The following is a 116775-nucleotide window of genomic DNA, read 5'->3' as shown; positions in this document are numbered from 1 at the left end:
TCCAAATCTGAACCAACAAATGCTCTGTCTTACACATTGGCAACAAAAATCAGAAAACTAAATACAAGCTGGGCAGATACAATCTTGTAGACAACCTTCACTCTGTCAAGGACCTAGGAGTATTCATCTCAAACGATCTAAGCCCAAGAGCTCATTGTAACAGCATTTCCAAAAAGGCATTAAGAGTTGTTAATCTAATTTTGCGAAGCTTCTTCTTCGGTAAAATTGTACTGCAAACTAGGGCATACAAAGCCTTTACCAGACCACTTCTACAATCTTGTAGACAACCTTCACTCTGTCAAGGACCTAGGAGTATTCATCTCAAACGATCTAAGCCCAAGAGCTCATTGTAACAGCATTTCCAAAAAGGCATTAAGAGTTGTTAATCTAATTTTGCGAAGCTTCTTCTTCGGTAAAATTGTACTGCAAACTAGGGCATACAAAGCCTTTACCAGACCACTTCTCGAATACAGCTTGTCTTCCTGGAATCTACACTATGTATCAGACATTAATACAATTGAGCGAGTCCAGAGGTATTTCACGAGAAGAGTATTCCACTCCTCTGCTCGCAGTAGAATCCCTTATGCCACCAGGCTCAAAATTTTGGGCTTGGACAACCGGGAACTACGCTGCCTACAGTCTAACCTAAGCAAAGTACACAAAATTGTCTGCTACAACATCCTACGTATCAACAACTACTTCAGCTTCAACTGCAATAATACGCAGGCAAACAATAGATACAAACTCAAGGTAAACTGCTCCAAACTCGATTGAAGAAAATTATGACTTCAGCAACAGTGGTCAATGCCTGGAATGCACTACCCAACCCTGTTGTTACATCCTCAAACCCCCCATAACTTTAACCTTAAACTGTCTACTGTTGACCTCACCCCATTCCTAAGAGGTCTGTAAGTGGTGTGCATAAGCGTACCAACATGCCTATACTTCTTGCCTTACTATCGCCATTTATTCGTACCCATTTCCTGTGTTCATATCCATGTTTATACTTATACCTGTTATCTCATACATGTTTGACCAAGTAAATAAATAAATAAAATAAACAACATTCCTCCTAAACAATAGAAATACATCACATTTGTATCTCAATGCCTTGTACTTGGAGTTTCTAAGAATAATTGCATTTTCCCCAACTTCCCACTATAAAAGGTTCTGGGATAAGGTGAGTTCCCTCACACATGGATGTGTGTTCTAACTGGTTAAACAGGAAGTCTGAATATATATCACTCAACGGGACCGGAGGTTTAGTCTTCTGAGCTTCTGGACTCATGCTGGAGCCCATCCTCAGGACACTCCCCTCTAACATACATTCTACTAAAGAAAAGTTCCCTGAGGATGGGCTCCAGCACGAGTCTGAAAGCTTGGAAGGCTAAACCTCTGGTCCCAGTGACCGACTCAGACTGGATCCTGTAACATTTTCCTGGGACACACATTTTTGCCTTCATTCATATCAAGAACTATTGTTAAGGTAACTGTTAACAGTACCTGCAGTTTTTGCCTCTCTAACTGCGGCTGGGCTAATCTCTGGAACCTGGGTGCATTCAAGATTATTTAATACCAGCTCGTAGTGCTAACTGCGCTGAGGATAAAGATGGAAAGCTGTTTCTAATAGAAAGCTAATTTCTAATCCCCAGGCTAACTTGAAAGTCCCTGTTGAGTCTGCATCAAGAAACTATTTTATACTGTAATCTTATCCCCACCAGAGTATTATTATCAGGATAAAGGTGATACACAAGTGCTTGTTCTTCTGAATCCATAGGAAGTGGAGTTAATTCCTATATTTCTTGTAGGAATGCCTTTATTCATATGTACCTTTGAAGTAAGGAACATATTTCTTTGAAAATAGGCTTTGCAATATTAACAAAAGATCAAACTTCTTTGCTGGAATTTTGCGGCTTGGTTTTTTTCACAAAAGCAATTGAAACTACATAGAGAAGAAATAAAAATAAATGTATAAGCAATTATGTTTGTTCCCCACTGACAACACCTATCATGGGGAAGAGATGTACCAGAGTACATGTTCCAGTCCAGTTGGTAGGTAGACATACATACTCATTTCCCCCACATAAGAAAAAGATCCAATTTTCTTCTAAACACACTGCCATGTTCATAGAAAAGGCATGGAGTCAGTGGTTCTTCTCATTAGTCCAAACCCCCAAGGTCCCTGCCATAAACATGCCAGTTAACAATTGTAATGGAGTTTCTTGTTTTTCTCCCCAGGTCATGGGTATCTTGCAAAGTGTGCGACCTGTATGTGGATTTTGGGGGTTTTCTTATAAGCAAGCTATTCTTGTTCCTAACATCCTGGCTAGTGGTTTTAAGGTGCTAACTTTTGTCTTGCTGTTAATGTGCAGACCCCCTCCTTCCTATTGCAGAGCAGAATAAAAGAACAAACAGTTTTATCTGAGGCAGCTCCCCCGCGACTCCCCTCCCTCTTCAGTGAGACAGAAAAGGAGCCAGGTTCTTAATTGTCAAGGCAAAGAGATGAAGACAGAGAAAATAATTCATATTCCTCACTCTTATGTCCATTCCATCCATACCTGGGTCTTATTACCCAGCAGGCAAATAATAACCAAAGTCATAGAAAACCCATATTTAACATTTAGAAGGAGCTTATCCAGTTATAATTCCTTTAACTCACTTAACGGAATTACCACGTGAGGAAGAAGGATGGGGTTAGGCGTGATTTGGGAAAGGGCAACGTCAGTTTTGGGTGATCCACAAAGCCAAGTCTTATTTGCTAAATATAATGCCCACGGTCCCAGGACTCCTAATATACTCCAGAGGACCCACTCTCATGGTTCCTCAAACATAAGTGCCCCCAGGAGATTCACCCTGTCCACTGTCACAGTCAATGTTTTTAGGAACAGCACCTGTTTACCATGCACTTACATCTCCAAGAAACTCACCACTACGGAAAGACAGGCCTGACACCTGTCTCTTTGGGATGGAGGCGATTCCAGAAGAATAAATGTCTAATACAGCAAATCACAACCAGAGTGACCAGACTCACTAAAGCCAAACCCACTGCACTTATGGCTATGTATGGTCAGAGTACCATTCCCTAGAATATATTCATCCTACCCAATACATTCTTCCCTTATCATACTAAAAGTTGTTCTTTTCATCCAGGTTTTCAGCCTTACGTAGAGGTTCAGCTTCCGGAGTGACACCAGTAAGGCCTCTTCTGCCCCGTAAGTTGATTGCCTGTTGCCGGTAGGGCAGTTATAGGGGGCGCTTCTTTAAGCATATCACTAGAGGACAGGCTTTGTCCTGGTCTGCTCCCAATACTCATCAACTGCTGGCTTAACTTGAGTCCAGTGAATCCAAGACTTAGATTCTAACACCTTTACTGCAAGTGGAGAACACCTGACCACAGTATACGGGCCCTTCCGCTTAGGTTTCAAGTTCTCCCCTTTCCAGTGTTTTACCCATACTTTGTCTCCCACCTGAATATTATGACTAGGTGTACTCAGAAACGGTGGACTGAGGGGCACACAGTATTGTTAGATTTCTTATATTTGCTTGTTTAATTCTCCCACCATTTGACTCACCCACGAGGCTCCTAGTTGACTTTTCAATTATGTTCAACTTCAGGACCTGGTATAGGCAAGAGGATGGCCAGATTTAGGGCATTTGTCTGTTTCAGTGTCACTTGAGGATTTTGAGTGAGGAGAGCTTGATACTTATATATTCTGGAGTTAGTTATCCATAAACATCCCTTTGTTTCTAATACTCCATGAATTGCATGACTGGTATATATGGTAGTTGGTTGGCCAAAAGTCAATTTATTAGCTTCCTCAATCAGAAGAGCAGTGGCTGCCAGAATTTTAAGACAACGTGGCCATCCCTTTGATACTCCATCAGGTTGTTTTGACAAATAAGCTATGGGTTGTTGCCAACTTCCCTTTTCTTGAGTCAGGACTCCAAGCGCTATATTACTCTTTGAGTCCACATACAATTTTTTTATTGAAACTTTTTAATAAGTTTTACAATTATTACCCCCCTTACCCTTCCCTCTTCCCCCATCCCTACCCCTCTTCCCTCCCTCCCTCCCCCCGATCTCCCAGAGCAAAATACAGGGTATAAACATTAAACAACCATACGCTAACATAAGCTAACTAGTTATAACATGTTACTATTTTTGTGCTTTAACTTCCCCTTTATTAAAATAGCTTTGAATAAATTGTAGCATTCCTTATGCCTTCATTCATAAGCTAACTGAAATTTTTTAGTCCGGTATTTGTTTTGAATATAGTCAATCCATCTTCTCCAGTCCAGTTTATACTTCTCATCTGAGTGGTCCTTCAGATACGCTGAAATTTTGGCCATCTCTGCTAAGTTTACTACTTTTAGTGTCCATTCTTGGATAGTGGGCAACTCTTCCTTCTTCCAATATTGCGCCACCAACAATCTTGCTGCCGTCGTTAGGTTCAAAATCAAATTAGTCTCTATAACAGTACAATCTGAAACTATACCTAACAAAAACAACAGGGGTGTGAACTTTATCCTCTTTTTCAAAATATTTTGAATAACCCACCATATTTTTATCCAAAATGCTTTAACTTTTTTACAAGTCCACCAAATATGGTAATACGTGGCACCAACACAGTCACATCTCCAACATTTCGATTGTAGATTCAGATACATACAGGCTAGCCTTTATGGATCTAAATGCCATCTGTACAGCATCTTGTAAAAATTCTCTCTCAAGTTCTGAGCTTCTGTAAATTTTACATTTATTTTGTGCCCATTTTATCATACAATCTTTAACTAATTCTGTTTCTGAGTCTATTTCTATCAATACATTATACAACCTTCTTATGTGCATTTGACCCTTATCCCTAATTTGTTTTATCAAGATCCTCATTTTGGATAATACCAAATTTCTGGTCTTTTTTCCATCTAGCCTGTAACTGACCATACTGAAACCAGGTTTGAATTACCCTTTCGTCTCTTAATGCATTCAAAGATTTTAACTGTGGTACACCTCTATCCATACTAAGAAGTTCTGCATATGTAGTTACATTTTGTTTTTGTTCTATACTTATGTTCTCTATAGCGTGTCTGGGCACCCCCCACATAGGTATCTTGTCATTTAGCCTATATTGATATTTTTTCCAGACACGCGGTAAAGCATTCCTTAAAATATGACTTTTAAAGATCTTGTCGGCCTTCTAGTCATATATTAGATAAGCATGCCAGCCATATACCAGATCATAACCCTCAATATTCAATATTCTATCCTCTGTTAGGTTAATCCAATCTCTAATTGCTGTTAAAGTTTTATTCTCGGTTTCTTTCCTGCCCAAACAAAATTGTTAATACCTTTCTGCCATTCTTCCAAATTTGCGTCTTTTTAAGTATTGGTATCATTTGAAAGAAGAATAGAAACTTGGGCAAAACATTCATTTTAACTGCTGCTATCCTTCCCAACAAAGACAATTGTAGTTTTTTCCATTTATTCATTTCTATCTGTATTTTATGCCATAATAGTTCATAATTGTACTTATATAATTTCCCATTTGAGGTTGTAATATAAATTCCTAAATACTTAACCTTTTATACTATCTCACATCCTGTTACTCTTTCTAATTTTTTTTTTTTTGGTAGTCATATTTTTAGCTATCATCTTTGTCTTCCCTAGATTTACTTTGAACCCAGATACTTGACCATATTGATTAATTATATTCATTAGACCTGTAACTGATTCCCCCAGCTGGGTTAGAGTTACAACCAAGTCATCCGCAAATGCTCTTACTCTGTATTCGTAGTGCCTAATCTTAATTCCTTGTAATTCATCAGACCCACGTATTCTGTTCAATAACAATTCCAAGGTTAAAATAAATAATGGAGACAAGGGACACCCCTGTCTTGTTCCTTTTTCAATTTTAAAAGATTCTGTTAAGCCTCCATTAACTATAATTTGTGCTGTCTGTTTCTGGTATATTGCTTTGATGGATTGCATGAAATGCTCTCCGAACTGTATCTTTTGTAATATTTTTATTAAAAATTGCCAATTGACTTGGTCGAATGCTTTCTCCGCATCTAAGAATAAAAGCACTGCCGGGACTTGGTTATACTTTCCCAAATATTCCATTATATTGATGATTTGTCTTACATTACTTTTCATTTGTCTCCCCTGTATAAAACAAGACTGATCATTGTGAATCATTTGTTGCGCAATTGGCATTAACCTGTTTACCAATATTTTAGCAAAAATTTTATAATCTGTATTAAGTAATGAAATAGGCCTGTAATTTTTTGGCTGTGTAGGATCTTGATCTTCTTTTGGAATCAATGAAATAAAAGCTGTTTTCCAGGATGGTGGGACCCTGCCTTCCATTTGGATTGTATTAAATAGTTCCCTAAGAGGTTCCATCATTTCTAGTTGTAACTTTTTATAATAAACTGCTGTCAGGCCATCTGTGCCAGGAGCTTTGCCGATTTTTAACTGCTTAATTGCCAGGAAGATTTCCTCTGTAGTTACAAGTTGATTCAATCTTCCCCTTTGCTCATCTGTAAGTATAGGAATTTTCTCTTTCTCCAAATATCGGTCTATGTCTGACCCTTGTATTTTGTCACCAGTATACAATCTGGTGTAAAATTCTAAAAAAGTATTTTTAATCATATCCTGTTGGAAAACTTCTTCCCCTTTATATTCTACTTTCTCTATATTACGAGATCTTTGTTTTTTCCTTAAGATATATGCTAACCATCTACCTGGTTTATTGGCGTTGCAAAAAGTGTTATGTTTAGCATCTAGAAGATTAGTGGCTATCTGGTCGGACATTAACATATTAAATTGCCCTCGCAATAAAGTAATTACTTCTTTTGTCTTCTTATCATCTGGTTTAGACATTAACTCCTGCTCTTTTTTTAAAATCTCTTCCTCTAATTCCCTTTGTTTCTCCCTTTGTCTGCTCCTATAAACATTATTCAAATTTATTAAAACATCTCTCATGTATGCTTTACTTGCATCCCAAACCATTTCCATAGATATCCTCTTATGCATATTAAAAGCAAAATATTCTTTCAATAGTTTTTTACATTCCGTAACATTTTTCTCATATCTAAATAGATTTTCATTTAATCTCCAAGACCTCCTGGGTCAATCTCCATATCCTAATTCCATCCAGACCGGGTTGTGATCTGTTAAAGTTCTCAGGCATATCTTAGTCTTCTTTACCCTGGAAAAAAAGTCATTTGTAATTAGTATAAAATCAATTCTGGAAAAGGATTGGTGCCTATCAGAAAAGAAAGTGAAATCCTGTACTTTAACATTCTGTTCTCTCCAGATATCTCTCAGTTCAAAGTCATCCATCATATCAAAAAAGGATTTAGGTAATCTTGTTCGTGTTTGGGTATTTTGCAAAAGCCTCTTCTTGTCTTGAGCGGGATCCAGTACTCCATTCCAATCGCCCAGTAAAATGCAGGATCTGTAACCCCATTGTGTTAATTTAGTGTGAAGCAACTTATAAAATTTTTCTTGTTGTTGATTAGGAGCATATACTCCTGTTAAGAGTATTTTCTTTCCTTCTATTAGTAGTTCAATTGCAATATATCTACCTTGAGGATCTGCTTCAATTAATTCAGCCTTTAAGTCTTTTCTTAGATATATGACTATACCGTTTTTCTTCTCCGGAGCAGATGCTACGAAATGCGATCCCAGTCTTGCGTTCATCAGTATTTCTGATCCTGTGTTCTAATGTGTGTTTCTTGTAAGCAAATTACATCATTTTTTAAATTGTTTCAAATAGTGAAATATTTTTTTCCTTTTTTGTGGTGAGTTTAAGCCATTGACATTCCAAGTTAGAAATTTAGTTGTCATCTTCAGCACGCTGAAGCTTTCTAAGAGCTGCCTGGAAATCTTGCTGGGATTTCACCTTCGGTCTAGCTCCTCCCACTGCTTCTGTGCTCGTGTTTATATTATCTTAGACTATCATCTGGGCTTGTTGAGACTTTAATTCTTGTTCTTTACGTTTAGTAGCCGCACGGGTTTGTCTCTGTTCCATAATTTCTTCTGTTTCCTGCAATAAACTCACAACCCCAGTTTGTGCCTGATTATCTTGCTGCCTGGGGTCCTCTGTCTCTTTTCTTTCTTTCGGACCTGGAGATGGGGGGGGGGATCCTGCCTTTAATACTATGTGATAAAAATCTTTTGCCTTCCAGACAGAGTTGAGACGATGTCTTTCTCCCAGGTAGTTCACCACCAATCCAGCTGGGGTCTCCCATCTGTATTGAATCTGGCGCTTTCTAAGTTCATCCACTAGAGATGCATAATCCTTTCTAGATCTCAACATTTGGGGGGAGATTTCCTTCAATACTATCACATCTTGACCTGCCACTTGCAGTTTGTTTTTATAGGTTGCTTGCAATATTTCATTCCTAATTTTCCTGGTGACAAAATAGATTACAATATCTCTTGGCAGTTGTCTTTGTCTGGCAATCCATGAATTAACGCGGTAAATTTTGTTGATTTGCCAGGCGCATTCGGCCTTTGATTCCCTAGTTAATTGAATGAGAGTGTCTGCAAAAATCTCTCTTAAATCTTCTTGACTATGTTCTTTCAAACCCCTTATCCTCAGGGCAAATTCCATTGTTCTATATTGTATCATTGTAAGCTCCGCCTCCGACTTATCAATTTTACTTTGTGCCTCCATGAGTTTATTGTCCAACTTTGTATTGGACTCATTAATTTCTTCCACCTTCCCATCGAGAGATGTTACGTAACCAAATAATCCTTTAAGTGCCTCAACTATGTCCTCCCTTATCTCTTGGTTACGTGTTTGGATTAAATCCTTAATTCCAGATATTTCATCAGAGACATCTTTAAAGGCACTTGCAATTTTCCCATCCAAGGCAACTGCCTGTTCTTTTAATGCATTTTGTAAGTTATTTTGTAAACCCTCCAGTGTCAGGGTTTGTGGTTGTGTTTCCACCGGGGGTAGTAAAGACTGCAACTTTTGTGACTGTGCTGGTGAACTGCCAGCACTTTTTGAAACATTGAATTTTGCCTGCTTAGAAGCCATTTCAAAGTATTCAAATCAAGCTTTTAAGCAACCAATTTGTTCAGTCCAAAGAGTCCACCTATTCTCTGAAGTCTTCCAGCAGCACTAACAGGCACTTAACAAGTGCTAATCATGACTTCAGGTGGGAGGACTTCTGGTGGCGTTGCTGGCCTTAGAGGACGCTCCCTCGGGAACGCCAGCCCTGTGTTTGAGTAACAAGCTGCTAGGATAGCATAAATCAGCTGTCCAGCAGTTTGAAAACCCCCCCTCGGGAAAAGAGGGGGAGGTGAGCTGTCTGGCTTGGGTAGAGGCACCCAGCGGCCCCAGAAGTATTTCTGTGGTGTGAAGAGTGTGAACTCCCCAGGAAGCCCGGCAATCTCCTCATCTCGGGATGCTTCTGCTTTTGCAGAAACAAAAGGCAACGCCCACCCCTGCTGTTTCAACGTTTATTCTACATCTGAACAAGACACAGGTGGAGCAAACCAGGAGGTCAATATACTGCAAGTACAAGCCTTAACTCCGTAGATTATATCTCTTTCTGTAAACTCAAAGGGAACTTTTTTGAAAAAAAAATGGCGCAGGAATAATAAAGGGTGTGTTGAAAACAAAAGTGAAGCAAGTCCACATACAAATTAAAAGGTTTCTTGAGGTTGGGAAGTCTCATAACAAGAGCTTGAGACAATTTTGACTTTAAAGTCTCAAATGCCTGTTTTTGTTCTTGCGTCCAAACAAAGAGCTCCTTCCCCCTCCCCTTTGTGGACTCATAGAGTGGTTTGGCTAGCAGGGCAAAATTCGGTATCCATATTTTACAATATCCTGCTGTACCTAACCCCCCCTCCCCGTAATTTTCTTCTATTAGTTGGCTCTGCAATTTGGCACACAGCTTCCTTTCTCTCATGTCCTATAGATCTCTGGCCTTGACTTATAGTATAACCTAAGTATTTAACCTGGGGTTTCACTAATTGGGCTTTCTGACAGAATTTGAATACCTGTCGTTAAATCAAATCATTAAATTTTTCAACACCACTACTCTGTGGGGAATAGACAGCATGAAGTTTCCACTTAATTCCAAGAGCCTGGGAAACAGTTTATGTCACCTGAGCTGTGAAGTATGGGCCAGAATCTGAGGAGATATACAAAGGCACCCCAAATCTTGGCACAATGTCTTTCACTAATATGCGGGCTACTTCTCTAGCATTGTTTGTATGGCACAAAAAAGCCTCAACCCACCCAGAAAAAGTACACACAAAACCAAGAGATCTCTAAATCCCAGTTTCTGGGGAAATTTTGGGAAAATCTATTTGCCACACAGCACCTGGTTATGAGCCCTGTAGAGGGACTCCCAAAGGAAGTTTCCATCCTGTCTTTGGGTTGTTTTGTGCACGACAGAGACAGGCTGCAGCAACCTGATTAACAACAGCATATGTGCCTTTTGCCAACATGTATCGAGTGACAAAATCAGTGAGCACTTTCTTTCCAAATAGCCCCATGAGCATGTAAAACTCCAAATGCATATTTTCTGTCTGTGTAGACATTAACCATCTTCCCTTTTGCCAACTGGAGGGCTCTCCCTCTGACCAGGCGTGGGATTCCAACTACTGATCCCTCCTCGTACAATTCTTCTGGCAGTTCCCCTGGCCTCCCACTCTTCCTGTCTAAGGGCCTCAGTGACAAAAAATGCATTTCTTCTTGCCCTTTGAAGTTCGTTCTTCTCTGGGATTTGAGCCCAATTAATATGCACTTTGTATGCTAATTCCACAACATTGCCTTTCCTGGGGCCCCCTCTGTAGATCATATTGACCATTCTTTTATGTTCTTCAATCTCAGGATATAATTCAGTATATTGCCTAAAGGTTTGATAAAGGACAATCCATGAGCTGTATGTCCTGGCGGATTATCTTCTGCCCATAATCGCTGCACTTCAACTCCTGCCAGGTATAGAGGACTCGAACTTCTTGAGCCACCATTTTCACAGAATTTCTTTAAGTCTCCTGGATTGGCCTTAGGGTCTCCCAAATCTCCACTAAAACCTTTCTTAAAATTCTTTAACATGCATTGAAGAATGTCCGAGGGGCACTTCCTCCACCATCCATTTTCTAAAACACTGCCACTGACCTGCAATGCCGGACGTTCCAACGGTCATCAACAGGAACTGCAATGGCTTAACCACCACACAAATCTTGGGCCTCCTTAGGATACACCGATCCAGGACCCAGGGGGGTGATCAGGCCCCCTCTTCCACTCTCAAAACAAGTGGGGCTACAATTTCACAATACTTGCTTGCAGATGTCTTCTTTTCAGCTGGCATTGCTTCGTGACTTATTTTGATTCTGTTTGGGTTCTTGGATCGGTCGGCTGCCCACCAAGTACCCCTGTGGTGCCGTCTGTCTCTTTCTGGAGAACTCCTCTGTGGCACCTGAAAGTTGAGCATGACGGCCCCAACTGGGCACCAGTTGGTCCGTGCCGTCTTCAGCAAAATATTGCTCTGAGTCCCGGCAGAGTCGCCATAAATGTTGCAGAAAATCACAAAACACAGACCTCAGAATCAAAATAAGTGCTTTATTTGCGCAAACAAAGGTTCAGAGCAAGATAGCCAAAGCAGACATCTAAACATCTGAACACCTTCTATGGAAAAGCGAGTTCTTATATGTTCTTCAAAAGCAGCAGAACACAGAAATGTTACATATTAGCGTTGATTGGTTCATAGCTCCTGTTACTTAGTTAAAGAAGCTAAATATCTTGCCCCCCCTTTTGGTGATAGTAATAATAATAATAACTTTTATTTCTAGACCGTACCCTTTCTTAGGCAGGACTCGGGGCGGTGTACAGTCATGTTTAAAAAAAAAACCATATACAAATACATAGACATGAACATAGACATAGACATAGACGTGGACGTAGACGGAGGAGGTAAAAAATATACTGTACAATTCTTAGTTAAAATACAAATATTAAAATACCCTTAAAAATTCCCCAATAAAATGTTTGCCAGGAGGTGGAAGATGGAACTGTCAATCAGCTAAGCCAGCTAGTCGGAACAGGTGAGTCTTGAGCTTCTGTCGGAAGGAGCGGAGGTCATTGGTAATTCTAATATCGGGAGGGAGGTCATTCCAGAGGGTTCGGCCCATCACAGAGAAGGCTCTACTCCTAGGCGTCACCCGCTGGCACTGCTTGGCGAATGGCACCTGGAGGAGTCCCTCCCTGTGAGAGCGGATAGGTCGTAGGGATGTATGAGGTGAGATGCGATCCCGCAGGTAACTAGGTCCCATGCCATGGAGCGCTTTGAAGATAGTAACCAACACCTTGAAACGCACCCGAAAAACCACAGGCAGCCAGTGCAGCTCGCGCAGGAATGGTGTTATGTGGGAGTAGCTTGATCCACCCATGATAACCCGCGCGGCCGCATTCTGAACTAGCTGCAGTCTTCGGGTGCATCTCAAGGGGAGCCCCATGTAGAGAGCATTGCAGTAGTCCAGGCGAGACGTCACCAGCGCATGAGTGACTGTGCGTAGGGCGTCCCGATCCAATAGGGGGTGCAATTGACGCACCAGGCGAACCTGGTGGAACGCCCCCCTCGCCACGGCTGTCAGATGGTCATCCATCGACAGCCGGGCATCAAGGAGGACGCCCAAATTGTGCGCCCGTTCCACGGGGGGCAATAATTCGCCCCCTATGGCCAGTGATGGCGTCAACTGGTTAAATCGGGGCACCGGTAGCCACAGCCACCCAGTCTTGGAAGGGTTGAGTTTAAGTCTGTTGTCCCCCATCCAGACCCGCACGGCTTACAAACACCGGGACAACATTTCGACGGCCTCGTTGGGGTGGTTTGGGGTGGAAATGTACAGCTGTGTATCATCAGCGTACAGATGGTATCCAACCCCAAAACCACGGATGATCTCACCCAGCGGCTTCATGTATGTGTTGAACAGGAGGGGTGAGAGGACCGAACCCTGAGGCACCCCACAAGTGAGTGGCCTCAGGGTCGACCTCTGCTCCCCTGCCAACACACACTGCGTCCGGTCGGAGAGATAGGAGCGGAACCACCGCAAAACGGTGCCCCCCACGCCCATCTCTTCCAGCCGGTGCAATAAGATACCATGGTCGATGGTATCGAAAGCCGCTGATAGATCTAATAGGACCAGGATAGAGGAACAACCCCTATCTCTGGCCCTCCATAGATCATCTACCAACGCGACCAAGGCCGTCTCCGTGCTGTGACCGGGTCGAAAGCCGGACTGGCGCGGGTCAAGATAGACTGCTTCCTCCAGGTGACGTGGGAACTGTTGCGCCACCACACTCTCTACAACCTTCGCTAAAAAGGGAAGGTTGGAGACAGGACGGTAATTAGCTAGTTCCTCCGGATCCAGGGAAGGCCTCTTGAGCAGGGGCCTCACCACCGCCTCTTTCAAGGCGGCCGGCAAGGACCCCTCCTCCAGTGAAGCATTCACCAGACCCAGGAGCCAGCCTTGTGTAACCAGGATGCCAGTACAAGCCAGGAGGGACACGGGTCCAGTAAACATGAGGTGGCTCGCAGTCGCCCACGTAACCTGTCCAAGTCCTCTGGGGCAACAGAGTCAAACTCCTCCCAGCATGGTGTCTCAAGACTTGCTTCCGACGTCTCTCCTGGTCCACTGAAGGGGGCCCATCCACTCCGGATCTGATCGATTTTGTCCTGCAGATATTCCCCAAACTCCTCTGCTCTACCCTGCAAAGGGGTTTCCCGCGACCTCTGAAATAAGAGAGAGCGGGTCACCCGAAACAGAGCGGCAGGGCGGTTATCCACGGACGCAATAAGAGCGGCACAGTGTCTACGTTTGGCCGCTCTTAGAGCCACAAGGTAGGTCCGTAAATAGGCTCTTACCTGTGTTCGGTCATTGAGGTCACAGATATATTGCAAAGAAGCATCTAAGTTTCCAGCAGCCGTTTGTGGTTAGCTATGTGGTTAGCTCTACGCTTGACTTGTATGTGTGAACTTTAGCTGAACTTGAGGCAGGTGTGAACTTGCAGTTTGACATTTAAAAGTCCTGTTCTTCTATATGTCTAAAAGCAAATTATTATTCTTTCTTTCTGTCTTGTCTCACTTTATGTCCTGCCTCATTCCCCCCTTATTATTATATATAATATATAAATATAATATTTTCCTAATTTCTAGTTTCTGTTTATACTAGTTCTTAATAGAAAAACTCCTGTATTAACCAGTATTCTATGTATATCCCTCATCTTTTGCCCGTTTTCGTATCTCCACTCTTATTCATTTCTTGGCACATCTCCCTTACTCCTCCCTTAGGATCTTGTATCTTCTTGTGTTTGATCTAAGTCAGGGGTATCCAAACTTGGGAACTTTAAGATTTGTGGACTTCAACTCCCAGAATTCTGGGAGTTGAAGTCCACAAGTCTTAAAGTTCCCAAGTTTGGACACCCCTGATCTAAGTATTTCTTCTATTTCTGCTGCTTGTTCACTTTTTTGAGCCTTCAATACACCTTTTCAATAATCTTTTCCTCACTTCAGGGGTGTCTTTCTGTATACCCCCTTCTATTTTTTGATCTTTGAGCATCACATTGAAGTTTAATGGGGCTTGCTTTGGCTTAGCATGTTGTGTGAACTCAGCCATTCTGGCTTAGATGAACTTAGCTATTACGTTATAAAAACAATCAATAGCTTAATGTGAGTTCAAACTGCTCTCCTATATTTAGCCTAACCTATTTTGAATAATTGTGATAATTAAAATGGTAACAGGTGAAAATAAAAGCTGCTGTCATTTTCTTGGAAGAAGGTAAAGTAGAGATGTCACAATCAACTTAAACCTGTGCTAAGACAATTTTACGGCATACAGTACCTTGTTGTGAGATGCTTGCAACTGCCTCCTCTTTTTTTCAGTGTGGCTGGATGCTTCTTGTGCCCAAAAAGAGACAATGGTTGCACAGGCTTTTTTCAGTGAAAATTACCGGAGCCACGCTACTTTTTGAATGCATCGCACCACTGCCCTGTTCCATGCTCCAGCCGCGCATATGCACATTGTTTCCTGCTGCACCACGCTGCTCAGACTTATGATGGTTGCAACATCTGTAAGGGACTGCCACAAAGAAGAGGGGTTCAATCCAGAGGTGGTATTCAGCAGGTTCTGATCAGTTCTGGAAAACCGGTTGCGGAAATTTTGAGTAGTTCGGAGAACAGGTAAACACCACCTCTGATAGGCCCCGCCCCCATCTATTTTCAGCCTCCCAAGTCCCAGCTGATCAGGAGGAAATGGGGATTTTGCAGTAACCTTCCCCTGAAGTGGGGAGGGAATGGAGATTTTACAGTATCCTACCCTGCCACACCCACCAAGCCATGCCCACAGAACCGGTAGTAAAAAAAATTGAATCCCACCACTGGTTAAATCTATGGTACAAAGCACCTGAAGACAGAACAAAAAGCAATGGCTGGAAACTAATCAAAGAGAGAAGCAACCTAGAACTAAAGAGAAATGTCCTGACAGTTAGAACAATTAATCAGTAGAACAGTTTGCATTCAGAAATTGTGGCTGCTCCATCACTGGGGGTTTTTAAGAAGAGACTGGATAGCTACATGTCTGGAATGGTATAGGGCCGTGATGGCGAACCTATGGCACGCGTGCCACAAGTGGCACGCGGAGCCATTTGTCAGGGCACGCGAGGCTCTGCCCTGTCAGCTGGCCAGTGCGCATGCGCGCGCTGGCCAGCTGAGTTCACCATTTTAAATGCTATTTTTCGCCTTCCCCAGGCTCCAGAGGCTTTATAGGAGCCTGGGGAGGGCGAAAAGAGCCTCCCCCGCCCCCCCCGGAGGCTTCAGGGACCGTCCCTGAAGCCTTCGGAACGCTTAAAACCACCCTCCGAGCAAACTGGAAGTGACTTCCGGGTTGCTCGGAGCGTCATTTTAAGCGTTCCGAAGGCTTCAGGGACCGTCTGGACGGCGGAGGGAGGGGGGACTCTATGGCCTTCCTGCCATGTGTCCCGCACAGGAATCTGTCCCCTCAGGGCTTTGCGCGGGCGTCGCAAGGATTAAGCCGAAAGGGGGGTGGGATGGGGAAAGCGAAGGGGGCTTTGTTGTCCTCCTTCTCCTTCTCCTCCTTTCCCCCTCCGGCTCGAACGCGGCGCCAGGGCCTGGCAGGCAGCAAATGAATCGGAGCCTGCCGACTGAAGGAAGAGGGTGAGAGGCGGGTCCTGTGAGCGGCGGCAGCAGCGGCGGCAATAGTCGCAACTCGGCGGCGGGCCGCCCCGGCTGGGAGACAAAGGAGGGGAAAAGCGGCAGGCAGCTGAGTTGCGATTATTGAGCGTGGCGCGGCGCCGCCTAAGGCCGGGATAGAGGCGGCTGCACGGCCTGCCTGGCGTGGCGCGGCTAGAGGAGGAGGAGGAGGAGGCGAGGGCAGCACGGCCGAGACCTGACGGCCGCGCAGCCCCCTCGATCCCTTGCGCCGCTCCGCCCAGCCTCTGCGCGCTCGCCTGGCCTTCACATCGCTGCCGCCGCCGCCGCCGCCAGGACGGGGTCGGCCGAAGGGAAGTCCGTCAGGCCTCGGCCGCGCCCGCCCTAGCGGCGGCGGTGGCGATGCCTGACAGACTTGCCTTCGGCCGAGCCCGTTCTGGCGGCGGCGGCGGCAGCGATGTGAAGGCCGGGAGAGCGCGCAGAGGCTGGGCGGAGCGGCGCAAGCGATCGAGGCGGCTGCGCGGCCGTCAGGCCTCGGCTGCGCCGCCGTCGCCTCCTCCTCCTCCTCCTCCTCTAGCCGCGCCACGCCAGGCAGGCCGCGCAGCCGCCTCGATCCCGTCCTTAGGCGGCGGCGCGCCACGCTGGCGAGTGCGCAGAGGCTGGGCGGAGCGGTACAAGGACGCCGGGCCTGTGGCGCCGTGCGGCGGAGGCGATCCGAGCCCGGGCGATCGAGACGCACGTCTCATGCCTGTTCAGGGACCGTCCCGAGGCTTCTCTGAAGCCTTCAAAGCTCTTAAAATGACCATCTGAGCAACCCGGAAGTCACTTCCGGGTTGCTCGGAGGGTGGTTTTAAGTGTTCCGAAGGCTTCAGGGAAGCCTCCGGACGTTCCCTGAAGCCTCCGGAGGGCCTCCGGGGGCCGGGGGAGGCTCTTTTCGCCCTCCCCAGGCTCCTATAAAGCCTCTGGAGCATGTGGAGGGCGAAAAAAGCATGCAGAAATGGGCGCTTTGTGCGCGCGTGCGCACTGGGGGGCGCGTTGCATTATGGGTGCGGCACGCCCACACACGACCCCTCCACGCTCTCCCCACTTATGGCACGCGAGCCAAAAAAGGTTCGCCATCGCTGGTATAGGGTCTCCTGTTTGAACAGGGGGTTGGACTAGAAGATCTCCAAGGTTTCTTCCAACTCTGTTGTTCTGTTATTATGTTGGCTTGAAATCATGCGATCACAATTTGAGAACATTCAAGCTAGCATCTGACAAACAAAGTCAATAGGCAAAGCTGAATTCATTTAATGACTGTGAGATGTTTAGCTGAAAAGATGTTATGAGAACACATATGGTTTCTTAAGGGGAGAATTTCAACAATGGTTAACAATCATGATTTAATCTTTTCTGAACTAGGAACTGCATGTAACACTACAAATAATTGATTCCTTCCTTACGTTTTACCAGATGACAATTGGATTGAATATGGCTGTAGCAAGAAACGCATATGCATAAATGGAGCCAAAGTTAATATTTTAAAGCTCTGTCACCTGAAAGGCTTTCCCCGGCAGATTTCCAACCATTTCCCCTTGAAGTGACTTATTTATTTGCCACCATATGTTGGATTGGGTTGTGCCACGCTAGGAGAGTTGTTTATGTATCCAAAAGCTAAATCCAGTGCATAACTTCAGATTTATACAACCAACAAATACATTCTATAATAGCTAGAAATCAGCCTGAGTTCAGATTTCCCATCAGGGCCATATCTTGAAAAATGTTGCAAGAAGCTGTATATGAATTTAGCTAAACAACTCATTAAAAATCTATTCCTCTCCTCCCCTGTTCGGTCCTACCTTTACTCTACTCTACCACGTCTTATCCTATCCTATCCTTCTTGTCTGTCTGTCTGTCTGTCTGTCTGTCTGTCTGTCTGTCTGTCTGTCTGTCTGTCCACCTATAAGGGAGAATTTCAGAATAAAAAAAATCTAAAGAGAGGTCTTCTATCTTTCTGTTTCATCACTTCAAATATTTAAATGTTATTTTGTAAGAATTCATGAATTCAAGGTAATGTTTGAACATCTCGACCAGAGAAGAGAGGCCCAAAGTACTGAGAGAATATTTAACCCAATTTGGTTAATCTCCTTTGCTCGAGGCTTGTCTAACTAAGCTAAGTCAATAAAACTTTGTCCGCAGACACACAGAGCTTTCAGCACACAACTTGCTGAAGTTGTGTCCCAAAATGGAGTGCTGCAAATATGTATTTGGGTTAGTTTTCTTTCTCTACACAGGTATGTTTTTTTTTGCTGATTTTCAGAAGAATTGAGATAATAGAAGTCTCAGAAATATCATATTTAATGAGTTGGACTTAACCTTGGAAGTTTGAATGAGCACATATTGGATAAATGCTTGATGTTACTAACTTTATATATAAAATACTAAATAATTAAATTTCTGTTTCTAAAACCTTACATTATAATGAGATCTGATTTTTGTAAAGTCCCAGGAAATAATAATGCTAAGAGAAAAGGGCTGAATAACTCTCTGCCCAATTTATTGTAAAATGAGATGTGAGAGTTTCTGTACCTAAAATTTTGCAAATTGTGTCCTATATGCTATGTAATGTTAGATATTCTAGGAACCACTCATATAAAGCCAGCATATTGTAAATAAAACATCAATATTGTATATGACATTGCTTCGTCTATTAATATTTATTACCCTTAGATTATATTTCTCTTCTTTTCCTCTAGATATTTCTTGGTTGTTTAAAAATAATGTTACTGGGCAGGCAGGTTACAGAGCTAGATTTAATTAGTGGTGGAACAACTCCATCTTTTGTCAGAAAACATCACAAATTATTGCAGAAGAGACTCAGGCTAAATAAGTTTCCTATTACAAACAAGTTCTACGTAGGTTTTCTAGCTAGACAATATTTTCTTAAGAGGGGAATTGCCGTACTTTTCAGAGTATAAGAAGCACTTTCCTCCCCCCCTAAAAGAGGGTGGAAATGTTGGTGCATCTTATGTACAGTGAATATGGCCATTTTTGGCCTCCCGCGCATTCGTTTTCAGCAAAAACGGGGGGCAATGAGGGTTTGGGAGGCCTGCAGAGTGCTCCTGGGTACTAAAGAGAACAAAAATCAGATGCACAGAGGCCAAAAACTATTTTTTTTCTTGTTTTTCTCTTCGAAATCTTGGTGCATCTTATATTCTGGCGCATCTTATAGTCTGAAAATTACGGTAAATGTTTCTGCATACAACAAAGCTGACAGCAGGAGCATGTGTAATTCAGTAATTCAGCAGCCATCTTAAAGGCCATTAGAACCGTTTTTCATCCTAAACCAGAACGAAGATAAAACTTCTGTAGAATAATTTTCAACATACCCTACTTGTGTTTTGACTTTATATAGCGTATTGTTAGATATTCCAGAAGGAGCAAAGGTTTCTGTCACTTAGGGTTTTTTCTCTCCTGTATCAATAGCTTCCAATCACCAACTCACCCCAGGGTCCAATGCTGAAGTCCATTCCAAACAGGAATAGAGAATTCTGGAGGGAGGCTGGGGATAAGCTGAAGATAAACAAGAGTTTTGCTCTTCTAAGCTTATTAAGACCTAGGCAACTGAGGGCTAACCTTTTTGTCCCACACCCTTAATGCAGTGTCCGTGCGACAACCCCCCGCACACCCTGTCCCCCCGCACATGCACGCACAACCCCATGCACATGCATTCATGACCCCCCCTGCATCCTTTTTGGGCCTATCAGGCCCCCCTGAAGCTTCCTGGGACCAAAAAGGGGAAGCAGGCAGGTGCTGCACCTCCCCCCATGCATGTGTGCATGACCCCTTGACCCCCCTGCGCATGCATGCATGTCTCCCGCATGCATGGCAGAGATACGAAAATCAGTTGGCTGGCAGGAGGAATACACACCTGTGTGGTGGAGCTGACCTGGGCAACAATTTGCATGCCCACAGAGAGGGTTCCATGTTCCACCTGTGCCATCATGGACCTAAGCCTTTCCCTGCTTAAATAGAAAATGCCTAAGATATATTATTCATACCACTCTGAGCTCAACCAGAAAGGAAAGATAGAAACAAAAGAAATAATAATTTCCCAAAGGTGACCTTTCGTTTGCCTCAACAGTTTGCCATGGCACAAGGTTTACTGGAGACATTTCTTAAAACATAGCCAAAATCAAGCCAGCAAAGAAAGGACTTGATTTTGCAAAGTATCATTAACTGTGAAATAAACAATAAATAAATAAAGTGCTCTTGGGACAAAAAGTTAGCAATGAACCTGATGATAGCACAACTTTGAGGCACTGCCTTGAAAAAGATGGTTTGCAGTTTCGTCCTCATTTTATCTCCTGGCCTGAAAGCCAGTTTTGTTTAATGGTTAGCGCATCATACTAGAAAACAGGGCACTGGGAGTTTTAGCCCTGCCTTAAGTATGAAAGTGGCTGGGGGATTTAGGGCCCGTCATTCACTCTCATGGCAAATCATCTCCCAGGGTTGTTGTAAGGGGAAATAAAAGGAGGTAGGAGAATTGATTTGTTCACCACCTTGAGTTATTTATAAAAATAATAAAGGTGAGTTGAACAAATATAAACAAATAAGAAAGAGTGTTTTGGCAGTATTTCTCTTGCAAATATACATACTCTTATTTGGCACCCGAGGCAATTATATTTATCTAAGTCAGTGCTTCCCTACTGATGAGTTTATCTCAATAGAGACACTTATAAAACCAGCAGAACTGTTTAGAAAGATTCCATATCAAGCACTGGGGAAAAATGGTGCAGAATCTCAGGATTGTCCTTTGCTCTAATCATTCCATTCGCTGTAGCCCTGGACTTTCTTTCTACTAAGAAATCTAAGAATTATCATTCCATTTGCAAGTTTATCATCCCTTGCTCAGGGAAATGAAACTTTCATCTGCAGGCCAGTTATTCAAGTTCTGGGGCCAAGATTCCGGTTCCAGGAATGTCACCCTCTCACTCAGATCACATCACAATAACTTTGGGTGAAATGTCCCACCTGCCACTGGAATAAGTAAAGTTTTTCCCAAGTGTTAATTTAACCCTTATAATTCTTACACATTCAGGCAATCTGCAGACTTTACATTCTGGTATACATACTTCTCATTTGGTGAAAAGAATGTCTTTGGTGTTTTTATTTTCTAAACTCTTCTCAATTTTTTCCCCTCTTCAAGTTCAAGGAGATATTCTGGACAATTATGTAAGGACAGACGGTGCTTGGATCCTTGGTCAAGAACCCACCATCTATAGAACTTTAACCAAAGGAGCTTGTGCTATCAAATGTGAAACTGAAACAGCATTTACCTGCAGGTAATCATAGGATTCTTGCATTTCATGAAAGTTGCTCAAAAAGTTGTTTTGATTGTCGCTGGTTATCTGAAAACTTCCTTAGAGACGAATGACAGTAATGAAGATAGAATTCAGCTAATACTTAGAGAGATTGATACAATGCGATGCAATGTACTGCAGCAACTGTACAGGCAGTCTTTGACTTACAACCACAGTTGTGCCCAAACTTTCCACTGCTAAGCAAGACAGTTGTTAAGTGAGTTTTGCCCCATTTTATGACTTTTTTGCCATAGTTGTTAAGTGAATCACTGCAGTTGTTAAATTAGTAGCACGGCTGTTCAGTGAATCTGTCATCCCCATTGTCTTTGCTTGTTAGACGAAAGTGTTAGCAGAAGGTGATCACATAATCCCAGCTCACTGCAACTGTCATACATGTGAATCAGTTGTCAAGCATCCAAGTGTAAATTGTATGACCATGGGGATGCTGCATAAGTGTGAAAAATGGTCATAAGCTACTTTTTTTGTGCTATTGTAAGTTTGAACAGTCACTAAGCGAACTGTTATAAGTCAAGGACTATCTGCAATAAGGACTCTTGTGATTTTTGTACTGAACTGTGGTTTGTTTCTGATAGTAGATACCACTATGCAGCTACTGTATGGTTTGACATAATAGGAATCTCGGGCCTTTTTAAATATGGCTCTTCTTTTTCAAGTGCCGCATTCTTGCTATATAAAATTAGTAAAAGAATCCTCAGAATTATGCATTAAGTAATGACTTTTAATCTGCATTAGGATTGGATCCAACAATCTCCTCCATCACAGGAGCATCTTTTGACCCTTAGCGATTCTTCTTCCGCTCCAAATCTAGACTTCCAAGTAGATTCAATGAAGGTATAAAGGTGTACAGAAGAAGATGGGAGCTCCTAGCTCTTTATACAAAGTCCAGTTTATCTGATCTAGACTGGGTTTAATGCTGCTATTTTATGGTTATCCGCCTCCTTTTGCTTTTAATGTATCTTGTTCCTGTTATTTTATGGTAAGTCGGAAGGTGCCTCCAAATTGGGCAAACTATACTTCTAAATAAAATACAGATCAACACTTAAAGTTTCTCATCATGTACATGTATGCATCCGAACTAGTCTGTGTTTTCTCTGTGTCACATAATATATGTGGGTATATACATACTATTCATTCATTCATTCATTCATTCATTCATTCATTCATTCATTCATTCATTGAGTCAGTCAGTCAGTCATGTTTATGTAGTGCATATTGGAGGTGGTGACCCTTTAACAGATGTATGCAATGAAATTTCATTTTAATGTATGCCAATTAGTGTAAATTCAAAGTGACAATAAAGTGATTCTAAGTCTAAGAAAGTGTCCCTCTTCTCTGCCCTTTCCACAGGGCGTTTCTATTTACAGCGAAAGAGCAGCAATGCATTACATTGCGCGACAATACTAAAACAGCGCCTATGTTCCGAAAAGCAGGGGCTATTCTCTATGAAAAGCGAAGTAAGTGTATTTTTTGGGATATTATGACTTTTGCAGTTCCTTTGGCCTGGTCTACCCATTGTGAAGAGGAAAGATCAGGCCAGTGTGGTGTCCGCCCATCTACCCAATGCGAAGAGAAAACATGCCAGCAGCTTGAGGAGTGGCATCAAGCTGGCCACGTCCACCGAGTTGGCCATAACCACCAAGTTGACCACATCCACCCAGTCAGCCATGCCCACCCGGCCCCCCAAGGTCAACCACAGCCCTGATGTGGCCCTCAATGAAATTGAGTTTCACACCCCTGCTCTATATCTTTGTTTTTCATGGCATCCTATATGTCCTTTACTGTATTTGCCATTGGAAAGTGAACTTGAGGTAGTCACCAATGTTATGATTAAAGCAACCCTGAATTGCATTTGGATAATCACTCATTTGTCCCTCAGCTCATATTTCTATTCTGTGCTCAGAGAACGAGCATCAGGAAATCAGCATTTTAAAAAATAACCAAAGTTTGCTTTTATTTACATTTATGTTGAATTAACATTAAAATGGGTTTAATATAATTATTCTTTAGTCATCGATTTTGCATTGCATTCCCCCTGAACTATCATACTTAAAATAACCACCTGGTAATAATTTTGAGACCATAGCTAGAGGTAGAACCTAACCGACCTTGGCGAAGCTGAAAAAAGCCAACCAGCATTAGGTCCAGCATTTAGATGGGAGACCACCAGAAAATCTCAGGATTGCAATCTAGATTTTTTTTAAAAGAGCAGAAGGTAATGACATACTTTTCCCATGTAGCCATGTGGTCCCAAAAAATCAAGCTCAGCTTGAAGAGAATCTTTACCTTTTAAACTAAGTTTGTTAAACATTTGCTTGTAATCCAAGGCTTGCAATTTCATGATCTCAGGTTGTGATCCTCCAATTCAACTGAACATGAAGGCCACATATTAAAATGTTCAACTTGATCCCATCGGGGTGAAGTTCCATCTGTAAGCAATGAGTTTTCTTTGGTGGAAAGGTGCTCTGGGATAACAATAGCAATAGCAACCACATTTTCTTTCAGTGTATCTCCTGGAATGCAGAAATGGAATTGGAGTGGACTACAGAGGAACGGAAGCAAAAACACGGAATGGTGTCGTATGCCAGAAATGGACCGAAAACAGTCCTCATATTCCCAAGTATGGCCTTTTCCCATCTCAGCAAAACAGCCTTCGATTTTCTATAGCCATATGACTTTAGAATGATTTGGCCTGAATTTTTGTAGGAAACATATGTAGCACAATTCAACAAATGTTAGCCATGCTGCAATCTTCTGCTTGCTTACCTGAAAGGGACTAGCTGTATTGAATTCAACAGGGTCTTCTGAATAGAGATTTTTAAAAATTATTTTGTAATTTAACTTTGAAGCCGCCCATCTCACTGAAGGGTCTGCTTTTCTGTCTCATTAATAAGAGCAATTTACTGAACAGGTTTCTGAAAGTGCATAGAATACAGTGAAGCATATTAGTGAACCTCAACTAAAATTTCTATTGGCTTCTCTCTATTCCCACATGTTGCAGAAAATACGATTAAATGCTAATATATCTGAACTCCAGCTGAATTGTTGTAGAAAATGACAGACTTCTCAGGTTACAGGAAGAGTTTATTTGGCAGTCAGGTTCAGAAAACTATCCCATGGCTAGCATTGCAAGTTCTGAACAAACTTCATTATCGAAGCATGCATTCTTAGGCATTCTCAAAGGCAGCGTAACACGGAAACACTTAACTCATTTCTTATTGGTTACCTTGAGGAAAAAGCCTTATAAGAAGATGGGGTCTTACTTCTCCTTTTGTCTTGGGCCATAGATACTGACTATGTGTTTTTATGCGAACGTTAATTGAACCTTGTGGTTTTGGACTTTTGACATAGGGACGTTTGCTGGAACATGTTGTGGTTGAAGGCCGATATCATTTCCCAGTCCCTTTAAGCAAGCTTCTAGCTGTCCCTTTTATGCCATGTCTTCATTCTTATATTTTAATCCATATTTTATTCTACTTTAGTATGCAATAGCTGTTGCTGGTTTTTTAAGCTATTCCCAAAAGCTTTGAATTACTACAAGTTCAATACATTTTAAAACACTTTATTTTAGTATCGCTCTCTACGTGACTTATTACAAAATTATCATAGTGAATGACAGCTTCTGGCCAATTTTTTATGTTCTTAAAAAAAGCTAAAACCATTTCTGAATCATTGCCAGGAAAACTTCATACCATGGATGCACGTGACGTTGCTGCTGCTGCTGCTGACATTGTTTACTTGTGACACTTGTTAAAAGTTGCAAGTCTGTATTGACTACAGTTTGACTTGGCGGACAATTTGGGAGATACGTATATCAAAAATGGGATATAGTATAATTTAGTGCTTTTCAAAATTGGCAAATTTATGATGTGTGGACTTCGACTTCTAGAATTCCCCAGGTACCATGCTGCAATTATGTAAGTAGAATATTGGGGAAAGCAATGGTATAAGCAAGAAAGAAATGCTTTTACCCATGTGAAATCTCTAAAGAGAAGCACTGTCTTTCCCTTAAAACCATCCCCTTTCCCCCTCAGATGGGGATGGGGAAGGGGAAGGGGAAAAGGTGAGCAACTTCAACTCTAGCTTCCTCTCCTGTTTAAAGTAGTGGAAGCCTCCAGCAGTTTTCTTTTAACAGGTTAAAGCCTTATTGACTGTGTCCTGTTAAATTTCTTTGTCCAACCCTGATGTTATTCAAATAATGTGTAAAATATCTAGGACCCATTTACTCCAGCAAAATTGAAATTTCCTCTAGTTCAGATCAGTTTTATTTGCAAAGTGGTGGCCATTGCAGCATCCCCGGGGTCATGTGATCATGTTTTATGATGCTCTTTACCAGCTTCTGCCCAAGAAAAGTCAATGGAGAAGCCTGCAGAAAGTCAGAAGTTCCCACCACTCTCGCTGCTTTTTTGCTTGCCTGTGATCATTCTGTTTATCCATTTGGGTCTTTCTTCTTTAATCAACTGATGTTTTCTGCTTTAGTTTTCAAAGCAAAGTGATAGCAATGCCATTCAAAAATAATTTAATGTCCATTCTGGTCAAATCAGACTTCAGTACCTTGCTACCAAGAGATGATTAAATGAGTCACAGGGTTGTCTAATACAGCTTAATCTTCTGAATCGCTGAGAAAAAAAATGACTTCTGTAACAATAGTCTTTTCTTTTGTTTTTATTAGTTATACACCTTCTCTTTATCCTAATGCTTCATTAGAAGAAAACTATTGCAGAAATCCAGATCATGATGGTAAAGGTCCCTGGTGCTATACAACAAATCCTGAAACCAGATATGATTATTGCAACATTCCTGAATGCGAAGGTAGAATTGCACACACTGGAATTTTAGTTCCTCAAGAAATTTTGAATGCAAAGTATTGTACTTTTCAATGATGTATAGGTAGAAAATCTATTTTTCTTACCTGCACTGTACAATATTTAGGGGAAAAAATTAGAGTAGCACTTTCTACTAGGCAAAATTATTGTATGATGGAGATGAACTTTATTGCAATAAATTCCCTCTAGGCACCAATTGGTCCATTTACACCAATGCATGTATACATAAAGGCCAGACTTATGCAGAAATTGCAAACCATTGAGCAAAGTGAGAAATTCTGTGAACAGTGTCATATAAACTTTGTAATATACTGGAGAAAAGCTCCCCATTTGTCCTATTATAATATGCTATGGCTGCAAAGTGCTAAAGATTATCGTTGTCCCTTAAGATTTAGTGCATGATGATACTCAGCTGTACTTTTCCACCCCGAACCACCCCAACGAGGCCATCGAAGTGATGTCCCGGTGTGTGGAAGCCGTACGGATCTGGATGGATGACAACCGACTCAAACTCAACCCCTCCAAGACGGAGTGGCTGTGGGTACCGGCTCCCCGGTTCAGCCAATTAATTCCATCATTGGCCATCGGGGGCATTCAAATTGCCCCCGTGGAGCGGGCGCGCAATTTGGGCATCCTCCTGGATGCCCGGCTGTCCATGGATGACCATGTGACAGCCGTGGCAAGGGGGGCGTTCCACCAGGTTCGCCTGGTGCGCCAATTGCGCCCCCTACTGGACCGGGACGCCTTACGCACAGTCACTCATGCGCTGGTGACGTCTCGCTTGGACTACTGTAACGCTCTCTACATGGGGCTTCCCTTGAAATGCACCCGGAGGCTACAGTTGGTCCAGAACGCAGCCGTGCGGGTAATTATGGGGAGTACTAGGTACTCCCATGTGACACCGTTCCTGCGCGAGCTGCACTGGCTTCCTGTGGTCTATCGGGTGCATTTCAAGGTTTTGATAACAATCTTTAAAGCGCTCCATGGCTCAGGACCTAGTTACTTGCGGGATCGTATTCTGCCCCATACATCCCTGCGACCAATCCGCTCGCACAGAGAGGGCCTCCTCCAGGTGCCGTCCACCAGACAGTGTCGAGGGGCGGCGCCTAGGAGTAGAGCCTTCTCTGTGGCGGGCCCAGCCCTGTGGAATGACCTCCCCCCGGATATTAGGAATACCTCTGACCTCCGCTCCTTTCGTGTAAAGCTCAAGACCCACCTTTTTCAAGTTGCTGGCCTGGCTCAACTTTGATCCAACTATATCGCTCCTGACGGGTTTTTTATTTGGGGTATTTTAATTGCATTCAATTTATTTAGGGGTTTTTAAACATTGTGTTTTTACTTGTTTTTATCTATCAGTTCACCTCTTCCTTGTATATGTCGTATATATGTCTTGGTATATGTTTTGTTATATGTATGTCGATATATTTATTTCCTATGTTTTGTTGTACGCCGCCCCGAGTCCTTCGGGAGAGGGTGCGGCTAAGAAATAAATATTTATTTATTTATTTATTTATTTATTTATTTATTTATTTATTTATTTATTTATTTATTTATTTATTTATTTATTTATTTATGAAAAAATAGACCAAAAAATAAATTTCTAGAAAAAAATTGCATATCAGCCTGTATTTGATCACCCCAAATTTGATTCTCTTAAGACAAAAACAAGAAAGAGGAAATCATTCCATAAATCAAAAGACAATGTCAATAGATGTGTTTACGTGTAAGGCCTAGAGTAATAGTTTATATATATATGTATTTCTTCTGTTTTGGAGACTGCTGGGAGCAGTCAGCCCTCAATGAAATTGAGTTTGACACCCATGATTTAAACTGTAGTGTAGAATAGGCATCTATAAAAACAAAATGAAAATATTAATTTGTAATTTTTGTTTAGAGTTAACTCAAAGCAATTTCAAGAACTAATCCTCACCATTCTAGATTCCTTATAACATGAAAAATGTGATCGCTAAGCAATCTAGGATTCCATTTCAGACAGCAGAAGACTTGGGCATCATGATTCCTACCACGCAGAGTGGGTGGTGGGTGGGGGGAAATAACCTAATAGGATAAAGCTTCTTCACTCTTGGTTATTTATCCTTACAGACCAGTGTATGCACTGCAGTGGGGAAAACTATCGAGGCAAAGTTTCCACAACAGAATCTGGGCTCACCTGCCAGGCATGGGCTTCTCAAGCGCCTCACACTCATGGATACATTCCTTCCAAGTAAGTCTACAAGCCTCAGTTTCACTCATGGGTCGTTATTAGCCACATATGAGGAAACATCAAAGTGTGTGTGGGAAGCAAATAATTTCAGGTAGCTGATGCCTTGGAAATAAAAATAACAACATACTTTATTTTAATGTAATATATTAAGCAGCCCATATGGTTCACTGAAAAGACTTCTACTTTCATTAGTGTGACTGAAAGTATTATTTTTCATCCGTATCAGCACTAAAGGCTTTGGCATCTAACAAATAAGTCTTTGGTTGCTTTTTCTTTTTCTTTTTTAGCTTAACCATGTAATCTGAACAGAAATAATATAATTTGACATGTAGAGATATCAATTCAGAGGGCAGGTGGTTAAAAAAGTCAAGACCGTAGGTGTGACAGCACAATAAAAATCATTGTCCCTTTTTACATATTACAATCAATGCATTAAATTACACTAGCCTTACTATTTTAAATTTGGACAAACACAAACAAATAGCTCAATACCCACGTTTACATAATTTTCTGTGGTGATACAGGTAGCCCTCAACTTACGACCATAACTGAGCCCAACATTTCTGTTGTTAAGTGAACTTAACAAAACATTTGTTAAGTGAGTTTTGTCCCATTGTATGACTTTTCTTGTCACAGTTGTTTTTTTCTTGTCACTGAAGTTGTTAGTAATATGGTTGTTAAGTGAATCTGGCTTCCCCATTGAATTTGCTTGTCAGAAGGTCACCAAAGGCGATCACGTGACCCCAGGACACTGCAACTGTCATAATATGAATCAGCTCCCAAGCATCTGAATTTTGATCACATGACCATGGGTATGCTGCAATGGTCATAAGTGTGAAAAACGGTCATAACTCACTTTTTTCAATCCCGTTGTAACTTTGAATGGTCACTAAATGAACTGTTGTTAAGTCGAAGGCTACCTGTACTGGGCTACATCCAAAGGAAATTCTGGTTATCAAAGGAAGTTTTCCCTTTTCTCCTCTGCCTTTATTTCCCACACATCAAATCTGCTCTGAGTATCCTCTGAACCAAGGGGTCTCCAACCTTGGCAACTTTACAACTTGTGGACTTCAACTCCCAGAATTCCTCAGTCAGTGCTGGCTGAGGAATTCTGGGAGTTGAAGTCCACAAGTCTTAAAGTTGCCAAGGTTGGAAACCCCTGCTCTGAACTACCAGAAGAGATTAACGGGAAGACATTTGAGATCATATAGAATGTGGTAGCATGGAATGGGAATACAGATATTATCTTGGGTAAGCACCATTCTGTCAACATTGAAACACCATTGGGTTCAAACCCAACCTGTCAAGAGATGGTAGGCAGACATTTCTACTTTCTCATCCAATATTCAGATTTCCAGAAAAGAATCTGATTTCAAATTACTGCCGTAATCCGGATGGTGAGCCACGTCCTTGGTGTTTCACTTCCCTCCCGACGAAACGCTGGGAATTCTGTAGCATCCCACGGTGCGGTAAGTATCCTTTATGTAATTACTGACCCACAATGGTTTTAAAATGAGTAAGCATAGTGCTGAGCCTCAAATAACTAACAAACTCAACTACACAGATTTCAAAAAGGCATCGTTAATACTGCTCAGGTGGGAAATATATAATTTGGAAAATAAAAATAAGCTCCCAAGCAGATTTATAGTGGACATTACAGGTGGGTTATCTTTTTTTCTCACTGTCACAGTAATATGAATAAATATTAAATCATATAACCATCAAATCACCAAGATTGTAGCTTTGTTCAAGTGAAGTAAGTATTAATCTAAATCAGGGTGTCAAACACAAGGTCCGGGGGCTGGATCCAGCCCAAGGGGTGCTTAGATCTATCCCGCAGAGCCACCCTGGAAACAGAAAAAGACCGGTCTGCAGTGCCTCTGCCAGTGAAAACAGAGCTTGGGAGCCCATTTTCATTGGCAGAGCGTTCATGCCACCACAGGTGCCCCTGTCATGAGTGACATCGATTCTATGCGATAATCCATACATTCCAATTCAGTACAATTTATTATTCTGTGATCTCTCTTTTATAAAAGAAAAATATATACAAATGGAATATATAGACTATACTCTTAAAAGCCACTCTTTCTAAATAGCTTTTAAGAGAATTGCATATATATTCTATTTGTCTATATCACATATATATTCTATATGTCTATATTTCCAAAGTAGGAAGTGTGATACAGGTAGTCCTCATTTAGTGACCACAACTGTTGCTAGTGAGGTGGTGGCTAAGTGAAACTGTGACTGTGCTTATGAGGTCCTTTGCTTTACAGACCTGCAAAGGTCATAAATGATGGTTGTTCACAAGTGATTGTTCACAAAGTTATTTTTTATTGTTGTGGTAATTACAAATGGTCACTGAAAGAGGCAATCACTAAAGGAGGACTACCTGTAATACTTTTTTTATATACAGAAGCTTTTTTGGCTTGTTACATCTGTGGATTGCTAGGGCTTTGCCATTTTTAGCATACAGATTCTGGAGGTGCTGATTTATTTTACATTATCTTTGCCGATATAGCTACATCTCCACCAGCTATTACGGGTCAACGGTGTCTTGTGGGAAATGGAGAAGATTATCGAGGAAATGTAGGAGTGACCGAATCAGGAAAAACCTGTCAATCATGGGCATCCCAAGAACCTCATACCCATGGAAGAACTCCAGAAAACTACCCATGCAAGTATGTTAAACAGCTCTGTCATCATCTTGTTTCTATGTAAAGAAAAAAGGCGAGGAACTCCAAGAACTCATCAGAGAAAGTAAATAAGCAAGGGCAACAACAGAAAGGAGGAAGGATGAGGAGGGAAAGGAAGAAAGGATAAAAGCAGATGAAGTAGGGGAGGGGAATTAAGAGTAGGAGAGAGGGTAAGAAGGAGGAGGAGAGAGGAGGAGGGGGAGAAAAGAGGGGAGGAAGAAAGGAGGAAGGAGAGGAGGAAAGAAGAAGGCAGAGAAGGGAAGTTGAGAAGAGAGAAGGAGCAAAGTTGTTGCAAAATAAGATGGAGGTATGGGGTGGCAAGAAAGTGACTCAAACTGTATTCTATATATTTGTAAGAAAATGATAAAGATTAATGATGAATAGATAAATGTTAAAAGTAATTATAAGAGTGTATATTTGTGAATGAATTTAAAAGAGAAAAATAAAAAACTTTCTAAAAAAGAAAAAAAGAAAAGAAAAAAGGTGAGGCACCCAGAAACAAAAAACAGTTCAATTATTTTGTTTCTGCAATAGCAATAACTTACATACTGCTTCACAGTGCTTTACAGCCCTCTCTAAGCAGTTTACAGTCAGCATATTGCCCACAGCAATCTGGATCCTCATTTTACCCCAGGGGTGACATTCAAATTTCTTCCCTACCGGTTCTTTGGGCGTGGCTTGGTGGTGGTGGTCCTGTGACTGAGTGGGTGTGGCCAATTCGATGTCACTCACACCCACACCCACTCAGTCACAGGACCACCCCACCAAGCCATGCCCACAGAACCCAGTAGGAAAAAATATGTGTATGAGCACGAGCTGGTGACCGAGCGGGTGGATGTGGGTGGTGCCAACCAGGGGTGATTTCTACCGGTTCAGGGAACCAATTCAAATCATCCCTACTGGTTCACCCGAGCCGGTCCGATCTGGTCGAATTTTATCCCTGTTTTACCCCCCCTTGGAAGGATGGAAGACAGAGTCAACCTTGAGCCAGTCAGTATTGAATTCCTGGCAGTGGGCAGAATTAGCCTGCAATACTGCATTCTAACCACTGCGTCACCACGTTTCTGTTGGAGTTGCGTCTTTTCTCCCACTTTCTGAAAGTCCAAGCAAGGGCATGTGAGTTAAACATGTTTCAACCAGGAATTCTGTTCAAAATTCAGTCTTAGGCTCATCCTGCTACCTCAGGACTTGGCACTTAAAAAACAAATTGGCTTTCCACAAATTGAAGGCTTCCAGCTGATGCCAGCTGATTATTATGAGTATTGAAGCTGAATTCATTTAGATGTGGTAGATCACATAAAAGCTAAGTAGGCTTGATCTGGTTAGTACTTGGGTGGAAAACCACTAAGAAATCTCAGGGAATCTCCCTTTCTCTTCCACCCACAAAAGGATGGAAGGAGTTAGTGACAGACTATTGCAATGCTGTTGCTAAAAAATAACCCACATGGATGTGTTCATATAGTCAGGGATTAAGTTTATCTAAAAGAAGGCTTCACCCTGACCTTAGTTTGGGGAAGGCTTGGTCTAAGAAGTTAATGGTGCCCAAACTTCATGTGGAGAAATGTAACCTAAGTCTGTACTCTGATTTTTATTCTGATCCCCATTTTCAAGGAAGGCAGCAAGCAAGATATACATAGGAGAGTGTCAAGGGGACATAGAGCATCTTTCAAAGAGTGGATAGTTCCATGTTGAGCCAAGCTCCAACATGGCTTACTTATTTATTTTTGGCTTAATTCGATGCCTGCATCTTTCAATCATGGTATATCATTAGTCATTCATTAATCTATTCAATTCTATAAATGCTCATCATAATCAATGGACTCTGGGTGAGTTACAATTAAATTAGTCAAAATATTTAAAAAATATTTTAAAACAAACATAATAAAAACAATAGAAACCTCCAAAATAAATATACATAGCAGCCAAGATATTTGGCCAGTTAGCAATACAGCCAGGAAACATTCAGCGCCTCAGCACAGGAACCTTTGCCCTTCTAATCTCCAAAGGGAGGATGTTCCATAAAAGAGGAGCCACTGTGGAAAAAATTCTAACAAATAACAGATTATATATGCAACATCAGCCCCCTATGGCTTCCTTACCAAACTCTCATTGAAAAATCCTTGTTATGAACCCAGCCATTGCATTAAAATGGGCGCGGAATCAAATTAGAATCTGAAACTTAATGGAGAATTTTGCTTTTTTCGATACCTGTTTTCAATCTATGAACTCAGACTTCATGTTCTAATAATGTTTACCTCTCTCTTGTCCCCCTCTTGCTTTTATGCACATTTTATTTCAGAGGTTTGGAAGAAAACTATTGTCGAAACCCTGATGGAGAGACTAAGCCTTGGTGCTATACATCTGACCCAAATACACGATGGCAATACTGCAACATTGCTAAATGCGATGATGCCATCACAGTTACTGGTAAGAATATTTATATTTGTGTAACTGAGAAAGGGGTGAAGTAAATAAAATGTTTTGAACTTTAAAGCAAAACTGAAATAAAATGGAGAAATAACAATAGAAATAGACTTGGCAAGTTGAGTGAATTCAATATGATTTATATGTAGCATGTTTTAAATACAGATGTTGTTATGCTTAATACATCTATTTCATATTAGTGCTTATTTACAGAAAATGACAGGATCTATTCAAAATGTAGATAGAAGTCTTCTAATTTTAGAAATGCAGTCTGGAGCTCAGCTATTAAGAGGAGCGTGAGAAGAACTTTCTCCTGGTTAAAATATTTTGGATAGTGGCTTGGAATTACTACACACTTGTAAAACAGAATGTACTCTGCATTAACAAATAAATAAATAACATTGTCATCAAAATAATCGATCAATAAAGAAAAATAGGAAGGGCTGAACTGTTACAATTATGTGAGAATGGGACGTTGATAAGATTGATTATTAAGCCTTTGGCAATAAAGAAGATACTATGATTTCTCACAAATCATTTCTGCTAAATCCCACAATTTATTTCTGCTTTTTTGTTTTAACGTAGCTGCTGTCCCTGTTGTTCTTCCCCAAATACCTCCCCAAGTACCTCAACAGGTACCTCAACAGGTAACTCAACAGGTACCTCAACAGGTACCTCAACAGGTTGATGATTGCTATAATGACAACGGCTCAAGTTATCGGGGTACTACTGCAGTTACTATCACAGGGAAGAAATGCCAAGCATGGATTTCTATGCGGCCTCATCGTCACTCTAAGACACCATCTGCATTCCCAGATGGGTAGGTTTCTTGAAGTGTTCATTATCTATTGTGTGTGCTGGCCATTAAATGTCAAAATTCCCCTGGGGACATAATAGCCTTTTTTGGATCATACACAACAGGAGCAGTGAGCAATCTCTCCTCTCTCTAGGTTATGACACTGATCTCAGTATGTAGCTGATCTCCATGAGATATCCATTAGAGATCCTTTCCATGAGCAATCATGCTATGTACTTGAGCAACTAGCATCTCAGCATACTCAAGTTCTATTTACAAAGAGGAAGAACTGCTCTTGTTTGTCCTGGCACTTCACTTTGGATAGACTAGTAAAATCTAAGGGACTGGTTTGGACAAAACTCAGCAGTACTTTTTCATGTGGCTGTTGATAAAAATAGGATTGCCAACATAATTGCCATCATCCAATGACGAAGAAGAAGATTGATGTGATGATCAAACACAAAGATCAAATACTTTGGCCCCCAAGTGAGAAGAAAGGACTCATTGAAAAAGACCCTGATGTTCGGAAACATTGAAGGCAAAAGAAGAATGGGATGGCATAGGATGAGACAATTAGATAGTGTCATTGATGCAATGGACATGAATTTGGGCAAACCTGGGGAGATAGTAGAGGACAGGGGGACCTGGCGTATTAACGTCAATGGGGTCACAAAGAATGGGACATGACTGAGCAACTGAACAATAAATATGGGTGTGATAAGATTTAATCCACTTTATTCATTTATTAATAGGGGCTTGACAAGGAACTATTGCCGAAACCCAGACGGTGACAAAGCACCCTGGTGTTATACTACTGATCCTGAAACAAGGTGGGAGTACTGCAATCTGCAAAAATGTGCTAAACCGAAACCTTCGCAGACATTGACACCAAACATTGGTATGATTTCTCCTCTTCTTCTAGAACAAGCAACCAGGCAAAAACCATTGTTGACCTGTGAATGCCATTGTTTTAAATGCAGGAAAGAATGATTTATTTTATTTATTTTATTAAATTTATAGACCGCCCCCTCTCCCCAAAGGGACTCGGGGATGGAGATAACTCCAGCTCAAACCATGAGGTTTTAAAGAGGCCATTAGCAATCCATAGCCAAGTTCGTTGTTCTTTCTATTGTGTTCTATTAATTTTTCAAATAATTATTTCTGAAAAATTCGTGCCTAAGAGCAGAGGAGCAGATGATTAGGTCTTGGGTTCTTTTTCTGAGGAAGCTATTTCCTACCATTCCCCTCCCCTCATTTGATTTTGTTTTTTTAAAGGATTTTGGTACCTTGAGCTTTGGGGATTTTACCATCACCAAGATATATCTCCATACTTTATTCTTAATATGAACCTTTTCTTCCTAAACTTTGTTAATTCTTTGCCTATACTCAATAGAAGTCATATTCCATTTCTAATGAATTTTCAGTGACAATTAGATAATTAAACTCATCTGAGAGATTTATTTCAAGACAAATGGAGATAGGACTGAAGACTTAGATTTCACTACTTCATTTATTTACTTGAATGTAAGTTTTATTGACCTTGGTGGTCAGTCTTTTGAGTCATCATGTATAACATTGATGCTCAGGTTTCATATTGAAGTCCCACTAAGGATTCTGTCAAGGAAACGTAGAGCTACCAGAGCAGAAATAAAAAGACTTTTTTTAAAGAAGGAAATTTGTTTTTTAGGCATTGCACTGTTGTAATTTTAATTCATTCCATCTGTGCAGCACAATATTTCATTGATTGCTTTTACATTGATAGTCCTGCTGAGGCTATTTTGAAATTCCACTTTGCTACATGTACCAAAAGATTGAGACCCACTGATCTCTATCATCTGTCTATATAACATCTCTCCCTCTCCCTCTCCCTCTCCCTCTCCCTCTCCCTCCCCCTCCCCCTCTCTCCCCCCCTCTCTCATCTCTCATCTCTCATCACTCATCTTTTCTCTGTAAAGTCTTTTTGGGCTTACTATCTGTTGTGGGGCACCAGGAGCTGTTGGAGCTGCAACCAGACTCTGACAGTGAGGGGCCTTATGAGTCGGCTCTGGAAGATGTGGAGGACCCTGGACAGGGTTCCGACTCTGAGCAGAGATCAGAGAGGCTGGTTGGCCACCAGGAGGCGCCTGAGGCATGGAGCAGTGGTGAAAACCAAAGGGAGTGTGCTCCTGAAGTCATGCCTTGGAGCAGTGGGAAGGAGACAAGGGAGATGGTTCTGGATGCCCGGCAATGAAGGGCTAATAGACATAAAGAACAGCTACGCAGTTACAGGAGATAATTGAACTCAGGTGGTTGTAATTAGGCTCCTCTCAAGACTGTATTTAAGGAGGGACTTTCCACAAGCTGTTTGCAGGAATCAACATATTTACCAGAGCTTGAGAAGCTATTGGGTCTTGTCCTCTTGGCAGGCTGGATTGCTGCCAAAATCTAGTCTGTGCTGGATTGCTGCCAAGGTCTAGTCTGTGCTGGATTGCTGCCAAGGTCTCGTCTGTGTGTTAATAAATCATTGTGCAGTAGCTTTGTCTCGGCGTGATTTGGTGTATGAAGAGGGGGAACACAATCTGATCACTCTTGAAATCCCCACTAAGATTGTTCTGAGTCTTCCTTCTTTCCTATTTCATTTCAACCTATTTTGCTTTATTTCATCTATTCCTTTTGTCTCTACTTATAAACTGCAGCTGATTCTTGATTCTTATTTCTGAGATTTTAAAAATATTCATTCCCCCCTTTCTTCAGATTATCCATTCCTGCAAACCTATCAGATAGATTTGGAAAATATGGACACTTTCACCTTAAACTCAGTATCTACCACATTGCTTTTAATGCCCTTTGTGGCTGCAGTCCAGATAATGTCAGCAATTAAAACTTCACTTCTTGCAACATGAAACATTTGCCCTCAGATACCTCAAATGTTCTTATTTCAACCCACGGCTACCAGTAAAATTAGTAACTATTAGCCCTCAGGCCTGTTCCCCCACATACAATGGCAGTTCCCAGAATTTCCCATAAAGAGCTATTCAACCTGTGGTGAAATAAACCTGTATCCAGTATAATAGCAAGTTCTAATTCATTATTTTCTCTCTTTAAAGACTGCAGAGTTGGAAGTGGCAGAGACTATCGTGGGCATATTGCAACCACAGTGAGTGGTAAGACCTGCCAAGAGTGGCAATTACATGGACAGACTTCTTTCACACCAGAGACTCACCCAACGTCAGGACTGGAGAAAAATGTAAGTACCATTGGCCACAAGAATTAGACCCTTAACAATTGTCAATAAGAAAGACAAAAAAATAGTGTCTGAAGAGTAGACATAGTCTGACGAGTGGACATAGTAATACCTGAAGACAGGAGAAGAGAAGAGAAAGAGCTGGAGAAAAATCACAAAATACAAAGACCTGAAAATAGAAGTAGAAGGACGATGGCAAAAGAAAGCAAAGATAGCACCCATAATAATAGGTACCTTGTATACAATTGCAAAATATCTGCTACATACCACCAGTTTTAATAAGCAGATAAAATTGCCAAATTCTATCTAAACATCTGGCTGACTTCATGACCAACTACAATAATAACAATTTTATCGGACAAGTTTATGTTCAGTTTTGTGACAAGAATGATAAAAGTGTCCTTTCCCCATCAATATCTTCTTTTCTTCTTTTTCTATCCTTCCTCTCTCCTCTATCAATATTCCATATCTTGCTCTAAAAGTTGTTGTGTTAGAAAACATGACACTCACAGGCACCTGGTTTTTAGCCTGGTGCTTTAACCACTAGACCAAACTGGTTCACTAGCTTTTTAGTCTCTTAGGTTACTTGTACAACCTAATTTAAAATGAGACACTGGAAGACTCAGACACAATTGAGGTGATTGAATTATGGTTAAGGCTACTAAAAGAAGTCTAAAGATTTGTGTTTTTGATAGGAGAAGTGGAAGGTAGCAAAAAGGTTCACTCTTGAATGGCAGACTATGATTTCTGAGCAAGTCAATATCATTTTGGTACTATATATAAATAAATGACTACTATTTCACCTCATATTTCCATCACTATATTCATTTTACTATTCCAATATTTACCTGGGCTGTATTTTTTAAATAGAGAGGCTAAATGTAGTCCAGTCTTATTAATACCAATGTTTCCCAGAAAATAAGATGGGTTTTATATTAATTTTTGCTTAATTTTAAGGCTTATTTTCCAGTTAAGTCTTATTTGGGGGAAAATATGGTCCAAAATGCGTCTATGTGGCTGATGATTTTAACTGGGGCTTATTTTGGGGGTAGGTTTTATATTATGAGATCTGGACAAATCATGCTAGGGCGTATTTTCTAATTGGGTCTTATTTTCAGGGAAACACAGTATTACTTTATTTCTTTATAGTACTGCAGAAATCCTGATGGTGATACAAACAGTCCTTGGTGCTATACAGTAGATGAAAAAACAGTCTGGGAATATTGTGACGTTCCACAGTGCCGTAAGTACACTATTAATAAGTGTATTTTGGGGTGGGTGGATGAGTGAGAAATCCTTCTTTAGTGAGAAATAATGATGGATGAGGCCACAATGCGATGACCGTAACTGGCAATGACTATTTAATTTTTATCATCTTCTCTTATTCTGCTTTTTACTATGCAATTTATTCTCCCTGCCCAAAATTCTTCTCTCCACACTCAGTTGAGTAATTTAGCTGTAAGGGTGGTTGAGATTAAGGCCAATTGATTTTCTGTCCTAAGATTTGCCCACCAATGATGCCCCTCTGCCCGTCCGTTGCTTAACCAACAAGACATTAAGGCTCAAAAAAAGCAAAGTTGAATGTTGCAGTGAAAGAATTGAGAGCAGGATAACTGAGGGGTGAACCCTGTGTTGCTCCCCCCACTGGCGCTGATGCTCTAAACACGGCTTATTTTTCTTAATGATTAATTGCTGAAGAAGATAAACACTGCAGACAGTAGTTTGACTGCTGGTTTCCATTAATGATTTCTCAATTTCATTTAAAAGGTTTTATATCAACTCTTTTTCTTTCTCATCTATCATTTATCTATCTATCTGTATCTAGGTAGATCTATCTGTCCTGTCTGTCTGTCTGTCTGTCTGTCTGTCTGTCTGTCTGTCTGTCTGTCTGTCTGTCTGTCTATCTCTGTCTGTCTTTCTGTCTATCCTTCCCTCCCCCCCTCTATTGCTATGTCTGTCTATCATCTATCTATCATACACAAACACATGGTGCATATCGTTCTCTTCAGATATCCCAAATGAACTATTTCAGGCCTCAGCTATTGATAAAATTAATAACTCTTAACCTTTGGACCTATTCCTCCACAGACAAAGGCAATTCTCAGGATTTCTCATTAAAAGAAATAATTATTGAACCTTTGCTATAGTGTGCATATCTTACATCTCTCCCATTTATATTTCAGCTGTTATTGATGATGGATGTGGAAAAGCCAAATTTCCACCACTTCTATGTTTTGGAAGAGTTGTTGGTGGTTGTGTTTCAAATCCCCATTCTTGGCCCTGGCAGATCAGTCTCCGTGTTCGGTATTAAATATAATATATAACATAAATATTTTACATACTGCTCTTGTAGGTAAAATAGGAAGCGGAAGTAATATTAGGTACATTTGTAACCTTGAGCTATTTATAAAAATAATAAAGATGAGATATAGATAAATAAATAATAGGATTATTTATTATATTTCTCATCCACCCAATAAGCAAAGATCTCTATTTTTATATTCTATTTATGGCTCAGGGCTTGTACCTTCCTTATTTGAAACTTTTCAATGAACTTGCTTATAGTTTTTTTTAAAGGGACCAGATTATTTTCTCCAAAATTCTCCAAATAGTGGTCCATCTTTCCTTGCCAAAGCTAGTTTCTCTATACAGATTGTCCTTACTTAATGACCATTTGTTCAGCAACTATTCAAAATTATAACAATGCTGAAAAAAGGAATTTGTAATCTTCACCTGAGCTTGCATTACGCCTACAGTCACATAATTGTGATCGATGCATTTGGCAAGCATTCATACTCATAACATCTTTCCAAGTGCCTCATGATCATGTGATCCCCTTTTATAGTCTTTCCTGCCGGCTTCCCCAGAAACTCATTAGGGAAGCCAGCAGGGAAAGCCGCAAGCCATTGCCACCTGGCTGGTTCCAGGAAGCTGACTGAAAAAGGTCCCTCCTGAAATCCAAGCTTGGATTTCTGCCTGGGTTTCCAGAATGGACCTTTTTCAGCCAGTCTCCTTGAGAACAAAAAATATCAGAGAGGCCGAGTCTCACCATCAGGCAGCGGTTTTTCTCTCAAAGGGGTTGGGTGAAAATTGTCTGTCATGAAGGGACTTCTTCATTCAGACTCATTGAGAGCAAAACCTCTAGCTGATAGATTGATTTCAGCCACTTGGGGCAGAGTTCTCTGGCAGGCAGAAAGGAAATTGTGGCAATGAGCTGGAAAAGAGATGCTCAAAGAAATTCAGTCATGAAAATGCAGGTTCTTTTCTCCAGCTCCTGACTGCAGTTCTCTGCTGCCCAAGGAGGGGAGAGCATCAGCAAGCAGTTCTTTTGCTCCACTCACTTAATGACCACACCTGGGTAAGCCAGGAATGTCAAATTATGTCAAATCAGATCAGGGGGTAACCTGCTTTCTCCTCACCATGACTTTCAGCTCAATTATGGTAATAGGTCTAAGGTAGTAAGGACTACCTGTATACTCTAGTTACTGAGTGCAGACAAAATATATTATTTCACATAGGTGAAATTAGCTTGAATTTTGCTTCCACTTTGCATGATAGATCCATAAAGCCCAAAGCCATAATACATCTTCTAATACTTAAGGTAGTACAAGATTCTACTCTGTAAATATGGCTTCACACTCTGAATTTATTAGTCTCAAAGAAGCAAGAAAAGAAATGCCATTCAGTTTGTTGTGAACTGTTGTAAATTTAAGCCATTTCATGCATGCTGGTATTAGCTCTGTGTAATGCTTGAAAAAAAGAAGATTGAATAATGAATAGACAGCTTTTGATTTCTATGTGAATTATTTACTGTGTTTCCCAAGAATAAGGCAGAGCCCCCCAAAATATGGCTCTTTTGAGCCCCCCAAATATGGCTTGGTCCTTATTATCGGGGGAAGGCTTATTGTTTTTGTTAAGTTGGCACAAAAGGCGAGCGGAGTCGTGAGGAGAATTAACAAGGCTTTATTGAATACAACACACTCAAAGTATTTACAGGAGAGAAGCAAGCCGGGCTCGTCTGACAGCTATTTATATGAAGCTGTCAGACGAGCCAGCCAATCCACAGACTGGAGTTTCCCCGCTCTCAGCCAGGTCGCGTCTTAGCCAATCAGACGCGACCTGGCTGTTGCTAGTGCAGAAGCCGGCTGTCAGGGGGAATCCCCTGACGTCATCTGCTTGGATATAACAGTTTTGGGCTTGCCGGGCGACTGCTCTCTTGCAAGTGGGCTCACGAAGAGCCGGGCACAGCCTCAGGGGTGAACAGCTGTGTTGCGCTGTTGCAGCAGTGCAACAAAGCAGCCATGAGGTGACTATTCTCATGAGCAGTTGCCTGGCAAACCCTCTTTTCAGCTGGGCACAGTGCCATTTATTGACCTAGGGGTATCCCGAAAGCACCAAGCCGCGTGAGCACCTGTTCCCCACCCCCAAGCGGCTTGGCCCCTTCGGAATACTCCTAGGTCAGTGAACGGCTCTCTGTATGGCTGGAGATGGTGGTGCATGAGTGACTATTCCCCTCCCTGCTCACGTGCCTCCCAGCCTCACCATGCCCTGGCCCAGCTCTCCCTGCAAGGCCAGGGCACCACCATCGCCATCCCAGCATGGCTTCTTCTCCAGCTTCCAAACTCCAGAGATTTGCTGCTGAATCTTCTGGCAGTGGCTGCTCTGGGAGTGCGCTCTATGCTTTTGGGATGGCTCTCGGAAGACTCTGCCGAGACAGAGAGTCTTGGCGCCTTCGGGATACCGCTAGGTCGGTGAGTGGCGCCCTGTCTGACTGGAGGGGGGGGAGAGTTGTCCAAGGGACTTATTTTGGGGGGAGGGCTTATATTTTTGCCCACCCAAAAATATGGCATTGCCTTATTTTCAGGACATGTCATATTTTCGGGAAAACACAGTACTATAAAACTAATCTTCTGTTTTCTTTTTTTTTTCCAGTTACAACAATCTACATTTTTGTGGAGGTACCTTAATAAAGCCACAATGGGTTCTGACAGCAACTCACTGTTTAGACCGGTAAAACCTTTATTTATACATTGCCCAGAGTCCCTTTGTGAGGGAGATGGGCAACTTCAAAATATGATGAATAAAAGCAAAACTCTCCTTGAGCAAGAATTCCCAATCCAATACTATTGTACAAGGGGTTGAAATGTCAACTGGTAAAATTCACCACCTGAGAATTCTGGGAGTTGTAGTCACTCCATAGCTAGAAAACACCAGGTTGCAATAGATATTAATTAGACTATCATACCTGGGCTGCAGAAATTCAGATGACCATCAGTTAGCAACAAACAGAGCTTTCTGTGAATGTTTGGGGCTTTTTCATGGTAACATGGGTATGTTATATTAATCCTAGCAGGTATTTATCAGATTATGGCAAATCTACCATTTTGCCGTTATGACAAATATGCCATTTAGTTTAGCATTAGCCATGCTCAGGGTTTAATTCACACTTGATTAGCTGAGTGGTTTATAGCCCATCCTTCAATGCAATTCTGAGAGCAGAAGTTTGTAATCTGTTTGTAGCTGGCAAACTGTTGGATGTACAGATGCCACTAGAAATTGCAATGTTATACAAGTCTATCAACTCTTAGGAAACTATTTGAGGAAAAAAGGAAAACTAGAACCAGAAATCAGAAGAAAGCAATGTGTAATGTCTGAGAATTAATATGCTGTTAACAAAATTGGAAAGCTTCCCATTGGACATGACCGATTGACAGCAAGACCTCCTTATAGATAACAGATTATGGCTTGGTTCACAGTTTGTTCCAAACCATAGTATGATTTGTTTGCATATGGCTTTGTGATGTGTGTAAACATCTCTTTTGTGACCTGGCATACCTACCAACTGGGTTCCCAGAAGAACCTGATGGCAAAAGGGATGGACTATATTTTCTGTAAAATAGTCATATAGACACAAACACAGATATCTATATACTATGCAAAAGAGACAATCAATAAGCCAAAAAGGGAACAAAAAGACAAAAACACTTATATGGTATTACTGAGTTGTATAGTGTGGAATAGTGGCTTGGCTTGATATTTCAGCTTCCTTTGTTTCTCAGCAAAGAAGAAATAGCTTCAACCAATGATGCATAGATTCTAGATTAACAATAATTAGTGTCATTTAGTAAGTGAATATAATTAACCATTGGCATCTGATGCTTGGTATTTGATATTCTGGTTTTCCATCATTCCCCCAAATATTCAGAATGAAACAGTGATTTTGAGTCATTTAGCTTGTTTAGTCCAGCACAGTTTTTTTCACTATTCTCAGAGTTAGCCTGGCCCTATTTGTCCTCCCTGCAGGTGTGCATAACATGGATCCACCTATGGTTCCAGTCTTCAGAAATTCTCATTGAATTGTCCTCTTCTTATCTACCTAAGTTGTGGATCTATGAAGATATTCTCACCTGGGATATTTGTCTTTTGTAGGTCATCAAATCCTAGTTTTTACAAAGTGTCGCTCGGCCTGCACACAGAGGCAGCCTTAGAACCATCGGCCCAACATCGCAGCGTTCAGAAAATATTCAAAGAACCATATCAGGCAGACATTGCCTTGCTGAAATTAAGCAGGTATCCTTTGGGTGACAATATTTATCTTTAATAATCTCTCTACCCTCCATTCCAAAACTCATTGGTGTGAATATAGGAGCATTTCTAAAATGACATTTGAATTGATCCAGTTTCATTATGGTACAATGCTCATCTGAAGTAATGTCCAAATTTATTCATGCACAACATGCCTCTGTGTTTAGGTAGTTGCATTGTTGTTATGGACAAAATCATTGCAACTGGGATAAGCTTCTGGCATGGAAGAATATACATATAGATCTTTTTTTTAAAAAATTGATACTGATTGGTTTGCATACAATTTAGAAGTGTTGAAAGAAATGTCCTTCTGGGTTCGGCTCCAAGTGGGGAAAAAGACACTGGAGACATGGAGGCTGCTTGGAAAGATGGTTTTAATGGTGGACAGGAGCACATGGCTTGAGTCCTGAACAGAAAAGGTGATCACATGCTTCAATGTGGTGGAGAAAAATAGAAGGGCCGAGGGAGGGGCTTGCTAGGCTTTTTATAACCTGTTCAGTCCCACTTCTCTGTTTCCTGTTCCTGTGTAAGAAATGTATTCTGATTGGTTGTCAGACTCACATGGGCCCATGCAGGGGCAACTCTCTAGGCTGAGTTTTGAATCCAGGTTTGGTTGAGTTCAGATGCCATGTGGTCAGTTGAGTAAAGGCTTATATTATCATGCCTTCATTCCCACCCCCCTGGAGCTGAAGGGGAGAACTCTTTTATTATGTAAAGAGACTGGCTCAGGCTTTAATGGCTCATGGACAAAAGGTGGGGGCAGGAAGCTGCAGGGAGAGTTACCTTGTCTTTTTGAAACATGTTTCTTTTCACATCCAGAGAAATATTCTGCCTTTTCAATATTTCCTAGGATATTTCATTTTTCTGGGAGAGGGCTGGGTGATAACTTTCTGCAGAAGGAAGAACGTTAACTTCAAATTTGACATTAGCAAGTCTTCGCTTGAGCTATTTGTGGTTGTTTTGCTGGAAAATAGCTGACAAGGTGAAATACCATGAAGGCAGGTTGACTTCACAAAAGACACAGGAGACCAATGATTCTTGGCTGGCTGGAGAATTCTGGGAGTTGAAGTCCATCCATCTTAAAGTTGCCAAGGTTGAGAAACACTGCACTAGAGGCTACAATGATGCTGAAGCTAATTAATGGTTTCTAATTCTTTATTCATACAACATTAAGATTCAATTCCATTATATCAAAGATGATCCTTCCATTATATCAAAGGAGACAGTGTTTTTATATAGGATGGCTCAAGGCTAATTATGGAGTGCAACCCTCTTAACTGTTATACGAGATTATCTTTCTTTCAGAAAGTGACTGCAGGAGCAAGAGTTCTTTGACTTGAAGAACAGACTGAAACAGGGAGATATATGATACATGCTCATACCATACAATGCTCAATTATAGCTACTGTATTTATGGAAATGCTTATGTTTATATTCATTTTAGAGATCAAATTCTGAAGTTCAATGTGCCTAAGGAACTAGCAAGTAAGCTGACATCACAATGTGTAAACTTCATCCTCCTAGGAATGTTTTACTTAAAAAATATCCAGTGACTAACAAACCAGCAGCTCCTGTGAGCCAGTTTGGTCTAGTGGTTAAAGCACAAGGCTAGAAAGCAAGAGGCCACGTGTTCAAGTCCTGCCTTTAGCCACGAGAGCCAGCTCACATCAGAGGCTTGTTGTTGTGGGGAAAATAGGAGGAAGTAGATGGATATGTTTGCCACGTTGGGTTATTTGCAAAAAAATTATGAAGGTGGGAGATGCACCCAGTGACTTGAATGAAAAGAGCAGCAATATCGTTTTTCTCCCAGCCCAATACAGATCACCAATGAAGTCATTCCAGTCTGCTTACCTTCAGCCAACGTTGTTGTAACAGGTGGAACAGAATGTTATGTCACAGGATGGGGAGACACAAAAGGTGAGAGACCTCAGAGTGGTTAAAAATTCAAAGAACCCACCATTCTGTTTTCACATGTCTTCCTTTCCCCTTCCCATCTTTTTAAATTGATGGATATAAAATTGATGAGTTTTTATTGATTTTTTTGATGGATTTTATCTTCCATACATCTGGAGACTTGGAATGAATGAATGAATGAATGCTTTCATATTTATTGTCTGGTCACAAACAAAATTTAGTCACTATGGGAGATTTGGAAAAAAAAAACTTTATTCATGGGATGTATTTTACAATAGGATGTTTCAAGCCTGTGGATGGTTCTTGGACAGGTAAATTCCATCACAGGGATGGCTGAGGTAGAGATCAGTTTTAATTCAACAAGGAAAGGAGTTCTATTTGTATTAGAGACTATACAGCACCACACAAATTAGACACATTTCTGTTTTTAACAGGGGCGGCCATATAATTTTAATAGGAAAATATTTAGCAAGATACTTGGTTAAGTCTAATGGTCGTTAGTGACCATTTGCAGTTACAACAGTGATGAAAAAGTAACTTTGTGACAACTCCTCACATTTATGACCTTCACAAGTCTGTAAAGCAAAGGAAACCTGAAGTAAGAGTAAGCACAGGGGTTCTTTTTCCACTTGTGATGGGTAAATGAGGATTACCCCAAATAGATTTGGGCTGCAAGATCCAAATAACCATCAGATGGCAGCAAAAAGTTACACTTGTCTACTTTTTGGGCTGCAAGGTGGTAGTCACATGAAATTTTTAGAGTTAACAGGGTGGTAAAAAGGGACTACTTTTTTAATACTGCCATACTTGGTGATGATGAAGCTTCCTTGATCATATTAGAATATTATTGGATTCATTTTATACCATGGACAAATTATGCCTGTATCCTGAAGCTTTAAGTAACATTTCCATTAACAAAAGCTAGAGGAATCTGATCCCATTCTTACCAAATCAGGAAGCATACAGAATAACAGAGTTGGAAGAGACCTTGGAGGTCTTCTAGTCCATCCCACTGCTCCAGCAGGAAACCCTATATGATTTCAGACAAATGTTTGTCCAAATGTTTCTTTAAAATTTTCAGTGTTGGAGTTTTTGCAACTTCTGGAGGCAAATTGTTCCATCGATTAATTATTCTGTTAGGAAATTTCTCCTTAGTTCTAGGTTGCTTCTCTCCTTGATTAATTTCCATTCATTGTTTTCTTGTTCTGCCTTCAGGTGCTTTGGAGAATAGTTTGACTCCCTCTTCTTTATGGCAACCCCTGAGATATTGGAACAGTAATCCTTTAAACTAGACATGCCCAATTCCAATTATTTAGATATTTTAGCCCCCAGTCTCCTAATAATCCCTGTTGCTTCTTCTCTGTATTATCCTGTATGGGTTTTCCTTTCATTTTGTCCTCCCTCCCGTCTGCTTTTCAAAGGAACTGGTGGAGAAGGCTTACTTAAAGAGACTGGCTTCCCTGTCATTGAGAATAAAGTGTGTAACCGGCCTGAGTTTCTAAATAATAGAATTCGGAACCATGAACTCTGTGCTGGTAATATTGATGGCGCATCTGATAGCTGTCAGGTAAGATATGATATGATATGCTGGCTTTGTTAATAAACACAAGGGTATTTCATTTTTTTCCCCAGTGAAAATGCCACCAATAATTAGAGGGACTTTCCCCTCTAATTATTACAGCAAGTGAAGAAAATATGCATTTTATGTCCTGAATGTGGGTGTGTGACACAGCCTGTTTCCAGGCTGTGTCATGGATGTCTTTATGATTCTCCAGGATACTATTTGTTTGATTTCTTGTTTATTTTATCTTTGTATATACTTTTATTTGTTTTAGTATTGGGAGACACCCAGAGGCATAGGCTGAGATGGGTTGCTGTATAAATCAACCAATTAATTAAATGAGTAAATCCAATTAATAAAATAAAATATCTTCTTACTGAAGAACCCATCCAGTTCATGTTATTTGTATAACACCCACCTTTTGGGTCCAGTTTGACCCTCATGAAGTCCTTTTAATGATTAGCTTTGTAAGAGATTGTCAGGCAATAAAGTCATCCAGTGAGAATGGTGTGTAACGTATCTTAGGGCTATGTTGATTTCTCTTGCACTCCTGGTTCATTGTTTCCAAATACTCGGTTCCAGGGTGACAGTGGAGGCCCTTTGGTCTGTGAAGAGCAAGGAAGATATGTGCTACATGGAGTCACCTCCTGGGGTCTCGGCTGTGCCCAGCCCATGAAACCTGGCGTTTATGTGCGAGTGTCTCATTTTATGCCATGGATCCAAAAAATTCTAAGAGAAAATTGAGCTGCCAATAACCTCTTGCCGAAAGCACCAAAGAGAAAGAAGAATAAATAGAAGTGAAGTGCAATGTAACGAAATAATTTACATGAATGTAAAATAAATACCATGAATATCCTGTAAACAACTTTCTTTCTTTCTTTCTTTCTTTCTTTCTTTCTTTCTTTCTTTCTTTCTTTCTTTCTTTCTTTCTTTCTTTCTTTCTTTCTCTTTCTTTCTTTCTCTCTCTCTCTCTCTCTTTTTTTTTTCTTTCTTTCTTTCTTTCTTTCTTTCTTTCTTTCTTTCTTTCTTTCTTTCTTTCTTTCTTTCTTCTTTGTTCGTTAACACCTCTGTTGGTTACAAGGTGCCTGAGTTTGTGGAACAGTCATCTGTGTTAATTATGATGTAGAAAATCTGAGGAAATTGAATCGCTAGCATTTGGCAGGATAAATAGCCACTGAAGGAGGAAACCTCTTGGTATTATAGCATGACTTTTGGGACACTTGGCATCCAGATTGTCTGTTTTTCTGTCTGTCTGCCATGTCATGTCATCTACCTACCTACCAGGTATCCAGAATAATACAATATGGTTCCAAAAAGAAAGGCTCTTTCTTAAGATGAAGTAGAGACAGATTTCTACAAAATTTCTATACAGCAATGTTGGATGGCTATGATCGTGGACCATTCATCTCTTTCTGCAAATGGCATTATATCTTTAATGCTACATTATATGAATTGCAAGGGAGCGGTGGTTCAGTGGCTAAGATGCTGAGCTTGTCGATCAGAAAGGTTGGCAGTTCAGCGGTTCGAATCCCTAGTGCCATGTAAGGGAGTGAGCTCCTGTTATTTGTCCCAACTTCTGCCAACCCAGTAATTCAAATAGGAACCACCTTTGGTGGGAAGGTAACAGCATTCCATGCACCTTCGGCGTTTAGTCATACCAGCCACATGACCACGGAGACGTCTTCGGACAGCGTTGGATCTTCGGCTTTGAATTGGAGATGAGCACCACCCCCTAGAGTCGGGAACAACTAGCACATATATGCTAGGGGAACCTTTACCTATATGAATTGCTCATTCATTGTCATGAGCATCATGAGTAAAAATTCACCAGTAAATGTTTCCCCAAGTTATAATGAATATGCACGTGCAACATTCCTTTCTGACTCTTTCATAGTGGCTGGGGAATTCTAGGAGTTAAAGTCCACAAGTCTTAAAAGTTGCCAAGTTTGGAGGTCCCTGGTCTGGGCCATCTAGATTTGCTGGGATCTCTTTGGAATACATGGTCAACCTTCTACATTGCCTTAGGAATGAAACATGCCATATAACCACATTCTTTCATACTGCTTTTGTTCAAAAGTATCCAAAAGCATCTACATTGCATTCTCAAATGTACTTGCTTTTTCTTTTACACATTTAAGATTACATCTTAAGCTTAGTCGGCTGCTTTTCTCCAGGCAAAGCCAGTTTATAATTTTTGACCAGTTGTTGGGTGTGGGAGGAGAAAGCGACAGCCAAACTCTCTTCTACTTTGAGAGGAGATTTAATCTGGCTTTATATTTGGTACACAGCTATAACGCAACCAATGTTAGTTACGTATGTGTGAAAAATTTGAAATGGCTTTTGCTTCAGGAGAGACTTTGATCTAAAGCAACTAAAACCATGAAAGGAAGGAATTTTCTCTGGAGGATGGTAAAAAGAAGAAGTAAAGAGTAAATTCCCCCCTCCATACCTGCTAGGTGAGCCTGATGCCTGTCTGACCCAACCAGAGAATGTGAATCTGAAAAGATTGCAATGTTCAAGAAACCAATTAAATCCTTGAGAGTAGCTGTCCAGCCTCTCAAAAATGTCCACAGATGGCAAAGCCACAACCCCTGTTCATGTACCTCACTTCGTATCTAGTTTATCTCTGATATCTAAGAATGAGCGGTAAGCATAGATTGCTGAGTAGACAGAACTTAAGAGAAAGAACAACGTTCCTCCTAAACAATAGAAAGACATCACATTTGTATCTCAATGCCTTGTACTTGGAGTTTCTAAGAATAATTGCATTTTCCCCAACTTCCCACTATAAAAGGTTCTGGGATAAGGTGAGTTCCCTCACACATGGATGTTTGTTCTAACTGGTTAAACAGGAAGTCTGAATATATATCACTCAACGGGACCAGAGGTTTAGTCTTCTGAGCTTTTGGACTCATGCTGGAGCCCATCCTCAGGGAACTTCCCTCTAACATACATTCTACTAAAGAAAAGTTCCCTGAGGATAGACTCCAGCACGAGTCTGGAAGCTTGGTAGGCTAAACCTCTGGTCCCAGTGACCGACTCAGACTGGATCCTGCAACATTTTCCTGGGACACACATTTTTGCCTTCATTCATATCAAGAATTATTGTTAAGCTAACTGTTAACAGTACCTGCAGTTTTTGCGTCTTCAACCTCTCTAATCGTGGCTGGGCTAATCTCTGGAACCTGGGTGCATTCAAGACAGGCTAACGATTTAATACCAGCTCATAATGCTAACTGCGTTGTGGATAAACATGGAAAGCTGTTTCTAACAGAAAGCTAATTTCTAATCCCCAGGCTAACTTGAAAGTCCCTGTTGAGTCTGCATCAAGAAACAATTTTATACCGGTAGTCTTATCCCCACCAGAGCATTATTATGAGGATAAAGGTGATACACAAGTGCTTGTTCTTCTGAATCCATAGGAAGCGGAGTTAATTCCTACATTTCTTGTAGGAATGCCTTTATTCATATGTACCTTTGAAATAAGAAACACCTTTCTTTGAAAATGTTTTTAAAATCCCATTCCGATCCTGTTCCAATGAATGAAATGAATGGCTTTTGGTTGATTCCATGTAAGTTGACAAAACTTTGAAAAAAATTGTGTTGCAAATTTGTAAAGAGAAAGGAGAAAGGTCAGGCATATATAAAACAAAATATTTAATGAAAGTGATTACTCTTCTATGAGAGCCGCATATAATAGTTCCCTATCTGGAAACAACAGGTTTGGAAAATATGTTCATATTTACCCCAAAGAAAAATTCTATGCTAACTTTATAAAAAGGTTCTTTTAGGGCTTATGACATAATTGAATTCATCTCCTCCAACAGGAAGATGGTGTCCAGCAGCTGTGAATTTGAAAACCGGGTTCCTCGTGAGGTTTTGCAATATTAACCAAAGATCAACCTTCTTTGCTGGAATTTTGCTGCTTGTTTTTTTCACAACAGACATTGAAACTGCATAGAGAAGAAATGAAATAAGTTTATAAGCAAGTCTCTTTATTGGGCAGATTGATTTTAGCAGAAATGCTGTTTCTTTAAAGTAATTTTTGAGACTGAATCTCACTCCATCAAGTGCACTGCCATTTTTTAAATTAGGCAGCTCAAGAGGGCCCGATTTAGGTTGGGTTCACGAATAAAAAAGTGAATTTCCTCTTGTACCAAGGAGCAGATGAACTGATGCTCCTCCCTCCTAAATTAGTGAGCGCTGTGATCAGACTAAGACCAAAGAGATAGCATTATAATTCCAACTTATTTAACATCACATTGAAGTATAATGGTGCTTGCTTTGCCTTAGCACATTGTGCGAACTCAGCCATTCTGGCTTAGATGAACTTAGCTATTACGTTATAAAAACAATCAATAGCTTAATGTGAGTTCAAACTGCTCTCCTATATTTAGCCTAACCTATTTTGAATAATTGTGATAATTAAAATGGTAACAGGTGAAAATAAAAGCTGCTGTCATTTTCTTGGAAGAAGGTAAAGTAGAGATGCCACAATCAACTTAAATCTGTGCTAAGACAATTTTACTCATACTAGGGGGGTGGGTAAAATTAATTCCCTCTGCTCTTATGCTGCTTTTAGTCCAAACTGGTCCTTACGATGACATTTTTTAAAGGAAAAAAAAACCATATATGGTTGTGAAGGTGCATGAATACACACACACATATAGATGCATATGTGTTTAGTGTATAGCTTGTGCTAAGTCTCTCAAAAATGGTTGAACTAGACTTAATGTCTAGAATTAATCATTGGAAGGCTGAATTATCCAGAGGGTATGCAAGAATGTCATGTATTCTCTTCTAAGGATACTTAGTCAGTACCTTAACATTTTCTCCACATCTTCTACTGTCTCTGGTAAGGGCTGCCCCTTAGTCTCAGGTAAGAGTAGCACCAGAATCCCACAGAGAAGAGAAAGTATGCCTACAAATAAGTGAAAGGAAAAATATATCAGGCATTACACATTCATCCTGGAATTTTCATATAATTCTACTGTTTGTGCTAAAAAAAAATACAGCTACAGTTTAAATAGTTTTCTTATGTAGGGTGCAAGGAAAGGTCTAAATGAGCTGATTAAAACCCCATGAAGTATTGCACTGAGGCAGCATCTTATATATTTAAAATATAGGTTTAAAATTGAGGTATAACTTATCCAATTGTATCAGTATCAGGATTGGGGCCAAATATCTTGACACTGCATTGTTCTAGCAGATATGGAGTATATATAAGAGGTGGACCTGAGATGGAATCCTGTCATAGTCCTACAGATGGTGATCCACAATCATTTTTTCCCACCTGGAGCTCCTAAGATATGTTGAATAATAAATCTCATATTTATAAGGGTTATATTTGTTGGGAATTATATTTGGGAAAATTCTATACAGTCAGGTTCCTCAAACTGAGCTCAACCCCTGGTGACTACATAGGTACAACCATGCCATTTTTTTTTTACAACAATATGGATGTGATTTTTTAAAAACTGTGTTATCTTAGCAAGAATGCTATAATTTAAGTTTTTCTGGTTCATTATGATTTCAGAGCCAGCTCTTGCAGTTATGGGGGAGTCTTCCCAAACACCTTAGGTGCAGAATTATATATTAGTCTGGATTGAAACATAAGGATCAGTTGACAGCATTATTTTATTTATGGAATAATATAATAAGCTATTTTGATTGTAAAAGAGTGACCTCTGTCAGAGATAAATTCAATTAAAAATAAATTCAAATCCTTAACACAGTTTATTCTCTTTTTTAACTGAGACTGTATAAAATGAACGTATTGAGATCAGCAATGTGGAGCTATCTTTTAGGGTGCATAATATTCTTACAGGAAAGTAAATACTTGGACAAAAAAGTAGAGGTAGTCCTCAACTTACAACCACAATTGAACCCAAAATTTCCATCGCTAAGCAAGCAAGTTAAGTGCATTTTATCTCAGATTATGACCATTTTCTGCCACAGTTAAGTGAGTCTCTATAGCTGTTTAGCACATCTGGCTTTCTCCCTTGACTCCCTTGCTTGTTAGAAGTTTGTTGGGAAGGCTACAAAGGTGATCACATGACTCCGAGACAGTGCAACTGTCATAAACACAAGTACTTGAAAATTGATCATGTGACCCTGGGGATGCCGCTACAGTTGCATGAAAAGCAGCCCTTGGTCACTTTTTTTGAGTGCCATTGTAACTTCAAAAGATCAATAACTGAATGTTTGCATGTTGAAGACTCCTTGTATTGTAGCCTCATGATCATTCAGAGTACCAAACTCACTTTTTACGAAAGCATGCCCCTAAACTCAGGGGTGAAATTCGACTGCTTTGGACCGGTTCAGGCGAACCCGTAGGGACGATTTGAATTGGTTCGTCGAACCGGTTGACTCCACCCAGGCCCGCCCGCTTGCTGCTCACCTCTTCCAGCTGCTCGCTTGCTCGTTCACCCCTTCCACTCGCTTGCTTGCCGTTCCAGCCGCTTGCTCCGCCCCTCCGCCCAATGTATGTTGCCTTCATCACACGACCCAGCTAATCACCTCATCCGCTCAGCTCACCAAAGGTAAGCAATGATACCCTGAGTACCAAACTCACTTTTTATGCAAGCATGCCCCTAAACTCCATTGTGCGTTGTAATGTGGCTTTGGAAATGAGGCATTTCCCTGGGACAGCATTTAACAAAAGAAATTAAATCCCGTCCCCATCTGCCATTTCTGCAACTCCTTCTCCTCCAAACCATTTATCTCTGTACAGAACTCCAGATGTGTTGGCATTTTTGTAAAGATATTTTTCAATGAGTGCAATTTTTGAGGAGGGTACAGTACAAATGATAAACATCTCTTCCCAACCCCTATCCTCTTTTGCTGAAAATCCCCTCTCTCAAAGTTGGTTTGACCACTACCGGCACACACTAATGGTCAGTATGTGCATTTGTTCATCACATTGTATGGGGTTGTTTTTTTTTTACGTTCTGAAATGGCATCAACCTTGAGCTTTCTTCCAAATTGGCAAAAAGAAAAGCAAACGTTGAGAATAATTTCTTACAATAGACAATCAGAGGAAGCTCTGACCAGATGGCTGCTAATCGGTAAAGCAGAAATGGGGCTACCGTGCCCCCTATGTCGCACATTCCTGAACATAGCGAGACACCAAAGTTTCTGTAAGAAAAAGAAAACATCTTACTTATGACGTATAGTTTTCAGTTTCAGATTAATATATGTACTCCTTTTCACCATATACCAGGAACTTTTCCATAGGCATGTGAGGTATCCATCACGTACTATATGTCAGCGGCCCCCCAATGTTTTGCCACCAGGGACCAGTTCTGTGGAAAGAAGTTTTTCCTCAGACCAGAGCAGGTGTGGTTTTTTGTGTTGCCAACACCCCATGGATGGGGCTTTGCTTCTTTATGCGGTCCGGTTGCTAGCATGCAGCAGACTGGTTCCCTAACCACTGGCATATGTGATCCCTTGCTTGCTAACTACTTGTCTTTGACTCTACAAGGCGGAATCTATAAGAGTAGAAAAGATTAGCTCTCCATTTGCAAAACAGAAGCTTGTGAGAGCTTATGGGTGAGCCATTATCCAATTGATGAACATTTTGTCTTTTTCCATCGCCAAGGCAATCTCTCCCTCTTTCAGACCTTCAGCACCTTCTCTTAGTATCTGATTATAGACAATCTTTAGAAAAAATATCTTCCCTCTATCCACTCCATCCTCCATAGAGGCATGCAAGCATGGGTGGAGGCACTGTATCCACTGGGAAAAGTGCCTAGTTGCAAAAATCCTGACGTGTTACCATCTGATCCCTCACAAAAGGCTTTTCAGTGCAAAAAAGGAAGGTGGTTTTTCATTCAGAATATGTTTGATCAAAACAATCCCTTGAAATATTTTGTGAACAATTATTCAACTACACCGAACAGTTGGAATGGAGGGAAGAATGGAATGAGGGAGGGGAATTATCTGTATTTGTTTTTTTTGAGATGTCCAAAATTGCATCACATAAGATAGGCAGCTTTATAAATCTTTTAAATAAATATATGGAATTAAAACTAAAAGGGAGGGATGGTGGGAGGAAGGAAAGGAGAGAGGGAGGAAGACAGGAAATGAACGATGGTGGAAGGAAGGAAGGCAGGGAGGGAGGAGAGAGGGAGGAAGGCAGGAAGTGAGTGATGGTGGAAGGAAGGCAGGAAGGGAACGATGGTGGAAGGCAGAAAGGAAAGAAGGAAGGAAAGCTCCTACGAGGGGAAATGCAAAGCTATCAAATCACAATTTCTCTTGCTGCTAGAGTACTTGAAGGCCTGAAGGCTAGATTTGAATGTGGGAAGACCTCCTACAAATGGCAAAACAGAGGGCACTAAGGATTTCTAGAAGACTGTGGTATTTTCAAGAAAAGACTAATTTTGCCACCAAGTTTAATACAGACCATTACAAATAGTACAACACAAACACTTTTACATAAATCTTTGTACGGAAGTGCCCAAGAAGTGAGAGCTGGAGGGATCAGGCACTTTCCAGATAAGTTTCATTAAACATCTTAATTTGTAATAATTAGAAATTTATACTTAAATATCATCAATTAATCAATACTAGATTGGCCTTGGTGAAATATAAGGACATTAAAGTAGGAAAATATTTCCCCCCTTTCTGGAAGAGTGACAAAAAGGCTGAGAAATATGCCTATCTCCTAAGGAAAATTTGCTTTGATTTAGGGAGTGTTGTAAGCAGATTCAAATGGGGTACTGGTGGTTACGTATAGCTCATGACCTGTACATTTCCTCTTCTCTAGAGCCCCAGTCTTTTATACATTTCTTGGTAACTCTATCATATTGAATGCAACAGGGTTTACTTCTCTGTTCTGACCCCCTCCTCTTGTATACCAAGACACTCCGACACAAAGTCTCTTCAAAGATGTTTATTGACATACAGGTTCCACCTTGGCAGCAATCCAGCCTGCCAAGGTCAAGATAGCACTCTGGGCAGCAATCCAGCTACAGTGACACCCCTTGGCAGCAATCCAGCTACCAAGCTCCAGATAATCACCTTAGCAGCCAAGGTCCAGGGAACAGATTGACAGTAATCCAGGTAAAACCTTTAGCAGCAATCCAGCCTGCCAAAGTACGACACAGATCTGAGCTTCTCCAACTCCAATGATCAGTTGATTCCTGCAAAGGGTGTGTCCACAAGCAGTCCCTTTATAGTCTGGAGAGGAGTCTAATGATCAGCAGCTGAGAGCCATTACCTCCGGTAATTGCTCAATTGCTCCTTACACCGGGTAGCACGTCGGTAACGAGCATCTAATAGCTCACTGCTGTCTGACTCACTGTCCTGTGACTCCTCTCCACTGCTCCAAGGCATGACATCAGGAGCCCCCTTTCCTTTGGCTTTCACCACTGCTCCATGCCTCAGGCGCCCCCTGGTGGCCAACCAGCCTCTCTGCGCCCTGCTCAGCATCGGAACCCTGTCCAGGGTCCCCCACCTCCTCTTGAGCCGACTCAGAGGACACCTCGCTGTCGGAGTCTGGTGGCAGTGGCACCGGCACCGGCTGGGCCACAACACTATCCTTCACCGCAGGGCCCTTCCCCCGGGCCTGACGCTCGGGAGGGAAAACGTCCATGATAGGCCCGCACCAAAGCTGGAGCATGCACAGCCGTCACATCGGTCCAGGTCCCACCGTCCGAGTCCTCATCCACCCAGTCGACCAAATACTGGAACCGACCCTTGAGCCATCTCGAGTCACGGATCCGGGTCACTCTGTGCGATGGCCGTGCGTGCACCTCAGGCGACGACGGCAGGGGCGAAGAGGGACATCGGAGAGGACAATCCGACCGCTCAGGGATCAGGAGCGAGCGATGGAACACCGGGTGTACTCGCATTGAGCGCGGGAGGATCAGGCGATAGGCCACCGGATTGATAACGGCCTCCACAGGGAACGGCCCCAGATACCGGTGGTCCAACTTCCTCGTAGGCTGGTGGGACGGAAGATGCCGCGTGGACAACCACACATGATCACCCACGGCCAATTCCGGCACCGCACGGCGAGACCTGTCCGCCACCCGCTTGTAATCCTCCTTCGCCTGATTCAAGTAGCGGCGCACCATCTGGTGAACCGCCTGAAGCTCAGAGAGGAAATCCTGCGCTGCGGGGACCGGAGAGTCCATGGGGGTGAGAGGGAAAAAACGAGGGTGGTACCCGACATTCGCCATCAAAGGCGTCGTCCGTGTGGAGGAGTGCTGCGAGTTGTTGAATGCAAACTCCGCCACGGCGAGGTACTCTGCCCAATTGTTCTGCTGCTGGTTCACGAAGCAGCGCAGATATTGTTCCAGAATCCCAATCACCTTCTCCGTCCCTCCATCGGTTTCGGGATGGTGCGCCGAGGACAGACAAACTTGAACGTCAAGAGCGGCCATCAGCCCTTTCCAGAACTGGGCCGTGAATTGTGTACCACGATCGGAGACGACCCGGTCAGGTAGGCCGTGCAGCCGGAACACGTGCTGGATGAACATGCGGGCGATGGCGCAGGCTGTCGGCAATCTCCGGCAGGGGATGAAATGCGCCATCTTGGTGAGCATGTCCACCACCACTAGGACCGTAGTGAAACCGGACGACGGAGGCAGTTCCGTCAAGAAGTCCATGGACACGGCTCCCCAGGGTCTGTCCGGGGTCGGGAATGGCTGTAGCAAGCCTGGAGGAGCTCCCGTCGCTGATTTGGCCTGTCGACACTGCACACATGACGTGACGTACGTCTGCACGTCGTGTCGCAGGCGAGGCCACCAAAATGTACGGGAAACCAGGTGCAAAGTTTTGAACAGGCCAAAGTGTCCCGCTGCCGGAGTGTCATGACATTGGGAGAGAACCAATCCACGGAGCGGTCCTGCAGGCACGTAGAGCCGATCCCGATACCTCAAAAGGTCCTCGTCAAAGGTCCACGGGGATGTCGGCCCTACCTCTGCCCGCCGTTGTTCCACCCACTCGTCGTTTCGCTGTGCATTCTGTATCAACGACCGTAAATCCACGGGTTCCTGGATTGCAGCGAAGGACTCGACGGGTAGGACCGTCCGGGGGGGCAGTGAGTCAGCAGGTTCTGAGTACTCCGGCTTTCTAGATAGGGCATCCGCCCTCTGGTTCAAGGCACTGGGGATATACGTGACCTTAATAATAATTAATAATAATTTGAATTTATTAGCCGCTCCCTTTCCAGACAGGACTCGGGGCGGCGTACAATGGAGCATATAGAACATAAAACATGAGTACAAACACATAAACATACATATATACAAAGACACACATGCATGGAGGAGGTAACAAATTACAACATTTAGACAGTTAAAAATCACCATTAAAATACCCCAATTGTAAGAAACCCAATGTACAATTAAAATTTAAAATTTAAAAAGACAGTCAGGAGGAGTAAGAAAAATTACGGTTGAGCCAGGCCAGATAATTGAAAGAGGTGGGTCTTCAGCTGTACACGGAAGGAGCGGAGATCGGAAGTAATCCTGATGTCACGGGGGAGGTCATTCCACAGGGCTGGGCCCATCACAGAGAAGGCTCTGCTCCTGGGTGTCGCCCCCCCGACACTGTTTGGCGGACGGCACCCGGAGAAGTCCCTCTCTGTGTGAGCGAATTGGTCGTAGGGATGTGTGGGGCAGGATGCGATCCTGCATGTAACTAGGTCCTGTGCCATGAAGCGCTTTAAAGATCATAATCAAAACCTTGAAACGCACTCGGTAGACCACAGGAAGCCAGTGCAGCTCGCGCAGGAGAGGTGTTACAGGGGAGTATCTAGTCCTCCCCATAATCACCCGCGCGGCCGCGTTCTGGAGCAACTGTAGTCTCCGAGTGCATCTCAAGGGAAGCCCCATGTAGAGAGCATTGCTTTGAAGTGGAACCGGGAGCATTGCCTTGAAGTGGAACCGGGCAAAAAACAGAGACCACCGGATCTGGCGCTGATTGAGCTTCCGCGCTGTTGTCAAAAACTCCAGATTCCGATGGTCTGTCCGGACTTCGACCTGATGCCTGGCCCCCTCCAGGTGATGTCGCCAGGCTTCGAACGCCGCCTTGATAGCCAGCAACTCCTTCTCCCAGATGGTATAATTGCGCTCGGAAGGATTGAGTTTCCGAGAGTAATAGGCGCAAGGGAAAAAGGTGCCATCAGGGGCGTGAGCCTGCAATAACACCGCCCCCACCGCGATGTCGGACGCATCCGCCTCGACTACAAAGGGGCGATGGGGATCAGGGTGTTTCAAGATCGGCTCCTTTGTAAAAGCGCGCTTCAAGGCCACGAACGCTTGTTGTTCCGTGGACCCCCAGTGAAACGGCACTTTCTTTTGCAGGAGCCGAGTGAGGGGCGCGGTCAAGAAAGCAAAGCCGGGGATGAAGGACCGGTAGTAGTTGGCAAACCCGAGGAGTCTCTGAACGTCTTTCATCCGTCGAGGAGATTGCCAACTTCGTAATGCCTCCACCTTGCCTGGCTCCATCGCAATTCCTTCAGGGGATATACGGTGCCCCAGGAACTCGATGGTGGTCTGCCAGAACTGACACTTCTCCAGCTTGGCAAACAAGCGATGCTTTCGAAGGCGCTGCAAGACTTGATGCAAGTGCTGTTGATGATCCTTCCGAGACGTAGAGTAGATCAAGATGTCGTCCAGGTAGATGACGACAAACTGATCCAAAAGGTCCCGAAAGATATCGTTCATAAAATGTTGGAAGACAGCTGGGGCATTGGTCAACCCGAACGGCATGACCGTATACTCAAAATGTCCGTATCGGGTACCAAAAGCTGTCTTCCATTCGTCCCCCGCCCTGACTCGAACCAGATTGTAAGCTCCACGTAAGTCCAGTTTTGTAAACACCACGGCCTCCCGGAGCCGCTCCAACAACTCGGGAATCAGAGGCAACGGGTAGCGATTACGGATCGTGATGGCGTTCAAGCACCGGTAATCGCAACAAAGTCTTAGATCCCCGGTCTTCTTTTTGACGAACAAAACCGGGGCAGACAAGGGCGAAGACGAAGGCCGGATAAAACCCCGGGCCAGGTTCTTGTCAAGGAAGTCCCGCAATGCGGTTCTGCGACCAGTGGATCTGGGGATCGTGCGCCCGCAGCCAAGCCAAGCCCAACACCACGGGGAAATGCAGACCCGAAGCCACGTAAAATTGAATGGCCTCCTCATGCTCCCCGAGGATCAGGCACAAAGGCTGCGTGGCGTTCTTGATGGGTCCAGACAGAAGCACCCGGCCGTCAATGGTCTCCACTCGCATCGGAGGGTCTACCGGGCACAGAGGGACGTGATATTTCATGACAAACGCTGCATCCATAAAATTCGTGGTAGCCCCGGAATCGACCAAGGCATGGGCTGGAATTCCCTGCAGACTACCCGACAAGAGAATGTGCGCTGCAAGAATCAGATGTTGTGGAGGCCCCTCCGCCTCTGTTCCGGCCTGTGCCCGACCCGAAGTCTCCCTCAGATTGGGCCTCGCCCGTTTCCCGACACGTTGCTGAGGGGAGGCCGCAGTCCGCATAGCCCCCCTACCCTTTTTGGGGCAAACCAAAGCCAAGTGTCCAAAATCCCCACAGTAGAAACACAACCCCCCTGCACGCCGTCTGTCCATCTCCATGCGCAACAAGCGGGGTTTGGCGGCACCCAACTCCATGGGCTCCTCCCGTGCAACTGCAGTCTTGTGAGGGACCGGCACCCTACTGGTCTCCTGGGACACGCGGCGAGGCCTCCGCCTCTGCAGCCGGGCGTCTATCCGGAGGCACAAATGAACCAACGCGTCGAACGTTGGAGGCCTGTCCACCCTCACAAGCTCATCCTGCAGGCCATCTGATAGGCCGTCCTGGAAAGTGTCCATAAGGGCTGGCTCATTCCAAGCAGAGTCCTGACTAAGCAGCCGGAATTCGCTGACATAATCCTGCAAAGAACCACGCCCTTGGTGCAACTCTTTCAGGAGTCTGGTGGCTGTTTCCCCCTTAATGGGATCTTCAAACATCAGCTGGAGATGGTTACAAAAACCCTGAAAATCGTCCAGCAGGGGGCTCGGTTGGGAGAGCAATGGAGTGGCCCACCTCGCTGCTGTGCCTGAGAGCAAGCTGATGATAAATCCCACCTTCGTCCGGTCAGTGGGAAAGTCCTCCGCTCTCAAGCTGATAAACAGCTGGCATTGGCCCAGGAACGCTGCAAACATTGCTTGTTTGCCATCATTGCCGAATTTGACCGAGCACAGGCACGAGCCTATTTGAAGACGTACCTTGTGGCATTAAGAGCGGCCAAACGTCAACATTGCGCCGCTCTTATTGCGTCTGCAGATAACCGCCCTGCCGCCCTGTTTCGGGTGACCCGTTCCCTCTTGTTTGAGAGACCACGGGAAGCCCCACTACAGGGCAGAGCAGAGGAGTTTGGGAATTATCTACAGGACAAAGTCGCTCAAATCCGGATGGGATGGACCCCTTTCAGTGGTTCAGTAGAGACGCCCGTTGCGAGTCTTGAGGGACCGCTTTGGGAGGAGTTTGACTCGGTTGCCATCGAGGATTTGGACAGGTTGCGTGGACGTCTGCGACCCACCACATGTTTATTGGACCCGTGTCCCTCCTGGCTTGTACTGGCATCCTGGGAGGTTACGCGCGACTGGCTCCTGGGCCTGGTGAACGCCTCGTTGGGTGAGGGGTCTCTACCGGCCGCCTTGAAAGAGGCGGTGGTGAGGCCCCTGCTCAAGAAGCCTTCCCTGGACCCAACGGACCTAGTCAATTATCGTCCAGTCTCCAACCTTCCTTTTTTAGCGAAGGTTGTAGAGAGTGTGGTAGCACAGCAGTTCCCACGTCACCTGGAGGAAAATGATTATCTAGACCCGCGCCAGTCCGGCTTCCGACCCGGGCACAGCACGGAGACGGCCTTGGTCGCATTGGTTGATGATCTCTGGAGGGCCAGAGATAGGGGCTGTTCCTCTATCCTGGTCCTATTAGATCTCTCGGCGGCGTTCGATACCATCGACCATGGTATCCTGTTGCACCGGCTAGAGGGGCTGGGAGTCAGGGGCACCGTTTTACGGTGGTTTGGCTCCTACCTCTCTGGTCGGACGCAACGTGTGTTGACAGGGGAGCAGAGTTCGACCCGGAGGCCACTCACATGTGGAGTGCCACAGGGATCGGTGCTCTCGCCTCTCCTGTTCAACACATATATGAAACCGCTGGGCGAGATCATCCGTGGTTTTGGAGTGGGATATCATCTGTATGCTGATGATACTCAGCTATACATTTCCACTCCGAACCACCCCAATGAGGCCGTCGAAATGATGTCCCGGTGTCTGGAGGCCGTACGGGTCTGGATGGATGGCAACCGACTAAAACTCAACCCTTCCAAGACGGAGTGGCTGTGGCTTCCGGCCTCCCGGTTCAACCAGGTGCTTCCATCTCTGGCCATCGGGGGCGTCCAACTAGCCCCCATGGAACAGGTGCGCAATTTGGGCGTCCTCCTGGATGCCCGGCTGTCCATGGATAACCATGTAACAGCCGTGGCAAGGGGGGCGTTCCATCAGGTTCGCCTGATGCGCCAATTGCGCCCCTTATTGGACCGGGATGCCCTACGCACAGTCACCCATGCGCTAGTGACGTCTCGCCTGGATTACTGCAATGCTCTCTACATGGGGCTTCCCTTGAGATGCACTCGGAGACTACAGTTGGTCCAGAACGCGGCCGCGCGGGTGATTATGGGGAGGACTAGATACTCCCCTGTAACACCTCTCCTGCGCGAGCTGCACTGGCTGCCTGTGGTCTACCGAGTGCGTTTCAAGGTTTTGATTATGATCTTTAAAGCGCTCCATGGCACAGGGCCTAGTTATATGCGGGATCGCATCCTGCCCCACACATCCCTACGACCAATTCGCGCACACAGAGAGGGACTTCTCCGGGTGCCGTCCGCCAAACAGTGTCGGGGGGCGACACCCAGGAGCAGAGCCTTCTCTGTGATGGGCCCAGCCCTGTGGAATGACCTCCCCCGTGACATCAGGATTACTTCCGATCTCCGCTCCTTCCGTGTACAGCTGAAGACCCACCTCTTTCAATTATCCGGCCTGGCTCAATCGCAATCGTAATTTTCCCATTCCTCCAAACTGTTTTTAAATTGTCCTTAAATATTAATTTTTATTGGGTTTTTACAATTGGGGTATTTTAAAGTTGATTTTTAACTGTCTATTGATGTAATTTGTTTCCTCCTCCGTGTATGTATGTAGGTATGTTGTGTATGTATGTACGTTTGGTGTTGTTATATATTTTTTATGTTTTATGCTCCATTGTACGCCGCCCCGAGTCCTACTTGGAAAGGGAGCGGCTAATAAATCCAAATTTATTATTATTATTATTATTATCAAACTTGTCTGGTGTAGCCACTGGACATTTCCTCCTTGGCTGGAGGGGGTTTGCAAGCCCCTGGAGCTGAGAGACCTGACCAGCCAGCAAAGCAATCAGTTGAGCCAACTGGGCCGTCTCAGCTTGTAGTTGCTCCATTGCAACTTAATGGAGTTTTGTTTGGGGCAGGAATCAATCTGTTCTGACCCCCTCCTCTTGTATACCAAGACACTCCGACACAAAGTCTCTTCAAAGATGTTTATTGACATACAGGTTCCACCTTGGCAGCAATCCAGCCTGCCAAGGTCAAGATAGCACTCTGGGCAGCAATCCAGCTACAGCGACACCCCTTGGCAGCAATCCAGCTACCAAGCTCCAGATAATCACCTTAGCAGCCAAGGTCCAGGGAACAGATTGACAGTAATCCAGGTAAAACCTTTAGCAGCAATCCAGCCTGCCAAAGTACGACACAGATCTGAGCTTCTCCAACTCCAATGATCAGTTGATTCCTGCAAAGGGTGTGTCCACAAGCAGTCCCTTTATAGTCTGGAGAGGAGTCTAATGATCAGCAGCTGAGAGCCATTACCTCCGGTAATTGCTCAATTGCTCCTTACACCGGGTAGCACGTCGGTAACGAGCATCTAATAGCTCACTGCTGTCTGACTCACTGTCCTGTGACTCCTCTCCACTGCTCCAAGGCATGACATCAGGAGCCCCCCTTCCTTTGGCTTTCACCACTGCTCCATGCCTCAGGGGCCCCCTGGTGGCCAACCAGCCTCTCTGCGCCCTGCTCAGCGTCGGAACCCTGTCCAGGGTCCCCCACCTCCTCTTGAGCCGACTCAGAGGACACCTCGCTGTCGGAGTCTGGTGGCAGCGGCACCGGCACCGGCTGGGCCACAACACTTCTCAATATGTGTAGACGTAAGGATTGCCCTGCTGTTCTATGAGCCACTTTCTCGCTAAATATTCTTTCTTACTTTTAAAATGCCTTCAGAGGAAAAGCTGGTTTTTTTTTTCTGTGATCTTGTGGAAATTGCTCAATGTGTAGATTCCACTTACCTGAAAACTGTAGGATACAGTTCACTATTCACGAGATACACAAGTTCAAAAGTGATGGTGATTCCCAACCTTGCCAAGATTGCTACTGCTGTACTTAACCATGGTATATCTGTCGAGATACACAGTAGGCAGAAAGGAAATGTTAAAAGGATTCACTTGACCTTGGGACCCAAACGTCAAGATCCTATTCCTTAACCAATTTTATTATCTTGGTCTCATGCCAATGTTATTTCGTGAATCGTCTTCCAAATTAATTAGCCAAAGAGTTTGATTTCAGAATCATTTAAGTTTTTACTACCCAGGTTCAAGGCTGCCCAATTCCTTAATGATTCCTGGTAAATTCCAAATAAAAAGAAAGGCAAAAGACAAACAAGGCATATAAAAAAGAGAGATTATCCAGAACAATACAATTAGTCAGATTTAAGTACGGGGGGTTCCAACAACCACCTTATCTTAAGATAGGAAAACAGCCTAGTTTTAGATTTAGAATAACTTTATTGTCACTTTGAATGTACAATAATCAACATGGTGCAGGGTTTCCTGCTAGGCAGGGGATTGGACTAGAAGACCTCCAAGGTCCCTTCCAACTCTGCTATTGTATTGTATTGTATTGTATTGTATTGTATTGTATTATACACTAAAATGAAATTTCATTGCATACAGCTCTCAAAGTTCTTAGTGATAAAGACTGACACACCAAGAACTTAGCCTATTTCTTAGTGATAGAGACCACCTTCAGAGTGCTAACGACCACATGGAATATAAATTCTTCCATTCCCCAACAGTCAGTCAGAAGTGGAAATGGTTTCTTGGATGAGAAGCAAAACATTTTAAAGAAAAAAAAACAAGAAAGTCCAGACGCCTTTCGAAAAGCACCTTTGGGGCACTTTAATTATTTTTTAAATATTAATTTAATGTATTTATACAATTCATCTACTGCTTAAATTCTCACAATCTTTAAGTGGGTTGGACAGCATCACCACCAGATGAAATCGTAACTGGTTGACCAACCATACTCAACGTGTAGTCCTCAATGGAACTGTATCTACATGGAGGGAAGTATGCAATGATGTACCCCAAGGCTCTGTTTTAGGCCCAGTACTCTTCAACATCTTCATCAATGATTTGGATGAAGGAATAAATGGGGAACTCATCAAATTTGCAGATGACACCAAGCTGGCAGGAATAGCCAACACTCCAGAAGATAGGCTAAAGATACAGAAGGATCTTGACAAACTTGAACATTGGGCACTATCTAATAAAATGGAATTCAATGGTGAAAAGAGTAAGGTTCTACATTTAGGCAAGAAAAACGAAATGCACAGATACAATATAGGTGGTGCCTTGCTCAATAGTAGTAACTGTGAGAGGGATCTTGGAGTCCTAGAGGACAACCATTTAAATATGAGCCAGCAGTGTGCAGCAGCTGCCAAAGAAGCCAACACAGTCCTAGGCTACATAAACAGAGGGATAGAATCAAAATCATGTGAAGTGTTAATACCACTTTAGAATGCCTTGGTAAGGCCACACTTGGAATACTGCATTCAGTTTTGGTCACCATGATGTAGAAAAGATATGGAGACTTTAGAAAGAGTGCAGAGAAGAGCAACAAAGATGATTAGGGGACTGGAGACTAAAACATATGAAGAACGATTGCAGGAACTGGGTACGTCTAGTTTAATGAAAAGAAGGACTAGGGGAGACATGATAACAGTGTTCCAATATCTCAGGGGTTACCACAAAGAAGAGGGAGTCAAACTATTCTCCAAAGCACCTGAGGGTAGAACAAGAAGCAATGGGTGGAAACTAATCAAGGAGAGAAGCAACTTAGAACCAAGGAGAAATTTCCTGACAGTTAGAACAATTAATCAGTGGAACAGCTTGCCTCCAGAAGTTGTGAATGCCCCAACACTGGAAGTCTTTAAGAAGATGTTGGATAGCCATTTGTCTGGAACGGTACAGGTTTCCTGCCTAGGCAGGGGGTTGGTCTAGAAGACCTCCAAAGTCCCTTCCAACTCTGCTATTGTATTGTAAGTAGGAAGTTTTATTAACCCAGAGTTTTCCTGAAGGTTAGTGTTCTTAGTAGAAATATTCTGCCATTCTGAACAGAAACATTGAACAGGAATGTTTAAGAAGTTTAGATTTATCCTTATGATCACAGGTATACAGAGAGTCCTTGACTTATGGCTGTTTGTTTAATGATGCCCTGAAGTTAAGATGGTCTTGGAAAAAGTGACTTACAACCCACCCTTGAATTTGTGACTGTTGTACTCAAACCCCAAACATGATTGCGCTTGGCAACTGGCTCGTCTTTATGATGGTTGCAACATCTGTAAGGGGTTGTCACAAAGAAGGGAGGTTCTATGGTACAAAGCACCTGAAGGCAGAACAAAAAGCAATGGCTGGAAACTAATCAATGAGAGAAGCAACCTAGAACTAAAGAGAAATGTCCTGACAGTTAGAACAATTAACCAGTGCAACAGTTTGCATTCAAAAATTAAGGCTGCTCCATCACTGGAGGTTTTTAAGAAGAGACTGGATAGCTATCTTTCTGGAATGGTATAGGGTCTCCTGTTTGAACAGGGGGTTGGACTAGAAGACCTCCAAGGTCTCTTCCAACTCTGTTCTGTTATTGTATTAGCTTGAAATCATGTGATCACAATTTGAGAACATCCATGCTAGCATCTGACAAAGTCAATAGGGAAAACTGAATTCATTTATGTAGGTTTGACTGTGTGATTCATTTAATAACAGTGGTAAAAATGATTATAAAATTGAGTCCTCACAGAATTTTCTGTCATGATGGAAATTCCAGTCACAATTGTGGTGATAATTTGAAAATCACCTATATTCACATAATATCCCCAAATATACATGAATACCTATAAGCTTTATTCCAACTGAACCATGACAGTATGTTAATACAATATAAACCTTCGCCTGTCCCCTTAAAATCTTGATGCAAATCATTTTTAGCTGAGAGGAATAACTTGTACTATTTGTATGACAGAAAGAAACATAGCATGCATTTTTTTCTCCCCTCTTCCCAACCCATAATAAACTTGTAATTGCAGCTTAAAAGACTGCAGTATTTTAAAAAAAAGTGCGAGGGGGGATATAACTGTAAAGTACACATTTTGAGTGGAGAGGAAGAATACTAGTCCTGCTGAAATTTACCTTCCATATATACAGTACTTATTCCTTTAAGGACCCTTGTTCTTCCTGCAAATAGCATTATTGTTAAAATGAGTAAACTCTCAGGTTTTTCCCAAAGGCAACTGATAAACATGATTTTAAAAAGAAAAAAAGACTTATTCTGGTTTTTTTCTCCTTCACTGCTGGTTTTCGTTTTCATAGGGCCCTATGTTTCCTGATTGCATTAGGGACAGATCTAAATCGTTCTGTTTGTGGTTGCCATTTTACTGCAGCAGGTGGCAGCACTGAGCCTCCTGCAGTTGATCTCAAGCTGTTGGTTTGACTGAGAATTAAACAGTACTGCAAGAAGACAGTAGCAAGCTACTTCCATAATATTACCAAGGAAACTGAATGAAAGCAATCAGCAGGAGTTAAGCTTCACTCGAGCGCATTGCCCAGCAACTGTTGCTTTTGGATTTAACCAACAGGCCTCTGAAAGTATTTGAAACTTCCTTGTCATTGCAGGGAAAGAAGAGAGACATAGGCTGGGTTGCCTTAGGCCAGCGGTGTCAAAATCAATTTCATTGAGGGCTGCATCAGGGTTGTGTTTGACCTCGGGGGCTGGGTGGGAATGGCCAGAGTGGCCCGTTCGACATCACTCGTGTCGGGGGCACCCCTCCCTGTTTTCAGCTGCGATGGCCTCCTGCAGTGCTCTGCCAGTGAAAATGGAGCTCAGGATCTCCCAAGCTCCGTTTTCGCTGGCAGAGCACTGCAGGAGGCCGTCACAGATGAAAACAGGCTCCATTTTTGCTGGCAGAGGCACCGTTGTTTCCAGGGCAGTCCTGTGGGCCAGATCTAAGCATCCCCGGGCTGGATTTGGCCCATGGGCTTTGAGTTTGACACCCCTACCCTTGGTACTTGCTCTCTAGTCTATCAACTGGTATCTAGAAATGACTGGATCACTCCTGGATCCAGGTCATGGTTGTCCCAAAGCTGCTTTTTCAAGAGGCAATCGGACTTTCTAGTTTTTCTTTGAAGACTGAGAAGCAAAACATCTCCAAAGAAAAACCAGAAAGTCCAGTTGCCTCTTGAAAAAGAGGGACTATCCCTCTTGGATGATCACAGAAACTTCAATGAATATAGTTCAGCCTATCCATTTTGAATTAATTTAGGTGCCAATAAGGCAGCGTGATAACATCACATGGCAATCCTCCCTATTAAGTAATTACAGGATTATTCTACAGCGTGTGATCATTGTGTCTGATTGTGGAATTGGAAAGCAATGCCCCCTTTTGCCCAGTGGAGAAATTCTAAGCTGAATTATTTGCCAACTGTTTACCAAAGCCTTTGAGCCAGTGATGTGTGCTGCCCACCTTCTTAGTTCTTCTATCCTTTGCAATTATTGATCTCAAACCTTCGCAATGCGATGATCGCATGGCTTGGACTCCTGACTTGGAGGCAAAGGTCGGCAGATAAGGTACAAATCCGCGTGAGGTGCATGTTTTCCCAAGGAGAAAATAGGACCATGGTCACGTTTAAATAAATTGATCTTATGGAAAAAGCAGACTCCTTTCAATATTACAGCAAAGAGAATACTTGTTCCAATCTTATTGGATTGCATCAGGTTTTTTTTTTATTCTTTCTATTTGGGGCTAGGTGATCAGGGGAAGAGAAATAATCAATGAATGGAATATATTTGTAAGGTGTATTCTTGGAACCCACTATCTGGTATCTAAGGAACTTATAAATCTGTTGTGGTCTTTCAGCGGCCAGCGGAGCTGGCAGCAGATTCGGACAGTGAGGAGGTTGGGGTGGAACACGGGCCAGTGCTAGAGTCTGGGGAAGGCTCTGATGAGACAAAAAACCCTTTTATTAATTTACTGTGAATTCTGCTCATTCACATACAGCAAAGTCTTTCCAAGGAGGATTTACAGTCACAGACCTTATCTGGCGTAGAGAGTTGCCAGGCCTATATCTGCAGAACTCGGAGAATCACGAGCCAATTAATCAAACTAATTGTCTCCTGCAAACTCCACTCCCCCTTTGCTCCTCTTTTATTTCCGCTTGGAGAGGCCATTCATCATCCACTTGTGGCCTTACTCCCAAGTCAACCCCTGTTCTTTAGCTGTTCCCTTCATCTGGCAACTCTGCGCATGCACACACTAGGAACAGACTCCAGCTGTTCGTCTGCCTCACTGATGTCTGAAGGCATCTGATAACTGGCATACAGCTCTGGCCCCCTCTCTGCCTCTGATACAGAGCCCTCATCAGACCGTTCCCCAGACTTCAGGACTGGCCCATGTTCCTCCGCAACCTCCTCACTGTCCGAACCTGTTGCCAGCTTAGCTGGCTGCTGGCAAGCCACAACAACAGGTAGTCCTCGAGTTACAACCACAATTGAGCCCAAAATGTATGTTGCTAAGTGAAACATTTGTTAAGTGAGTTTGTCCCATTTTACAACTTTTCTTGCCACTTTTCTTAAGTGAATCATTGCAGTTAAATTAGTAACACTGTTGTAAGTGAATCTGGCTTCCCCATTGACTTTGCTTGTCAGAAGGTTGCAAAAGGGGATCTGCAACCGTTGTAAATGTGAATCAGTTGTCAAGCATCCAAATTAACATCACATGACCATGGGGATACTGCAACGGTCATAAGTGTGAAAAATGGACATGTCACTTTTTTTCAGTGCCGTTGCAACTTTGAACAGACACTAAGTGAACTGTTGTAAGTCAAGGACTACCTGAACTTTGATCAGGCTCACAAGTTGATGATGAATCGCCTGATAAATGTTCTCAGAAGCCTGAGTTGAGAACTCAGATGATAAATGACGGGAAAATCATATCCTTCCGTGCTTACACAGCGTCCATGCTTAGATAAATGGTTAATTAATGAAAGCTGACTCTGGATAAGACTGAAACAAAAGTCTTGGGAAACTGTGAGAAACTTGGGAAACAAGCCCTGTGGCCTTCATTGATTTCTCATTATTTTATGTTGCAGTGTTTCACCATACTATTATCACTTAAACACATACTCTTGTTATTGATTATAAAACAAATAAGAGTATCAAGGCCTGCAATCAGGCACTGTTGGAAACTATGACATTTCTACTTGGTGTTGGGTCGCTCTACCTCTAAGGAGTTTTGAAGCTATCCTGCATTAGTTTTCATCTGCTGACCTCAGCAAACAACCCACAATAACTCCACTAGGTAATTCCAGTATGAATCACCAAGTGCAAAAAGAGAGTTTTATTGAGAGGGTTTTAACAAACCACATCACTGTTTGGTTTGGTGGCTGCAGTGCTTCAGATAGAAAGTCCATACAGAGAGTGGTAAGGACAACTGAGAAGATTATAGGAAGCTCACTTCCTGTGATTCAGGACACTGCTTATAAGCGCTATGTGCTTAGAGCTCAAAGCATTGTTAGAGACCCCACACACCTACTTCACGGTCTGTTTCTGTTGCTCCCCTCTGGGAGGAGATTTCAAAGTATTTCTAAGTATTTCCAGCAGGACTACCAGATTCTGTAACAGCTTTGTTCCCTATACCATCCATGTACATGTATACATCCGGACTAGACTGTGTTGTTTCTCCGTGTCATATCATATATGGGAATGTGCATAATTTTGCATTTGTTTGTTTGTTTGTTTGTTTGTTTGTCATGTTTATGTAGTGCATATTGGAGGTGGTGACCCGTTGAGAGCTGCATGCAACAAAATTTCATTTTAATGTATGCTAATTGGTGTACGTTCAAAGTGACAATAAAGTTATTCTGAATCTATGTCCAATGTGAATCACAAAGTGAAAAGGAGAGTTTTAGGCCACAGACAATCTGGAGGAAAATCAACTGAACTACTCAAGGAGGACAAATAACAGGCCTCAAGGCTAGATTGGCATCGATGCTGGGCGTGGAAGAGTAGTGGGTTCCAGATCCCGTTGCAACTGGTATGGTGCAATGGGGCCTGGCATCCCCCACATGCCAGGTACCATTCCGGTACGGTGCTCTGAAGGGCCCACCAGCCTGCCCGAGCTCCTTACCTGTATTTGAGCTCTTCAGCGCTTCTGTGCATGCGCATGCATGCATCCTTACCTCTGCGATACCTCTGTGATGCTCCAGCTGCTCAATGGAGTGTTGCGCAGGTGCGTTACGCATGCGCTGAAGCACCGGAAAGCTCAAATACAGGTAAGGAGCTCGGGCGGGTGAGCCCTCCGGAGCACTGTACCGGAACGGTACCTGGTGCTCCCAGCAGGCACCGGTATGCCTGTACCGAGGCATACCGCCTGCAACCCATCACTGGTGTGGAAGAGTCTTATGTGTTACTGCTGAATTCTGCTACCTCTTCTATTACATGTAGTCCTCAACTTATAACTTAGTTCACTTAGTGAAAAGTTCAAAGTTACAACGACACTTTAAAAAAGGGACTTATGATCATTTTTCACACTATTGCAGCATCCCCGTAATCACGTGATCAAAATTCAGATGCTTGGCAACTGACTCATATTTATGACAGTTACAGTGTCCCAGGGTCATGTGGTCACCTCTTGCAACCCTCTGACAAGTAAAGTCAATGGGGAAGCTGGGCTCACTTAACAACCATGTTACTAATTTTACTACAGTGATTCACTTAACAAACGTGACAAGAAAGGTCATAAAATGGGGCAAAACTCACTAAACAAATTTCTCACTTAACAACATAAATTTTGGGCTCGATTATGGTAATAAGTTGAGGACTACCTGCATTTTCCATCATGTTCAAAACAGCAGTGCATTTCTCTTGAAAGAGTATCACACCATCTTATTTCACCAAACTGAAGTATTTGAACCTGCTTGTTAAAAAGCAATTTTTGTACTTAAATTGTATGCTTTGAGAGACAAGTGAAACAGTGGTGGGATTCAATTTTTTTTACTACCGGTTCTGTGGGCGTGGCTTGGTGGGCGTGGTGTGGCGTGACTTGGTGGGCATAGCATGGCTTGGCAGGGGAAGGATACTGTAAAATCTCCATTACCTCCCCACTCCAGGGGAAGGATTTTTAAGGCACTGAACCAGTAGTAATGGCGGCTGGAACCCACCCCTGAGTGGAAGTTTACTGCAAAACTTCCTCCCGATCAGCTGGGATTTGGAAGGCAGAGAATAGATGGGGGCGGGGCCAGTCAGAGGTGGTATTTATCAGTTCTCTGAACTACTCAAAATTTCCGCTACCGCTTCTCCAGAACTGGTCAGAACCTGCTGAATACCAACTCTAAAGGGAGACAACAAAGGGAAATTAAAAATAAAAATGAGGCATCTAGTTACCTTTTGGTAAAAATGCTGTGATTAAGCACGCAGCCCCTGCCACAAGGGTTCCTGAGGCAAAGAGAGGACGCCGGCCAAGTCGGTCAATGGTGGCTAAGATTAATAAAGCTGAAGGCAATTCTATCACCGCAGAGATGAAGAACTCTAAATACAGATTACCTTCTATGAGTCCCAGGCGCAACACAAGCCCTTGATAAACTACTGCGCTGGTGAACCTTGAAGAGCAAAAGAAAAGAAGAAACCATGGGGCCTCCAGGACTGCCTGGGAAATATCAAACATGACAGGCGTAGCGGCAGTGCAGCTGCGAGATACTTACCAGGCATACATAAGAATCAAAGTGAATTTTCTCATCTGTGGAGTTCTAACCAGATCAAACACAGAAGGGTTGCTCACTTCTTCATCAGAGACCGTGATCTAAGAAGTAAGAGAGGCAGAGTTGATATTCCCAATAGCAGGAAAGAAATGGTTTTGGGGAAAATATTGGTCTAGTTTTGAAATACACTAGTTGTATGCTGACGATACGCAGCTGTACATTTCCACCCCAGACCACCCCAACGAGGCTGTCGAGGTGATGACCCGGTGTTTGGAAGCCGTCGGGGTCTGGATGGGGGACAACAGACTCAAGCTAAATCCCTCCAAGACTGAGTGGCTGTGGCTACCGGCACCCCGGTTCAGTCAGTTGATTCCATCGCTGACCATAGAGGGCGAGCAACTGCCCCCTGTGGAACGGGCGCGCAATTTGGCGTCCTCCTAGATGCCCGGCTGTCAATGGATGATCATGTGGCAGCCGTGGCAAGGGGGGCGTTCCATCAGGTTCGCCTGGTGCGCCAATTGCGCCCCCTACTGGACCGGGATGCCCTACGCACGGTCACTCATGCACTGGTGACGTCTCGGCTGGACTACTGCAATGCCCTCTACATGGGGCTTCCCTTGGGACGCGCTCGAAGACTGCAGCTAGTCCAGAACGCAGCCGCGCGGGCTATTTTTGGGAGTACTAGGTACTCCCACGTAACACCGCTCCTGCGCGAGCTGCACTGGCTGCCTGTGGTCTTTCGGGTGCGTTTCAAGGTGTTAATCACCATCTTTAAAGTGCTCCATGGCTCAGGACCTAGGTACTTGCGGGATCGCATCCTACCACACACTTCCCTGCGACCGATTCGCTCTCACAGGGAGGGGCTCCTCCGGGTGCCATCCACTAGGCAGTGCCAACGGGCGACACCTAGGAGTAGAGCCTTCTCTGTGATGGGCCCAACCCTCTGGAATGACCTCCCTCCCGATATCAGAACCACCACCGACTTTCTCTCCTTTCGACGGAAACTGAAGACTCACCTGTTCCGTTTAGCCGGCCTGGACCATTCATAACCTCATTATACCTCTTGGCAGATATATTTTAACTGGGTAATTTTAATTGGGTATTTTTTAGGATTGTTTATATACTGTTTTTTATCTGCTTTACCTGCACAGTGTTGTATTGCCTCCTCTTCTATGTCTCTATGTTTCCATGTTTGTAGTCTATTTTATCTATTTCATTTGACTGTACACCGCCCCGAGTCCCTTTGGGGAGAGGGGGCGGTATAAAAATCGAAATAAAAGGTAAAGGTAAAGGTAGTTTTAATTTTAAAAACAAAAGGCAATTTGGCAAGAGGGATGATCAAAGAGTTGTTAATAAGCCAACACATTTCATCTTAATATTTTTTCCCTTGCCATGGTATTTGTGTCTTCCCTAAACTATATGGCTGTATCCCTGTGAACAGAGTACAGCTGGATATATCCACACAAATGTTCAACCCACTACAATGTATTCTATTCTATTTTATTCTATTCTTATATTATCCATGTCATATCATATATGTGGGTTTGTGCCAGTGGTGGGTTTCAAAAATTTTTAGAACCTCGTCTGTAGGTGTAGCCTGCTTTGTGGGAGTGGCTTGCTGGCCATGTGACTGGGTGGGAGTGGCTTGCTGGCCATGTGACTGGGTGGGAGTGGCTTGGCAGTCATGTGACCGGGTGGGCAAGGCCAACTTGTAAAATGTGGTGAAACTCACTTAACAACGCTATTGTTTAGCAACCAAAATGTTGGCTCAGGAACTCTGGCATTTGAAACACGCAAGTCTTAAAGCTGTCAAGTTACAAGACCCTTGTACCCCTAACACTTTAGAAAAAAAAACCAGGGGTATTCAAACTTGACAGCTTTAAGACTTGTGGACTTCAACTCCCAGAATTCCTCCTCCAGTCATGTTGGCTCAGGAACTCTGGCATTGAAGTGTGCAAGTCTTAAAGCTGTCAAAGTTACAAGACCCTTGCACCCCTAACCCTTTAGAAAAAAAACCCAGGGATATTCAAATTTGACAGCTTTAAGACTTTAAGGTTTAGCTAGGACTCTTAGAGACAGGTGGGGCAATTGGTGAGCCAGCCAATCAGTGAGCGGTGGGGGGGGCAAACGTGGTGTGGATGGGTGGGGAAGGGAGTGGAACCAGTTCTAAACGGCACTGTAGATTTGTGGAACTGCTTCTATAGAAGAGGTTAGAACTGGCAGGAACCCACCCCTGGTTTGTGCATAATTTTGTATTTATTAATTTATTTATTTTGTCATGTTTATATAGCGTATAGTGGAATTGGTGATCCAATATCTATTCTGTTCTGTTCTCTTCCATTCCATTCCATTTTATTCCATCCCACCCCATCCTATCCTACCCTATCCAGAGGTGGTATTCAGCCAGTTCTCTCCAGTTAAGGCAAACCAGTAGCAGTGGCTGCAGGAGCCTCTGCCCATCCACCCCAATGTAATGCGCAGAAGGCGGTGCGCAGACCTGGTGCGTGCAAGCAAAGCAAACACAGGTGTGTGCATGCCCACATTTGTGAACCAGTAGGGAATGTAAGTGAATCCCACCGCTGCCCCTATCTTATTATTTAGAGTCACAAAGTGACTCTTATTTTTAGCATACAATTACCAGGTGGGTATGAACTTTACTTAATACTTACAAAGTTTGCAGAACAGCAAACCAGCCAGCAACATTTTATACAGTTTTATACATTTTATTTTTTATACAATAAAAAATAGTAATTCTTAACATTGTGGTGAGTTTGATAAATTAAATCTTAAAGATATAGGGAAAAAAGTTTGTATCAAGGTTAAATATGGCTTTTAAAATGTCATGAACTCACAGTTGCTTCAACTGTACAAATGCTGAGCATGACATATGATAAACAGTTGCAAAATGCATGAGTTTTCTAGAAGTTTCATTTCTAGTTAATACAATTAGTTTTGACATTTGACATAATGACCTTAATACTACAGTTTTCACTATACTCTTTATTAATGTTACAAAAGAGTAAAAAGAAAGAGTTGCTTGGACACTTAGACCCACTTAAAAAGCTATACTCCAAAGCAAACTTGAAAATGTGTGGATTTCAACACATTTGTAAGTTAATACAATTAGTTTTCACCTTTGACCTTAATACTAAAGTCTATTTCTAACTTTCTATTCTTTATATTCCAATCAATGTATGATGCTTATAAACATTTAGACCCACTTAAAAAGCTATACTCCAAAGCAATGTTTCTCAAGTTGAAAATGTGTGGATTTCAACACATGAACTCACTGTTGTGTAAGTTATGTTATTCTATTTGACTAACAGAATAATACTTAGAAGGGACTTGGGGGGGTGGGCGACCCTATACCATTTCACAGAAATGGCTGTTCAGTCTTTTCTGAAAAACTTCCAGTGATGCAGCACCCAAAACCTCTGGAGACAAGCAGTCCACTAGTTAATTGTTCTCACTGTCAGGAAGTTTCTCCTTAGTTTTAGGTTACTTCTCTCTTTGTTCAGTTTCCATCCATTGCTTTTTGTTTTGCCTTCTGCTGGTTTGGAAAATACATTGCCCCCCTTCTTTGTGGCAGCCCCTCAAAAGCCTGTTTTGTGACCTGCCTGTCACACTCTTGGGCAAAGCATGTGAGCCATTTCTTCCTTTCACTGGTTCATGAAAGTACATCTATAATATGTAGATGCAGATAATAAAGTCAAAAAAATGTGAACATTTTTAGAGAACTATAGATACATTGAGGCCAGGGGTGACAGGGAGTTGCTGGGAGGGGAGGGGAGGAGAGAGGCACCCCTTGGCGTGAGTGATGAGTTGGGCATGCCCACTCAGTCACATGCCCACCTAGCCATGCCCACCCAGTCACATGGCCTCCCAGCTACACCCGCCCAGTCACATGACCCCCCAGTCACGCCTGTCCACCCAGCCATTAGGGCAGGTTGTTAAAAAATTTGAATCCCACCACTGGCTATCTCATTCATGGGCAAAGGACAAACTGAAGATGGAGACCTGGGGGCATGGCAGAAAATAGATATTATCAAGGCATCTTGTTATCCTTTATCCAAGGAGGGGAAAAGTTGGCATCTCCCATACTGCTCTGTTCTTCCAAGTCTTACACAGGAGGATTTCCTTCTAAGTTATGCTTTTTGACAATATCTTTTCAAAACATTTTTTCACAAAAGGAATGCACCAACCTATTTCTACTAATGGTACGGTGTTTAATAACACAATCCTTTTCTATTGTTATGCTGTTACAAGCCTGGCACTAGAAGGCGTTTGCTATACCTAGTTGTTTGGACTTTGGAGGTAATTGTCTCTCCAACTACAACCTTCCTTTGGAAATTGGAGCTACATAACATGGGGAGAAACTCTACTGAGAGTACAGAATGTAAAATGTGTTTGATGTTCTCATCCTAGCACTTCCGGAAGCATCGTGCTCTTTTCTGGGCACAGAGTCAAGAATGACTGAACTTGTGTATCCAAAAGGACTTTGGAAAAGAGCCAAAGTGCATTTTAGATATGTAGATATGACTGAAAACTAACCAGTTGCAGCTGTCAATAAATTAGGAGTGTGGCTGAGAACACTCGCTCGAAACTTTAGACTAAAATTTTTGAAATGACGCAGGAAAAGTAATACAATCTGGAAGCCAAGATTCAAGTTCTAAAAATATTGTGGTTGAACAAATTGAATTGATCCCCAGCATCAATTTTTGTTCACTGTTTTTAATCTTATACAAATATATTTATTTATACACAATGCTTTTATAAGATTTATGTCGAAAGAGACTCTCTCATGTAGCACTGTTCAAGTGTTATGAAAAGTTGGAAAATCTCTTTGTAAGTGATTTATGAAGTTTTAGTACATTCTTCTTGGAAATATGGGATGGACCATATTGAATCTTAATTTTGCTGTTTTAAGAGACAGCAAAAACAACCAATTTTCCATTCCATTTCTCCTTCAAACAAAAATAGTTTAGTTTACTAACAACATTTTCCAAGCAAGGAATTAAGTGCTCTGTACAAGATAAATTAAGATATAATCAGAAACAATACGGGCTCATAAACCCTCTCCTTTTGAAATGCAATATGCATACATGCAACTATTAAGAACGGGGGAAATCCAAAATTTATTTTAATGGTGGCTTGCTCAAACTATAATATAAACTTCTAACTATAGAAGTTAGAACTAGGTAAAAAATTATAGAGCTAACTAACTATAATTTAGAAGGTTTTTTTTCCCCCTCAGAAGACAAGTAATACACGTATAATGCCTATTATTTTTGTAAATGTTGTTCAAGAATTGTTGAGGAGGGATTGTTGGTGGGGAGATACTGGCAAATGTTTCCTTCACAATCTGTCAAGACCCCTTTATGGACTAAAGTCTGCTAGGATTTATCCAAAAATCATTAAATTTTGTCTAAAACAATGTTTTTCTTAAAAAGCAACGACAGAATTTTAAATCTCTGTGCCTTCTTCTCTGAAAATGGACAGGTTCCATTTCCTTGGAATAGGATTCACTCTGACGAAGTTTTGATGAAAAGTTTAACCAATCCATCAAGTTTTGGGCAATGAACTGTTGTTAAGTCAACATCCATGTTAGCAAAAACAGAAGAAGCAGAACCCCTATCATATTAATCCTTTCATCTTGAAATGGATTGAATTAAAATTGACTTCTTGAAGTTGCCTATTTACACTTAGAAGCAAGCTGAATCACCAAGACTGAGAATCTCTCTCCCTCCCTCCCTCCTTCTCTCCCCCTCCCTCTCCCTCCCCCCTCTCTCTGAAAAATCAATCACACTGAGAAAATCCATCATGAAGGAAAGAGAACTGTTGAGAATAATCTTATTATTCCTTATTATTCTAAAGAAAGAGCCGAGGTGGCACAGCGATTAGAGCGCAGTACTGCAGGCTACTTCAGGTGACTGCTAGCTGCAGTTCGGCAGTTCAAATCTCACCGGCTCAAGGTTGACTCAACCTACCATCTTTCCGAGGTGGGTAAAATGAGGACCCAGATTGTTGGAGACACTATGCTGACATCTTAAACCACTTAGAGAGGGCTGTAAAAGCACTATGAAGCGGTATATAAGTCTAAATGCTATTGCTATTGCTATTAATATTGCAATTCTACAATATTTAAGCTGTGTATAGAAAACACACGAGGACATCACCAGAAGACTAAGAAGAAATTCCCACCCCACTCCAGAGGAAGGATACTGCAAAGTCCTCATTTCCACTCCACTCCAAGGGAAAGATACTGCAAAGTTCCCATTCCCATCCCACTCCAGGGGAAGGATACTGCAAAGTTCCCATTCCCACCCCACTCCAGGGGAAAGATACTGCAAAGTTCCCATTCCCACCCCACTCCAGGGGAAGGATACTGCAAAGTTCCCATTCCCACCCCACTCCAGGGAAAAGATACTGCAAAATTCCCATTCCCACCCCACTCCAGGGGAAAGATACTGCAAAGTTCCCATTCCCACCCCACTCCAGGGGAAGAATACTGCAAAGTTCCCATTCCCACCCCACTCCAGGGAAAAGATACTGCAAAGTTCCCATTCCCACCCCACTCCAGGGGAAAGATACTGCAAAGTTCCCATTCCCACCCCACTCCAGGGGAAGGATACTGCAAAGTTCCCATTCCTACCCCACTCCAGGGGAAGGATACTGCAAAGTTCCCATTCCTAGTCCACTCCAGGGGAAGGATACTGCAAAGTTCCCATTTCCACCCCACTCCAGGGGAAGGATACTGCAAAGTTCCCATTCCCACCCCACTCCAGGGGAAAGATACTGCAAAGTTCCCATTCCCACCCCACTCCAGGGGAAGAATACTGCAAAGTTCCCATTCCCACCCCACTCCAGGGAAAAGATACTGCAAAGTTCTCATTCCCACCCCACTCCAGGGGAAAGATACTGCAAAGTTCCCATTCCCACCCCACTCCAGGGGAAGGATACTGCAAAGTTCCCATTCCTACCCCACTCCAGGGGAAGGATACTGCAAAGTTCCCATTCCCAGTCCACTCCAGGGGAAGGATATTGCAAAGTTCCCATTCCCACCCCACTCCAGGGGAAGAATACTGCAAAGTTCCCATTCCCACCCCACTCCAGGGGAAGAATACTGCAAAGTTCCCATTCCTACCCCACTCCGAGGGAAGGATATTGCAAAGTTCCCATTCCTACCCCACTCCAGGGGAAGGATACTGCAAAGTTCCCATTCCCACCCCACTCCAGGGGAAGAATACTGCAAAGTTCCCATTCCTACCCCACTCCAGGGGAAGGATACTGCAAAATTCCCATTCCCAGTCCACTCCAGGGGAAAGATACTGCAAAGTTCCCATTCCTACCCCACTCTAGGGGAAGGATACTGCAAAGTTCCCATTCCCACCCCACTCCAGGGGAAGGATACTGCAAAGTTCCCATTCCCACCCCACTCCAGGGGAAGGATACTGCAAAGTTCCCATTCCCACCCCACTCCAGGGGAAGGATACTGCATTTTGGGGCTAGCTAAGGGGTATTTGATGGTTCTCCGAACTACTCAAAATTTACTCTACCGGTTCTCCAGAACCTGTCAGAACCTGCTGAATTTCACCCCTGGCTTAGTCTGTGGTTTTATATGAAGACTTCGTCTAAATAAATGGCAAGTTATTTTTACAGAATACTTTCTTTAAGATGCAGCACTAAAAAATTTGAGTCATTGTTGCAGTTATAGCATTTGCCCTCTGGAATAACATTGATCCCCTCCCCGAGATCTGTTTGGCTCCCATTTTGATTGTATTTAGATGGGTCCTTAAGCTCTGGCACTTTTCCCAGACCTTGGGCTAGAGCGGGTGGTGGGCCCTGGGGGGTTGCTTGATTTGTGAGATGATGGTTTGTTTCCTCCGGACACCGTCTGTCTATTGCATGGGTTGTTTTACTTTACATTTAGTGTATCATACACTGGGTTGTAATGGAATAACATTACATTTTACAAATTAAATTAAAGTCCGTACCTCCGTAAAATGCACTGGAAGGCTTTGTCCATTTTCCTTGGCAACGGACTGCATAATCTTCAGGGCCTTCTTGGCTTTTTTGCGAGTGATCAGCCAGCGTGGAGATTCAGGGACCAGCCTGCAAAAAGGAGAGACCAATGAGGAAGAGTCAGCAGCTGTCAACAGATTAGATTTATTGCCTGCAAGAATGCCAAAACCTCATCAGCATCTTAATGAGTTCTTAAGCCTTTCAGTTCTTTCCTGGCACTCTGAGTTTCTTTCTCCCTCCTGAAAATTTCTTTTGTTGGTGAAAATGACTCTTCTAAATCTGGTCATTTCGGTCCCCTCTTCTGCTTTTTTGGAATATCCTTCCAAAAGTGTTCATACTCTTGTGTTAGTTTGGTTGAGATTGTTAATTATATTGTGGATTTCCCCCCCTTTTCCTGAGACACCAACATACTGTAGCTACTATTACTTTTTATGACCCAATAAATGGTATTTATTTATTTATAGAGTGGTGGTGGTGCAGTGGTTAGAGCGCAGTACTGTAGCTACTGCTGCTGCCTGCTGCCTTGAGTCTCACCAAGCTCAAGATTGACTCAGCCTTCCATCCTTCCGAAGTGGTAAAATGAGGACCCAGATTGTTGGGGGAAATATGCTGGCTCTGTAAACTGTTTAGAGAGGGCTTTAAAGCACTGTGAAGCGGTATATAAGTCTAAGTGCTATTGCTATTGCATATGGTGAAGGAGACAAGAGATCCAGTGCATTTGAATTAAGTGAAACTGATGGATCTAATCATGCCAACAGTAATCTAGAAGTTCATATTGATTATTAGGTGACCCATACCCATAATTTGATGGTTCTGAAATTCAACCTTGGGTTTACAAACATTTTATAATCAACAAGTTTGATTATACACAATCAGATTGATATCAAGTCCTTGTGATCATATAGATCAGTGATGGCTAACCTTTTTCCCATCATGTGCCAAAAACGGGGGGAGCGCAGGGGGGGTCATGCGCTGGCATGCCCACACCCATAATGCTATGCGTGCAACCCCCGCGCTCATGCGCGTGACTCCCATGTGCATGTGTCTGTGACCCCCACCCTTCCTCCCACTTTTGGTGCGCAACGGACCCATTTTTCTCCCTCCCCAGGCTCCAGAGGCTTTCTAGGAGCCTGGGGAGGGCAAAAATAGTCTCCTCCGCTCCTCCTCCTCCCCGGAGGGCAGAAAACAGCCCTAAGGGCAACCCAGAAGTTTGGGAATGGAACAGCGTGCCATAGGTTCGCCATCACGGATATAGATAGTTTCTCTAGGACAATTTGTTCCCAGCCTGGTCTTTCATGTCTTCCAACACTTCACCTATCGTCACTGTAATTGAATCCACCTTCCCTGCTGCTGATCTTCATCTTCTTTTTCTCTTTCCTTCTACCTTTCCCAACACGAGAACTTTCTCCAGAGTGCCAGGCCTTTACAGAATGTGTCCAAGGTTTGAGAATTTAAGCCTTATTTGTGCCTCAAGTAAGATCCTGGATTGATTTGTTTGATGATTGTTGGCCATGCTATTCTCAGGAGTTTATCCAAATACCAATGTCCAAAAGCATAAATCTTCTTTCTCTCCTGCTTCTTCACAGTCTCAATTTCACTTCCATAGAAGAAAATGGGGGGGGGGGGGAATTGTTTCCATGTTTTTAATTCTGTGGTTATAAAATACATCCCAGCATCTGAATATCTTTTCCAAGGCCTTTACTGCTACTATATCAATTGCTAATCTGCCGCATATTTCTTAACTGCTATTTCTTTTCCTCCTGATAGACAATCTTAAAAGATAGAAGATATTTACCACTTCAATGTCTTCATTGTAAATCTTAAATCTGATTGCTTTACTTGTCATCAATTTGGCTTTCTTTATATTTAAATGTACTCCTGTTTTTTCACTATGTATTTGGACTATTTCAAATTTAATAACTGAAGGCCTTAATTATCTTACTATTAAGAACTGCAATTATATTAATAGAATATAGTCATGGCATAGTAAGGATGATGACTTATGACTGTTCATTAATAATGATTCATTATTTTATAGATTTCAAACTTATATAAATTAATAATCTATATAATAACTCCAAAATATAGGTTAGCATTATTGTTGCGCCCAAGATGTAGACGTCATAAGAGCTTATCTAAGTTCAGCTTTAATTAATGACTGAGATTCAGACAGAGAAATTGTCTTAATCACAACACAAGAATGGTTCTCAGTTTACTAAATAACTCATATTAGCTTTTCTCCATCTAGTGCCATTAATAAATGTTGGAGTCATTAGTAGTCATACTTTTTGGATGTGCTTCTCTGAAGATAAACTGAGAGTTCAACTTCTAGAAAAGACTAAGCTGCTATTTGTATTAAATAGAACTCATGAATGCATCAGAAGATAATTTTGGGGGGTGGAGGAGAAAAGGAAAGTAATGGCAGTTACCAGTAATATAACAGGAAAAGAAAGTTGGGAAGTGTGGTAACTAGTTGAATCCCCTGCCATGTGGGAATCACATAAGCAATTCCAGGAAGAATCACAACTCCGAGCGTGAAGAACATCTGTATTACAATTCCAACGATCCGTCGGTGATCTGAACCAACCAGCTCTGTTACTGAATTGACAAAAAGACAAAGAAAAACTTTGAAAGACAACAAGAGATCTATTATAAAAAGCATAGCTGGAGTAATAGCACATTTTCCCAGTGTCTTATGCCAGCAGTCCCCAACCTTTCTGGATTGGTGGCCTGAGGTGGTGGTGGAGACGGGAAGTGGCCTGCAAGTGGTGGGTAGGCGTTCACATGTGCACCAGTGGTGGGTTTCAAATTTTTTTACTACCAGTTCTGTGGGCGTGGCTTGGGTGGCATGGCGTGGCTTGGTGGGCATGGCGTAGCATGTTGGGTGTGGCTTGGTGGACATGGCAGGGGAAGGATACTGCAAAATCCCCATTTCCTCCCAATCAGCTTGGATCTGGGAGATAGAGAATAGATGGGGGCAGGGTCAGTCAGAGGTGGTATTAACCGGTTCTCTGAACTACTCAGAATTTCTACTACCGGTTCTCCAGAACTGGTCAGAACCTGCTGAATATCACCTCTGGTCTGCACATGTGCATCAGCCTGCCGCTTGCACAAGTCAAACTGTGCTTCCAGCAGAAAAAAAATAGGAAACCATCCTTCATCAGAATGATGCCATAGCAAATTCTACCATAAAATCCAATTCAATAAAGTTCCATCAGTAAAGCTATTCAGCTTCTTTATGTTCCTCTGGCTGCCTTGGGAAAGAACTGAAAACGCACCATGCCTTACCCAGTACAAAGCTTGTCATCCAGGTTCCCTTTCCGAAGATTCCTTGTAGAAAGCGAAATATTGAAAATACAATAATGTTTGGTGCAAAAGCCACTATTAGGCCACATAGTCCTGCCCCAAAGCAAGAAAAGAGATAAATGGTGATTCTGCCAAATCTGTCAAGGGAAGCAAAACAAATGAATAAATAAAAAAGAAATGGAGCCAAGAGGAGGAAAACATAACTTTGAAAAACTCTAGTGAAACTTCTCTTCTTCTCCCAGATTATGCACTCTACTACGTTTGCCCAGATACATTCAATTGCAAGCTCCATGATCTTCAATCAGCATCGTTCATTGGTACTCCCCTTATTAGATTAATTTAGCTTGTTTAATGAAACTATTTGGGAATATCTTCTGCATAAACATGTGCAGGATAGTGTTACTACTATAGAGCTTGATCTTCTAAATATGAATATTTCTTAGTTGAATGCTAAGGTATCTCACACTAGTTCAACTCCCTCCACATATTAATTACTGTAACATCCTGGATATGTGCATGTCTGTGGAAGAGATCAGATGTTTCTCCACTGATTGTGCTAGTGAAGACAAGTGCCTTAAAGTTATTACTCTTTTAAACAATAAGAAGTTGAAGATTAGGAATGTGAAAATTACCTCCCTTCTTCTACCTATGAATGATTGTAATTAAGAATGTATATTTATCATACAAGGAGAACAGGGGGTTGGAGGTTTTTATCCTTTAGTAATGATTTAATCAAATACTCAAAGGTGTTCAGTATATTTTGGACTATTAATTTTGTTGTTGCTTAAAGATTCTTAAGGGTTCAAAATTATGACTTGGGACCCCTGTACATGATGAAAACACTGTCAGGAGTCACATAATGCCAGACATTGGTTGAATGACTTTTCCTGCCACATGCTATGACAGCTGATAGATTTCAAACTCCCTAAGAAAACCTAATTTTGGATGTATGTTTTTTTTTGTGGGAAAAAAATTTGGTGAGTTGCCTATACATATTTGGACATTTTTTATTTATTGGGAAATCTAGGGGCAAAACAATATTTTTTTGCCATTTTTGTTACCTTTTGGTAGCCCACATTTCTTAGATCAGGGAAGGCTTTGGTACAAGAGAGGCTGGACTAGATGGAAAGTGGACAAAACTTTGACAAATGTTTTTATGCAACATCGTAATCTTGCATAATTCTAGTCATCTGTATTAAAATACTTGTAGCTGTCAGAACAATAGTCAGAAATTGCAGACAATCTGCTTTATATCTGAACTGGCCTCCAGAGTGTGGAAGTCTCTGTCCATCAGTAGAATCAAAGGTGGGCAACTATGATCCCTTTATAATCTGTGGACTTCAACTCCCAGCTGTATGTAAATGGGCCATAGTTCTCCAACCTTGACTAGGATAGTGCTTTGATACTTTAGGTTTTTTTTTTAGCAAATTACAATGGACAGAAACCACACTTTTCCATATTTGAACAATAAAGAAAAAGTATGTTTTGTTGCAAAACATGAATGCAGGTTTCCAATATCCTTTCCTCAAATGTGAGTATGAAGAAGGGTGAAAGGAGCATGCAATACATACAGGTAATCCTCGACTTGCAACCATTTGTTTAGTGAGCATTCAAAGTCACAATAATGCACTGAAAATAAGTGAATTATGACTGTTTTTCACACTTACGACCATTGCAGCACCCCCATGGTCACGTGATCAAAATTTAGAAGCTTGGTAATGTTTATGGCGTATTTATGACAACTTCAGTGTCCTAGAGTCACGCAATCGCCTTCTGCGATCGTCTGAAAAGCAAAGTCAATGGGGAAGCCAGCTTCACATAACAACCATGTTACTAACTTGACAACTGCATGGTTCACTTAACAACTGTGGCAACAAAGGTCATAAAATGGGGCAAAACTTACTTAACAACTGCCTTGATTAGTAAACAGACAGTTTGGGCTTGATTATGGTCATAAATCGAAGACTACCTGTAAAGTATTTCACCCTCCATCTACATAATGCACGACATAGACTTATTTGTCATGGAAGAGAATGCAATCCAAAGGTAAGTGTTCAAAAGGCATCGTTACCTGTCTGCAGCGTATCCCAGAACAAACCCTCCTACCAGAAATCCCATATTGAGTATAGACTGAGTCATGTCTATTATCCACTTGTTCTCACAGACAAGGTCATACTGCAGAAGGAAGCGTAAAAGTACAGTAAGTTTCGGTAGAGGAACAATGGATTTTAGGCCTTGAAAAAAAATAATAGTGTTATTGTTGTTTTACGTATTTAATGGTCCTCTCTTCCTTCCCACACTCCCGTCTTACTTAGAGATGAACAGTTGTCATCCAGTCATCATACTGGACCCATGTGCTTCAATACATGCATTGTTTTATAAAGTGATGTTCCAGTCTTCCAATATATAAGAGCAGTGGTGGCTCAGTGGTTAGAATGCAGTACTGCAGGTTATTTCTGCTGACTGCCTGCTGCCTGCAATTTGGCAGATTGAATCTCACCAGGCTCAAGGTTGACTCAGCACCGTAAAGCAGTATATAAGTCTAAGTGCTATTGCTATACAAGAGAGGGAAGAGAGTAAATTTAAAAAGATACCATATTTTTCGGAGTATAAGATGCACCTTTGCCCCCCAAAAAAGAGGGTGAAAATCTGGGTGCATTTTATACATCGAATACAGCATTTATGGCCTACCAAAACCCCACCCCCTTTGCAAAAATTGATGTGCAGAGGGTTTGGGAGGCTTGCAAAGTGCTCCTGGGGACTGGGGAGGGCAAAGACGAGCAAAATACGGGCCATTTTTACTTATTTTTGCCCCCCAGCCCCCAGGAGCACTCTACAAGCCCCCCAAAGCTCTGCATGCCCTTTTTCTTTTCTTTTTTCTTTTTGCAAAAAATGAGGCATGCAGAGGGTTTGGGAGGCCTGTAGAGTGCAAAAACTTTTTTTAAAATTTACCTCTTCAAAATCATGGTGCGTTTTATACTCCGGTGTGTCTTATAGTCAGAAAAATATGGTAATTAAGAATGCACCACCAGTGATAATACCCAGTTCAAATTAACATCTAAAAAGGATTTCCCTGGTCTCTTAAAGCCATCCCAGAGTCATTGATGGTTGATGCATGAGCAGGGACATGAGCACATTTATGCCTGTAACACAGAATAGAATAGAATTCTATTCCATTCCATTCCATTCGACAGGCATGACTTCTATACACAGTATTCTATACACAGACCTCCTGACTCAAAAAGCCTCTGTGCAGTAATCTCAGTGCATATGAGATTAAATAATTTTTCATTGCGTTAAAATTAAGCCAACGACTTTGTTAGATCAATATAAGATAACAGTATGCAAACTGCATGCTGCAGACCCAAAGAAGATACGCACCATCACCATATGCTTATTTTGGTTCCTCCAAATATAGAAAATTGCAGAGCTCAAAATCAACATTTCTGCTATCAATAATAGACGTTACAATCCAAGGGTGAAAATGTAGGGCTGGAAGATCACCTGTATGCTGTATATTGTTTACCTTTATGATACAGAGCAATAGAGAAGCTGCATTAAGGAAAACGGATGGTGTAGTTGACAAGCCAGGAATACGTGTTGCAAGAATTCCTCTTTTCTCACAAATGTTTCTTGCCTCTTATTTGGAAAAATGGGGAAACAACTGATGTATTCCAGGAGGCTGGATCTGAGCTCAGGATTTCATGCAATGTCCTGGGAGAGTTATGTCCTGACAAAATTCTCAGGATTTTTATGTTGTTTTATTTTATATGGTTACCATATAAAATGCCAGTTTATATGAAATGCCAGTTCAGTTCCTGTCGTTTTCCAGGAATTGCAGGGAAGGATTCCCACCTACAATTTTGTGAAATAATACAGGAGCTAAATAAATGAATGATCTGGTTTAAGTTAAGGTGGCTGATCTTTCTAATGCTAATAGAACAGCTTTCCTGAGTTCATAGCCTCAAAATGTTCTTTAGTCCATAACAGGATTGGTACTGATGGCCTTCTGTTCAATGTATATTTGATCAGTTAAATTTATTTTTAAATAAGAAGAATTTGACTCAGAGACAATTGTGTTTAATTATTTTAATATTCCATTACTCTTATTCTGTCTATCAGAGCTGCCATCTTTTACTTGCACGTATGCTTCACTAGATCCCAGTCTGCCTAAACCATGGGGGGTGGGGGAAGCTATGGGAAGATGAGGGGGAAACCGAAAGTGATATTTGTGCTGTTGCAAGATATCCCAAGGCCGCAGACCTGGGAATGGATTGCAATGCCTAACTCTATCAACCGTTGCAGGGACAATTCCCAAAACATCTTCTTTGAATATGACTAGATAATGCAGAGAGAACAAGGGGTTGGAACGGAGAGGGGAAAGTTAACTAGTGAATTAGATCCGGCTTTGCTACTGGTTACACTTGGCTTTTAGTAAAAGTAACCTTTTCACTATGAATGGAATCGAGAGTGTTTCTTTCCTGAGACCAGGCTGGGACAGGTCTAACACCGTCTCAGTATCTGGAGACTGTAAGGGTCTGGATGAGGAAGAAGAAGCTGTGGCTCAGCCTGGCCAAGAGGGAATGTTCATGCATCCCTGGATTTGGAATCTAAAGTGTTCTCACTTTTGGTTCTGAATGGGCAGTGCCCCATTGAGATTTGATGCACGGTCTGGACTCATACTGGACTTACGATTCACGCTTGAAGAGTAGGTTACATCTATGATGGGGGAAGAGCTTTGCAAAATTGCTTCTTGTATACCAGTTGTGCTCATTTTGAGCCTGGGAGGCTCTGTTCATGGTCACTCATGACTTTCTCATCTCCTGACTGGATTATTGCCACATGCTGTACTTGGAGCTATTCCTGAAGACCATCTGGAAGCTTTAGTAGGTCCAGAAGGCAGGATGTGGGTAGTTACGGGTGCATAAGTACTTGAAGGACTGCCTTTCCAAGAACATCTGCCTGTTCCATTGGGAGGGTATGCTCCAGGTTCCTTCTATTAAACTTTGTCATTGTATGGAACCTAGGAAGCATGCATTTACAGTGGTTGTTTTTCAAATTACAAATGAGATTAGTGGAAATGCATACTTTACATAGTAGCTTCCTGCAATTTTCGTTCTACTTACTATTTATTTTATGACTGTATTGGTTTTTGGTTTTGTATGGTGCTGATAGGATGTTGTTTATAAATCATTTCTTTTCATTATTTTGTTAGTCTATTAAGTTTTTAAACATTTTGTGAAGTCTCTGCCTAAGAGGAAGATGCAGTAAATAGTGTATGGACTGCCATGGTTTCTTCTTGCTTCTCATGAGAATCCTATGAGCACCAGTCATAGCTGGGCAGGCCAATAGCTACTATTTCTAACTTTAAAAAAAAATGAGAGTCATTGCTTTTTATCACCCTGTTATTTGGCTTGTAGCCCAATGTTCTGTGCAATCTGATACAAGCCTACTTAAAAGTAAACCCCAATGCATTCAGTTAGACTTACTTTTGAGGTCACAAGGGTGTAACAGTATGTGGGAAAGACCTTGAGAAACTGGGCCAAGAAATACTGCCAGGGAAACGGTCAGATAAGAGACAACATAGCCCAGCATTTGTAGAGCGGGTGGGGCAAGAGGCTTAGAAGAGCTCCTCCCACTCAGACTGTAAGGGAGACAAAGGAGAGGATTGTACTTTCAGGGTTGCAAGATTCCGTCAATGCAGCTTTAAATAAAATAGAATTAGCTTATCTGGCTGTGATTCCTACACATAAGGCCGACATAAGGTTGCAGCCTCATAATATAATCTGAAGGCTCTGCCCTAGTTAATTGAATTCTGTGCTGCAATTTTAGTAGTCTGGGAATCTCCTGAATTAATGGCCATCCATAAACAGCAAATGAGCTTCCACCATAGCTCATATGAGCAGTCCCCCTTTTCTCTTATCTTACTTCCCCTCCCCCTCCAGCCATTTAACATCTGATTATGTATTTCCTGACACTCAAAAGCTGTTTCATGATTTTTTGACTTTCAGTCCATGTCAAACAGCTGAACTGCTGCTGTAAAATTCATTTTTGCCTAAATTGCCTAGGTAGTTTTAAGTGATAGTTTATGCTTTGCACACTAGTTATTCTTGAAAATGCATTGATTGAGATACCAGCTATTGCTTCCTCCTTTCTTCCTACCTCATATTTTTTGCCAAGGTTGCACTAAAATAAATGGTACTGAACTGCCCTGAAATTTGGTTTGAATTTAAAAACTGAAACAAAATGGCTTTAGTTTAGCTAAGGCCAGCTGTCCACTTAGCTCAATCAGTATGTTCTTCTATAAATGACAGCAGTTCTTCCAGGACTCAAGAAAAGAGATCTCACCTGTCATGTTATACGAACCTCCTCAAAGGGAGATGTTGGGGGGAAATTTTATTTCCTTTGAGCTGCTCCACCAATAAAATATTTTTTTTTTAAAAAAATTTATTCAAATGAGAAATTACATCTGATTCGTCTGGAGGACAGAGGCAGAATTCTGTAACTGAGGCAGTATTGTCTCCCCGTGCAAATATGTTCAATTTTCCAATTTGTTCTCATTCCTATATTCAAACCAACATCTATAATAGCATTCCTCCATCCTTCTCTGTCTTTTTCTCTGTCTCTCTCTCTTTTTCCTGGTATAACTTATTTCAAAAACGTAATGAAACAAGGCTAATATTATCCATGACACTTTTACACTGTGTAGAAAATTAAAAAATGAACACTGTTTAATCCAAATACCAAATCTATTTTTATACTTCACAATGTGTTACCTTATATACCGTATATCTATAAAATTTATTGACCTGCATTAATAATAAACATTTGTTTAATTTTCTGTATGCAAATAAACCTATTTTTCTAGATAACATTGTCTTTACTTACCTCACTGGCAATAGTTGAGTGAGGTTTTTTGAATAACCAGCCATCCTGGCATGTAGTAAATGACTCGCTAGAAAAGTTGTTGGTAAGTTGAGCCAGTGGATACGTACAATTATGCCAGCTGTTATTCCACTTTATGTCATGCCTCTGACATTGCGAAGAGTTCAACAGGCTTGAGGCTTGAATGGTGATGTTGTATTCCTCTTCAAGCGTCCATTCACATGGCTTCTTCAGTTCAGATACAAAAGATATCCGGCACCAATATTGCTCAGGGTCTCGTCCCAGAAATACAATCCCAACAAATAGAAAGGAGAAGGTAATGCCAGTCTGGCAGAGGAGGAGGAAGACCTTCTTTTGAAACTTTCCAAAGTCTCCAGCCTGTTTTAAAACCTCATCAAAAGACGGCATTGTAAACTCTAGTTGACACACACACACACACACACACACACACACACACACACACACACACACACACACAAAGACACTCCAGCAGTAAGTTGGATGAATCCAAATGAAAGCGGTGGTAACTTTGTGACTATGTAAAGAGTATTTCCTATAGCTCAGACATTCTCTTTCTCTCTCTCTCTTTCCCAATCTCTCCCTCCCTCTCTCCCATTCTGCCTTCCTCACAAATGTCACGAAGTAATATAAGCAAAGCTGGGACAGATCAAAGTTTCATTCCCTCCTCTTTTTTTTCTTTCGTTCTGAAAGACTCACACACATCCACACATGTGCACGCGCAGCTATTATGTTACTTTGGCACAATGTGTACACAGCGCAATGTAGGATTTCACGATGAATTTGGCACACCTACAGTCCCAAAGAGGTCTATATTTCTTATTTATTTTTCCCAAGAGAGTACGTAGTATTAAAAACTCTTAACACTTTAGTGACCAACAATTAGGAAATAGGAGGTTTAAAGCAGAACTGAAGATTCAGCCAATATGCCCAGAAGGCAATGCCAACATGTCATATAGTAATACAAAAATTATGAAAAGAATCCATAGAAATCTATTAAGCATCTATAAAAATCAATATTTTTCCCTCCCTGTGTTTAAAGACAATGAAGGGATGATGGTTTTAAGAGAAAAAGTGATGCCCAAAGTAAGATAATAGTCTTACTTTGGGAGGGGAAATTAATTAAGTTTTTATACTAATTTACGCAGTTACACCAGGGGTGGGGTTCAGACAGTACAGAATGGTTCAGGCGAATCTGTAGTTCCAACAATCCGTTGATCCAACCCACCCGCCCCCGATCTATTCCGTTTGAAGCCCAACTGATCAGTGTGGCAGAGTGGATTGCCACTTCTCAGCTGTTTTACACACCAGGGCAGCAGGAAAAGATAAGATTTAGTGCTGATTTCAAACGCAATGTGCGCGCACAAAGCGAACTGGTTGTTACACCTGTTGAATCTCACCACTGAGTCCCCACTACATAAATCTATACACTATTGGTCAGTAATCAATATTCAAGTTCACCCCTTAAGTAGACTATTTAGACAACAAAATAAAACTCAAATACAGTAAGGTAAAATAGCTTTAATGAATTTACATAACTTGTAAAATAATCAAGCAACGAATTAGCGAACACCTAGACGCAAACAAAATAACACCAAAAGCCAACATGGGTTTGTCAAAAAAAAGGTCATGCCAGACTAATCCTATTGCATTCTTTGATAATGTGACAAAATTAGTGGACCAGAGGAATGCCGTCGATATAGTTTACTTGGACTTCAGTAAGGCATTTGATAAGGTAGACCATAACCTACTACTAGATACAAATACAATAGTAGAGTTGGAAGGGACCTTGGAGGACTTCTAGTCCAACCCCCTGCCTAGTCAGGAAACCCTATACTGTTTCAGACAAATAGCGATCCAACATCTTCTTAAAGACTTCCAGTGTTTGGGGCATTGACAACTTCTGGAGGCAAGCTGTTCCACAGATAAAGTAGAAGAATGTGGGTTAGACAGCATCACCACCGGATGGATTTGTAACTGGCTGACCAACCGCACTCAACATGTAGTCCTCAATGGAACTGCATCTTCATGGAGGCAAGTATGCAATGATGTACCCCAAGGCTCTGTTTTAGGCCCAGTACTCTTCAACATCTTCATCAATGATTTGGATGAGGGAATAAGTGGGGATGAGGGACTAAATGGGGAACTCATCAAATTTGCAGATGACACCAAGCTGGCAGGAATAGCCAACACTCCAGAAGATAGGCTAAAGATACAGAAGGATCTTGACAAACTTGAACATTGGGCACTATCTAATAAAATGGAATTCAATGGTGAAAAGAGTAAGGTTCTACATTTAGGCAAGAAAAACGAAATGCACAGGTACAATATAGGTGGTGCCTTGGTCAATAGTAGTAACTGTGAGAGGGATTTTGGAGTCCTAGAGGACAACCATTTAAATATGAGCCAGCAGTGTGCAGCAGCTGCCAAAAAAGCCAACACAGTTCTAGGCTGCATAAACAGAGGGATAGAATCAAGATCACGTGAAGTGTTAATACCACTTTATAATGCCTTGGTAAGGCCACACTTGGAATACTGCATTCAGTTTTGGTCGCCATGATGTAGAAAAGATGTGGAGACTCTAGAAAGAGTGTGGAGAAGAGCAACAAAGAAGATTAGGGGACTGGAGATTAAAACATATGAAGAACGGTTGCAGGAACTGGGTATGTCTAGTTTAATGAAAAGAAGGACTAGGGGAGACATGATAGCAGTCTTCTAATATCTCAGGGGTCGCCATAAAGAAGAGAGTCAAACTATTTTCCAAGGCACCTGAGGGTAGAACAAGAAGCAATGGGTGGAAACTAATCAAGGAGAGAAGCAACTTAGAACTAAGGAGAAATTTCCTAACAGTTAGAACAATTAATCAGTGGAACAGCTTGCCTCCAGAAGTTGTGAATGCCCCAACACTGGAAGTCTTTAAGAAGATGTTGGATAGCCATTTGTCTGAAATGGTATAGGGTTTCCTGCCTATGCAGGAGGTTGGACTAGAAGACCTCCAAGGTCCCTTCCAACTCTGCTATTGTATTGTATTGTAAGCCACCCAGTCACCCTATAGGAGAGATAGGCAGCATAGAAATTTAATAAATAAAAAGTAAAATAATAAAAATGTGATTGTTTACTCTACAGTACTTTATTACAATTCATTCTTCCCATAAAGAGCCCACCTGACATGCCACTTTTGAATTTGAATCCACACATAACATAATAATCTTCTGAGCCAACAGGGATTTTGTAAATTATAGGGTTCAAAATATATTGTGAAAATGAAATGAAGAATATAGAAAAAACATGAATTAGAGTTTCAATTGCACTCCGTCCACAATACCTCTCCTCTTTTTTAAAAAAGAAATTGTCTTTTAGAATTGCTGAGTGGACAATATTAGAACGTATCAGAATAAATGTCATACAATACTTTATTATAAAGAGTGATTCCAACTTTCTGTCCATCTAGGGGTTGAAAACCCTATTTCCAATTATTATATTTGTAGGAGTTCTATTGTGATTTATCTCTCTATTACTATTGATTATCCTTTTAGCAGTGGTGAAATTCATTTTTTTTTACTACTGGTTCTGTGGGCGTGGCTTGGAGGGCATGATGTGTCTTGGTGTGTATGGCTTGGTGGGCATGGCAGGGGAAGGATACTGCAAAATCTCCATTCCCACCCTACTCTGGGGCCAGTCAGAGGTGGCATTTGCCGGTTATTTATTATTTATTTATTTATTTATTTATTTAAACTTATTAGTCGCCCCCTCTCCCCACAGGGACTCGGGGCGACGTACACAAGCAACAGTCAGCACAGTGTCATACAGAGGAGGTAAAAAATAAATAAATAAATTACAATACTCAAAAAGGTTAAAACCCCAATAACTTTAAAAGTTTAAAAACTAAAATTAACAATTAAAAATGACCGAGGGGTGGAAAAGTTGTAGAGTTATGCCAGGCCGGCTAGCCGAAACAGGTGGGTCTTCATTTTACTGCGGAAGGAGCGGAGATCGGTTGTTGTCCTAATGTCTGGGGGGAGGTCGTTCCAAAGGGTAGGGCCCGCCACAGAGAAGGACCTACTCCTGGGCACTGCCCTCTGACAATCTCTAGAGGACGGCACCCGGAGGAGACCCTCTCTGTGTGAGCGAATGGGCCGCAGGGATGTATGGGGCAGGACACGATCCCGCAGGTAACTAGGCCCTATGCCATGGAGCGCTTTGAAGATGGTGACTAACACCTTGAAGCGCACCCGGTAGGCCACAGGAAGCCAGTGCAGCTCGCGCAGGAGAGGTGTTATATGGGAGAACCTCGATCTCCCCATAATTACCCGCGCGGCTGCATTCTGGACCAACTGCAGTCTCCGGGTGCACCTCAAGGGGAGCCCCATGTAGAGAGCATTACAGTAGTCCAGGCGAGACGTCACCAGCGCATGAGTGACTGTGCGCAGGGTTCTCCAAACTACTCAAAATTTCTGCTACCGGTTCTCCAGAACCTGTCAGAACCTGCTGGATTTCACCTTTGCTTTTGAGCATTATTCTAGCTTCTTTGTATCCCAACCTCAGAAGCATCTGAGAGACAAACCCAATCTAAGTACTTTCCAATCACAGTGAATGTACGTGTCCCAGTCCCAGAATAATGTTGCAGGATTCCATGTGGGTCAGTTACTGGTCACTGGGTCTGGTCCTGGTGACAAATCCAGGTTGGATCCTGCAACTTTCTTTTCTACCTCCTACACCCAAGAAGTCTGAAATCACCAGTTAGAATTAGGTTTCTTTGTGGGCAAAAGTTCAATTAAGTAATGTTTTCTCAAAAGATTTCTGATCAGAGTTCTGCATTTAGAGTGCAGTTCACTTCATATATGGGCTTTGAAACTATATTGTTCCCTCAGTCTAAGTTCCCCTGCCATACCAAAGTTTGGTTGTGAATTATTGAAGTGTAGCTGATGTATTCTGAGCAATTCTTGGTTATAAAAGCGATCTTAAGTCTGGAATACTTATTTATGCTTTCTGGATAGCATTTATGAAGTGGGCTCTATAATTTCCAATTTAGGGTCAAATAAACAAGACATTGAATGCAACTGAAACTTGCAGTTTCATCAACCATTACTATTTAAAAGTTCACATCATAGATAAATTCTCTTAAGTGTTTTAAGGATTATGAATAACAAATATTAAACTTTTGTTTTTGCAGTGTAGGAAGTTAGCACCCACCCCTCTCCTAGGAAAATGAGACATTTTAGGAAATATTAAAATGGCAGAATATTTCCCCTGAAAGGGAGGCAGAATTACCTTTGTCAATGGACCATTAAGCCTGATCCAGGCTATTCTACATAACAAAGATCTACCTCCTTCAGGCAGAGACTTAGTAGGAGTTGCCCAAAACCCTTTCATTACATCATCACCCAGCAAAGGCTCAACCAAGCCTGGGATTCTGGACAGCCTACAGCAGGGGTGTCCAAACTTGGGAACTTTAAGACTTGTGGACAATTCTGGGAGTTGAAGTGCACAAGTCTTAAAGTTCCCAAGTTTGGACACCCAGGCCTACAGAGTTGCCCCTTCATGGCCCCATGGGAGTCTGACAACCAATCAGAATACAAGCTCAAATTCAAAAGCCCAGAGAGGATATAAAACTCAGGTACTCTCAGCATCCCTTTTTGTACCCCCAAGACCTCAAACCTTGTGGTCATGTCCATCATCAATAAACCTTCTTTCCAAGCAACTTCCACGAATCCAGTGTCTTTTTCCCCACTTGGAACTGAACCCAGATGGACATTTCTTCCAACAGCAGTTTATTAATTTGTTTATTTTTACTGTTCATTCCACACAGTCTCTACAATTCTCGGAAGCTCTTTAAAAAAATTAAGATCTTTTACAATGACTTTTGTGCATAAACACAAAAAACACAAAGCAGTAGCCTCAAAAAAACAACAACCCCAGAACACAAATAGCCAGGAGAAATAAACAACAAAGGTCTTCCTATGAAACTGGATTGCTCGCTTCTGAAAAGTTGTTAGTGAAGTAGTGAGACATACGTCCCCGAGAAGATGTTCCAAAGCTTAGGCATAGCCATCAAAGTGATCTCCTTCAATATGAATCTCAAAAATGGTTGGGTGTAACAAGAGAGCTTCTGAACATGATCATATGAGATAAGCCAGTCATTAAAATATCATGGTCCTAAATCATTCAGAGCTGTAAAGGTCATAACCAGTGGTTAGACTTTTCCCTGGAAGCTAAGATAGCTCTCTCAGGAAGAGAATCTGTTTTCTGTAGTAAGTCCTGTTAAAGTATTGATTGATTATGCACCATCAAGTTGGTGTCAATTATTAGCAGACACATAAATAGATGTTCTCCATGACTGTCCCTCTTAACATATGGATGCTTACACATTATTTTTCAGGCAGTTGTTTCCAAAGACTTTAAAGCCAGGGCTGTGTGAAGTGCACTGTGGTGATATTATATAACCATGATGATGAATCTTTGGCATGGGGGCCAGAGGTGGCAGAGCCCTCTCTGCTGGCATGCGCACCATTACCCCAAGTCAGAGCTCCATGGCGTTTCTTTTGTGAGCTTCTGTTTCCCTGAAAATGACAAAACAGAAGCTCACGAAAGAAAAAGATCTTACCTCTTGCTGCGCTGCCGATGTTGGGATGCCCCATCTCCCCCCCCGGCCCGCTGATCTTTGGGTCTCTGCTGTGCATGCATGCACATACATGTGTGTGCATGCCCATACATGTGCATGTCATCGTGTGCACATGTTCACATGTGCATCTTTCAGTATGGGCATGCACGCTTTTGCGGTTTGAGCACTTGGTGTCTAAAAGGTTTTGTCATCACTGTTATATAATATGGAGGTAAGTGTCATGTGGACTAGATCTGCATATTTTAGGAAAGGGCTGAGTTGGCATCCCCTCCTGACTCCTGGCCCCTGTCAAAATTTGGCCTTCTAGGTCCTGTTTAGAAAAACTCCCAAATGAGGAGCTCACGTTTTAAAAGAGAGGAGACCATTTCATTCCATCTGAAGTTGAGAAATCCTTTCATGAGCAAGACTCTTAAAATTGGAGTATTAGGGAATGGTCAGGTATCCCTGGGCAGAATGTTCTTTAATGACCTTCTTACTACCTCTTGCAGTAAGGCATTTATCATTTCAGCCACCCATTCAGCCAATAGATTTGTTGTAGCATCTGTTGCTACTCAGAATAGGCAAATATACATATTGACCTTACTTCTTAAAGAATCATTAAAAAAATCCTGTCTATGGGTTGCACAACCCTGAACAGTCAGGGTTTGAATCAGTGGTGAGTTCCGGATCCCGTTGCAACCGGTATGGTGCAACGGGACCCGGCATCCCCCACATATGCACGTGCGCAGCGTGCGCGCGCACACGTGCAGTGCATGCATGTGTCCTTACCTCTGTGACGTTCCAGCTGCTTGACGGAGTGCTGCGCAGGCACTGTACTCTGTGCACGTGCGCAGAAAGAGCTCAAATACAGGTAAGGAGCTCAGGCGGGCGGGTGGGCCCTCCGGAGCACCGTACTGGAACGGTACCCGGTGCTCCTGGCAGGCACTGGTACACCCATACCAGGGCGTACCCCCTGCAACTCACCACTGGTTTAAATGTGGTGGAATTACCAAGGTATAGGACTGGGACCAGGGAGCCCATGATTCAGATCCACTTCTAATCATTGAAATTCCCTTAGTGGCTTTGAGCCAGTCAATACTTCTTAATTTTCCTCATAGAGTTGTTGTCAAGAGATACACCTGGAGGGAGGAGGACTGTATATATTTCTTTGAGTTTATGCAAGCAGTATTGATTCAAGCCTACAGCACAGTGATGGCTAACCTTTTGCAGTGCGAGTGCCCAAAGCATGTACATGTCCGTGCGAATGTGTGTGTATGTGCCCAACCCCCCAAAGGCAATGTACATGCCCTCACCCCTATGCATGCACATGCCATATGCGCCCCGCCCCCACACATGCGCACGCAGGCCCCTATGCACCTGACCCCTCACATGGACACCTGACCCCTTGCATGTGTGGCAGAGACCCGATGATCAGTTGGCTGGCAGGAGGCACATGTGCATGCACTGTGGAGCTGAATTAGGGCACCAGCCCGCGTATCCACAGAGAGGGCGCTTCATGCCACCTGTGGCAAGCATTCCATGGGCTCACCATCACAGCTATAGCACAATCGCTGTTAAATATTTAAATTTATAGGCAGGGCCGGATTTAGATGAAAAGAGGCCCTAGGCTATTCCACTTATGGGGCCCTTTCACCTCCCATTTTTAAGTTTATAAATTACATGAGAGATAATAAAATACATCATTACTGTGATATATATCAATATATTAAATGAAACATGTTGTAATTGGTACTAACCTTTATAAAAAATGTGGCCAGGATAATAAATAAAAATAAAAGGCCCCTCTTGATCTTGAGGCCCTAGGCTGAAGCCTAGTTAGCCTATAGGAAAATCCGGCCCTGTTTATAGGCATGCCCTTTGCAAAACCGTAAGGATTCCCTTAAAATGGTTCTCAAACATTTCAATTTGATCACCTTCGTACAACCAATTTTTTTTTAAAGGCAGAAAGATTTATGACCTGATTTACCACAGAAAATCATTTTCATCTCTTTTCATCTAAAACTATATTACAAACGTTAGTTGACCTACTCATCAATAAATAAATTATTTATATTTGTGTCTTTGTATGATTTCTTTTTCTCTTTGCCTCCCTTTTCCAAAAGGTAGCAACACTTGATAGATTTATTAAGCATTTCCCAGACTTCCAGGGTCAACTGGCAGCTTGCAGATTAGCCTTGAGTCATGGGAAATGTCATTTGTCCCATCTGCTACATCCTATCCACAGGGTTCCCAACTTTGGGAAGGATGAAAAAATCTTTAAATAATGTGCATCATTGTTTCCATCAAACTAAAGCATTTTAAAAACTATTTCTTCATTCTAAATACAAGCTGTACAAATATAACGAACTGCCATAGGAAGAAATCTAGGTTTGAAGAAGAGTACTTGATGCACATGTCTAGATGGATGGATAAAATATTTAAATTAATAAGTAGAATCAAAATTGACTTATATTAGGAAAAAGGATTTTCGAAGTAAATGAAGTTAATGATTCTTTTAAATCTGTGTATGTATGCAAGCAATTCTCATAAAAGTCAACTACAATACATATATCTTCATGTCATATATATATACTGTAAGTATATCTGAGGTGGTATTCAGCAGGTTCTGACCAGTTCTGGAGAACCAGAAGTGGAAATTTTGAGTACTTCAGAGAACCGGGAAATACCACCTCTGACTGGCCCCGCCCCCATCTATTCTCTGCCTCCCGAGTCCCAGCTGATCGGGAGGAAATGGAGATTTTACAGTCTCCTTCCCCTGCCACGCCCACCAAGCCACGCCCACACCACCCTCACCCAGCCACACCCGCAGAAGCTGTAATAAAAAAAATTGAATCCCACCATTGATGTATATAATATATACAGCATGGATGGAGTTGGGGATGGAGATGGAGGTGTGTGTGTGTGTGTGTGTGTGTGTGTGTGTGTTTGTATACACACAAATATATATACCGGTATATACATATCCATATATACATATCTGTACACACACATACATACATACAGATATTTAAATATTCATGTTATATTATAGAATTAAATTATTAATGGTCAATGTTTTTTATTCACCAGCAGGAAAAACTGGCTCATTAAGTATTTAAATTAGTATATGCAATTCAAATATATCAGAGTTAAAAGGTTAATGTCACCCTCTACAAAGCTGCTTTCGAGACAGGCATACGTAGTACTTAAAGTAGTGCTTTCCCCTTTATCCCAATACATGAGTTCAATTTGATGCCCATCACTGACTATTTTGTGGGTGGCAAACGGGAAGGTTACCCAGTACTCATTGGCTATTATAGGCTGGGACAGGCCCAGCTGCTCTCCTAAAATCTCTAAGCATCATCTTCTAGGACTATTTTTCCAGCAGGAGTGCCTTTTTCTTTGAAACAGTTCTCCTATGTGCCTGTTAGGTTTCCAACCAATTGCCAGGTCATTTACCTGCATCAGTCTAACCAATAACAGTGGGGAAGGAAACACTATAAAATCAAAAGGATCTCAGCTGCTTCATAGTGATGGGCTGCTGCTAAAACAAAGCAATGCTGTGGCATAACCTTGAAAGGTGACCATAGAAGCCTCTAATTGTGGACTCTGTCTGGCAAGAACAAAGAGTGGCGCAGTGGTTAGAGTGCAGTACTGCAGGCTACTTCTGCTGCCTGCTGGCTGCCTGCAATTCGGCAGTTCAAATCTCACCAGGCTCCAGGTTGACTCTGCCTTCCATCCTTCGGAGGTCAGTAAAATAGTGGGGGCAATATGCTGATTCTGTAAACCACTTAGAGAGAGCTGTAAAGCACTGTAAAGTGGTATATAACTCTAAATGCTATTGCTAAGTGCTATTATTCACAAAGAATATGCACCTATTACACTTGTAGCAATTCTAGGTGGTCAGATGACTGATAACAGTAACAAACAAACACTTAGACATCCTGCATAGCTCAGCTAAAAGTTAGGAATAGAGATAGCCAGGAGCAAACAGAATGTGTATTTGATAATTCCTGGAGCATTCATTAGCCAAGGCTTAGGAATAGGGATGGCTAGAGACCAATAGAACAAATTGTTAGATCATTACTAAACTGTTTATTAGATGATGTTTCTTATATATCCTGCCTTGTCCCGCCTTCTGCTTTAGTGAAAGTGTATAAAGCTTTCTTAATCCTTTGCTCTGGGTCCTGGCATTTTGCTGGCTGGGGCCCCTTTTGTTGAAGCGCTTCAATAAAAGGAAACAAAATCTGCACTTCATGTCCAGTGTTCTTCATCAGTTTTGCTACCAGGCTCAAACCCGAATAGGGGACAACAATTGTACAAGTCTGCTTACACCTGCCAATGACTCCTTGGCCTCCCTTTGGTGCTCTTTCCCCACAGCTTTCAAACTTTACTTAAAAGGAGTTTGAGAATCAGCTGATAGCAGCTGATCACTGAATTTCATTTTTATTTATTGATACAGCCATCTCCAAATGAGGCTCTGGATGACATATGATAAGGCAAAACAATAAACCCTTCTTATTTGAATCATTAAAAACAACAAAACATGCAGAGAAGCAAAACTGCGAGAGAGAATTTAAAGAACACACACGGCATATTATAAAGTCTGCCTGTTTTTAAGCAGGCCTGTTGGAAAACTGCATCCTGAGAGATTTCTAGAAGGACAATAAATCTTTTGCATAAAGTCGAATAGTGCTGTTCCAAAATATAGTTATTCTGGAAAGGAATCTGATCACCAGCTGACATTGGCTGATTATGAGGTGCAATATCAATATACCTCACACAAAACACTTGTACCTGACCTGAGTGAGTTTTGAAAGATGGCTAAACCTGCCAGTTTAGTTATCTCTCAGATTTAACGTCCTCCAGTTTCTTTCTTAGTCCTAGTCCCATCCCACATTAAGAAGTTAGGATAGGATGGGGAGGGAAACAAACCAATGAAAATCCTTATTCTGAACAGCTCTATGTGTTATAAATTAATGGGGCAGCAAAATGTATGCTAGTGGTGTTTTCTGCCTGAAAAAAGGATTGGTGGAACATAGAAGAACCCATTCTATGTATTTTTCTCAGCAAAATATGGAAATTCTTTGGAATTCCCTGATGGCTATCTTTTCCCTGGAAAACCCAGGAATTGCTTGATGATGTCATCTAAGTGTCAACCAGGTCTGATCATGCTTAGTTTTTCTTGAGAATTATCACTGAATATGTGGTGAAACTCACATTTCTAAAATATCTCTTGTTAGGGCTCCTGATTTAAAATGCTTATTTAGGTGTGAAAATGAAGTGATTTCTTCAGACTTTTATAAATTTGACTGAGACTCAGTATTATTATATTTATTGGTATCATTTTTTTTCAGCCAGAAAAGCACACCGTATCAATGTCAGTAGTCTCTTGTTACTGAAGTATATTTAATTTAGCCTCAGCCCAACGATCACATACCAGCTACCTTTCAGGCTCATAGCCTCCATATTAATGGCGCATAAGCCTACAATATTTTTCTAGATTCCCTGAGAAATAGAACTTGGATCAAGTAGATTTCCAAATAAAGGGGAAGTTTCTTTTGAGCTGAGCATGACTCCTAAAGATTGAAAGGGTGCATCTATGTTTGTTCTTGGCAACAATATAGTAATTGTTTACTACTGACCTCTGGATTTCTTTAAAAGAAAACTGAGTCTTGCTGATCTTCTCTGGATATCTGGATGTGGTATCTAAATCTATTTTTAAAAGACTGCAATCCTTGCAGGAACCAGGCTGCCCAACTGGAGGTGAATGGCGGTTGAGCAAAATTGCACATATGCAGGATCTAGGTTGCACACACCTTCGCCGCGGTCCATGGAGAAATGGTCTTCCACAAAACTGGTCCCTGGTGCCAAAAAGGTTGGGGACCCCTGCTCTAAAGGGCAACAAACTGTATTCAGTGGAATTTATTCCTCAGCGTATCAATCTAAGGTTTCATTCTCAAATTAATTGCACCTTTGGCTTTCTGCTTCTGAATGCTTCTGAAAATTTCAAGTGTGGCATCAGATCTAATGAAATGGGAAGCTCTTGCATTTTGAAAGCTTGTTATTATAGCGGTTACAAAAATGGTTTGAAACATTTGGGTAATCCCCTTGACAAGCTGGCTACTATTACTTCATTCTATTCACTGAAATCTCCCACATTCCCAGAAGCTGGAAAGTCAAGAGTTTCACATTGTTTGGTTGGGTTGTCCCGGTATCCTACCACATTTCCGTGGTAGTTTTGCCCTAGGAATGAAGATATTCAGGGTTAGGTTGGAGCCAAATTGTTCAAAAGCTGTTCTGAACTATTTGTTGGCAGAGTTTCATACTAGTTTCTTCTGAGGAAATTCAGTGTTCTCTTGCTTAGCTTTTGTTATTTAAAGGGATTCTTCTCTATTAATATGGATAGAGGTTAGACATTCCCGAAGAGAGAATCAGAAAGGAGCAGTGAACATCTGATCCAGTGTAATTGATTATTTCCAACAAAAGTATTGTTGAAAGAAATGTCCTTCTGGGTTCAGCTCCAAGTGGGGAAAAAGACACTGGAGACATGGAGGCTGCTTGGAAAGATGGTTTAATGGTGGACAGGACCACATGCCTTGAGTCCTGAACAGAAAAGGTGATCACATGCTTCAATGTTGGGTGAGGAACAAGAGAAAGGCCGAGGAAGGGGCTGAAAGAAGCTTCCTGTCTTGTTTCATTTTAGAAGGAGTTATCTAACCAATCCAGTCTCTACTGGGTTGGGGACAATCTGATTGGATGAATCCCAACTATGAAATTGGCATTGCATTTCTTTGAACTACTTGGACAGATGTTTTCTGGCTTTCATTTCTTTGGATTTTTAATATGATGTTCTGAAAACATGTTTTGTAGTTATCCATTCACTTTTTTTCCTCAGTACGTATTTATGCAAACATGGCATTGATTGCATCAGAATATATATTTTTTAATCTACTATTATGAGCAATTATTGATGTTTATTACTGTTGGAAGAAATGTCCTTCTGGGTTCGGCTCCAAGTGGGGAAAAAGACACTGGAGACATGGAGGCTGCTTGGAAAGATGGTTTTAATGGTGGACAGGACCACATGGCTTGAGTCCTGAACAGAAAAGGTGATCGCATGCTTCAATGTGGTGGAGAAGAAGAGAAGAGCCGAGGGAGGGGCTTGCTAGGCTTTTTATAACCTGTTCAGACCCACTTCTCTGTTTCCTGTTCCGGTGTAAGAAATGTATTCTGATTGGTTGTCAGACTCACATGGGCCCATGCAGGGGCAACTCTCTAGGCTGAGTCCAGGTTTGGTTGAATTCTCAGAGTTCTCAGATGCCATGTGGTCAGTTGAGTAAAGTGCCAATATTATCATGCCTTAATCCCATCACTCTGGAGCTGAAGGGGAGAACTCTTTATTATGTAAAGTGAACTAGCTCAGGCTTTAATGGCTCATTGGCAAAGGGGGATGGGCAGGAAGCTGCATGCAGCTATTCTGTCTTTTAAAACATGTTTCTTCCTTTTCACATCCAGAGAAATATTCTGCCTTTTCAATATTTCCTAGGATATTATATTATTCTGGGAGAGGACTGGGTGATAACTTTCCACAACACTTTGAATCATATTTATTTATTTGTGTGTGTTTGCTAATCAGACATATTAGCATAAATGTTCCTTTGTAATTTCTCTGAAGTTGCTCTTTTGAGTTAAACTGACCTGACATTTCCCAGATTATTAATTACTCTAATTACCTGCAATGTGCAAATAATTGTGGCATAATTTCTGATAAATTCAGTTTATTATTTTGGAAAAGGACAATATTTTCTTTGAGCTTTAAATGGTTGATTTTATTTAGCTTTTTGTTTAAATTACCCAGCTGGAAAGAATATGACGAACATCAAGCATTATAAGACTGTTTGAGTAATAACTGTGAGAAAAGGGACCATATATGGTCACAGATATTTTTTTTTAGCAGTGTCTATCCTCCAAAAGATGTTTTCGTTCTCTTACAGTTGCTATTGCCAGATATTCTCTTCCTGTTATTCCTTCTGTGAGTGTCAATTCTCAAAAATAAAACTGGCTTAAACAGTCCTGTAGAAATCCCAAAACTGGCTATTTAATGCAGAGATCTATGATAGTCAAATTGTGAACCTAGGTCAACATTCCTCAAGCTGCTATCTTCCAGATACATTAAATTAAAACTCCCATCATTTCTGGATATCGTGACAAACAGAGAGGCCAAATAAGATGATGGGAGATGAAAGGAAATTGGAATGGCCTTGAAGGACAAGATCAAGACGCTATCAAAGCAATAGTGGGGCTGGAGTCTTTTAAAGAAGTTAATTTGAGAAAACTACCCAGACAAGCCCCTCTCTAATTCACACAAAGATAAATCAAGAGCGAAAGAATCACATTCAGACTGCTATCACAGTCTGAACAGTATATATTGGTTCCATATATTTGGAGTTTTAGACCTTTGGCATATAGTGTTTTGTGGCATGGCATGGCCACGGTGTGAGAAAAGGAAGAAGCTCAATTTTGGCCACAAAAGATAGCTGAGGAGGCTTTTATGCTTTTTATATTTACTGGTAGGCCTCAACTTACAACTTCTCATTTAGTGACCATTCGAAGTTACAAAAGCACTGAAAAACGTGAATAATGATTTTTTCACACTTACGACCATTGTAGCATCCCTGTGGTCACATGATCAAAATTCACATGCCTGATCACTGGCTCATATTTATATGGATTGCCGTGTCCTGTGATCACTTTTGCAACTTTCTGACAAACAAAGTCAATGGGGAATCCAGATTCACTTTATAACCTTGTTATTAACTTAACAACTGCAGGGATTCACTTAACAACTGTGGCAAGAAAGGTCCTAAAATAGGTCAAAGCTCACTTTACAATAATAATAATATAATATATTTATTTCTTAGCCGCACCCTCTCCCGAAGGACTCGGGGCGGCGTACAACGAAACATACGAAATAAATATGTAAACAAAACAAACATATAACAAAGACAAACAATGACTGTTGTCTTGCTTGGCAAAAGAAATTTTGGGTTCAGTTGTGGTCGTACCTGACTACCTGTACGGTGAAGTTATTTACAGCACGTATTTCCTAGATATATATAATACAATCCTGAGCTTCACCCAGTGTCAAGTAACATCTTAAGTCTTTCTCCCAGAGACTATGCGCCCCCCACCTAATTGTCTTGCTCTCTCTCACTTTTACCCCATCTCGTCCCCCTTGTTTCTGGCTTATCAAGAGAGAGGGGGGGGGAAAGGAACAGCTGGATTTACTGTAGTCTGCTCAGCACAAGTTGACTTTCTCCTGCATCTGCTTCAGGGGTGGGCTGCTACGGGTTCGCTTGGGGTCGGGAGAACCAGTAGCTAATGTTATGACCGGTTCAGAGAACCTCCAAATCCCACCCCTGGCTGGCCCCTCCCACCCCTTCCACCTCACCTCCCAGGAGTCTCCATGTGGCCCATTTTGGATACGAGGTAAGTGCAGGGCCTGCATGGAGGCTTGGGGAGGGGGAAAAACAGGCCTCCTGGAAGTTCCCGGAGGGCCTCCAAAGCCCGGGGAGGCAGTTTTCGCCCCGCCCCCCTGAGGATCGAAGAAAGCCTCTTGAGCCTGGGGAAGGTGAAAACATCACCCCCTGCCGTGGTGCATGAGGCTGACTAGGCCAAGCCCACCATGGCCACATCCACCCAGCAACCAGGCAGAGAACTTGTTGCTGAAATTTTTAAGTCCATCCAGATCTGCTCAGTCAAATATCCACTGCTTCTTCACTGAGGGAAGAACCTCTCTCGTGTTCTTCTGCCCAGCCCTTCCCCAGAGTCCAGGGCTTTGCCAATGACCAACAAATCTCTCCTTTCCACTTTGGGCCTTGAAAAGGTGAAGATGTTGTCTGGAGCCAGCTGGCTCCATCTTTCCTGTCTTGGATGAAGATGTCCTCTCTCTGGGTCTTCACTCTCATTCTTCCAGGGAAGCTACCTCTGGACCTTTCTTTCCCCTCCCCTGACCAGGAAACATCAACTGCTCTACACATTCATGTAACTTCATTCTCCAACTTTTCTCGCCAGTCACTCCATTTTGCAGTCTTTTTCTCTCCCTTTCTCCTCTCTCTCTCTCTCTCTCTCTCTCTCTCTCTCTCTCTCTCCCCCTCTCCCTCTCTCCCCCTCTCCCTCTCTCCAAATTTTAAGGTCAAACAGTCATCATGTCCCCCAAGCGATTTAGCAAGTGAGTGTCCACCCATACTTGAAAATCAGGCTGGAGCAATAGGATTCCTATGTTGACATCTCCCACAATCACCTTGATTAGCAGCCAGGTCAGTTCATCTGCTTTGTGACAATACAATTGCCCTGCGAGGCCAGAACTGAGATTTCTCCCCCCCCCCCCCCACACACACACTCACACACCTTTTCTCATTCTCTTTGCTAAGTCCCACCAGCACAACCAAGCCAGGCTACTAAAAACCATATGACACAAAACCCATATGACACGGGTCTCTTGTTCTGCTCTGTTTTACAGGACCAACAGGAATTCGATTGCAATGTATGCCAAAACCCAAGGGAGAAAAGGTTAATTTCAATGTGTTTTGAGAAAAAGTCTGACCCAAAGAAAAAAGCCTCAGCAGTTCCGGTTGAGTAGATTGCTGCCAGACGAACAGCGATGCATGACCATGTCAAGTTCTCAGCCTCAGACATAACACATAACACAGATGTTTCTACTTTGCATCTTTTACATTTAGCAGATATTGAAGCCACTTTATATCGTATTCAATAACTGGTCCATTTAGCCCTGTATGGCTCTATTTTTCTAAGTCTGGAAACATCGCATCGCTGTATATGTGCTCTGACACTGAGTTATGGACTCTCTCTCCCTCCACTCCCCACTCCCCTCTTCCCCTCTCCCTCCATGAAAATACCTCACATACGTGAAATTTGTCTATACAAACTAACAGATTGTAGGATGATTCAGTAATAACAGGAAAATTATTAACTGGAACTGAAAAATATAGGCACATTTGGCTACTGAAGGATCTGGAAAGTAACAATACTTTAAGATTGACTCTCAATTCTTACACATCTAGTGCCAACGTTCCGACTGACGAACCCAACCAAAGCAAATACAGCTGAGACAATCCAATTTCTTAATGCAAAACTTTATTGAGTACATCATATCAAGCAAAGATGAGGGCAAAACCAGATCTAACCATTTCCCGCACAAACTCATATAGTTAAAGTTTTGGTCTCCCCCCCCCCCCCCCCATTAGACTAGGTCACATTGTCCAATGTAGGCTCTTGTTTGTGAGAAGTTTTTTGGGCTATGGTAAACATCTGCCGAAATGTCCTTGGTTCTCCTGGCTGCCATCTTGATGTCTGGAAGCTATACTCTACCTACCATTTCCGTCCGTCCCCCCAGTTCATTGGCAAGCTGAAAAGCGATAATAGTTGCAACAGCAAAAGCGCCTTGTGAAGCTTGACATCTAGAGCTGAATTTGAAAAAAACCTAGAATATTATTGAATACTTATTCAATACGGGTAGTCCTTGAGTTAGCACCATAATTGAGTTCCAAATTTCTATTGCTAAGCAAGGCAGTTGTTAAGGGAGTTATGCCCTATTTTATGACTTTTTTGCCATGGTTGTTAAGCGAATCACTACAGCTGTTAAGTGAATCATGCAGTCCCTAAATGAACCCTGTTTCCCCCATTGACTTTGCTATTGGAAGCTCCCTAGCAAGGTTGCAAATGACAATTCCAGGATCTCAGGATGCTACAACCATCATTACTAGCTTTCGTTTGTTAAGCAACCAAAGCTTGATCACGTGACTATGGGGATCCTGCAATGATCATAAGTGTGAAAACTGGTCATACCACTTTTTTTTCAATGTCATTGTAACTTTGAACAGTCATTAAATAAATGGTTGCAAGTTGAAGACTATCTGCATTCATTCATAACTTCCATGTCTTGTCCAGCCCACTTCACTCAATGGTAAGCAGAAGGTCCTAGAAAATTCAGGGAGGCAAGACAACTCCCCGAACTCAGTGACTTACTGTGTCAGCCTCTATTTCGCTGTTTGCTTTCGGATGCCATTGAAATGGGGAGGGGGGGGCTGGTATTTGGGAGGGGAAGCTTTAGTACAGGAGAGTGTCAGGCCTGTAGTTATGTTCCTTTTAGGATCTTTGGCCTGCCACACTTTCTTATAATTTCCTATGTGTTTCATTAGTGTAGTAGTTGGGAGGGGGCAATAGAAAGGAGTAGGATTGTGGAATGTTTTGTTGTGATTCTTTCTAGAAGCTCAAGGTCATCTTTTGTCTCCGCACCTCGACACCTGACTGGAAGCAGAGGGGTGTAGATGCCAGCGTAGAAGAAAAGGATTAGACCATGGGATGGGATTATGGGTGTGGGGATAATGAACTTTCAACTGAGTGGAATTCCAGGAAGAAAATCAGAGTTGGAATTCCACAGATGTGCTAACATGCCTGTATGATTAAATTGGAACTTTAAGGATGATTCTGCCTTGGTCCCTGATTGATTTCATGCATGGTATTTAGAACGCTGACAGAGAGATTGCAGAGTGGGAGTTTTGGTCTCACCATTACTGCGCATGCTGGAGATTAGTGCTTGGTGTCAGTCAAGGCCAACCGTCCGCATACCTACCTGATGATGCTCCTTGGAGATGGAACTCACATGACTCCTAAGGGATTTACAGATTGGACAGTAGGATGAGGGTTACCAGGGGGAGGGGGTTGGTCACATATTGATATGTGTGATTTTGCACGCTTTTGCCTCAGATCTTGCTTTGCTTAGCTGCTATCTTTTCATAACCAGTAAAAGTACTCTTAATTCTGCAAAATGGAGTTAAGTGGTTTCTTTCTTGGTTACTGAGGGAGGCCGGCTTGACATACTGTCTCTAGAGATAGAAATAGCATAGACCTCCCATGCCACCCCAGTTCTTTATAAATTTAAAATATAAATACATTTTTCCCATCTGTGTCGAACATAATGATCCTTCATATTTGGACACCATGGCAATGGGAGAATGACAAGCATAATGTGAAGCAGATAGGCAATGGAAGTCCATTCAAGAAGGGCTTTTCTGGAAATATAGGTAGGATTTAATTGTTCTTCTGCAAATCTCTATGTGGCATCCCTGAAGCAGTGATAGGGTTCAAATAATTTAATAATCGGTTCTCTGCACTATGATTTCTTCCAACAACCAGTTCACCAAACTGCTCAGAACGTTAACAACCGATTCTCTCAAAGTGGTGTGAACTGGTTGAATCCCGCCACTGCCCTGAAGTCTTTGCCTTTCCAAAAACATTTCCATATTTTGATTAGCACTCTGCAGAAAAAACCAAGGAACACTGTTTTATATTTCATTTCATTCAGTACATTTCATTTAAATCCTTCCGTCCATGGATAATTCCACCCCCAGCTGGATTAATTTAAGTTTCCTGGGCTGTTTCTTAAGAAATTCTGTAGAAATCCCAGTCTGGGTTGCCATGAGATAGCAAGGAGACTGGGCTAGGGCTTGGTCTGGACTCTGGCCACCAGAAGACCTCATGGGTTGTTCTTCTGCTTCTAGCATTTCTTCTGTAGGCAGGAAGGGAAGCTTCACTGGCTGGCTCCCGTGTGGACTGGCCTATCAGGGTCTGCCTTTTCTTTTTACGTATTCTTTGATCCTCACTAGTCCCCATGCCTTTTTTTTGCTTTCCAAAATGTTTGCACACATGGGTGCTTTCACACTCCCTTCCTGTTCTGCCTCAAGCCTCTGATTTATACTAAAGCCAGCTTGGCTGGCTGCCAGGACTAAGGAGGGAGATAAGCAACCCCTTGGCTAGGAGCCCAGAAAATTATCTCTCTGAAAACAAGGCTGAAACTCACGGAATTCTTCAAACTTTCGCTACACCAGGATTAGTAAACTGTTGTTTCCTGAAAAATTCCCCTCCTGTCACCCCACCTATAAGCTCTCTGGAAGGGGCCAATCAGTAGCCACCTGTTTCCTATTTCCTTCTAGGAGCCTTTTTCCAAAGCTGCTCCCTCTCAGCCCTACTTATACGCATTCAGGGACAGCCTCCCTCTGTTCCTCCTCACTGCTCCCTGACTCAGACGCCATCTAGTGGCCATCTGCTCTGACTCCGAACGCCCCCCAGAGTCTTCCCCGGTTTCCAGGGCAGTCCCATAGTGTTCATCGCTGTCAGAGTCCACCAACAGCTCAACTGGCCGCTGTTCGGCCACAACACTTCCCACATACCTCATCTGACACTAATACAAAGACTTTTTTCTTTTTCTTTGTGATACAATAATCAAAGCAATGGGGAACAGATTGTTCTTTGGCTCTTAAATTCTTCTGCAGATCCATGGAATCTGATGGAACTAGAGAAGGCAGAACTTATAGTTCAGCTTCATAGATGCAAACTACAAGTAGTCCTCTACTTGTAAACATAATTGGGACCAGAATTTCAATATAAATCACTGCAGACATAATTGAGTTGCATCCATCCAATTTTATGACAATTTTTATGGTGGTTGTTAAGCAAATCACATGGCATTTAAGAAATCCAACTTCCCCAATGGTCGTCTTTTGTTGGAAATAAGCAAAAACTATTGCTGCAACCAATAGACTGCAGAATGCTGCAACCAGTTGTAAATGCAAGCCAATGGCATAACACCCAAAGTGCAATCATATGAGTGTCAAGGTGATACAATGGTTGTAAGTGAGAGTACAGGTCGTAAATCATTTTTTTAAGGCTGTTGTAATTTGGAACTGTCCTTAAATGAAAGCCAAAAGTCTTTCTACCTGCAATAACATCCCTATCTTGCAACTTAAATATTTGAGGGGAGGGAGGGAAAGCAATGAGAGCATGCCTCTCTTAGCTTGGGCAGAAATCAAAGAAAGGTGCCCACTGGGAGATATCAGGATTGACTACAGCATGAGTTGAGGATAATTCATTGACATAACAGACCATCACTGGATCAATTACAACCTTATTTTTGAAAAAAAAACTGCAGAGAATACAGAATCTTGGTAGCTGTGAACAAAATAACTGCTTGGGCAGCAATCAGTCACTGGAGTTAAGGGGCCATGCCAGGCTCTGCCACCAGTAAGAGTTGTGGCTGTTGCAAGAATGAAGCAAAACCTTGGGATCATCTGCTCTGAAGAGCTTAAGACAGCTCAGTGTCAAGGTTTTCATTCGTGCTGAAATGATGTACTCATTAAAATAGTTCTTTGAGGAAGCTGAAAGTCTCACTGAATTGGTTGGATTCATTCATCGGAACCTTGACACTCAGATTGGGAAACAGCAGTTTTGCATCAAAACATGGGTGTGGGGATTGTTTGCAATAGGATGTGAGTGGAAGGAAGATAATAACATTTGTTTCTTCAGTCAGGAATTGATGAATGGCCTAACTGGTGATGGGCCAAGGAGATCTGCCCTATGACTAAAGAGAGCAAGTCATTTGTTCTTTTATGGATATACACACACAAAAGTTAACCAGGGAACTATATAGGGGAAAAAAACTTCCCTCCAAAAGTAGATTCTTGTTAAGTTCCAGCCTTCCTCTTACCGTGCCTTGGTCTGACTTGCCAATGGGATGGCTTAGACAACTATTGATCCTTCCCTAATTTTCCCTGTTGCCTGTCTCGATTCCAGATTTTAGAAGGTGCTTGGCCAGGTACATTTGGCCTGCTTCCTTCTCTGAGACAAGTCCCAGTTCTCCTTGCTGTAGTGGCCAAGACCCACTGATTTCATTCAGGGAAGGAACAATCCAAACAAGCACTAACCAGCCAAAGAGAAGACATGGAGTAGCAGCTTCTTCAGTCTGCTGCTCTTTTCCCTGTATATTCATTTAGGCACAGCAGCAAATCAGCAGAAGAATGAGGACCATATTTCGGGTGACTGTGTCCTTCCTAAGGAACTGTGAGGCCCTCTGTAGATGCCTGTTGATACAATCAAAATCTTTTGATGGTGTTGCTGGTTTCCTTTTCCTTTGCTTTACTAGGACCTTATTTTGACTGGCCTCTTGTTCTTTGTTGCTTCCCAGGTAGCTCAAGTGCTGATTTGCAGTTAATTCTTGCTGTTTCCTAAGAATTGGTTTTTTTCCCCTTAGGAAAAGTACTAATCAGTTAAAAACCAAAGCCAAAAGAATTAAGTCATTGCAAATGTTTACTGATTGGCTTTAAATACAGAAAGCCTTGGATTTAATAGCTGAGTTTTACAGATAGCCTGCAAAAACTCACTTCTAAAACCTTGGATTGATACTTGCACATGTTAGCTAGAAGGGCCAAGTTCTGATTCACTGTAAGTCTATCCTATGTGTTAGGTCTACTCCTACACTGTTCTGGCTTTTTCTTGTCATAAAAACTCCCTTTTTATGACCCTTGTGGCTCAGGGACTAAGACGCTGAACTTGTTGATCAAAAAGGTCAGCAGTTCAGTGGTTCGAATCTCTAGTGCTGTAACAGAGTGAGCTCCCGTTACTTGTCCCAGCTTCTGCCAACCTAGCAGTTTGAAAGCATGTAAAATGCAAGTAGAAAAATAGGAACTACCTTTGGTGGGAAGTAACAGCATTCTGCATGCCTTTGGCGCTTAGTCATGACCATGGAGATGTCTTCGGACAGCGCTGGCTCTTCGGCTTTGAAATGGAGATGAGCACTGACCCCTAGAGTTGGGAATGACTAGCACATATGTGCAAGGGGAACCTTTATCTTTAGACCCTATTTAGAGTAGAGTTGATGCATCTGGATGGAGCTGAGTGTTTATTGGCTAGGTGCCTTTCTTGACGCCTACATGGAATTCACAGAAGATTTTTTTTTTTGGTGCCCTGAGAAACATCTGCTGTTACCTAGGATTGAACTTTCAACCTTCTAAGTGAGAAGTGAGTGTCTTCACCACTAGGCCACCACATCGCTCATTTGTTCTTGTCATAGGGTTATGCATATTTGGTTTCTGCACCTACATTATTTGGTTTTCCCTTCTTTATTTCACTGCCTCTTCATCTTTCCATTGATGGCAATTGAGTGGTTCATTATTGGTTCTATGGTCTTATTTCTTGTCTCTAGATTTGTCATCTTTCCATGTGTAATTAAATGAAGCGTGGGAAAATAAAGTTGGATAGAGAGTGTTTGTTGATAAGAAGGGTCTACACACTACAAGTGTTGTTGGGAAGCCTTCTTTCTGTGGAAGTCCATCCTCAGTTCACTTCATACCTTTTGGATCAATTACTATCTCTCAGCCCAACATATCTCTTAAGGCTGTGGGGTAGGGATAAAATGTGGAGGCTCACTACTTGGGCCTATTACCCAAGTAGTGAACTCTCCAGTGAAAAGTGGAATATACATAGTTAATCAAGCAATCATTGTTAGATTGCTCAAAGACTCATGGGATTGCCTCGGGGACACATTAGAAGAGGAGAATATTTGTAGCTCGGGGTTGACATGAGGGGTCCTTGGTGCTCTCTGAGCTTGCTTGTTTTCTGGCAGATGTTTCATTATCCAAACTAGGTAACATAATCAGTGCTAGAGTAGAATTACTCTACTCTACTACTCTCTCATTAGTAGAATTGTCACATAGTTGGCAAATGAAGATGCATTAAGATATGAGAAACCAGCCTAGTCAGAGGTTTCTAAGAAGGTGCATAAATTTCCCTTTTTCTCTTATCATTATGAGGCATGCATGGGTAAATCAGGTCTCTGAACAGCTTGGACAGAGTTCAGGCCACTCATATATTAGCTTTCCCAACAAACTAGGCTATATAAGTCAAAGCCACAGTGCTCATTAGGATCTCTGCCCAAAATACTTTGACCTAATGGATAAACTAGCTTTGAACTGCAGCCTCATTGATTTCTTCTTTTATAAGCAGCTGTACTTTTTCTGGGTTTAAGTTCAAAACCATTAATGTTTTGCAAAAGATTTTTTTTTAATTAAAAAGGACCCATACGACTTTTTTTCAGATTTCTTCAAAACATTTGTTTATCTCTTCAAAACCAGGAGCTGTTTTGTGTGCGCCTGTTGCCATCATATG

General features: G+C 42.3%; 2 protein-coding genes across 2 annotated transcripts; one reads left to right on the top strand and one right to left on the bottom strand.

Annotated features, from left to right (window-relative positions):
- Positions 1–18305: 18305 nt before the first annotated feature.
- Positions 18306–48665, top strand: LOC309387758 (plasminogen-like). The gene is made up of 19 exons (XM_081944513.1): positions 18306–18464; positions 21380–21515; positions 22902–23008; positions 24057–24171; positions 26224–26363; positions 28481–28601; positions 29952–30070; positions 31123–31282; positions 33597–33724; positions 34307–34541; positions 35270–35415; positions 37604–37743; positions 38890–38983; positions 39924–40044; positions 42673–42750; positions 44170–44310; positions 46136–46242; positions 47661–47806; positions 48383–48665. Exons 1-19 carry the CDS (start codon positions 18416–18418, stop codon positions 48542–48544), a joined length of 2445 nt encoding a protein of 814 aa, XP_081800639.1. The 5' UTR covers positions 18306–18415; the 3' UTR covers positions 48545–48665.
- Positions 48666–48777: 112 nt separating this feature from the next.
- SLC22A3 (solute carrier family 22 member 3) lies at positions 48778–92878 on the bottom strand. The gene is made up of 11 exons (XM_081944530.1): positions 92136–92878; positions 87319–87422; positions 85230–85384; positions 84371–84539; positions 81914–82031; positions 73923–74020; positions 73606–73820; positions 65181–65289; positions 54825–54937; positions 52622–52721; positions 48778–51753 (listed from the first exon to the last, which is right to left on the bottom strand). The coding sequence occupies exons 1-11, from the start codon at positions 92538–92540 to the stop codon at positions 51699–51701; spliced, it is 1641 nt and encodes a 546-aa protein (XP_081800656.1). The 5' UTR covers positions 92541–92878; the 3' UTR covers positions 48778–51698.
- Positions 92879–116775: the final 23897 nt, after the last annotated feature.

This window comes from Natrix helvetica (assembly GCF_964273705.1).
Source record: "Natrix helvetica genome assembly, chromosome: 2".
NCBI lineage: Eukaryota > Metazoa > Chordata > Lepidosauria > Squamata > Natricidae > Natrix > Natrix helvetica.
This window is presented reverse-complemented; position numbering and strand designations above follow the sequence as displayed.

Excerpts from the sequence above, each read along its gene's own strand:
- LOC309387758 (XM_081944513.1), top strand. The coding sequence starts at position 18,416 with ATGGAGTGCTGCAAATATGTATTTGGGTTAGTTTTCTTTCTCTACACA. Across the intron at positions 34,542-35,269 it reads CCATCTGCATTCCCAGATGG|GGGCTTGACAAGGAACTATT; the intron begins GTAGGTTTCTTG and ends ATTTATTAATAG. Across the intron at positions 47,807-48,382 it reads GCGCATCTGATAGCTGTCAG|GGTGACAGTGGAGGCCCTTT; the intron begins GTAAGATATGAT and ends ACTCGGTTCCAG.
- SLC22A3 (XM_081944530.1), bottom strand. The coding sequence starts at position 92,540 with ATGCCGTCTTTTGATGAGGTTTTAAAACAGGCTGGAGACTTTGGAAAG. Across the intron at positions 84,540-85,229 it reads GATGACAAGCTTTGTACTGG|TAACAGAGCTGGTTGGTTCA; the intron begins GTAAGGCATGGT and ends TTGTCAATTCAG. Across the intron at positions 82,032-84,370 it reads CTTTTCCTGTTATATTACTG|GCTGGTCCCTGAATCTCCAC; the intron begins GTAACTGCCATT and ends TCCTTTTTGCAG.